The sequence below is a fragment of the Monodelphis domestica genome, chromosome 4 (genome assembly GCF_027887165.1).
Source record: "Monodelphis domestica isolate mMonDom1 chromosome 4, mMonDom1.pri, whole genome shotgun sequence".
Lineage (NCBI taxonomy): Eukaryota > Metazoa > Chordata > Mammalia > Didelphimorphia > Didelphidae > Monodelphis > Monodelphis domestica.
The window spans coordinates 305,743,709-305,887,887 of NC_077230.1; the positions used below are offsets into that span (position 1 = coordinate 305,743,709).

General features: G+C 36.3%; 2 protein-coding genes and 1 long non-coding RNA gene across 12 annotated transcripts in view; 2 read left to right on the forward strand and 1 right to left on the reverse strand.

Annotated features, from left to right (window-relative positions):
* The first annotated feature begins 4,076 nt into the window (after positions 1 to 4,076).
* KL (klotho) lies at positions 4,077 to 61,437 on the forward strand. The gene is made up of 5 exons (XM_007495313.2): positions 4,077 to 5,078; positions 37,858 to 38,368; positions 39,596 to 39,864; positions 52,128 to 53,229; positions 59,678 to 61,437. Exons 1-5 carry the CDS (start codon positions 4,221 to 4,223, stop codon positions 59,998 to 60,000), a joined length of 3,063 nt encoding a protein of 1,020 aa, XP_007495375.2. The 5' UTR covers positions 4,077 to 4,220; the 3' UTR covers positions 60,001 to 61,437.
* Positions 61,438 to 123,769: 62,332 nt separating this feature from the next.
* The window catches only part of STARD13 (StAR related lipid transfer domain containing 13), a 799,642-nt gene continuing 779,232 nt past the window's right edge, over positions 123,770 to 144,179 (reverse strand). For all 10 annotated transcript variants that reach the window (XM_007495305.3, XM_056825164.1, XM_056825162.1 and 7 more), the window contains 4 exons: positions 143,206 to 143,427; positions 138,692 to 138,909; positions 128,883 to 129,059; positions 123,770 to 126,199 (listed from right to left, as the gene is read on the reverse strand). In XM_007495305.3, the coding sequence (XP_007495367.1) occupies positions 126,082 to 126,199; positions 128,883 to 129,059; positions 138,692 to 138,909; positions 143,206 to 143,427 (735 nt within the window). In that variant the 3' untranslated portion in view covers positions 123,770 to 126,081. The remainder of the gene's footprint in view (positions 126,200 to 128,882; positions 129,060 to 138,691; positions 138,910 to 143,205; positions 143,428 to 144,179) is intronic.
* The window catches only part of LOC103099723 (uncharacterized), a 35,872-nt gene continuing 35,406 nt past the window's right edge, over positions 143,714 to 144,179 (forward strand). The window contains exon 1 of the long non-coding RNA XR_468176.3: positions 143,714 to 144,101. This is a non-coding gene — a long non-coding RNA (uncharacterized LOC103099723). The remainder of the gene's footprint in view (positions 144,102 to 144,179) is intronic.

The following is a 144,179-nucleotide window of genomic DNA, read 5'->3' on the forward strand; positions in this document are numbered from 1 at the left end:
AACAACTGCTTAAAAAGACTAATGCTTTCTGAGACTGTATTTATGAATGTAATGACCAGATCAAAGGGAATAAAAACCTCACTACTTTGGTCAGATCCCTGGAGCATCCCCAGAGGAATATGACTAAGATATGGAAACCAAATCACATTTAAACAGTTGAATGACCTGAGTTTTCAATCTGAGGAAAGAGAAGACTTCTGGGGATCAGAATAGTGCCAACATATATTTTAATGGCTATAACACTGAAGGAGGTAATGGTATTCTATATAGCTAGAACCAATAGGTTGAAATTATAGGAAAGGTTTTAGCTAAATGCCATGAAAAGAAGTTATAATACTAGACCTGTCCTTATATTAAATGGACTGTATTATAAAGGAATAGGTTATTCAGCAGCTGGATGGCTGCATTTCAGGGATACTATAAAGTGATTCCCATATTGAATGTGATTGAACTAGATGACCTCCAAACTTCCTTCCAGCTCTAATATCCTATGCTTTTATTATTCCTTCTCAGCAGAAAACCAAAAGCTTTGAAAGGCATGGATTAAAGAAGGCACACTGATCCTTCATAATACTGACATGCAGATTTGCATTTGTTCACACTCCCTCTTCTGACTTTCTGCCAGCCTTCTCTACTTTTTTTTCCACTCTTCTAATTCTTTCTTTTGCATATTGTAATTATAATATAAGAATTTTCTCCAAAGAATGAATGAAGCATTTGTTAAATGCTTACTATGTGCAAAGCACTATACTAAGTGCTAGGATACAAATAAAAAAGTAAGACAGCCCCTGCACTCAAGAAGCTCATGTTATATTTGGAGAGACAACACTTATGGAAGGTTTCAACTGCAAACCAGATAGAAAGGTCCTATGGTGCTAAGGGTATAGCAAAGCAGACTTATTTAATGCCCCCCATTTAAAGTCATTTTTACTCATAAAATAATCAGACTCTGATGTTGAACTATTTGGTAGAATCCTTTGACAAGGATTTTTGTGACAAGGACTTTTGTTTTCTGAATCTTCAGTAAGTATGGCTGTGGCATCTTCAGGAGCAGTTGCCAGACTGGATTTGCAAAAGGATGGCTTCCTAGAATTATGGCTGAGAGCAGACACTTGCCTAGAATCAATGCTACCCCTAAGGTTCTTGGATTCAAGTTCCTGTACTGACAGAAGGGAGATTGTGGTCAAGGTGATGTAGGTGGTTTGATTTGCTCAGCTCATGCTGCTGCCCATTTTTCTCTAAGGGTGTTTTGTTGCTTTAGCTAGACTGGCATACCTGCCATGTGTAGCAGTTGATCTGCAGTTGGAAGATATGGTTGGCTCCTTTTCCATAGGAGATGCTTCCCTGGATGATGGCTGGGAATGCTGGAGTAGAAGTAAGACTGGTGGTCTAGGAGGTGCTACTAATCCCAGGGCTCCTGTTTTCATCTATTAGTGACAGTTGGTTAGTAGCTGTTGCTGGTGGTGATGAAGAAGGTGGGTCTCTTCTCTACAAAGATTTCTCTCCTTAATGATGGCTATAAAGGCTGGTCTGAAAGCAGGCTTATAGCAGGAAGAACATTAAACAAGGAATTAGGATTCTTGGTTTGAGGCCATAATGAATTCTGTTATCTTGGGCACCTCATTTACTGCTCTAGACCTTTGTTTCCTCATCTGGTTTGACTAGATAATCTTTAAGGTGCTTTCCACATACAACTATTCATAAATATCTAGGAGTATCTATTAAAAACTTACTATTTGAAAATTCAGAACATGCTCTTCAGAAGAAAAAATAAACAAGAGAGTTTAAAATGTTATCTGTGTATATTTAGAGGACACTCTTCAATTATCATCTTGGATTAAATTAAGCTCTAGAAGCAGGAAGTAGAAAGAACTTTTAAATAAAAGCCTAAAGTATAGAATTGGCATAAAAATTCAGGCAGTGGACCAAAATCTGTACCTAGGATTAAATAAACATAGAATGAGAAGGTAGCTTAAAGTCAACTAGTTCATTAAAGTCAACCCATCATTTTCCTTATAAAGAAATGGAGGTCCAGAGAGGTTAAGTGTCTTGCTTAAGATCATGCCGAAAGTACATAGAAGAGCGAGGAACCCAAGTCTTCTGATTACAAAACCACCATAATTACCTAGAAAGGAAAATATATTTGAGCAATTGGAAGGAAAGTAATGATGAACAGATTACAACTGTAACAAGAGGGAAAGAAACATATCCATTCGCAATTCCATTGTCTTGAAACAAGTAAAACAAACCAAATTCAGAGGGTAGATTATAAAGGGAAGAATAAAAGGAAAGAAAATGAGAACTAGTGACATTGGTCTGGGTAAGGTGAAGAGAGGAGGGGTAGTAAAGTGGAAGTATATCACTTCAATTACAGTTCATTGTGTTGATCAGATTCTTTGTTCTTGCCACTCTCTTCATAAAGAGAAGTATGGGAGTGAAGAGAAGAATGATGGAGAGATATACATAATTAACCATCATAAGTGAGGATGGGAATGGGATGAACTCACACCTATAAAGGAAGAGGGTAGTTGATTAGAATTGCTTGTTCAAGTGATTGTCAAGAGGCACCATCTCCATGTAACTTTGAACTGTTTTTCTAGAAAGCTAATCAATGCTTCCCTGCCAACACCCCCCCCCCCCAGGCTTTTTATTTTACTAGAGTATTTTTGTTTGTTTTTTGGAGTCATTGAACTCAGTTTAGCCCATTTTCATTTTTAGGGATTTTGCTACTTGGGTATGGTTTCCATCTTCTGTTCTAAACCACTTATTCTACTTTTAACATTATTTTCCAAACAGAGTTATTTCACTTATAATTTTTCTGGTATATCAAGACAGAGTATTATGAACCTCAGAGTTGCCTGGGGCACCGAGAAGGTAAGTGATTGGTCTTTAACCCAACAGCTAACAAATGTTAGAGTCTGGTTACACTTATATTCTCATTTGTATTGTAGCTATTTGGTATACCTGTCTTCTGTCCCCAACTAGATTACAAACTCCTTGAGGGTAAGGAGTGTCTAATTCATCCTGTTATTACCTGGGGGCCTCATATCATGTCTTTAAACCAAGAAGCTTTTAATATTTGTTATTGATTTGAGTTCGGACCAGGCATTTTTCATAATCTCTTGGAACCACTAATAGCAACTAAATGGCTAAAAGACAAAGGGCAAGAGAGAAAGAAAAGCCAAAAAAGCATTGACCCTGAGGAAGGTGAACAATTAAACCCTGAAACAATGAGTAGTGGTAAGGTACATTTCTATTACAATCAGGTTTACAATCAGAGGACTTCATTTAGTGGCTGGCAAAATATGTGACAACGGACAATGAATGCCCTAAGAGTCCTGGAAAATTTATCTTCATTTTGAAAAATCATTTCAATCTTATTCCTTACTTAGTTGATTAAAACAAAACAAAACAAAACAAAACCGGCCAAAAAAAAAAAAACAAAAACAAAACCCAAACACTTTTTCTGTCTCGGTTTCAACGTGAAGTATATTTTGGGGTAACATTGGGGAGAAGGGGACGAGGAAGTAGGTGCTTGTAGGGGGAGGTCACTTGTTTGATGGTAAAATTGAGAAAGGAATCTTGCCAGGGAGGCCGATTCGCTTTCTGGACTGTCTCTATCCTCTTCCGTGGTTTCACCAAAAGATCTAGTTCTATACTCCAGGAAAGTTGGTCTTTCCCTCACTTTCCCAGACGGTTGGACACACATCCCTTGTCTTCTCTGATCTAGGTTTACAGATGAGATGATTTCATTAGCCTTATGTATCATTTGCTGCCTCTTTTCAGAGAAGAGCAGTGAATTGAAGATTAGCAGGTGTTTTTTTCTTCTCTGGCATTTTGTTGCCAGTAGAAGATTCGCGTCTCTGCTCTCGCCCAGGGGTTCCTGGTCAGGGTCTCCAGAGAGCCTGACTCCCTCTGTCCCCTTCCCTGGTATACTCCAGGTATCCTGGCCTCTTTTAGATCCTGGCACTCAACTCATCACCAAGTCCTGGGATATGTATGATTTGGGAGTGTAGAGGAAAAGGGTGGGGGAAGGCGGGGGCTCCCAGGTAATTATTGACAGACTTGCCCACTGAGGGAAGCGGAGGTGGGTGAGACTGCGGGGAAGACGTGAAGAGCGTGGAGGGGCGGGGAGGGAGGAAAGCTGGCGCAGAGATAAAGGGGTCCAGGCTGGGCGCGAGTACCTCACACTCGCGCTCCCCTGTCACCCCGCCCGTAACATGCGCCCTCACGTCTGGGCCGGGGCTGCCCCGCCATGGCTGGCTCTGCCCCTGCCAGTGCTGTGCCTGCTGTGCCTGCTGTGCCGCTGCTGCCTGCACGCTGAGCCTGGGGATGGCGTGAAGACTTGGGCTCGCTTCTCCCGCGCTCCATCACCCGAGGCCGCTGGGTTCCTCTACGACACCTTCCCCGACGGCTTCCTCTGGGCAGTGGGCAGCGCTGCCTACCAGACGGAAGGAGGCTGGAGGCAACACGGTAAGGGCGCCTCCATCTGGGACACCTTCACCCACCGCCCTGCTGCTCCCCCGAGGGACGGACAGCCCCAACTCCCAGTCCCGTCCAACTCCTGGTCAGCACAGCCATCTCTGCCACCGTTTCTGCCCCATCCCGCCACTGGGGACGTGGCCGGCGATAGTTATAACCACATCTTTCGCGACACCGAGGGGCTGCGACAACTCGGGGTCACTCACTACCGCTTCTCCATCTCATGGGCTCGCGTGCTGCCCAATGGTGGCGGCGTGGGCGCAGGGCCCCCCAACCTCGAGGGGCTGCGCTACTACCGACGCCTGCTGGAGCGGCTGCGCGAACTCCGCGTGGAGCCCGTGGTCACCCTCTACCACTGGGACCTGCCCCAGCGCCTGCAGGACATCTACGGAGGCTGGGCTAACCGCACCGTGGTGGACCTCTTCAGGGACTATGCAGAGCTCTGCTTCCGCCAATTTGGTGGCCAGGTCAAGTACTGGATCACCATAGACAACCCCTATGTGGTGGCTTGGCACGGCTATTCCACGGGGAGACTCGCTCCTGGTGTGCGGGGCAACAAGCGGCTCGGCTACCAAGTGGCCCACAACCTGCTCCTGGTGAGTCCCCCCCAGGGGAGATATCAGTCCAAGGAGGCTTTGCAGGACTGGGAGTGAGGGAATGGGGGATGGAGCAGGGGGAGAGATCTAGGGACCACTGACCTAGTGCTGGAAGGCACTTTAGAAGTCTTCTGGAGTAAACTTTTTTTGCTCAAGAGAAAACTGAGACCCAAAGCAGGGAGATTAACTGGCCCAAGTTCACTCAGCTAGTCAGTGAGTTGGAAAGGGGCTTTGATATAGAGAAGTAGGATATAAGAAGACAAGTATACCAGATGTTCCCATTTGAAAGAAAGACTAGAATAAAAAGTTGTGGAGTTGGACACCTGAGGTACAAAATTATTCATAGGATTATGAGTAAGGCCATCTTCATAAATGAGGAAAGTGAAGTAAAAAGGTCACAGAGATTAAACTCTAGCTAGCTGATAGTCTGTCTTTCCACTGTTCTAAACCCACTCTTTAGCAACCCAGACTGCACAAAACTGATACTAAATTGGAACAGAGAAGGGAAGTAGTGAAATGGATAAGAATAATTTCAACTCAGTATTTAAGCTGAAATAGATATAATAATAGTAGTAACAATAATAATAACAGCTGGCTTATATACTTCATTTTACTTTAGAGGTCAACTAATCCTGGTAGTCAAGGCTCATTAAAACGTTTAAAGTGCCTAGTAAAAGTGCCTTTGAGATCACCCTGAATTTGTGCATTGAGCATTGAGATGTGTTTGTCAGGCTTTTTGTTTTGTTTGGAGGTGGTGTTTGTTTTATACTTATTTAGTGATTGGAGAAGAAAGGAAAACCACAAGAGAAGTTTTTCAGAAGTCATGCAGATAACATCAGTAACCAGTCTTTCTTGTAGTTGGTGGTTGTGGGACATCTTAAATGTTGCCAATAAGTGCAGGATTCATTTACTTTTTTTTTAAACCCTTACCTTCCATCTTGGAATCAATTCTATATATTGGTTTCAAGGCAGAAGAGTGGTAAGGGCTAAGCAATGGGAGTTAAGTGACTTGTCCAGGGTCACATAGCTGGGAAGTGTCTGAGGTCAGGTTTGAACCTAGGACCTCCCATCTCTGGGCCTGACTCTCAATTCACTGAGCTATCCAGCTGCCCCTTCATTTACTCTTAGAGGAAAAAAAAATCACTCTAGTAAGTTTACTTGAGCATCCAATAAATAACAGTTTCAAAATGACATCTCTGAGTCAAATTGTACTTGAAAGTATCACCTGTGGCTGAGTAGCAGACCTACTTGAATTACCATTCCAAATACTTTTGGTTCAAAATCTCTTAGAAACTCTCCAAAAAAAAGGGTCAATATACACATTTTGTTTTAATTGTAATACAATTATTGATCATATACTTTTGTTTCTCTGCAGTGTCTTTGGTTTTGAAATCTTCCACAGTGAATGAAATAATTCATATCAATTTAATGCCTCATAAAATTAGTTTTACTAGTAAATGGCATAACATTTTGATATAAAAATGGTTTAAAAAGAGAAAATAGTCCCCATATAGAACAATGGTTGATAATGGGTTAAATATCATATTCTCTTTTTCTTCTTTGGTAACATTTAATCTTTGGTAACATTTAATCTTTGGTAGTAGGTTTGTGCTAAAAGGCTTCACCTCATAATCATATTAATTAGATGTGTAAAGTTTCTACAAATATAGTTATTGTAAAAAACTTGCATTTTATATATTTTTGAAAGTTGTTTAAATAGTTTTCATGTAAAACTTATGCTAAAAACTTCTTGTTTGACTTACTTTAGATATCTACACATTTGGACTAAATTCTAAATAAAGATAACAAATAAAAGCTTTATTATTCCAAATTTTGTTCAGAACCAAAAGTGAATCAATTAAAAAAATATAGCATTAGGATATCACAAAGTTGAAAAGATAATGTTTATAAATTACTTTATAAAGTGATGTTCAGATTTTAAATAATGGTAAAAGCAGCTCCTTAAAATTTGTTCCTCACAAATGGCACCTAACAATAAATAATATTGAATATGTTCATGTGTTTATTGAATTTTTCATATCTTTGTGCTCATTGTTTTTGCAATATCAGTTTATTGAAATGATTTACATAATTTTTTTGGTCTCTCCATGGACTACTTCAGCCAGAGAAAGAATGTGAGGATTACCTACATACCTTTCTGTTTCTGCTTGTCATGTTGGGGAAAAAGAAAAATAGAAACCACATTAAGCTCAATGAAGACTGCTTTTGATGAGATATCATTGAACAATATTATAATTAAATTACCAAATTCAGATCAGAATAAAAAATAGATACTGTCAAGTTTTAAAGATATAAGGACACTTGGAGTACCATACCTTGAGTAACCACACAGCTTTAGATAAGTGTCTTAGTCTGTATTTTTAAAGTGTCTTTGTTTCAGATTTATGGAAATATATTATCTTATTTGAAATTACTTACTGCTGATTCCATATATAAAATAAGGAATTTTTTCTGCATCATATGCATAATTATACCTTCTATATTTACAATCATCAAAAAGTCCTGAGTTCTTATGCACACTGATCAGTTCCCCCCTTTTATTAGCCTACTTACTATTTATGTTTGTGAGTCCTTTACACAGAAAAAAATTACCAAGTAACAACATACTGTATTAAAATAGTGGACTTTGTAACAAAAGGAAATTAGTAACAGATGAGCACCTGTTTTTGCTGATGTTGCAAATAGGATGTCAATGGCTATAAAATATTAACATTTTGAGTAGAGTTTGAAGTGTGGACATCTTGTTTTTTAAAGAACAAACTAACCAGTACATCTCAGAGAGTTGAAATATTCTAGTTATGTAATTTCTTTTCTGGGAGGATCTCCTCTAACAAAATTTAAATGGAAACAAAAATTTACTTTTGTGTCACAGACAATAATTGCAAGTGGCAATATATATTAGCCTTGTAAGATTCCATGATAGAATAATAGGTCTGAAGGAGAGCAAAGTATTATTTTTCCATTTATCTCTAAAGTGTGGGGAGGGATCAAAGAATCTTTCTTTTTCATGAGTAGAGATTGAATGTATGTTTTCCGGTATATATCAAAAGAAGAATTTTAAAAGTTTGCTAAAAAACACAAATTCCAAAGAATACAGGACAATTAAAAGCAACATGGAAAGAACAGATGATTTTTCCCCCGCTAGCTACTTTTTATTATTTAGACTTGGATCGGGGAGGTAGATAGTGGATTATAATGGATAGTGAACTGCCCTTGAACCAAGAGGTTTTGGGGTTCAAACACTGTAGAAGGTCTATACTGCTAATCCTCTAGAATTGTTAAATTACAGAAAAGGTGCTGATCTGGATTGTTAGAAGAAATTTCCTCACTAGGAGTTCATTGAAGCAATGAAATCACATGATCAGTTCCTATCTTTTAATACTGGATGAATGGATTTTATACTTTGGGCATGTAAAGTACAGTAATCTTATTTTGATTCTGCCCTATTTGGATTGCTGACATGTTTTAATTTAAACTTTTAATGTGTTATTGTTTAGTTATTTCAGTTGTCTAACTCTTCATGACCTCATTTGGGGTTTTCTTGGCAAAGACACTGGAGTGGTTGGCTATTTCTTTCAAAAGCTCATTTGAGAGATGAAGAAATTGAGGCAAACAGGGTTAAATGACTTGCCCAGGTTACACAGCTAGTAAGCATCTGAGGCTAGCTTTGAACTCACAAAGATGAGTTTTCCTGACTCTAATCCTAGCACTCTATCCACTTGGCCAGTTAACTGCCCTACAAAGTTTCAATTAACATTTTGATGATGAGTCCTTTAAAAACATAAACTCTTATTAATTATCTTCACATTGTTTACTTTATGATTGATTTAATAAGCCAAAATTTTCTATCTTCTATAAATTAGTTTAAACTTCTAAATATTATTATAGATCTCCTAAAAAACTTTAAACCCTTCTTTTCTGTATTAGAAGCAAATATTGATTCTAAGGCAGAGTAGGCAATTGGGGTTAAGTGACTTGCCTAGGATCATCCAGCTAAGCCAAGTCTGAGGCCATATTTCACCAGGACCAGCTCTTTATCTACTGAACCACCTCGCTGCCTCTCTCCTAAAAATTTTAATATCTTCTTATCCTTCAAGTATGGAATGTAAAGCTAGCCATTACTATATCAACTCTTTTTAAAGTAGCATTGTTTCATTCATTGTATTTGCATTTCTAGTGCCTGGCACAAAGTATATGCTTAATAAATACTCAATTGAAATCTGACTTTTGGTAAGTAGAGGTAGTGTTTCTTCTGACCACTATGAACAAAAATTAATTATTTCCCATTTTAAGGGTTTTGTTAGGTGACGTACAAATAAAAGTCTTGATCTTAGACTTTTGAATATGCTGTTTAGTTAAATATATGACCCATTGCTTTAAGAACAAATGTTCTCAACTTTGTTTGTGTCATGGACCCCTTTGGCAGTCTGCAGATGCCTATAGACCATTTCCCAGGATAATATTTTAAATGAATAAAATAAATAAATGGAATTACAAAGTGTAAAAAATGAATAAATTCTCAAATAAATATTGTTATGAAAACATTAAAGCCAAATATCTGATATAATAATGTACATTACTAATTCATTAATTAATAAAGACATTAAAATGTAGGCAAGTTAAAAGACCTATTATATATAGTATTTTTGGAGTAGTGAAGAGTATATAAATGATATTTCAATATAGTTGCCACATCTATAATGTGATATAAAAAATCTGATTTCTATTGCACAATTTCTATTTTTTTTTTAAACCCTTACCTTCCATCTTGGAGTTAATACCATGTATTGGCTCCAAGGCAGAAGAGTGGTAAGGGTTGGCAATGAGGGTCAAGTGACTTGTCCAGGGTCACATAGCTGGGAAGTGTCTGAGGCCAGATTTGAACCTAGAACCTCCCAACTCTAGGACTGACTCTCAATCCACTGAGCTACCCAGCTGCCCCCCACAATTTCTATTTCTAAGTCATAGATACTACCAATATTTCTGTGGTTTGTTGCCCACTTTTAAAATGGAAAGAAATACTAAATTCCAAATAGAGGTTAGTGAAACAAAGAAGTTATCTTTTTTTTCTATCCTAGATCATAGATTCATTGCAACCTTTCTAAGGACTCCTAGGAGGCTGGGGATTCCAGCTTAAGTCCCTCTGCTGTAGAAGCTTAAATCATGTATCCACGAAGCCATTGCATTAGACTGTGGAACAGCTAATAGGATAATTTTGATTCTGTATGTGATTGTGAAACAATTTGCATTGATTGTTAAGATGACTACAGAGACTAGAGCAGAGCTGTAATCTGTTTATTTTGTGAAGGGACACATTCAATCTTCACTATAATAACCACATTAATTACCATTTGCAATTTGCTTCTTGCTCCAATTATTCTACATTATTGATTGTTTTCAGTTTGTGGATTTGTTTTGTTTTATTTTTTTCTGAATTAGTTTTAGCCAATCTACACTTCGGATTTGGGGTTTTAATTTTTCATTTCTAGGTGCCACTGCCCTACTAGGTCTTATATTGACATTCCTCTAATTTATATTTTATCTTATCTTTTGAGGGGTAGTATGGCATAGTAGACAGATGATAAACTTGGAGGTAGGAATAGCTGCATTCAAACCCTCCCTCTGACATTTAACAAACAAAAATCACCATAGAGTCTCTTCATTTTTTGTGAATGCCTCAGGCTACTTTAAATATTGGAGTATTATAGTAAGAATTTCAGTACCCAAGAGTTCTCAATTTTGATGAACGCACAAGTCTGGAAGAAAACCAAAGCAAAATAAAATATAACAAAAATTTATTTTAACATTGTTTGGCAAAATATTACAATCCTCACCAACTAGAAGATTTGTGGGCTGAGTGTGACTTTCAGTCTCTAATAAAGAGAAAACCAAGTCAAACACATAATCTTGCAGAATTTGGTTTTATCATTTTAATTTCAAAACTAAAATTGCTTGGTTTAATCACATCTAAATTATGTCACCATGTCTGAAAACCTACTACTCCTTCGACATAATGTTCTTGGGTAATTCAGTATGATTGATAGCTCTAAGAGAAGCTTGATTATGAAGACTCATGGTATCCAATTCATAATTCTGAGTGCCACTAACTAGAGTTGGGATAATTCATTTCCATGGCTTGAGTAGTGTTTGAAAATTATCTTTCCTTCTATTAGAAGTTTTCAAAGTAAATGTACATGATTGATTTGCAATAAAGTAAATATCTACATATTGTGAGGAATGGGATTTCCTAGCATTAAAATTATGTGCATTTATAAAAATAACACTTAATAAGGGTCTTTGGTTTTATTATTATTTCCTTTTTCCCTATTTATCACCTAATCCTACTGGTGACTCTGCCACAATCACTGGGCTTACCTCTGAAAACTGAGGAACTACCTAGGAGTAATGGGATTAACTTGGTTTTCTTCTTAAATTCATCAAATATTGACAATGTCCTCCATAACACTTCATGTTAAACCAGGGGTAGGTTTCTATTCTCATGGTCTATAGTACTATTCAGGCTCATTTAATTGGCGTGTTTGGGTTCTAGAGTTTCTTTTTCAATGTGACTAGGGCAGCAAGGTGGTACAGTGGACAGAGATCCAGGCCTGAAGTCAGGTAGACTCATCTTCCTGAATTCAAATCTGGCTTGAGACAATTACTAGCTGTGTGACCTTGGGCAAATCACTTAGCCCTTTGCCTCAGTTTCTTGATATTTAAAAAGGAGTTGGAAAAAGAAATGGCAAAATACTTCAGTGCCTTTGTCAAGAAAATCCCAAATAAACTTATGAAGATTCAGACATGACTGAAATGATTGAACAACAACATTTTGTCTTCATTTTTTAAGAAGTCATGAGTAATTTTAAAAAATGAAATGAACCATGTAAATACTCTAGCAGTGATTTTTATCCCATTTAATGGAAATGATGATTTCTTTTAGTCAGGATTTTTAAAAAAGTCATAACAGAAACTTGGGAGTGGGCAAGAATATATTTTTGGGAAGAACAAAAAGGGGAAATGAAGATGAACCATCTGAATATATATTAACATTGAGACACTCTGAGATTCCTTAATACACTTTGAATTAAACTCTCATTCTGTAAAGGCACAAAATAAGAGCTAGAAGTATAGTATTTATAGCCTTTGAGTCTTTTATCCAAAATATGCTAAACAAAACAATTTCTAGTGTGCAGCCAAAGAACATATATGGCTAGAAATTGGTTCCCATTGATTTCTCCATTCCCCTTCCCCCCCACTTTAAATTTTACATCTGCAAAGATGGGAGGTGGAGTCAAGATGGCAGTTTAGAGATAGCAACAGCTCAGACCTCCATAAACCATTCCTCACTGATCAAAAACACGATGCTGCAAGGAGACTGAAAACCAAATCTAACAACATGACAGAAGTAGGGAGCCCTCCTCCTGGACCCAATTTAAAAGGTAAACTCCCCCAAAAACCTGAACTCTAGAACATGTGGGTTTAAGGTGAAGGAAGAAGAAAGGTCACAGGACCCCTCCCCTACCTACAGCACTGAGTCTCTAGTGGTGGATGGAATCTCTGGGTGGGTAAGGTCACTAGTCCAGAGGGAGTACCTTGCTGGCAAAGCTGTGCCAGGCTCAGGGCATAGAACACAGGTGGCATAGAGGCAAGTGGAGGAAAAGCAGAGAGGAGGCAGACAAGTCACAGCTGAAATGCTCCATCTTGCCCCCTCTCCCCATTCTGGAGGTTTTGGCCTCAGGGCACATCCAGATTTGCAGATCAAGTCCTCTTCCCTGACTCAATCTCATCAATAGGACAGATAAGAAGCCTTCAGAGGGCAGGGAAGCTGAAGCTCCAACTCCCCCACCCACAGACTGATCTGAGAGCTTTGTTGACTAAGGTCCAAGGGGAAAGGCAGCAACAAACTACAGGCAACAACCTTGACAACAGGGTGGGAAGCCCAGCTCCTTTTCAGTTTCTGCTGTCAGCTGGGGAAGATCTTACTAACCTGATCAAACAGCAGAACAGAGAAGAAGCCCCCTCAGGGCAGAACAGCCCAAACCCACAGTTCCAGCACATAATGAGAGGAGCAAGACTACAGGCAGCTACAGCGGGGAAAGAAGGGGGAAATATGAGTAAACAACAAAAAAGAAATTACAATCAACAGCTTCTATCCAGGCAATGACCAAAGAACAAATGAAACAGAGGAGGATCAAGGAACACTAAGCAAAAACAGAAACTCCAATGAATTGGACATAGACTTTGGAAGAACTCAAAATACAATTCAAAAAACAATTAAGAGAGACTGAACACAACTAGGAAAAGAACTTAAAAGGCAAAATAAATAATCTGGAAACAGAAAATAGTGTCTTGAAAGCCAAAATTAATCAGCTTGAAAATGAGGCAAAGGAGATAAAAAATCAGAAGGAGAGGATGACTAAAAAGCCAGATATGAAATTAAGTCTTTAAAAACTGGAGTCCAACAACTAGAAGCAAATGACTTCACAAGGTAGCAGGAAACTATAAAACAAAATCAAAAGAATGAAAAAATTGAGGAAAATATGAAACAACTCATCCACAAAATGGAAGATTTAGAAAACAGGTCGAGAAGAGCAACGTAAGAATCATTGCTCTACTAGAAGATCATGACAAAAGAAAAAGGCTGAACTTTATTCTATAGGAAATTATCCAAGAAAACTGCCCCAACATTCTAGAGCAAGAGGGAAAAGTGGAGATTGAAAGAATCCACATATCACCTCCTATACTTAATCCCTAACTGACAATACCCAGGAATGTTATAGCCAAATTCAAGAATTACCAGACCAAGGGAATAATATTACAAGCTTCTAAGAAGAAGTCATTCAGATACCATGGGACTACAGTTAGGATAGCACAGGATCTTGCTGCATCTACACTGAAGGACCAACAGGCATGGAATATGATATTCTAGAAAGTAAGGGAACTAGGTTTACAACCAAGAATTAACTATCCAGCAAAACTGACTATATTCTTACAGAGGAAAGTATGGTAATTTAATAAAAATAGAAGTATTCCAAGTATTTGTAAAGAAAAGACTGGAATTGAACAGAAAATTTGATGCCCAAACATAGAACTCAAGAGAATCATCAAAAGGTAATGAAGAAAGGGGAAAAAATAAACAAAATCCCTTTTTTAAGGGACCTAATAAGTTAAAGTGATATGTATGCCTACAAGAAAAGAGGATATTGGTAATTCTTTAAAAAAATTGTTATTATCACCGGGGTAGCTAGAAGAATTATACTTAGAGGGAACAGTGACAAACTGTATAGGATGAAATTCCAGGACATAAATATTGTGTGTGTGTGTGTGTGTGTGTGTGTGTATAATTAGAAGGGAAAAGAGGTTAATACTAAGAGAAATGGGAAAAGAAACAAAAGGGGGTAAATTTATATGTCACAAAGAAGCTCATGGTGGGAGTAGGGTAGAACACCAATACACTGGAAGGGTAAAGACGTTGGAGACAGGAAATACTTAATTCTTACATGCATTGAAATTGACTCAAAGAGGGAAGAATATCCATTGGGGCAGAGAATTGATTTGTTCCCTATAGAGAAGTAGAAGGGTAACAAATGGACTGGTGGGGAGGGAAGCAATACAAGGAAAATACAATACAATACAATACAAGCAAAATCTATTAGGAATTAACTGATAAAAAAGAAGGCAGGCATCTCAATGATGATATCATACAAAGCCAAAGTAAAAATAGATCTAGTTAAAAGAGATAGGGAAGGTAATTACATCCTGATAAAAGGCAGTATAGACAATGAGAAAATATCAGTACTCAACATGTATGTACCAAATGACATATTATCCAAATTTCTAAAGGAGAAACTAGAGGAACTCAAGGAAGAAATGGATAGAAAAACTATACTAGTGGGAGTCCTGAACCTTCCTCTATCAGAACTAGAGAAATCAAACCAAAAAATAAATAAGAAAGAGATAAGAGAAGTGAATGGAATCTTAGAAAAATTAGAGTTAGTAGATATGTGGAGAAAAAGAAATAGGGACAAAAAGGAATACACCTTCTTTTCAGCAGCATATGGTACATTCACAAAGATTGACCATGTACTGGGGCATAAAAACATTGCAAACAAGTGCCAAAGAGCAGAAATAATAAATGCAACTTTTTCAGATCACAATGTAATAAAAATAATAATTAGTAAGGGTACATAGAGAGTCAAATCAAAGGTTAATTGGAAATTAAATAATATGAGTCTCCAAAATCAGTTAAAGAACAAATCATAGAAACAATAATTTCCTTGAAGAAAATGACAATGATGAGACATCCTTTCAAAATCCATGGGATGCAGCCAAAGCAGTACATAGGGGGGAAATTTATATCCTTGAGTTCATATATTAATAAATTACTGAGGGCAGAGGTCAATGAATTGGGCTTGCAAATTAAAAAACTAGACAGTGAACAAATTGAAAATTATCAGATGAAAACTAAATTAGAGATTATAATAATTAAAGGAGAAATTAATAAAATTGAAAGTCAAAGAACTATTGATTTAATAAATAAGACTAGAAGCTGGTACCTGGAAAAAAACAAATAAAATTGATGAAGTATCGCTCAATCTACTTTAAAAAAGGAAAAAAGAAAACCAAATCAACAGTATCAAAGATGAAAAGGGAGACCTCACCTCTAATGAAGAGGAAATTAAGGCAATCATTAAAAACAATTATTCCCAATTATATGGCAATAAATATGGCAATCTAGGTGATATGAATATTTAAAAATATATAAATTGCCTATGTTAACAGAAGAATAAATAGAATACCTGAAAAATCCTATATCAGAAAAAGAAATTGAACAAGTCATCAAAGAACTCCCTAAGAAAAAATCCCCAGGACCTGATGGATTCACAAATGAATTCTATCAAATATTCAAAGAACAACTAATCCCAATATTATACAAATTATTTGACAGAATAAGCAAGAAGGAGTTCTACTAAACTCCTTTTATGACACAAATATGGTACTGATCCCAAAGCCAGGCAGGTCAAAAACAGAAAAAGAAAACCATAGAACAATCTCCTTAATGAACAGAGATGAAAAAATCTTAAATAGAATATTAGCAAAAAGATTGCAGCAAGTGATCTTATTCATTATAATAAGGTGGGATTTATACCAGGAATGCAAGGATAGTTCAATATTAGGGAAAATCTTCATATAATTGAACATATCAACCAGCAAACCAACAAAAATCACACGATTATATCAATAGATGCAGAAAAAGCCTTTGACAAAATACAACACTCATTCCTATTGAAAACATGAGAAAGTATAAGAATAGAAAGTCCTTCCTAAAAAAATAATTAAAAAGTATGTCTAAAACATCAGCAAACATCATCTGCAATGGGGATAAACTAGAAGCCTTCCCGACAAAATCAGGAGTGAAACAAGGATGTCCATTTAACATGGTACTAGAAACACTAGCAGAAGCAATTAGAGAAGAAAAAGAAATTTGAAGGTATTAAAATTGGCAGTGAGGAGACCAAGCTCTCACTCTTTGCAGATGATATGATGGTCTCCTTAAAGAATCCTAGAGAATCAACTAAAAAGCTAGTGGAAATAATCAACAACTTTAGCAAAGTTGCAGGATACAAAATAAACCCACATAAGTCATCAGCATTTCTATATATCTCCAACACATCTCAGCAGCAGGAATTAGAAAGAGAAATTCAATTTAAAATCACCCTAGACAATATAAAATACTTAGGAATCTATCTGCCAAGACAAACATAGGAACTATATGAAGACAACTACAAAACACTTTCCACACTATTAAAACTAGATCTAAACAATTGTAAAAACATTAACTGCTCATGAGTAAGACGAGCTAACATAATAAAAATGACCATCCTACCCAAACTTATCTACTTATTTAGTGCCATATCCATCGATCTACCAAAAAACTTTTTTACTGAATTAGAAAAAAACCATAACGAAGTTCATTTGGAAGAACAAAAGATCAAGGATATCCAGGGAAATAATGAAAAAAAAATGCGAAGGAAGGTGGCCTTGCAGTACCAAATCTCAAACTATAGTATAAAGCTGTGGTCATCAAAACAATATGGTACTGACTAAGAGACAGAAAGGAGGGTCAGTGGAATATTAAGTGGTAAGTGGGGTAAGTGACCTTAGTAAGACTGTCTCTCATAAATCCAAAGATCCCAGCTTTAGGGGCCAAAATACAGTATCTGATAAAAACTACTGGGAAAATTGGAAGACAGTATGGGAGAGATTAGGTTTGGATCAACATCTCCCACCCTACACCAATATATACTCAGAATGGGTGAATGACGTGAATATAAAGATGGAAACTATATGTAAATTAGGTTAACACACAATAGTATACTTGTCAGATCTTTGAAAGATTTTAAGATCAAGCAAGAGTTGGAAAAAATTACAAAATATAAAATAAATAATTTGATTACATCAAATTAAAAAGTTTTTTTTACAAACAAAACCAATGCAACCAAGATTAGAAGAGAAGTAACAAATTGGGAAACAATCTTCATAACAAAAACCTCTGACAAAGGTCTAATCACTCAAATTTATGAAGAGCTATTCAATTGTAAAGAAAATCAAGCCATTCTCCAATTGATAAACGGGCAAGGACCATGAATAGGCAATTTTCAGATAAAGAAATCAAAACTATTAACAAGCACATGAAGAAGTGTTCTAAATCTCTTACAATTAGAGAGATGCAAATCAAAACAACTCTGAGGTATCACCTCACACCTAGCAGATTGGTTAACATGACAGCAAAGGAAAGTAATGAATGTTGGAGCAGATGTTTCAAAATTGGGACATTAATGCATTGCTGGTGGAGTTGTGAATTGATCCAACCATTCTGGAGGATAATTTGAACTATGCCCAAAGGGTGCTAAAAGACTTTGATCCAGCCAGAGCACTGCTGGGTTTTTACCCCAATGAAATAATATGGCAAAATACATGTACAAGAATATTCATAGCTGCGCTCTTTGTGGTGGCAAAAAATTGGAAAATGAGGGGATGCCCTTCAATTGGGGAATGGCTGAACAAATTGTGGTATATGTTGGTGATGGAATACTATTGGGCCTAAAGGAATAATGAACTGGAGGAATTCCATGTGAACTGGAATGACCTCCAGGAATTGATGCAGAGTGAAAGGAGCCGAACCAGGAGCACATTATATACAGAGACATACATTGTGGTACAATCGAATGTAATGGATCTCTTCATTAGTGGCAATGCAGTGATCCAGAACAATTTGGAGGGATTTATGAGAAAGGACACTATCCACATTCAGAGGAAAAACTGTGGGAGTAGAAACAGAAGAAAAATAACTGCTCAATTACATGGATCAATGGGGATATGATTGGGGATGTAGACTCTAAATTATCACCCTAGAGCAAACATCAACAACATGGAAATTGGTTTTGATCAAGGATACATGTAAAACTCAGTGAAATGTGTGTCAGCTACGGGAAGGGCTGGTGGGAGGGGAGGGAAAGAATATGATTCTTGTAATCAAGAAAAAATATTCTAAATTGACTAAACAAAATTTTCAAGAAAAATAAATTTTACATCTCATTTTTCTATCTTCATAGATAAGCTAGGAGATTCACAGAGACTATTCACAGAGATAAAGCTTATTATCAGGTGTGGACTTTGAATTTTCAAGGCAGCAGAACTGGTAATTGCAAAAGATCTGTCTCTTCCAGCCCCAAATATATGACCTCTGCAGTAGAATATTCTTAAGGTCGAGTACCCACTCTTGGGGATCAATATCCCATCTCCTCCTGGAACTGACTTTAGGTTCTTAGAGCTCAACTATATCTACCTCAGGGTTGTAGGGGTAACCATGAGGGGTTTTGAGATTGTTCTAATACGAGCAATTCAAACTCCTTTGCAGTATAATTCCATTAATATCATTTGCCAGTGTCATAATTTAGCCAAGTGATATCATTGATAAACAATTAACATAAATTGGTTTTTTACAAAGGGATATTTACTAAGAAGATATAGCAAGAGCAGAAGCATAAACATATCTATACTACCCCCTACCTTGGTCCCTAAGAAGAGTGGGCTCAAATTTAATGTGGTTTCTTCCATTTGTCCCAAGTTCACTTCCTGATTGGCATAGGCACCAAACAATTCACTCTCTTGCGTGGAGGATTCTGAGTCTCAGGAACTAGGTAGATTCACTTATGATATAAATAATGAATGTTGCTCCTTAAGCTTGAGTTAGTTCTTAGATGCAGCAGTCACAGCAATCTTTGTCATGTACTCCCATTCCTGGATCTCTTCTGATGCCCGGGATCTTTCAAATACATCAGGCTCATAGCCTGTTCCACTTTGTCTCTATAATTATTTGCCTAGAGCAAGGAAGACTAGACACAAAGAAGTATAGGAAATAGAGTTGCCATGTGTTCATGGTCATATGATGGTTTGGGAGAGTAGGCTTTTGGTGCTCTGTTTCCCTACCTAGAAGTTTAGAGATGTCCTTTGCTCTATCACCACCAGAAAAGAGAGTGATTAGATTTCTCCACTGGAACCTTTTTTTTGTACACTCAGTTCCACCTCAACAGTCAATTCAGAGGTTTTATCACATAGTAGATTGACCAGAAATGGTCACAGAATACCTTCACATACTCTGAATTAGGGACAGGCTCCTTCCATCATGTGCTATTGTGCATTTCTGGAAGCAGGATACTGAAGCGTCCATAAGGGTTAGCAGCAAGCAGAGTACCCTGTACATGCTCAAAAGAATAGGTCCCTGCTGGCCATTGCACCATCTGTATCCCTAGCTACCTACCATCCTGCTTTGAATAGAGCAAGTGCTTTTTACTAAATGTTTGTTGAATTTAGGCTAATAAAGTGTTTGGGCTAACCAGAAGCATATGGGACTTGTCCAGCACTTAGTACAATGGTTGGCACATAGTAGGTGCTTGATAAATGTTTATTGAGTTGAATTTTTAAGCTCTTATCCCTATTGGATTTGGCAAGAGAAATAATATGAAATATTATTGAATATAATATATATAATATAATAATAATTGAAATAATATGGATGAGTGCAATTTTTAAAAAATCCTTATTTCTGTCATAGTAACAACTGTAAGACGGGGTTAAGTGATTTGCTTAAGGTCACCCAGAGAGGAAATGTCTGAGGCCAGAATTGAACCCAGGTCCTCCCAACTCCAGGCTTTACTCTCTTGACACTGTGCTACCTAAATGCTCTCTGGATGAGTATCAATAAAGATAGCTACAATCATGACATTTTCATGAGAGTATACCATTGACAGTTTGTATAGAAGGAAGAATTAGATGAAAAATTCAGAAATCAGGTCATAAATCTAGCAGATTATATTACATTGTAGTGATGGAAAATTTCAGTTATCCAGACATCTGCTAGAATTCTTCCTGTGCCAAAAGCAGAACAGTTGATTGGACTTTATGATCGTCTTGCAAAAGGTGGAAGAAGCAAACAAGTGATTTTACTATTCTTGGCTCAAGTTTGGTCAACAAGGAAACACTAGTGGTGGAATGAAAACTGCTCCTTCATTCTTAAGTTGGGTTTAATTTGATGCTCTCTAGATTTTAGGAGAGCAAATTTCAATGGGTAAAGAAGCAAGAGAGGTAGGTTTCACTAACCTAATATTATACATAGGAAGTCAGCCTAAGAAGGTTGGGAAACTCAAAAGCATAAGTCTGAATATACAAGATTAAATGATTCCAATGAGAAAAAAAATGGTGAGCTGCCCAGTGACTTAATGCAGCTATAGGTCAGCCAACTCAGATTTTCAGAAAGTCAACACATGAAAGCAAGGGTGAGAAACTCAGGATAAATTTAGAAGAGTAGTATGATTCAGTAATGCTAATCTTTATAATGAGCTCAGACTAACAATGAATGACAAGGATGTTAAAATGATCTTGTTTTCTTATGATGGAGGCAAGAGGAAGATGAATTTCAACCACTAAATTGTCATTTTGCTTCTTTTTTTTAAACCCTTACCTTCTGTCTTAGAATCAACACCGTGTGTTGGTTCTGAGGTAGAAGAGTGGTAAGGATAGGCAATGGTGGTTAAGTGACTTGTCCAAAATCACACAGCAAAAAAGTGTCTGAGGCCAGATTTGAACCTAGAACCTTCTGTCTCTAGGCTTAGTTTTCAATCTACTGAGTCACCCAGCTGCCCCCTCACAGAGACTATTTCTTAACTAAACTTTCTCCCATCTCAAGGCCTGGCTCTCAATCATTGAACCACCTAGTTGGCCCATTGCTTCTCTTTTCTAAGGAGAATGATCTTTTGACTAGAAAGGATAGATAAAAAAATACCTGACATAGTTAAAGCCCAAAGTATTGAAATGCTAAGAGCTTCTCCTGCTCCCAGAGTTTTAAGTCATCAGGCACAGAGGAAGTAGATCTTAGAATACTGAAAGAACTGCCAGGTGTGATACCTTTTGAGATCTCTAAAAGATCTTAGAGAATAGGAGAGGTACCAGATGTCTAGAGAAGGGTAAATGTTCCAGTTTTCACGAAGAAGGAAGCTGATTAAATCATCAAACTGGGCTGGTGAGCTTGACTTCTATTCTTGGAAAAATTGTATAACACATATTTAATGTATATTTTGTGAGAATTTTCAAGTGAAGCAGTGATTACAAAAAGTGATTTACATGCCTTTGCCAGAAATAGGTGATGAGAGACTATCTTCATTTTTTGTTTGGGTAGAACTGATAGATCATGGAAATCCTGTAGATAAGAAGAATATTCTTTGGACTGGAAAGGATAGAATAAATATAGCTAATAGAGAGTTGGTACCAGGATAAGTAGGGAAATAGTAAGACAATATAAGATGGCATCTGGCTACCTTTGGCACTTGACCATCCTGGGTGAACTGTATCCTCCAGTACTAAAAAATGGGCAGATTTGGTTTCCAGGCTATTCTGTTAGCTTTGAAACATTGTGGGCAAGAGAGGCACTGCAGGCTTAAGGAAGAAGAAAATCTCCATTTTTTTTTTTAATAGGAAGAGATTAGAGTTTTCAAACTCTAGACCAGCAGGCTTGGCTTGAATTCTGAGCAAAATTCTAGAACTCATCTACAAGTGGAACATATAGAGTAAGAAACAGAAGCTAGAATGACTTCTAAACTGAAAGATCTAGTAAATAGATATATTAAATGAATGCTATAGATATAGTTAATCTAGATGCAATTTTTAGGAACAAAATGGAGATATGGGCTAGAAGGCAGTTTAATTAAGTGGTTTGAAAGTTGTCTATATAGAGGCAGCTAAGTGGCTCAGCAGATAGATAGTCAGGCCTGGAGGAAATAGGCCCTGGGTTCAAATGTGGCCTCAGACAACTTTCTAACTCTATGACTCTGGGCAGGTCACTTAGCTCCAATTATCTAGCCTTCATGGCTCTTTTGACTTAGAACCAATACTTAGTATTAATTCTAAAAGAGAAGGTAAGGATTAAAAAAGAGAAAGTAGCCTATATGAGCAAATGAGATTGCCAAGGGTGATCATATAAGGAAAGAGGCCATTTGGTGGGGTGATGGGAAAATTGGCACACTAATACACTGTTGGTGGATCTATGAATTAGTCTAGCCAAACATTTTCCACTTCCATTTCTGGAAAGAAATTTGGACTTGTTAAAAAATCTGTTTTGACCCCCAAAATACAACTATTAAACCTATATCCCAAAGAGATCAAACAAAGAGGAAAAATTATTTAAGGAAACAATTCTTGTAGAGAAGAGGCCAGCCATCTTCACCAACTGCTATACACAGGGCAAGAGAGCCAGCCTTGTTGAAATAGCAAGTCCTCCTGAGGGAAAGGCAAAAAGGTAATGGGTGCCAGAAGCCAAACTATCATCATCACTTTAACTACTCTCTCTCCTCGGACCATGATGGAGATAGACCAGGACCTTCAACCTAAGAGTCTTAGGAATAACAAATGTCGAGCCCAGTGCCCTCAGTCATTGTCTTAGGAAGCAATGGAAGTGCAGCCTGGCAACTTCTCCTGCACATACTGAAGCCACAGCCATCAAAGACAGAGAAAAGAAAGATCTTGCCACCAAGTCTTTGCATTGTCAAGCAATTCAACCTCAGAAATTGATATTATTTTATCAGGGAAATGGTATTAAGAGGCACTAACATCTACTTTGCCATTGCACCCTGAGGACTATGGGATTTTTATACCTTATTTGCATTTAACACTTTCCACGTGTATTGTCTCCCCCATTAGAATCTAATCTCTTTGAGCACAGGGATTGTCATGAAATTCTATTTGTATCCTTTCTGCTTAGCACAGTGCTTTGCACATTATTATTGTTGTTGTTAAGTTGTTTCAGTCATATTCAACTCTACATGACCCCATTTGGGATTTATTTGGCAAAGATGCTAGGATGGTTTGCCATTTTGTTCTCCTTTTTACAGAAATTACATTTTATATATGAAGCTGTTTGGACAGATGAAAAAAACTGAGGGTTAAGTGACTTTTCCAGAGTTACATAATCAGTAAATGTCTGAGACAAGACTTGAACTCAGGTCTTCATGAATCCTGGCTCAATGTCCTATCCACTATGCCACCTAGTTGCCCTCCTCATTGTACATAAGAAACAATAAATGCTTCATTCATTCATTCATTCATTCATTCATCCCTATGTGTAAAGTATTTATAGCATCTCTTTTTATTGGCAAAGGACTTGAAACTAAGAGTTTCGGGGGCAGTTGGGTAGCTCAGTGGATTGAGAGCCAGGCTTAGAGAAGGGAGGTCCTAGGTTCAAATCTGGCCTCAGACACTTCCCAGCTGTGTGACCTTGGGCAAGTCACTTGACCCCCATTGCCTAGCCCTTATCACTATACACAGTATTGACTCCAAGATGGAAGCTAAGAGTTTAAAAAAAAAAAAGAAACTAAGGGTTTCTCATTAATTGGGAATGACCAGGCAAATTATAGGATATGAATTTAATGAAATATTAATACTGTAAGAAATCAAGAAATGGACACTTTCAAAGAAATTTGGGAAGAGTTGTATCAACTGATGCACAGTGAAGTGAGCAGAATGTGGAGAAACAATATATGCTATTTGTAAAGAAAAATAACTTTGAGAGACTTAAGAATAAATCAGTGCAGTAGCTAACCCCCCAAAATCAGTGATGAAACATGCTACCCACCTCCTGACACAAAGGTGATGAAATCAATATACATAATGAGGTCCACATGTCTAGCTATAAGCAATACATAATAATGCACTGTTGGTGTAACTGTGAATTAATCTAGGGAGTTTGGTTTGATTGTGCCTACTCATTGCAGGAGGTTGTAATATTTGTTGAGGAGAGAACTACCAATAAATTATTCCTTTAAAAAGAAAAGAGGATGATTGAAGCATTTTTTTAAAAAATTCACAGGAGAGAATAGAGATTAGAAAGACCAGCAAGAAAAAAAGAGAAACAAAACATTTTCTAAAGTTTTATGATGAATTTAATATATACTTAAAAGGGAAATCAAGCTGAATGTAATATGTATTCATAGTTTAATGTGCAATCTTATTTTTAGTTATAATTTGCATGTAGAAATGTTCATTTTGTGCATATTTTTTAGGTTCAGAATAATAATAAAAATTAAAAAAAAAAGATTAGTAAGGGTGACAGTGGAACTAAAGGTTTTTAACCTGGGATTCGAATCTATGAATTTGTATGTTTAAAAAATTACATTTTTATTCTTACTGATCTCTACCTGAAAATTATCATTCTGAGGCTTCATGTTCAAAGAACCTCTAGTACAGAATGATGAGAAAAAAATCATACCCAGGTAAGATCCTTAGTGGCTAAATGGTAATAGAGGAATGAGAAAGCCTAAGAAATGAAAGAACTCATGGGATTTGATGGTTAGAAGGAAAGCAGAAAGTTGGGGGGGGGGGGGCAGAAATATTATAGAAAGTTTCTTAGGTAGAGATCATATACCTTAAATGTATAGGGAATTTTATCAAATTTATAAGGATATTAGCCTTTTTCCAATTGATAAATGACCAATGGTTTGAACAGACAGTTTTTGGATGAAAGAATCAAAGCTATATAGCCATATAAAATGCTCTACATTATTGATTAGAGAAATACAAGTCAAAACAACATGAAGTTATCTCACACTATTACATTGGCTAAAATGATAAACAAGGAAAAATGGCAAATGTTTGAGAGGATTGGAAAAATGGGAACATTAGTATACTGTTGGTGGAACTGTGAACTGATCTAACCATTTGGGAGAGTAATCTGGTATTATGCAAGAAAAAGTTGTAAACTGTGTATACCTTTTGACCTAGCAATGTCATTACTAGGTCTGTTTCCTAAGGTGATCAAAGTCAAAGGGAAAGAACCTATATATTTTAAAATATTTATAGCAGTTGGCTTTGTGGTGGCAAAGAACTAGAAATTGAGGGGATGCCCATCAAGTGGGAAATGGCTAAAGAAGTTGTGGCATGTGATTGTGATGGAATACCATTGGGCAATAAGAAATGATGAGGAGGCTAATTTTTAAAACTCATGGCAAGACCTGCATGAAATTATGATGAGCAAAATGCACAGACAAAAAGAACTTTATAAACAGCAACAGAAATATCATTTGAAGTATGACTTGTATATGCCTACCTCCAGAGAAAGAACTGATAAATAGAAACAAGCAAGACATAGTTTTATACAGATACATGCTTTTTGTCAAATGATGCCTCTCTAGTGCAGGAAGAGGGGAAGGGAAGGAGATTAACTTTAATGTATCAAACATAAACAACAACAACAAAAAAGCAAAATACAAGAAAAAGGTCACTGGAAATCTTAGAGAAAACATTGGGTTATCATAAAAGCCTTATTACATGTATATCTCTTCTACTATATGAGGGCAAATATCAAATCTCATTTATCTTATAAACACATATAGGTGGTTTAGGACGACTGTTGAATAAAAGAACTCAATTCTCTCTAGATTTAAACCTGACTGAAAAATGAATAATCATTTCCTAGATGTCAGATGCTTAAGGGAATGACTACCTAGAAGCTTCGATATGTCTAAGTCACAGAAACATATGCATATAAAACTCAAAGCTTATACGCCATCTGATGATGGTGAATCAGAAATATCCTCTTAACATATATAAACAATAGCATTTTTCTTTTTTCTTGTGTAACTAGAGCTACGGACTAATAAAATTTTAGTTAGAAAGACTGTTGAAGAGAGATTGGTATATATTGGATAAAACATTCAACTTGTTAGAGATCTGGGTTTGGGTTTGAGTACTGCCACTTTTTCTGTTTGATTTTGAACAAGGTTCTTATAAGATACAACTCTTTCTCACTATTGTCTCCAAAGTATGAGAGAAAAAAAGATAGTCTGTCAACTAGCAGTTAATTATTTACTATGTGTTAAGCACCATGTTAAGTATCAACTGACACATCAAATATATATGAATCATCTGAGCCTGGGGTCAGGCTAATTCCTAGGGTGACTCTAATCAGTTTAGGTCTCTTAACCAATCTACAGAAATATTTGTGAGGGAATCCCCAAACCTCTATTCTCCCCATATTCATAATTTTCTCACTGTGGTTCCACTACCACAGACAGAACAGAATAGTGGCATCACACTAAAGTATAATAATGGAAGAGATCCCAGTATTCTTATGGGACCTAAATCATAGATCGAATCATAGAACTAGGTGCCATTTTTAGACAGCAATGTAGTGCTTCTATTTGTTCTACCTCATTACAAACACTTTAGGCGTTCTAATAATCAGCAGTACTATGAGACCTTAGTGCTGCCTTTTATATCTTGTCCATGATTATTCCTGATCCTTCAGTGTGAAATTACTTAAAAATTTTTTTAAAACCCTTACCTTCTGTCTTGGAATCAATACTGTGTATTGGTCAAGTGTCTTGCCCAGGGTCACACAGCTGGGAAGTATCTGAGATCAGATTTGAACCTAGGACCTCCCATCTCTAGGCCTGGCTCTCAGTCCACTGAGCTACCCAGCTGCCCCCCAGTGTGAAATTACTTGCAGCTGCCCCTAAAACGGTTTCCTAGTGCCTAGAAATTTTCCTTGTTATCTTAAAATTTTCTTTGTATATTTAAGATAAGATGCAGTCTTACTGGGGGTACCACAAAACCATTTACCACCAGGTTATACTGAATCTTTTCCATTCTGTTTTCTTATTTGTCAGATGATGATAACATTTGTATTATTTGCTAGAATTCCTGCAAGGATAAAATGAGATAATGTATGTAAATATTTTTTAAAAATTATGAAGCTATTATTGCCTCTTTGGCTCCTATGCCAAAGTCCCGTTCCAATGTCTTGTTTGCCATGGAGGTCACATTGGGCTCTCAAAGCTACTTCCAGTGGGTACAAGCTATAGCATGTTCTACCAAGATGGAGGGACTTCAAAAGCAAGCTCATTGATTGCACTCATGAATTAATCAAACTCACTTTGGAGATACCAGTCACTAGGAAGGATGTGATGTAGTTAAATTTTTTGGCCATTGTAATTTGGAAGACTAAATCTTAGAGAAATTATAATCTGTGCCAGTAAAGGGAATACTAGACAATTAAAATCACGGATTCTAGAATTATTGAAGTACCCTCAACTATTCCACATACCCCTTAGGGATAGGAACTACTTTTTCTCAGCAATGCCTAGCAGATTGCCTTGTAGACACAATACAACTTGTCATTTGATTGGGTCAAGTATATATATACATAGCTTCTTTTTTTTTTTTTTGCTAAGGTACTCTATCCAGGGAATACTATGATAAACTGGTTGAGAAACAAGAGTCCTAATGATATAAAGACATTAATGAAAATTCTAAGAGCCCCTAGTATTCTCTGGGAGTGACTCATATACTGGGATAAGTAAACTCTTTGTTCAACTTCAGAGCAGGGCACCCATTCTGGTTAAATTCATTCTTTTGAAGAATGAAAGAAAATAAATAAATAAGAAAGAAAATAAATAAGTTTGGGAACTGTCTTTTGAATGTTATATTCTTGAAATATAGGAAAAAGTCTATCCAGTGAAAATGTATTTGTATAATAGCTATTATAATTGGTCATCTAAAGGAATGAGTACAAACATAAAAATAGTTTTTGATGGATTGTAATCCATTTCACCTGATAAAAGTCCACATTGATAATTGTTTCCTATGTGCTATGTACGAAATTCCTTTATTCCCTTGGAATAAGCAACCATTTAGATGGATGAACTCTTAGAAATGAAAGTACTGTTATTATTCTTTTGCAGCTAGTTAAATTTTTAGTGTGGTTCTTAGTCTCTATGGTGGTTTTGAAAATGATTTATTGGGTGTATCTTATAAAAGAGGAAGTGGGGAAAGAAAAGCAATTTAGGATTCAATACTAATCACTGATTTATTATTCTGCTTACAATGCCCTAACAATGCCCAGCTACCAAAATAATACCATTAAAATGTATTGCTGGTAATATTAATCACACAGTGTTGTTGTGTTGTTTTTTTATTCCAAGAAAGAAGACTTAAATTGTATTCTAGCTGTGCTGTATTTTGTTCATTTTTAGATTGTTCCTGTTTGCACACTTATCTTGACTCCTCTTACCCATCCTATATATCACCCATAAATTTTAAGAGGCATTACCTATAAATAGGTAGGCAAAATACCCACAGACATAGGGATTAAAAGGTTTGGAAAATGATGACTGGTTATAGAAGTTGGAACTTGTGTCTTGTTATTAACATGTAAATATCTTTAGAAGGATTCTTGGAGAGACATATGAAGAGAGAAAAACAAAATAAACAGAAAAAGTAACAAAGTTAAAGGGGATATGATGGCTGAATTTGAGAGAAAATAACAGAATTACATTCTTCTTAGATATATGCTGGTAGTGTTTACTACATACTTCCTTCCCAACATTATTATTAATGCTACTTTTCATTTTCATGAAACATTGAGATTGTTATGCAAGGAGAGAAGGGTGTAAGGCATATTGGTACTATCCTTAAAGTCCATATGTAGGGGCAGCTAGATGACTCAGCCAGGCCTGGAGATGGAAGATCCTGGGTTCAAATTTGGCCTTAGACATTGCCTAGATATGTGACCTTAGATAAGACAAACGCCAATTGCCTAGTCCTTACCAGTCTTCTACCTTGGAACTGATGCTTAATATTGATTCTAAGATGGAAGGTAAGGATTAAAAAAAAAAAGTCCATTTGTGTTGATTTGGGTACACTGATACTCACTAAAGTAAGTATAGACATTCCAGTTGCTCTCTCCTTCCCAGTAAGCATTTCAGCAGAAATGGAGCAGGGATAGGAAAGGGAAGTGGGATTCTTAGAATCTACTAGATAAAGTTTTAAGATCTTCTGATTGATGAAATAAATTATAGCTGAGAAGAATGTACCATTTTGTATGCTTTACTCATTTGGTCTTTATAATAATCCTGTGGAATAGACACTACAGTTATTATTATTGTCACCGGCTGGGGCTAATGAAAGGGGTAACACTATCATTTAATCACATTTCTCTCCTTTTCCTTTATATCTAAGTAGACTTGCCCATTGACACTTTGTTAAGAGAACAATTGATACCTCTTAACAAAGTACCAAATCTGTACTCTATACTCTTTATAGGTGAAAGATAATTCCCAATTGGCTCTCCTGACATTAGCTTTATTTCACTATGGTTTACAGAAATCAAATGGATTTGTCCAAGGCTACGCAGCTAGTAAGTATCAAAGGCAGAAATTAGGTTTCTCCTGACTCTTAAGTCCAGGGCACTTTCCATAACAGAGTGCCACTCTTCATGATGACATATAGCTCTCTGGCTCTAAGATTATATAGAAGAGAAGGCTGTTGCTAAGAAAAGATAAATAGAGGTAGGATGAAGGAAAACATCCCTAAGAAAAAGGAAAGGAGTTGAATATGGCTTTTAAAGTGTTAATGAGGTAATAATGAGGTGAGAAAGTGATTGGCATTTCCTGGATTGATCCCCATTTTCATTTGTTCCCAGGAGTTCTCTGGGGGTGCTGATATTATAAAAGGCAAAGGCTGAGGATCTCTAAGATCTCTAAGATCTATGGTTAGAATGAAGGTACAATTTTTCAGTGACCCGTATAGAGTATATTTTGTTTATATTTCTGTCATAACCAAATGTTATCATTTGTACTTCAAGCATAGGCTGGTTTCTCTCCTAGAAGAGTAGGAAAGGGGGCTTAAAGAATATCTCTCCAGGTTGTTCATGAAAAGAACATATTCCTTAAGACAATGGAAGAAAGGCTTCTGTGTGAAAAGGAAGAAGAAAAGTTGGGGGAAAATCTCTATGTGTGTGTCACAAGGTTGAAGGGTAGAAGAATATTAAATAGAGAAGAAAGGCAAAAATTCTTGGAACTAAGAAGCATGAAGTTCTTCCTGAAGAGGAGGGATTTATATAGACTAAAGAAAAAGTAGCTGCACCTCCGGTAGGGGAATGATGTTAGAGATTCCCTGATTCTTTTAGGTGGGAGAATCACCCAAGAGATGCCAGAGGAAGAAGAGAGCAGTCATGGTGTTGGCAGCTTCCTACTGGAAGGTCCCAAGAGACCTCTTTGTTGACATGAAGACAATAGTGAATTCTCTTGTCTTTCTGGGGCATGTTTAAAAAAGCTTCTAAGGGAACCTCTGAAAACTTGTCAAACAGATGACTACTACCCATTTCAGGTGATTGATATGAGCAGGAGTGATACTGCTAGACAGAATAAAAAAATCCACAAAGAATCGCTAAAGATGATAAAAATCTTGAGCAAGAAAGTATAGATCAAGGAATTCAAGAAAGAGGCAAATCTGAGAAGTGAATAGTGGGCTAAGGAGAGCACCTACCTCCCAGAGTTGTAAGGATGAAATGAATTACAATTTGCAAAATGCTTTTCCAATCTTAAAGTGCTATATAAATCATCATCATCTGAGACTAGTATTCATATTTCTGTATCACGGTTTGAGTATTGTAGCCAAGATGGACCATAATGATGATAATGAATTTGCTAGAAGATGGATGGGGGAAGACTTTGAGGAAGTCCCTTCCCTTGCATTTCTTCATTGTAATATTGTTTTCATACACCCAATTATGTGGAGGTTGATGTTTTGGGCATCTTCTAAACATTAAACATTAAGTGCTGGGAAAGCTGACCTGTACACAGTAAATGCATAATTTTGTTCTAGTGTATAGGAAAAATTATTTAATTAGTATCACATAAATCTAAAATAACATGGAATGTGGAATATTAGAAGAATTAACTCAATAAAAAACATACAAGTGATCAAAAATGACTCATAATAAAGTTCTTAATGATTCCAAAAAGTATAGTTCTCAATTATTTTTCTCAGAAAGATTACACTAAATTATAATTGAGACCAATTCTGGGACTAGTCAGGCCTATGTAAAACTGAGGGATTTCCAAATCCTAATAGAGAAAGAAAAAGAGAAGAAAAGGAAGCAAAGGCAGGACTCCATTTTTGGGCTCAAGTCCAAGTTGACGCAGTCTCATGACTCTCCAGTAGAAAAGGAAGCCCTTCTTTCTCTAAGCCATCAGGAAGGAAGTCAGAGCAACTTCAGTAATCTCCTGTGACCAGTCTGAAGGAAAACTGTTGGAGGGAGAGAAAAAGACCACTGATGACCTGGCCAACTCCATTCTGACTCCATGATTACTGCTTCCAATCAAATTATATCACATTTAGTCAAGTATCCCCTCATTAGGATCTAAAACTACATGTCAGCTCTTCTTCCTTCAACAGATGGTGACTTAACAGTCCCTCCCAAAAGAAAAAAAATCAATCCCTTTCAATATAGGAAAAAGTCATTTTAGTGGGGTTTTGACCACTAGAAATAGAAAATAGAAATAGAAAATAGAAATACTCACTAGGAAATACAGTAATTCAACCAAGAAGGACCTTTACTTTACAATAGAAAGACACCTCCTTAATCCATTCACTTGCAATGGCAGGAGCTGGGTGGGTGGAGAGGCCAGTTATTCTATCTCCATCATTCAGACATTCTTTTAAGAAGGGGTCACTTGTCAGATGTGATGTTCCCAAAGGTAATAGGAAGCTAGAGAACTTCTGAAACACCTAAAGGACCAGTTTGGTGAGAATGTATGTTCTGAGAGTTGTAGAAATTTAATCCAAAGGGCTCAAAGAGGAAGGAAGGGGGAGAAAATTTCCTCTAACCTAGATACCATAAAGAGAGTCACAAAGTAAAAGAAGAGCAGGGACAATACTCAGAAGTTCACAGGAGACAAAAATCCACAAAGAGTCAGTCATAGAACTCATGACTTGAGATGTCTGAAGAAAACAAGAACTACATTTTTTTTTCCTTCCATGTGGCATTTGGTGGGATCAGGACTCTGGCTATAATATGGTTCTGTAAGAGTAAAACATATTCAAAAGAAAGAAGATAAAAAGGGAAAGGGTAGAATTTTACATTTCCTCAGGAAGAAATCATGCAAGAAAGCAAGGAAAGGATGATGGATATTGTGTGGGAAGATATCAATATAGGTTAAAATACAAGTAATAGTGATATCAGAGACCATGTGCAAAGGAATATTAGTAATAATAACTTGTATTTATATGTAGCACTTTGAGGTTTGCAAAGTGCATTTTATATGTTAATTATTTGATCCTCACACAGCACTCCTGTCAGGTAGGTGCTACTCTCTCTGTTTTACAGGTGAAAATTTGATGCAAAGAGAGATTAAATGACTTTCCCAGGATCATACATTTAAATTTTTTTTTATTTAATTGATTAAGAAAAATTTTCCATGGTTACATGATTCATGTTCTTCCCCTCCCCTCTTACCACCTCCACTCCCATAGCCAACACTCAATTCCACTGGGTTTTACATGTGTCATTGATCAAGACCTATTTCCATATTATTATTTTTACTTGGGTGAGTAGAGTCTATATCTCCAATCATATCCCCATTGACTTATGTGATCAAACAGTTGTTTTTCTTCTCTGTTTCTACTTCCACAGTTCTTTCTCTGGATCCAGGCTCACACATTTATAAGTAACTGAGGCCATAGTTGAACTCAAGTCTTCTGATTCTAAGACCTGTGCATGTAGCTGCCAATTTTTAAGAAGACATAGAAGGGAAAAGATCATCAGCCTTGCATGTAGGCAAGTAATAGTAGAGGAGTGATATGTTCTGTATGACATATATTAGAGCTCAATGTTTCCCAAAGAACAGCTAGTATTTATTGACTTAATTCAACCTTCATCCTTAAAAACATAAAGAATCCAGTAATGGAGAATTGATATTTTGGAACTAATTCAGACAAACAAGACAATATTGGATCCTGGTAGGTGAAAATAGTGGGATCCTTAGGGAGAAATGATGACTCCATCTTAGAATTTATGATAAAGGGAAGGAAGGCATAATCTAACTTGCCCTTTAGATGATGAAAGAAGATTTCATGTTCAAAAATTCTATGGGAGAAGTAAGCCCAAGAAGAAATGGGACTTGTTTGAATGTTTGGAGTCTTGATAATTACTGCAATATAGCATCTCTAACTTAAATGAATATTCAGGTTTTAATGAGCTGCTTCATTTATAGTATCTTATTTGACCTTCAGGCCAACCCTCAAATATCATTATTATATTTTACAGATTAAAAAATTCATTTTCTGAGGGGTATCTTGGCCATGATGAGTCTAATAGCTAGTAAGAGGGCAGGATTAGAACCCATCTCTTGTCCCATTTCAAGGCCAGGACCCTTTCCAGCATACCACACTGGCAGTTAACAAACTATTTCATTCTGGCAATTCTCTTAAAAGCCACACTAAGTGGAGTCCTAAGTAAGAAGCATATCCAGGAAAGGAGGGCTCATCATGTATCTGGAGTGAGGGCTAAACAATGATAGTAATTCACTGGGAGTCACAGACTCTCAAAGTATTTAGAGTTAAGGATTCTTAATCTTTTTCTGTATATGAATCATGGACTCCTATGGCCATTTGTTAAAGCCTTCTCAGAATGATATTTTTACATATGTGATCACATAAGAAACCCACCTAATTTAAATGTAGTCATAAAAATATTTTTTAACAAAACAAGATAGGGAAGCTAGTTGGGCTCAATGGGAAGAGGGACAGGTCTAGAGGTCCTGGGTTCAAATCTGGCCTCAGACACTTCCTAGTTTAGTGATCCTGGGCAAGTCATTTAACTCCAATTGCCCAACCCTTACCATTGCTCTTCTGTCTTGGCACTGATCATTAGTATCTATTCTAACAAGAAAGAAAGAAAGAAAGAAAGAAAGAAAGAAAGAAAGAAAGAAAGAAAGAAAGAAAGAAAGAAAGAAAGAAAGAAAGAAAGAAAGAAAGAAAGAAAGAAAGAAAGAAAGAAAGAAAGAAAGAAAGAAAGAAAGAAAGAAAGAAAGAAGGAAAGAAAGAAAGAAAGAAAGAGAAAGAAAGAAAGAAAGAAAGAAAGAAAGAAAGAAAGAAAGAAAGAAAGAAAGCAGAAAGGGAGGAAGGGAGGGAGGGAGGAAGGGAGGAAGGAAGGAAGGAAGGAAGGAAGGAAGGAAGGAAGGAAGGAAGGAAGGAAGGAAGGAAGGAAGGAAATAAGTTCATGATCCTCAAGTTGAGTCCCAGATCTAGAGGAAGCCTCTAAGCTTGTGGAGTAGAGGGACCCCCTTTAATTGATTTACAAAAGGACATGGACAGCAATTATATAGGATGAGAGGTATAGATGTATTGTATTGCTGATAGCACTAATCTTGTGATCACAGATTCATTGAAGTATTGAAATAATAAGACGTACAGAAGCTCACAGAATGGTTGCGAAAACAATTAAATTCAATTTGCATTAAGGGGCATCTCTGTATAAGAAAGGACTTTCTGATAGATAGCCTTCCATGGCATCACTCTTTACTGTAGTTTCCTTGACAAATCTCAAGGAGATAATCTTCTCTCTTCCCATTCTACTTTTCTGTACCCCTTTAAGTAATCTTCCCCCAGTAGACTGTAAGCTTTTTGAGGGCAGGGGCTATCCTGTTTACTTTTTTGATGAAAGGAGTATCTCCAGTGCTTAGCATTTTGCTAAATTATGTTTATCTATCTATCTATCTATCTATCTATCTATCTATCTATCTATCTATCTATCTATCTATCTGTCTATCTGTCCAAATGGGTTAGTATATACTGAATGGAATCTAGATATTGTTAAAATAACTTTTTAGTCAGATAAAGTGCTAGAAGGATATGTTAGACTGTTAGAGGACCACCCTATTTAAGATGATGGCTGTGTGATATATAGTTCACAAAATATTGATGCAGGTACCCCACAAACTTTTGCCAAGGTTGGCATTACTATGACGGATTACCTGGTTTTTAGGCAATCTTGTAAGTTCTCTTACTACAGACTTTTCCCTGGCTATACTTGAAGCTACCTGACTTAAAATCAGATAAGGATGACTGATCTTTGCTTTGCATATAGTAACCCTTAAAGAAAAAAAGAAAAAGAATGCTTTTTCATTCATTCATTCATTCACTTGTTAATTCTTAACTATGGGTTGGGACCATCTTGAGATTCTCTCTTTGAATATTTGCAAAACTGAAGAGGGATGGAATAATAATTTCACCATGGGCTTCAGAAAGTCTAGGGGACACTTGGAGCACATTCAGAAACAGGTCTCTGTTTTAGGGATGCCTGTAATCCATTTTGAAGTGACAATTGTTCCCTTAGAATCATTAGCCTTGCTAAAGGGTATTTATCAGATTTGGGATACAGATGTCCACACCCTTCTCCCCAGGCATTTCTTTAAGGATTCCTGGACTAGAATCCAGGTGAGTTCTGGGAAGAAAGGGAGAAGTTTCTTCAATAAACTCTCATCTCTCATCTGGGAACCTTACTTTCGTCTTATTGGGGATGACTTCTGCCATTGGCAGGGGTGGGTCAACTACGGTAACCTGCCAGCTGAATTTTGAAATGTGAGCAAATGAGGCTATTATTTTAATAAAAATGTTTTCTTGTCTAGCACATATTGAGAGATGGGAGTGTGGAGATAAAATATGTTTTGGAAGAAGTAGTTGGTTCTCAAAAAAGTTGGGTGGATTACTGAAACATATAAGGTATTTTATAGAATAGCACAAAAGGCAAAGCATCTGCCTCAAAAAGCTTATAGTACAAGTTAGTCATAGACTACTTCGTAACTTATAAACGTGTGGGTGATTTCATAATGTGGATGAGGACTGCACATAAATGAGCTACAAGAAGAAGAATATTTGGGGAAGAGAAAGAGTGGATTTGGCTTGCAAAATTGAAAAAGCTTTCACTAGGAGTGGTGTGAAAATTGGCAGGATTTGATGAGTGTGAGAAATCAAAGGGAAAAAGAAGAACAGAGGCTTCAAGGAGAATAAGTTATGCAAAATATAGTGTAGCATTTACACTTGAAAACTGGAAAAGTAAATCAGAGGAATTAAAAGTTGGAGAGCAACTTAATTCAGACAGAAGGAGACAATGACATCTTCAACATGGGCTGGAAAGGAAATATGCAAGAATGAGATATCAGAAAGTCAATGAGTTTGTGGTAACAAAAGGAAATCTGGTGCTAACAATTTCAACTACTAGGATAACTATAAAGTTGTTTTCCCCTATCAGCTTCATTTAGGTGCTGTGGTACCCTGACTTCATGGGAGAACCCTGAAAATGTCAGGCTTGTCTCCAGGAAGTCAAGTTACACTTTGAGTTCTGGGTGTAGGTCAGGGGTCAAAAAATGGATCCTATTGCCTCCAGGATCAAATACAAAATGCTCTATTTGACATCCAAAGACCTTTATAACCTAGTCCCTTTCTACCTTTCCAGACTTCTTACATCCTATTTCCCTTCATGCATTCTTTGATATAATGACACTGGTCACCTAATTGTTTTACATGAGCAAGACACTCCATATTCTAGATATATTTTTGGCTGCCACCAATGCCTTGAAACACTATCCCATTTCAGCTCTGAATACTGACCTCTCTAACTTCCTTTAACTCTCAACTAAAATCCCACTTTATTCAGGAAGCCTTTCCCAATTCCTCTTAGTTATAGTGCCCTCCTTTTGTTTTTTGTCTTTCAAGTCATTTTTCAGTCCCATCTGACTCTCTGTGACCCCATTTGGGTTTTTTCTTGGCAGAGATACTAGAGTGGGTTTGCCATTTTCTTCTCTAGCTCATTTGAAAGATGAAGAAACTGAAGTAAACTGGGAGAAGTGACTTTTCCAGGGTCACTCAGCTAGTAAATGTAGGAGGCTAGTTTTAAACTCAGGAAGACAAATCTTCCTGACTATAGACCAACCACTCTATCTACTGATTTATCCTTTATATAGCTTGTTTTGTATATATTTGTTTGCATGTTGTCTTCCCCACTAAACAGTAAGCTCCTTGAGGACAGGGACTGTCTTTTTCCTCTTTTTGTATTCCCAGTGTTTGGCACACACCTAGTAGGCACTTAATATATGTTTATTGATTGGCTGATCAAAGATTTGTTTAGTTTTACCTTGCTTATTGAATTCCCTCTATACATATGAGAAAACTACATTGTTCTACTGGCTGATAGCCCTTGAGGATATTAGAAACTTTGGGCACTGGAAATAACTGTTTTATTTTAATGGTAGGATTGATGATTAAGTGGGGGTACTGAAACCAACAGTACTGGAAGCCATTGCTGAAACGGGTTTCAAGACAGAACAAAAGGCAAACTGGCCCTGTTTTTTTGCTCCTTCTTTTTCAGGCCCATGCTCAAGTCTGGCATCTCTACAATACATCTTTTCGTTCAACTCAAGGAGGGCAAGTGTCTATTGCACTTAGTTCCCACTGGATCAGCCCTCGAAAGATGACTGAACACGACTTGAAAGAATGTCAAAAATCTCTTGATTTTGTATTGGGTTGGTTTGCTAAACCTATCTTCATTGATGGTGACTACCCTCAGAGCATGAAGGAAAATCTTTCATCTCTTTTGCCAAATTTTACTGAATCTGAGAAAAATTTCATCAAGGGAACAGCTGACTTTTTTGCACTTTCCTTTGGACCAACCCTGAGTTTTCAGCTCTTGGATCCTCATATGAAGTTTCGACAATTAGAATCACCAAGCCTGAGGCAGCTCCTTTCCTGGATAGACCTTGAATATAACCATCCTCAGATTTTTATTGTGGAGAATGGCTGGTTTGTTTCAGGTACCACCAAGAGGGATGATGCCAAGTACATGTATTACCTGAAAAAGTTCATTATGGAAACTTTAAAAGGTAGGAGTATTGCTAACATATTAATTTCCATTAAAATTCATTAAGAAAAGAGTGGTATTCATTAAATTCTAATATTTTATTTTTATTATTTAACAACAATAGTAAAATAATAACTCGAACTGTATAATGTTTTTTGGTTTACAAAGCTCTTTACAAATATTATCTCATTGTTTCTTCACAAAAACCCTGGCAAGTGGGTGCTGTTATTATCTCCATTTTTATAGATGAGGAAACTGAGGCAGGCAGCATTTAAGTGACTAGCCCAATGTCATATAGGCAGTAAGATATGTTATGGCAATAGTAATGTTTAGCATTTATACAGTACCTTTCCAGTTGAGAAGTAAAATTATTTACAGATAACCTAATATTAGCTTCATTGTGTGGAAGGGAAAACTGGGATATGATGAGCAAAATTCTGAGTTGGGTTCTGAGCTCCTTCTACTAAATCATCTTAAGCACAAAAAATACTCAAAATATATAGCCACTAGTATAAGTGCTTACCTACTACTAGGTGATGCTGAAGAACATTCATATGTATATTTAAAAAAGAGTACATTAGAATGTCATGTGAAAATAATTATTCAATAGTTTTCTAAACATTTAAAAGCCCTACCTTTGAATGAAATGAAATCCAAACTTCAGTGCTAGGAAATCAGAATACTAGTTTTCAGGCGACAAGGTAACATGAGAGGAGATTTATGTTGTGGGGTCAATGTTAAGCTCTAGGCTTGATTGCAACTTTGTGTAAATGTTTAAAAATTAATTTACTTAGCCATGCACATTATACTTAATCTTAGTATTTACATAACAGAATTAGAAATTTATATATTTTTTTAATTTAACAAACATTGCTGGAGTGTTGCCACTGAAAGAGAGACTTTGAAACTAAAAGTGTATCTTTCAGGGTTAGTGTTAGAGAACCATGTAGACTCAATTATTAATTTACACTTTTTAAATGATCTAGAAACCATTAAGAGAAGAAATAAACATTTTTCCCTAATAACTTTGAGATGGCTATAAAAATCAAAAGACTCAGTATTATCACCATGATGTAGATTGCGAGGTTGGTTGTTATAAATAAATATCTTAATTATGAGGAATTGCATTTGTTTTATTTTTTAGTGATCTGGGGACTTCATATAATAGATTACTCATAAGACAAATGAGTAATTCAAGATTATTTTGTCTTTTCTTCCCTCCTCCCCTCCTTTCCTTTCCTCCTACTAGCCATCAAATATGATGGAGTCGAAGTCATTGGTTATACTGTTTGGTCCCTCATGGATGGCTTTGAATGGCACAGAGGATACAGCATTAGACGTGGATTATTTTACATAGATTTCCTAAGTCATGATAAGAAGCTGCTGCCAAAGTCTTCAGCCTTGTTTTACCAAAAGCTGATAGAAAGAAATGGCTTCCCTTCTTTACCAGAAAATCTACCCATAGAAGGGACATTTCCATGTGGCTTTGCTTGGGGAGTTGTTGACAACTACATTCAAGTAAGTCAGCTGTCACAAATCAACAATCCCATCAAGTCTTGTTTCTAGTAAGTAGTGTTTCATTTTTAGGCTAAAACTCTATGCGTTCAATTCGTTGGGCCAAATAGTTCTACAATCATACATGGAAAACACCAAATTTGATAAATTACACCTTCAATTAAAGTATTCCTACTTCCATAATGAACTTGAAGCAGTTGGAAAAAGAGGAAATTAAATATATCAAGGTTTAATGAGAAAGAAATAGTATAAAATTCATTATTCTTCAATAATTCACTAATCTTAACTTATAAAACTAAATATATTCTTAAAGTTAATATTCATCATTGGGTATAATTACTAAATAACCATCTATCCAGAGGCATTTGTTGGTGCTCCCACACTCTGTGGAATTCTTTTATCTCTGGTAATTTAAAGAGAGTCATTTTTAGTGTTTTATTATATACTTTTAAAAGTAACTGACTTGATTGGAAAGAGTGAATAGATAAGACTTTTGAACCATAATGAAGGCTATTTGAAGGATCATAGAGAGAAACAGTCTTGGCAAAACTGAAGAAGGATGACCCTGACTACTTTTAAGTCCCATCCAAAATCCCATTTCTTATTTCCCTAATCCCCCTCTGTTAATTATTTCCCATTTATCTTGTACATAACTTGCTTTGTATATTTGTTTGCATAGTTTCCCATCAGATTGGAAGCTGCTTTAGATCAGGGACTGTCTTTTCCCTCTTTTTGTATCCCCAGAGCTTAGCACAGTGCCTGGCACATAGCAAATGTCTAATAACTGATTGTGTTAAAGACAGGTTTAAACATAGATCTTCCTGGCTTCAAGAGTGGCTCTCTGTTATGCACACTGCTTCATTTTTATATGATTGTAGCAAAACTGGTTGATTTGGAAAGACTCAGAACAATTCATTACAGTTTATTTGTTTGCATGACCTAGAGAACAATAGAACTATAGGAATTCAAGTTTTGTCATTTGTGGGACTACTTTCAGCAGTCACAGTAACTTATAAAGACTGATTAAATGAACAAGTTAAGTGCTTACTATATGCTAAGTACTGGAGCTACATATGTAAATGGTTAGCAATGGTCATTCAATTTGTTCACCTCCAATTCTATTTCAGTTCTATAGATCTGGGTTTATGCAAGGTGTCCCAAAAGTCATGCCCTTCAGACAGACTTTTAGGACACTTTGCATGCTGAACAACAATGAACTCTACTGATACATATTTAAAAGAGAATAAGTAGAACTGAAGTTTGATTATTCAGGAAATGGAATTTCTTCTCATTATAAAGAGATTATAAGAAATGTGAACTACTTTAGGTTGTGGACCTAAATGAGATTTATTCAGTCTCTTATTTGTATATTATGCATATTATGTTCAAAACACTATTCTAGGCATCTTGGAGAATTCAAAGAACTTATTTGTTTCAGTAAACAGCTATTATAGGTCTAGTATATATAAGACTTCTATTTAACTCTGTGCCCAATTCATTGTTCCTATTCACCATCTGTACAAACATTATATTCTGATAATTAAATCATATCTGACATCATATGCTCTCATGGATTATTCACTTGTCTGAATGCCATAAACTGGATATTAGCTATTCTTCATCCTCTTGGTTTTTCCTTTATGGATTGTTAGGCCAAACATTGGAATGGCTGTAAATCTCATCCAGAAGCTCTGCATTGTTTTGAAACTTGATTGAGCCAGCAAAATAGCACATTATTCTCAAATAAAAAGAGTATTTGGCACACTTCACCATCTATACAGAATTCTTCTAACACAGACTTTGTGCTAAATGTCTGCATGATAATGGTAAATACCTTAGATGATCATGCATCTCCTTGTTTTTGGGGTGAGCCCTTTGTATTGAGAGGGACCCCGATATGGGAGAGTCGTTGTATGATGCTGGAAGGATGGCCAAATAGAGCTCTTCTTATCTCCTTTCCTCTCATCTTTCTCTAAGGGAGACCTTAATTCCTTCCAAGAGGGGAAACAGGAGATTGGGTCAGGATACTATTCTATTCTCCTTAGAGAGAGGGGGTACCAGACTAGAATTAGATCTGTCTGCTCTCTTTCATATTGTCTGTCAAGGGAATATGATCAGTTTCAATCTAAGTAATGAACACTGTCCTTTTGAGGAGAAAAGGGAACCCAAAGCTCTATAGCCAAGGTGTGACTCTTTTCCCACTAAATTGGGGATTCCACAATGAACACACATAGAAAATAACAAATAAACTCAATTATCCAAATCATAGCAAAATAGACATAAGAGAAGGTATACATAGGAGAATGTATAGCAGGTAAAACAAAGTGAAGGAGTTCTTTCATTGAGAGTCAGATAATTAAGCTCAACCAAAAGTATCCTGCATCTTACCCAAAGGGAAATTCCACTAAGTCTCTAAAATAGCAAGTTCAAAATAAGGACAGGATAGAGGTTTACCTCTCCTCTCATGTCTTCCCAGTATCTTTTGCTTTAACATACTTGGAGTGGGGTTGGGCTCTTCTGTCTTTTCTCTCAAAGCTGGAAGCTAAGAGCACCTGAATGATGAATTCCCAAGGGAGTCTGGGAAAGGCTGGAGCTCTAATCCTAACCCTTCACCTACTTTGCCCTACCTCTTATGCCAGGGTACATTTATCTCCACCAAAAAGGAGAATGTCCCATACCAATGGGCTTTTGGACAAGGGATCACATAGTCAACAAACTAAATTAAAGAAACAACAAAAGCAGATCTTGCTATAGATTCTCTATATATTTTATTTATTTTCATATTTATTTTCATGAATAAAATGATCTGCTGTAGAGAATCAATTTTGAAGGCCTGCCTTTTTCTTTGGAGTATATTCACATTATTTTAATAAATATTTATGAAGATGGAAATAGTTTGTTTTAAAAACCCTGTAGGTCCTTTCTATCTTCTGTTTGGTGTCTTCCTTTCAGTTTCATGTTTAAATGTCCTTAGATTGACTTTGCTTATTTGGGATTTTTTGCCAAGTTTTCTTTTAAACTTGTTTTATCTTCCACTGATTTTTTATAGTTTTGAGGTGATATTTCTCAAAATCTTCATTATTTTTGTCTGTCAGATTTTATAAATGAGTTTATATATGACAAACTTATATTGGCCTTGGCCTCCATATCTTTCTGAATGACAATTAAATCAAGTATTTGCCAAACAATTTTTAAGTTTATTTGGGATTCTTCATTCCAGTCAAATCAGTTAAATTATATCAGTTAAACTTCTGCACTAAATTATTGCAATCAGTATGTATAAACTTTCTTCCATTCATTTTTTATCTTATTTTTTGTTATCAATTTCTTGTTTGGTAGTCTAGATTGGACTTATTTTAATTTGATGTCCTACCTTTTCCCAGGTTATCAATATTTTATTTTTTGTTATCAATAACTTGTTTGGTAGGTTAGATTGGATTTGTTTTAATTGAATGCCTTATCTTTTACTATTTTTTTCTTTCTTCTAGCTTTATGCTAATTTTGATCTCCATTCAATAAATTGAATGTTGATTCAAGAAAGATCTCCCACATTAGTAATGAGTCATCTCTTGAGGAAGAGAACAGGCTTAACTCCCTTTGGGAAATTGTAGAGATCCTTTAATGACCTCAATCTTTTCCCTGAAATAAAACCCATCTTTTGGTACCAACATCGTTGTTGTATGGCCACAAATCTCAAAATACTATAGTCTTCAAAACAAAAAAATGAATAGCATTTAGAAGACAATAGAGAGCAGCCTGCAACACATAAGAAATAAGGAACTCCTGAGAAGAATTATAGTAAAGGATAGTATCAGAGACGTATTTGATAAAAACAAACAAAAAACAAGATGGGATGGACAAATGACAAGAATGAGGACAAACCAGTTGACAGCTAATATGATAGCCTTGCAGTGATAAGAGAAAGTGAGGAAGGCCCCCAGCATGTTGAGTACTCTCAACATGGCAAACTTGTGGGAAAATATAAATAGCAATCACAAAAGATGGGGAAGTAAGGATGGGTTCCAATCTGAATCATAAGAAAACACATTCAAATCTGCAAGATCACAGATCTATTCACATATTTAAGTGTGTGTAAGACACTGTGCAAAGCAAAAGGAGAAAGACAATAAATAATGAGATATAAGGAGCTTAAAGTCTAGCAAGAACTATAAAATATGTTTATAAATCTTATAAGGCAGGTTGAATATAGTGTCCATCTACTTCAATCCATATCTGAAGAAGAATTCCCAGTATTACATACTGGATTTCCTCTCTGTCACAATACTCTACATATTGTTATCTAATTTCCCTTTGAAGATCTCCAATAAAGGGGAACCTCCCAAGGTAACTTTTTCTATATTGGGATTGCTTTTACTGTTAAAAGATTTTTTCTTCACATCAAGACTAAATTTGCCTTTTGGTATTTTCCAGAATCAGATTTCCCTGTGTTGGTTCCCCTGCCTTTTAAAGAACAAAATTATCATTAAGGCTAGTCAAGAAGTTATTAACTCTCCTTTTGGAAGAGAGAAGGCTCTAGCAAATATCTGAAAAATTGAAGCCTCTTCTTCCCTAATAACTATTATACCTCTGTAGTAGATTGTGATTCAGGTTCAAATATCTGAAAAATTGAAGCCTCTTCTTCCCTAATAACTATTATACCTCTGTAGTAGATTGTGATTCAGGTCCCAAATTGCTCATGTTTTTCTTCTTTCTGTCCAAGTGGTCAGTAGTATATTCCCATGATAAAATCATTTCTATTTTTTCCTTTTACTGATTTTCATACAAAATGTTTTCTCTTTGGTTCCTGAAAAAAACTTTTTTATGTTAGTATATCTTTTTATCATGCAACATTCCCCCCTGGCCCTTTCTTTCTTTTGTTTCTTTGGAATAAAGTAGTTATAGTCTAATCATGCATTTCATCTCACCAAACATCAGTGATTGATAGGAGGTCAAAACTACTTCCTTTCCATAGGATATCTAATTCTTCTTTCTGTTGCCTAAACTTTGGGCATTTGTACATATTTGAGACCACAGGTTCTACTACTGACTCCTTTCCTGGCTTTTGTCTCTGAGAATTCCTGCACCTTTCAGTTGATAATCTTTACCTTCACTGTACTTTCAATGGCCTTGTGTTTGGGAGATATACATAGGCATTTTTCTTCAACTCCCTTCTTTTTTAAAAATTATAATAAAGTATAAATTTACTTAAATAAAGTCTTTACCAGCCTTAGATAGATACCATCCCAAGCCAGCAATTTGATCTCCATGTATTTTAAAGTTGTGGTCCAGAAATCTAAATCTCATTCTTAGACAACATATTCTTAGCCAGCTCTTTACATCTCAGATCAGTTTTAAGGATCTGAACTGAGTGATGGTAGGAATGGAGAAGGAGATGAATATGAGAAATATCACGAAAGCAGAAATACTAGAAGACAGTGAATGGATTTGGTAGAAGCAGGAGGAAAGGAAGAATAAAGGATCATTCTGTTGTTTTCAACTTTGAGTGCTGGGAGTATGTTGATGTTTAGTTTTTCAGTTATACCCATCTCTTTATGACCCTATTTGGGTTTTTTTTTTTTTGGCAAAGATATTGGAGTGCTTGCCATTTCCTTCTCTACTCGTTTTACAGATGAGGAAATGGAGGCAAACAGGGTTAAGTGACTTGTTATCACCAAGCTATAAGTGTCTGGGACCAGATTTGAATTCAGGAAAATAAATCTTCCTGACTCCAGGCCCAGCACTTTATTCATTGAACCACTTAGCTGCCCACTGGGAGCACAGTAGTTCCATTAATAGAAATAAAGACCTACAGTGCAGGCTATGGCATACTCTGTAGTGACAATTCAGAGGAGCCCATTATCACCAGCTAGCTCTCAAATGCTTACTTAGGCTCTTTTACATGTTAAACAACACTTATCTCTCCTGGTTCTGGGTTTGATCTCTTTTTGTCTTCTAGTAAAGTATTAAGCTGGACAAGTTTGCACATCAGTCTTGCTCTGAGTGCTCTTCAATCAAGTTATTTTTCAAAATTTGTGCCAGCACCATTCCCCTCTCAGCCCCAAATCAGTGTTAGCCACTAGAATTCTTTTACAAATTGAACCAAGTATCTCCTTTCTTTCCAAATATCTAGGATTACAGTTGCTGCAATAACCCCTCCCCCTTTTCTATTCAGGCAACCTATTATCACCTAGAATTCTCCTCTGGCATCCTAATAGTCCCATGACTATGGGCTTCCCTCTTTATCCAGGGCACTATCTAGTTATATTCATCCCTTGTGGAGACAGTATGATGCAGCAGGAAGGACTCTGGATTTAGAATCAGAGCACTGGGTTTCAGATCCTGACTCTGCCACTTGGTTGCCATGAGATCATGGATCTCACTGGGTCAATGCCTTCTCATCCATAAAATGAGGTCATTTTATAGTATGACCTTTACGGTCCCTCCCAGCTCAAATTCTTTATTTTCTTTTCACAATTGCTGCTACTGAAACTTGATTATTTGAAATGCATGGAACTGTGTCTAAAAGATGAGATGATACTGCCTCCTAAAGACTAAGTTTCCACCCACTGTCCTTGGAAAATAGGTGGGGATCCTGGAAAGCTATCAATATTGGGGGGTGGGGGAGTATTTAGATCATCTTCACTGAACATATTTGCCATGGTTCTAGGAGGTCTCAGTCCTTGAAATCAGTGCATGTTTTCCAGATGCTCTTGTTTCCTCCCATTCAATGACAGGGAAAGATGAAGCTGCCTTCAGTGTGAAGGTATAATTACTGAGTTGCCCAGGCAGTGACATCCTTCCTCAGAAACCTTGACTTTATGAATGAGCACAGCTGATGTGATTCAGATAAAGAATATTGGAATGGACTTACTATTGCAGCAAAGTTTATTTACTTCCTTCAAGATGTTAGGAGTAGGGGTGGAAGAGTTCCATAGGCAGGTGGAGAGGAGATACAGGATCAAAACATGTAACATCAGCCTGTGTCTCAGCTTCTTCTGCTCCTTTACTGCTCTGTTAATGTTTTTCTTTTTCTACTTCACACCTGATGATTCAGCTCCACCTGCTGCATCACCATTATTGTTTCTTTTTATATCTGGGCTCATTCAGTGCTAATCTTCCCACCTCACTTGTTTTCCTGGCACCACTAACTAGCCCTTGGAACTCTAACCAATCCTTCCCCTTCTCAAGTAGTGTTACAGTGCTAAGAGCCATTCTTCTCTTTGTATCTCCCAGCCCTATAGTATTCTCACCTCCTGAGATTAGGAGGATCTGGTGGGGAAGGAGACAACATCTAAGGAATAGCCAGAGAGGGGGGAGGAAAATGACAGAAGAAACTGAACAAGAGGAAAAAAAATTAGAAATAGTGATAATTTGTATGATTAATTTTGTATAAAATATCAGGGGAAATGTGAATTCAGTATTTATAGACAGGAAGTTAGCATCATTGGTACGTCTAGCCAACTTCAGAGCTTGAAAAAGTGACATTTTCAAAAGAAACTTTAAAAAGAAAAATAAAATATCAGTACCTTCACATTAGTTTGCATCGGTGTCTTTCTTTGGTGTACCATATTTCCATTTAAATTTGTTATGGAAAATTACAATAAACAAATTCTATTATAAAATCACATTATAATAAATCATCATCTTTTTGGGCTTCAGTTTCCTTATTTGTAAAATATAGAGGTTGGCCCAAATAACCTCTAAGGGTCTTTCGACCTATAGATTATTGATGGTTGCCTAAATATGCCTATTAGAGCTTGTCAAAGATAATTTTATATGTTTGGAAATTGGAAGGGACAATTTTTAGAGTTTTATGAAATGAGAAATTATTTTTTTAAATTGTATAACCTATAGAAAAAAATTGTCTTACCTAAAAAAGATTGCTACAAATAAAAATTAATACTTCTACATAAAATATTTCTTTAAGCCTTTTTTTTAGGACAATAGAAACTTGTTTTTTTCTTCTTAATTGTAGATATTTTGGAAAATCTAACTTTGTTAACAGCCTTACCCCTATCACTTCACTTATTTCTGCTTATTATATCAACTCATTCCACCTTCCTTGTCATTTCTGACATTAGCCCCACTTAACAGTTTTGACTCTAGAACACAAATCAGAGTGGCCATGCAAATCAGTGTGAGTCAATAGTATTTCACCTTTATTCTAATACAGGAATTCTTAATCTGGAGCCTGTGAATTTAAAAAAAATTATTTTTATGGCTATATTTCAATACTGTTGTTTTCCTTGGTATTTATATGTATTTTGCCTTATGCATTTTAAAAAAGGGGGTCATCCAGAATTCTGAGAACAGCTTCACCACACTGCCAATCTATGGTGCAAGAAAGGCAAAAGAGCCTCTACTGTGCTACTCTGTTTACCTGTCATTGTGACCTGTAGGATTTCAAAGATTGTGCCAGGGGAAAACAAGCTCTGGCATGCCCCCCTCCCCAACTGGAGAAGTACCATCTACAAGCCAAACAACTACTCTGTCAATCATCCAAGCTAAGCTTGCAGAGGCTCATCACCAGTCTTTTGGCCATTGGTCAATGAATGCCTTTGATGGCAGCAACATATGAAGCCAGATTACTAGAGGTAGAAGGGTTGTGGTGAAAACCCAGGTCTCGTGATGTACTAAAATATATACAAATATATATATATATATATATATATATATATATATATATATATAAATACATTTAAAATGTTTTACCTAGAAAACTGCTAGCTTTGTACTCATGCTACCTTTGTCCTTCATGAGACAAAATGGCCAATTCTTACCTAGTATAGACTTTGATAATTATCACTTAATAGGTAAGATTTTTCTACTGGACAAATGAATGAAAATGAAACTAAGCTGAAACTACTTTGAAACTTAAGGAATAGCTTAATCTTCTGTAGCTGTCCAGTCATTGAGGAAGATTGTAGGTCTCTGTCTCTTCTGAACTCCATAGTGGCTTTATATTATGTTTTATTTAAGGAGGAGATGAAAGAAGAGGAGGAAGCAGGGGGGAAGAGGAGGAAAAGGAGGAGAATAAAAAGGAAGAGGAGGAGGAGGAAGCAGAGAAAGTTAATTACTTAGGAAGGGAGGATGTAGTTGTTTTTTTTAAAATAGGGAATGGGCATTTTTATAGCACTTACTATGTACCAGGGACTATGCTAAGCACTTTCCACAAATATTACCTCATTTGATTCTCACGACAACCCTATGTCCTATTATTCTTTCCATTTTAGAGTTAAAGAAACTCAGGCAAAGCTGGTTAAGTGACTTGCCCAGGGTCCCACAGCCAGTAAGTCTCTGAGGCTAGATTTGAATTTCTTTTAAGATTTGCCAAATGATAATGGGAGACATTTTTGTTAATGTTGGGAAATGGCTCTGCCTCCAATACATGAGTAGGGTATATTCTGTACAAGAAGTGCTATATAACTTGGGAACCAAACCATCTGAGTCCCTAAATATGATCAAATGAACTGATAACCTACATAAGCAAACTGCGTTACTCTTATTGTAGATGATATTACAGGTTTTTCCTGTTTGAACACAGTCCTCATTATCATTAAGACTGAGGCTTTTTGCAAGAGGGCAACATTTTCAAAACTAAGAAAAAGGTATTCTTCAGTGGCTACCAAATTCTGAATTTTGAATATACAGAAAGCCAGATGGAATAGCAGCTAATACAATTCTTTAAAATTACCTTAGAAACATAACACAAAGAATTTATTCCTTTCTAGGCAGTTAGGTGGCATGATGTATAGAGTGCTGGGCCTTGAGGCAAGAAGTTTATTATCCACAATAAGAACTACATAGTTTACTTAGGTAGGCTTATCAGTCCATTTAATCCTAATTATGTATCCAGATGGGTTGGTTCTCAAGCTATAACATTTCTTGTATGGAATATAGGCATGGCACCACTCATATAGTAGTGGCATAGACATTTCTTTATATGAACAAAGATTTCTCCCATTTCAATTTGGCAGATCTTAAAGCAGTGTTGAGTTTTTTTTCCCCTTCCCATCTACTATATTCTGTATTAGAGCTCTAAGAAAAATGTGTGTGAAAATTGAGATTCAATGGCCTGATTTACTTTTCCCTAAATAATCCATTACAAATTCCACGATATATGGGAGAGCCTTCTCAAACTGTAATGTCATTTCTAATTTAAAAATATTTTGTAAAAATACAATATTGCAGAAATCATAGCTGATGAACTTACTTTTAAAAAATAAAAAAGAAAAGCCCAAACACTTTTCCATATTGGTTATCATCAAGACTAAAATTAGAAATATTCTAGGCTGCTGCCTTTGGGAATTATCACAGGTATAAAATTTTTACTCAATTTCAGGTTCTTTTAAAAGTTAACCCAGAAGTTATTCACAAGATGTATATTTTCTCTTCAAAAAGGGCAGGGAAACATTTTCTGCTGCAAGTCCAAGAAAGCATGATTTGTGGATGCATCACAATGGAAAAATACTTCTGACAGCATTCCTGCAGTATTAAGGGAAATGCATGCACTTGGTAATCTACAAGGGACAATTCTCCAGAAAAGCAATTTCCCTCTGACATGCAGCTTTTTATTACTTTCCTTTATAAGAGCAGTACTGACCTCCCCAGAGAGAACCACAGCTGATTTTCAACAGCCCTGTAAAATTCAACAGAATCTTTACTGCACATTTGAAACTGTGATTAGGCTGACCCCTGCTTTTGGAATGGGGATGGAGTAGATGGTCAAACCAAGACACTTGAACTCGAAAATAATTTTTTTTTTAAGTTTTAAAGAAAATATTGAGGCAGAGTAAAATGCAAGGCATTAAGTGTTGTGCAGTTCTCATTTCCTAGGGAGAGTAAGCTCACAGGACAACAGTGTTCCTGGTTTTCCTATTTTAATAATGTTCACTTGTTCTAATTATTCATGATCACTCCAGATAACTATATTTAAAATGATTAGAAATTATTGTTGCCACAAATATGTTTTATTTTTATTTCTATTTTAATTAAATTTAATTGTATTCTTATATTATATAATGTTATATATTATAAATCTATAATATATTAAAGAAAAATTTATTAATAGAATTAAACTTATTTATTTTAATTAATAAAATTAATTTATCTAAATTAATTGTATTACTTAACTTAAATTGTTTAGCACTAGAAAGAGTTTTCCCTTTGGCAGGTATTTTAACTACCTTTCTCTCACTGGTAGGGGAGAAGGGGGTCCAGGTGTAGATGTGCAGCTAGAGTGGGGCTTTCTCCTTGTATTGATCTAGAGGGGACAGGGAATATTTGCACTCCTTCTAGGTGCTGAAACAACAGAGTTTAGCATCTAACTAATAAAATAATGAACTAAAATTGGAATGTATCAGATGATAGTTTGGAGTGAGCTCTTTCCTGGTGATGCTGTATAATTTCTATCTCTTTTATCTCTCCCTTCCTCACAGTGGTCTCTAATTCCCTTCAGCCAATGTCTTCTGACCTCTGTTTCCCAGCTCCAATGCCCTGCCACCATTCCCCTCTTCCACTGTCCCCCTTCTGGGAAGACAATTTGTGCAGCTTGCTACATGCATACTTTGAAGTACTTGCCCCAAGCACAAAGATACCTAGATATAGCACTGTCAGTGTATGAATTGTTGGTACAAATCTCCAACAAAATTATAGCTACATGAAGATTTTCAAGATACTGTCTACTACTATGCACACAATAATTATTCAATAAATGCAACATATTTTCAGTTGATATTTGAATAAGCTTATATTTATGACAAAGTGCAATTTTATGTACATACACATATACACACATATATGTATATATATATTTCTTTTTCTAAAGTTCATTGATTTTGACTCTTAACATATGATCATTCCACTTAAAAACCTAAATCACTGATGCTTTATTATTCTAAATGATACATTTTCTATCAATATTTTGCTTCTATCATTGAGCAGTTTTGTTTTGGTGTTTATTGTAATCATGTAGTTGGGAGGCACAAAATAAGGTTGGTGGTTTTTCTCATGTTAAGATGACCTCAGAGACTAAAAGTATATGTTTGTTTGTGGCAACTGTGTGTGTGTAATAGGCAGGTGATCACAAGAAAGAATCCTGCCTCTCCCATTTTGAGACATTCATAAAGGGTTTTTTTTTTTAAAAAAAAGCATATTTGATTCATTTTTTCCTTTGTGATTCATTGTTTTGTTTAATGACTTTGCTAAGCTTATTGAATTTCCCAGGACTATTAAGTTAAAACTAATGTTTTCTTTACTCTTCTTAGGTAGATACAACTCCGTCCCAGTTTAATGATCCAAATGTTTATGTCTGGGATATCCATCAGAGTAAAAAGCTTATTAGAGTTGATGGGGTTGTGACTTCGAAAAGGAAGCCTCATTGTGTGGATTTTGCTGCCATCAGGCTCCAGATTTCTCTGCTTCGGGAAATACATATAACTCATTTTTACTTCTCACTCAAGTGGTCACAGATTCTTCCTTTGGGGAACCAATCTCAAGTCAATGAGACAATCCTACATTATTATCGTTGTTTTGTTAGTGAATTAGTTCGGGTCAACATAACACCTATTGTTGCTTTATGGCAACCAACCACTGAGCATCAAGGTCTTCCCTTTCTTTTAGCTAAACATGGAGGCTGGGAGAACCCTCTGATTATTAATTCTTTTGAAGAATATGCCAGACTGTGCTTTAAAGAACTTGGCCAGTATGTCAAGTTTTGGATTACAATGAATGAGCCTCATATACAGAATTTGACATATAATGCAGGGCATAATCTTTTGAAGGCTCATGCACAAGTGTGGCATTTGTATGATCAAAATTTTAGAAGATCTCAGAAAGGTAAAATATCAATAGCCTTACAGGCTGATTGGATAGAACCAGCCTGTCCATTCTCACAAAAAGATAAAGAAGTAGCTGAAAGAGTTTTGGAATTTGACATTGGCTGGCTTGCTGAGCCCATTTTTGGCACTGGGGACTATCCACATGTTATGAGAGAGTGGCTGAATCAAAGAAACAATTTCCTTTTGCCTTATTTCACTAAAAGTGAAAAGAAGTTAATCCAGGGATCATTTGATTTTCTTGCTTTAAGTCATTACACCACTATCCTCGTGGACTGGGAAAAAGAGGATCCAGTGAAATATAATGACTATCTAGAAGTTCAAGAAATGACAGACAGCACATGGCTAAACTCACCAAGTAGGGTGGCTGTGGTCCCCTGGGGACTGCGCAAGATGCTTAACTGGTTTAAGTCGAAGTATGGAGACATCCCTGTGTACATAATAGCTAATGGAATCGATGATGATCCTCTCAGGACACAAGACAAATTGAGAACATATTATATACAGAATTATGTTAATGAAGCTTTAAAAGGTAAGAGTTCCAAAATATTAAGTGATATCAGATTTTATGAGTATGCAATATTCTGTTGATGTATGCATATTAAAATTCTCAAACCCTAAAATATGAATGATAATGCTGATGATGTTCGATGTTCTTATTATGCCTAAAGTAGTCAGTAAGCTCTTTAATTCTAAACAAAAATGACCAATTCTCTGTGACTCTATATAGACACAGAGAATATGTAAATATATTAAGTCTTTTCAAAGTGTGTTTCTCAAAAGAAAAAGAACATTGGGATTAAGGTAGATAGATGTGGAAGGACACACATCACTCCTGAGAATATTTAAATATCCTCTTTTTAAAAAATCCTTATCTTCCAACTTAGAATCAATACTAAATAATGGTTGCAAGGCAGAAGAGTGGTAAGGGCTAGGCTAGGGTTCAGTGACTTGCCCAGGGTCACATGGCTAGGAAGTATCTGAGGCCAGATTTGAGGCCAGGACTTCCAGTCTTCAGACTTGGTACTCTATCTACTGAGCTGCTTAATTGCCACCCCCCCCTCTCCCCCCCACTCATCTTTAAACCATGAAGTTAACCACAAGTTCTTCAAGGCTATGCCATGATAGGTTCTGGCAGATTTTGACCATAACAAAAGTTTTAGAACAGATTATGTCTGCTTCCTGAGGATCAGCTTAGCTAAGCATGGAGAAGCACATTGCTAATAAACTGATTACTAGGTCATTCATTCCTTGGCTAAAGGGACCCATGAAACTGAAGAATACAATGCACTTCCACTTCTATAATCATAGAGGCAAAGAGGTAAAAAAGGATCCAGGGGGTGCTAAGAATCATGCTCCTAGTCAAGATGAGGGCATTTTTATGCCCTCATTAAGGAGAATCTCTTAATAGGTAGAGAAATAAATGCTGACATGACTCCATACCTGCACGAGTGAAGAACTTGTTATGAAAGTTTTGGAGAAGAGAGACATTCTTCTCTTTCTTCTTTGAGAGAGGTTTAAAACTCTTTCTAGCTCCATGAGGAGAGAAAGGCTTTGGAAGATACCTACCCTCTAGGGGAAGCTGACTCTTCAACAAATCTCAGCTTTTCTTTTCCTTTTTTCCTCTCTTTCCTCAGTTTTGCTCTGTTATTCACTCCCCCTTAATCATCTTCTTCCTTATCCATTAAATTTAACTCTCACACTTCCCTCATGAGTTTGCTATTTTTCCACACCAAACTGTGGGTACATATGTTTAACTCTTCTATCCATTTCAAATAAGAATAATGTCCACTTTCTCCACCCTCTCCTTCATGTTGGCATATTCATAAACTCTAGTTTTGAGAAGTAGTAAGTTCTACTCAGTTGTTCCTCCTTTTTTATATTAGTATATTATTTTTATCCTCCCTTTTCCGTCTTCTCTTAAAACCAGTAGAAAACCAATTCACTCATAGGTCCTCTATGTTTCTTATTTAACTCTCTCAATTCATTTCAAAGACATTAAGATTCTAAATGGATACTTGTTTCTTCTTACCTGAGAAGACTATTAGTAATATGTTATGATATCGTTACTTCTAATTGCTAAGATGAATTTACCCTTCAGGGTTTCTCTTGACTCTCACATTTGCTTTTCAGAGTTCCTACCAAGCTCTGACCTTTTCATCAGAAATGAGTATACATTTTTTTAAAATTAAAGATCCACCCCCCCCCAGATTATATTCAGCTTTTCTGGGTAAGTTATTCTTGCTTGTAAGCCCATATGGAATAATTTATTGTAAGATCTCATCTCATTTATACTAGGAGGTGTTAGGTATTGTTTGATGGTGTTTCTCTGGTACTTGAACACTGTCTGCTTACAGCATTTTTGGTTTAAAATAAAAAAAACTTTGGATTTTGGCTATGATACACCCCAGGTTTTCCTTTTAGGAGGCAATTAGTGGATCCTTTCTATATTTATGTTGGCTTCTAGATAAATCTGGGCAGTTTTCTTTTGTGATTTTTTTTAAGGACAGTGTTCTTTAAAATTTTTTGATCATGACTGTCAGGGTATCCATTGATTTTAATTTTCTTTTTAAATCCTTACTTTCCATCTTAAAATCAATACTGTATATTGGTTCTAAGGCAGAAGAGTGGAAAGGGCTAGGCAATGATGGTTAAGTGACTTGCCCAGAGTCACACAGCTAGGAAGTGTTTGAGACTAGATTTGAACCCAAGACTTCCTGTCTTTGGGCCTGGCCATTGAGCCACCTAGCTGTCCCCATATCCACTGATTTTCAAATTATCTTTCCTTGTTCTATTTTCCAGGCCATTAAGAAAATCGCATATCTTGCTTTTCCTGTTTTGTTTTCTCCCATCTTTTGATTTTATTCTAATATTTCTTGCTCTAATTAAATAATTGATTTCTATTTGGTCTATTTTAGCTTTCAGGGAATCTTATTGCTTTATTTTCTAAGCTTTTAATTCCCTTTTCAAGTTTTTCTTCCAGAGTTCTTATTTTGTTTTACAAATTATCTTTATTCTAAACATTCATGCAGTATTTTTGGGCAATCCATTTTTTTCCCCTTGAGTCTCTGCTTTGAGTGATTTCCAAAATACACTTTGTATTTCTAGGCTAGATTGGGGGCATTTAAAAATCTACAATACTTTTTTATTATACAAGTGATGTCTTCTTTGGTTTAACCATCTCTCCAGCTTTAGTTTCTAAGTTGGAGCTCTTTGTCTTGCTGTGCTTTTGGGTGTGATGATTAGCCCTTTTTGGTCTCACCCTGGGTAATATGGGTTTTTGTTGATTTCCCCATCCCAGGGTTAAGCTTTTTACATTTTTGAAGTTCAGAGTTCTGGGGTTTTAGAGCTTTCTATGACATCTAAGGACCACATTCTGGGGACTTTGGAGTTCATGAATTATTATTCTGAGTTATACTGGTATAAGGGCTGCTACACCATGCTGACTGATTGATGCTCCTCCCTAGGTCTTTCAAGAACACCCTGGGCATTTCTCACTCTGCTGGGGATCTTTCCAGAGGAGCTTTCACTTCTGCTTCTTCTAAACATAGATCTTTACTGACTCTATGTCACTGATTGGTCTAAGATCCCACTGGAATTCTCCAGGCTTGTTTGACACTGACTTTGCTGGTAGTCCTCTGTGCTATTGCCTATGGGCTTCAGGCTGACTTTTTGTGTACTTCTGGAATGGAAGTAGTCACTTATTGTAGTTTCTCATATTTTTTCATCATTTTATGGTCTGGTATGAATTTCAAGTTTTTGCTGGAGTAGATGTGTGGAAGCTCGAGGAAGAGTGGGATTTGATTCTCTTCAGTTATCTATCTTGCCCAGGATTCAATTTTTTTAATATACATAGTTTTTTTTTCTTTATAGACATGAATTTTTTTCTTCAGTGAGATGATTGCGAGATATTAAACATGTTGAGAACTAAATAATATACCACAAAAGGAAACTGACTATGTAAACTATATAGGAAATATAGTTATTGATGCAGGAGTAATTTTTAATCATCTATCTGTACAGTAAGACTATTGACTTACTGGTCAATACCAAAATCAATATCAAATTAGAAAAAATAAAAATGAGAAAACCATTTGACATACAATTATACTAACTCTAAATGACCCATTTAGGCAAGCTATTGATATTTTTTAAAAAATGGGAAATGGATAAGAGGACAAACATTGACAAAGACTATCAATATTTTCTATGGAAGTGGACCAATGTAAATTGAAAAGAACTTGGGATCTTTGCCAAGAAGAAGGATGTCTCAGTCTAAGGCAATATAATTTTAGCATATAAACTTGTTGCTATGAAAGCTGGCAACAGATAATTAAAGCAGATCATCCCAAGGATGAAACTGCAAGGACAACAAACAAATTTAAAAAAGATCTATCAAGATCACTATAACAAAAGGCACTGACCTTCAAAGTCCAGTTTAATCTAAGGGAAACATCATGAGGACTTTAAGAAAGAAGAAGGGGACTACCAATAACCAAGAGCTGTGAGTTACTCATTTGCCACATGTGTTCCTCATTATGTCTACCTCATCATCACTGCACTTGCAATCTGATAGGATTTTCTCCAAAAACCTTGTGCAAGGGGACAGTGTAGCCTTAGTATAGGAGGAATATTTTGTACCAGCTGCTCTTATAATACCATCTTGGTAAATACCTTTGCTAAAAGGTAACTGATAACAATGTCAATAGTTAATGGGAGACATATGATTGGGTGTTTATGAGCTACAGTTCTAAAAAAAACTCAGCCTTCCAAAGTTACCAATAGAACCCTCAGGGAAGATGTACTCATTTGCCTTATGGGGACCCTAATCTGTGAATGCTCATTTGAGGGGAGTGGTTCCAGAGAGACTACTGTATATATACATCTTAGACAAAGTCTACATATTGAGCAGGAGATAGGCCCAGAATCAAATAGAAAGGGAAGAGTGGAATAGGTCATTTTGGGGTAATTGTGTAGTGTTTTCATCAACCCCAAGATTTTCCTTGGAACAACCCCTATATCAGTATTTTTTTCTGGTAATGTTATATAGTACTTTCTAAAGAATTGAAGGTGTATATTACCTAGAGGGCAATGGATATGCGAGTTGGGCATGAGTTAGGCAAAAGCATATTATTACAAATAGAGAATTGGAGAGCAGAAGCAGTATAAAAGATATAAGAAAAATATAGCCTGATAAAGAGATGAGTCTCTGATTTTGGGACAGCCAAGGATAATTGACTCAGAGCTTGCATATTCTGTTGTTATCAGTTATTCAGGAAAGCCCCAGCATATTGGGAAAACCTGAGGGAGGACACAAAGACTCATACAAGATGAAAAGGCATGAAAAATTTTGGGTTCACATCATTGAAGGGAGAGCCCTTATTGATGAGATCATAGATCCAAGGAAGATTAGAGGAACTATCCTAGATCCACAGTAACATGGGTCTTCTCACTAATTTCAGATGACTCTGAAATCTTGTCTTTTATTGCCTCCTTAATGACCTTCTCCTTTGGCATTAGGAAATGTGAAACTTGGTTAATTATTCTCAGTATTATAAATGTCTTGATTTGATTTTTTATGGAGGTAGTATAACTTTTATCTTTTCTCCTTTAATATTCATTAAATTTTTTTTGAGTTCCAAATTCTCCTTTCAGCCCCCCCCCTGCCCCACCCATAGAGAAGGCAAACAATATAATACCCATTAGGCATGTGAAGTCATGCAAAATAGATTTCCTTATAAGCTATGTTGCCAAAAAAAAAAGAGAAAAAACAAAATGAAAAATATGCTTTGGTTTGCTCTCAGAGTTCATCAGTTCTCTCTCTAAAGTGAATAGTATTTTTTATGATAAGTCCTTTGGAATTGATTGATTAGATTCTGTTTTTAAAAATTAAAGTTAAAAAAATCTTTTGATTTTGGATCCTCTCAGTTTCAAGAAATTCAGAGGGTTTTTTTTAAAGTTTTTTTTTAGTTAACTGTAGTTTTAATTCAAGTTGGGGTTCAGAGTAAAGGGTTTTAAACAAATTTTATTTTATGTATCATCATGAGATTAAGAATTGAGCAAAAGTATAATTAAAATTTTTATTTATGTCTAAATTGGATACCTATATGTTAGATTAATTTTTATTGGTTATTACTTTGACTTATCAATGACTGAACTTGGAGAAGTTATCTTATTTTAGAGTAAAACAAAGTCCCTCAGGAATAACACAATTTTCAAATTTTATATATTGTTACCCAAGAATTTAGTTATAATATGCTCAGCTTTAAGGGAAAAGATCTTGCCTTGGTCACTTAATGCCTTTGTGGTGTTAGGCAAGCCACTTTACCTCCCAAGGTCTCAGTTTGCTCATCTGGAAGTAGCAGAGATGTTTTTTAAATTTCATATCTTCTGACTCCAGTGCCCATTGTTCTAGTCCCTGACCTCCAGAAGCTCGGCATTTACATCATATTGAACTAATTAGATGATTGGAAAATGAGTCCTCCCTAAATTCATTACTCCATGTTTATGTGATTTGACAAAAGCATAACACATTTTGATATTTATAGAACTGGCCACAAGATTTAACAAATTCTTGATCTGCTTATTCTTGATCTTTTTCATATTTAATTTTTTCTAATTCTACTTTAGGTTTAATTAATTAATTTTATTTTTTTTAAAACTTTTACCTTCTGTTTTAGAATTAAGGCTCTAAGGCAGAAGAATAGTAAGAGCTAGACAACTGGGGTTAAGTGACTTGCCCAGGATCACACATCTAGGAAGTGTCTGACATTAGATTTGAACCCAGTACTTTGTGTCTCCTGGCGTGGTTCTCTATACACTGAGCCACTTAGCTGCTCCCATTTTGGGTTTTATTAAAACACTGGATATTTATCAGTTTCCAGGGTGACATTAAATGTATTTCCTTAAAATAATGTTTTTGCCATAGTACTTTAATAATCAATTTTCTTCCCTTTCATCCTCTCTCTTTTATTTTTCAGCCCATACATTGGATGGTGTCAGACTTTGTGGATACTTTGTTTATTCATTTAATGACCGCACAGCTCCCAAGTTTGGCCTCTATCATTATGCTGCAAATCAATTTGAGCCAAAGCCTTCCATGAATCATTACAGGAAAATTATTGACAACAATGGTTTTCCTGGTCCTGAAACTCAGAGAAGATTTTGTCCAGAGGAATTCATCTTATGCAATGAATGTAGTTTTTTCCAGACTCGAAAGTCTTTATTAGCCTTTATAGCTTTTCTACTTTTGGCATTTATTGCCACTCTTTCCCTAATTTTTTACTACTCTAGGAGAAGCTAAAGTAATTAGAAAGAGTTCTGGATTTTTTTTTTCAATCATCCTGTTGGGAATTCTGAAGAAATTAGGCACAGTATTTGCTGTTATTTTTGTAGTCATTTGCATACTCAGATATTGTGAAAGTGATTACACATGACTTCTACAGTAAAGCATTCTTTTTGTGCTGTGTAACAAAAATTTTGTAAGAGATGATTGTTTTCAAAATTTTGAATTTGAATATCCCTTTTCAAATTTAGTAATTGGACTACCTTTTTTCTTTGGATAAAATCTGAAATGTAAATTTAAAAATAGAGACAATCAAATCTATTAAAATTAATATAATTTTTAAAGGCATGAATTAAGAGGAAGCCTGCATATAACATGCACAAGGCTATAGAATGGTAGCTTTTCATTGGAAACATTCTATCCATTCATCCCTATTCCTAAATGGAACTGTTTCAAACAGAAGAAAAATCAGAAACCTTTTGATTAAAAGACTGGAACCAAATTACTTGACCCCAGTTCAACACCACAGTACATCATGGCATAGACTTCTTAGCTGATCTGAAAATTTTCCATGAAAAAATTGATTAAAAAATATAGAACAATGAGGGGAAAAAGTGCCTGCAAATTTGAAAAACATGTAATTTATCCTGAAGTAATACTGATAGTTACAAAGTTGGTATATATTTTTTATTGAATAGAACCAAATCTTATCTTACTTGTAATAGGGAAGTAACATGAAACATAGTGCATGAAGTGTAAAATTTAGAATGACTTGGAAACAAAGAATCAGGAGAAGAGGCTTATCTATAAATAATTAGCTTTAAGTCTAATGGTCACAAGAGATGATTTATTGTAAATTTTTCATATTCACCTCATGAATGCAAGCCTGGAAATGTGAGTTTATCTTGCCTGCAAGGAGTAAGAGAATTCCAAGTTTCAAAGAGCATATCATGCTGAGTTTATGTAAGTTCCATAATTTGTATTTTTAGTGTAGATATTTAAACATCACATGACTAAGTAGGCTGAATCCTAAGACACTGGAAAACTGAACACTAAGGGGTTTGGATATCCATATCTATATATATGTATATAAATATATATTTGTGTATAAAAGATATATTATATATTATGTTATATATATTTTGTTTTTGCTGTTAATCATTTGGAACTAATCTTTAATTAGCTCTTGACAATGTAAATTTTCAGTGAATCCTAGAAATGAATTTGAATTTTTCTCTGTACTTTAACATCTTTTAAATAGGACATTTAAATTTTATTGCTATTTTACAGGTACAATCTTACTTAAAGTGGTACTGGACAATGTCAGGCCTTATATTTAGGTCATCTGAGTTATGTCATGTTTATATTCTATTAATCAAAGCTTTAAGGAACATTATTTGACTTTCAGTATAACTGAATCTATGTAGTAACAGAATTATATTGTATTATAAAATATGATTTTGTTGTCGTTTGATCATTTTAGTTGTGCCTGACTATTATGATTCCATTTTGAGTTTTTCTTGGGAAAGATATGGTTCGCCATTTCTTTCTCCAGCTCTTTTTACAGATGAGGAAACCGAGACAAATAGGGTTAAATGACTTGCCCAGGGTCAGATAACTAGTATCAGATGAGTCTTCCTGATTCCAAGCCCAGTTTTTTATCTACTGAACCACCTCGCTGCCCATAAAACATAGTATCATCTACTATTCCACTGAAGCTATTTTCCCAATAGAGATTCCGCTATGGAAATGAACTTGGATTTCATTGGTATAGAGAACACCTTGGTGATACATCTTCCTCTTTCCATGCAAACTGGCATGTTCTCTACAATGGGGAGAGTTGCCTGAAGCCCTGCGAGGGACTTGTCACATCAAAGGGCTTGAACTTAGTTCTTCCTAGTTCCAAGATAGCATTTGTTTTTCTATAGGGTGCTGCCTCTTAGGATACGTAGATTTGGGCATTATCTGCATAGAGAACATAGTTAAAGTCATTGGAGTGAATGATACACTAAGATTAGAAATATAGAAGTAAAAAAGGAAAGAACCTTGGAAAATATCTACCTGAAGATGTTGGGAAGAAGAAATGGAGAAGCCATTATAGGACTTGGGTTTTGGCACTGAAAGAATATGGTAATATTTTAAAATATTTTCCTTAGGCTTAATGTTAGGAGATTTAGAAATTCAAGAATAATTAAAGGGCCTCTAAAAGTCCCTGAAATTTATCATATGTAGATTGGTAAATACAAGGATAAAAGTTTATGTCCCTAGTTCTTAAAGCATCATTCAGAAGCAAAGAAAGAATTAAACTTTCAGTTCATTATGATTTTCCCTTTTCTACTCCAAGTAAAATTATTTTTTCTCTCATTAAATTATAAATAGAAGTTACCAAAGATATATTTAATATGAATTGCATTGTTATTAAGGGTATGCACTCATAAGTAAGATTAAAGGTCTCTCCTCTTCCCCATTCCTTATAGTTTTTGGCCTTTCACTTCCATTCAATACTGAAAATTATTCTGACTAAATATTTCATGGAATTTTATTTATTTATTTCCTTTTTATTTAATTAATTAACTTAGAATATCTTTCCATGGTTACATGATTCATGTTCTTTTCCTCCCTTCCTTCTTCCCCCCTACCAGAGCCGATGAGCAATTCCACTGGGTTCTACATGTATCATTGTTCAAAACCTATTTCCATATTATTAATATTTGCAATAGAGTGATCATTTAAAGTAAAAATCCCAATCACATCCCCATTGAACCATGTGATCATTCATTTGTTTTTCATCTAATGCATGGAATTTTAAAAGACTGACACTATAGCAATGGTTTTAAAATATGACTATCTCAACATCTCCTCCTCCTCATGATCTCAGTGTCCTCATTCCTCCCTATTCTCCCAGTGCTTCTCCCTCATGAAAGTTTCTTTATGTTCATAGTCAAAGCCACATGGTCTGTCACATTGATTCACTAGCTAGCCCCTCCCTGGCTCTCCACCATTGCCAATCTACCAGTTTTTGATATCAGATAATCCTTACTATCAGTTTTCCCTGTTTATGCTAGTGAAAATGGATTTCTGCTTATTTCATTCACTATAAATTTGTTCCATTACCTAAATGGGACCCTCACTACTGCTCAGCAAATCTATTTCACACTTGGGTTTTCCTTCTTTAATTTCCCACAATATTGAATTAAACTTTTCCTCTCTCAAGCACCCAACTGTACTACTAGCCCCACACTTACCACACATGTGACAGCGTCCTTTCCCACATTTCTTCTTGCCCATGCCCAGTACCGGGTGCTTAGGCCAAACTGGAATATCCCCCATCCCCCATACATGGTCCCCATTCTTTTGCTTCCATGTCTTTAGTCATTCATTCCCTGGGCCAAGAATGCCTTTACTTACTTCTTAACATGTTGCTGTTGTTTCATCATTTCAGTTGTCTTCCACTCTTCCTTTGGGTTTTCTTGGCAAAGCTATTGCATTGAATTGGAATTGCCTTCTCCATATTAAAATGCAGCTCTTTTTTTAAAGCCTACCTCAAAGACTACCTTATCCACGAAGCTTTCCTTTCCAAATTTCCCCCTGTTGATCATGCCGTGTCTACCTTTAAACTGCCCACAGCACTTTGGAAAACTCCTAGGCACCTATGTGCTGTAGATTTTTTAGTGAAAGTGTCGTATTCTTCTGCTAGGCTGAAAATTCACACACGAGCAGGGATTTGCCTATCAGACCATTGTATCCCCTTAGTAACAGCACAATGCACTGGATGTTGCAAATGATTAATATATATTTATTGAAGTGAGATTAGAAGTGGTATTTGTATATGGGAAATGAATATTCAGATCAATATGGAAATGTGATTATTTTTTTATTCAAGAGAAAAGAACAAAACTCTTGTTATACTGTCTCATCTTTTAGCCCATTATGTTGAGAAATACATTTGCTTTCTTTTGTGCAAATGAAATACGTTGTATGTTGATAATGAAAAATCAAATTATGTGTAGAACAGATTAGTATTGACTTTATTTTTTTTAAGTTATATTAATTTATTGCTCCTCCAACTCTTTATGGTACTATATGTTCTCTCTAAATCCATTAACCAAGATTCACCTTGGATATTCAGGGAAGTAATTTTGAGATTTGATAAGTGTATTATAATAAGCAACCAAGTTATTGCTACCTCTTTGTTTTTATTTTAGGACTATTAACACTTGAAAAATTTTGCTTAGTAACCAAATTTCTAACAGGTCACTTTAGCCCTGTGGGTTAAATAGAATGTTATTGAGAAGAGTATGGGAGGGATATGAAACTTAAGAGTATTTAGCAGCTTGGTGGCTTCATGGATAGAGCACCAGGAGGTCCCGAGTTCAAATGTGGTCACAGAAACTTCCTAGATATATGACCTTGGACAAGTCACTTATAGTCCATTGCTTAGCCTTCTGCCTTGGTACTAATACATAGTATTGATTCTAAGATGCAAGGTAAGGGTTTAAAAAAAGAAACTTAAGAGTGCTCTGGTTGGAAGGTTAAAACTTCAGGGAAAGAAAGGCATTCATTTCTAAAGTCAAAGAGAAAGGTTAAAGCATTGGAAAAAAACCAAACAATTCAAATATATTGGCTGACAGGGCATAGAAAGGATGCTAACTTCATTGCTTGAGGACATACCCACAACTGATGAAATTAGAGCTCTATTACATTATTGCAATTTCAGATATAAACAAAACATCATGTGAATTTTGTGGTTCTTCAGGAAAAAAAAAAAAACATTCTAAGGTCATTTATTGCCTACAGGAGCTAAATGGGGCTCTGTCCTTATGAAATCAGTTCAAGGGGAAGGAGAGAGAGTTCACATCAGGGACCAAAGTAATTCTCCACTTCTGCTTGTTGATTACTGGGGCTAAGTTGGTGAATGGAACTCTACAGACTCAATTTCTCAAACTCTTTATATCAGTTCATCTAAGTAAATGCTCTAGGGATTTCTGCTGCATAATACTATTTTGTTATTCTATTTCTAGTTACTATTTGTCCCAAGAAATAATTTAACCATTTTTCTTTAAAAATAAAACCTAATTCAAAATTTGATGAGTGAGTGACATTTGACACTGGGAAAGAGTGATTGACTGGAAAGTTGATGATGGTTATCACTGACCATGTCAGATGGAAGAGTATTAATATCTGCCCTGAGACAAAGTGACTAACTTATTGGTGACACTGACCAGTTAAATTTAGAAAGTGAGGACAATATGGATGTTATTTTAAAAAACAAACTCACTCTTATCTTCCATCTTAGATGGAAACCCATGCTGGGGTTTGCTTCCAAGTCAGAAGAGTGGTAAGGGTTGGGTAATGGAGGTTAAGTGACTTGCCCAGGGCCACACAGCTGGAAAAGTGTGTAAGATAAGACTTGAACCCAGAACCATCTGACTCTCAATCCACTGAGCCACCTAGCTGTCCCCAGCAACTAATTTTTGAACCTTTGGTTTCCATTCAGACTGCTCTCTCATACAAAGAAGTGCTACTGTTTGAGTAAACATTCTTCTAGGGGTGAAAACCATTTCCAAAGGTATTCCTATATAAACATGGAAGATTGATATTTGCCAAAAATTACTTCATTATATACATAATAAAGTCCAGTGTTAAAAAATATTAAAGATTATCTCTACAAATGCTTCCCATGGTTTCCTTTGATGCTATAATGGATCAGTATTATGAATTTTTTGTCACTTACCTACTAAATGACGAGGATGCAAGTTTCAAAGGTGAATTGAAAAAAATGTAAATAGACAAACACTTGCATATACTCTAATCTTGATACAATTATCACTCTTTCCCAGCTCATTGCATCTCTTAGTAATTAAGAATATAAAGTACATGGTTTTATTACTGAAGGATTCTTACCATGGCAGAGACAAATTTGATTAGTCCTGAAATTCATGTTGTTGTTTTCTCCCCCACCCCGCCTTTGCTGCCCTCTCTCTCTTTCCTTTCTCTCTCTCTTTTTCTCTCTCTGTCTCTGTCTGTCTGTCTGTCTGTCTGTCTGTCTGTCTGTCTGTCTGTCTGTCTGTCTCTGTCTCTCTCCCTACCTCCCCCCACACCTCTCTCATTGTAGGATTCTGGAATTTTGTAGGTTCCTCTAAGTTGACTTAAACTAGTAGAAATAAGTGTTTAGATTTGCTTTATGAATAAAATAGAATATCATCTAGACTAGACATTCTGTAAACACTGACTCAATGGACTCTCTAGGAAAGTTTGCCAGGAGAGATTTCCAGCTCAGCATAATGCACCATCTGTTCTTTTCAAAGAATCACATAAAAGTATCACCTTTGAAACTTGCAAGCTCATCATTTAATAGGTAAATAACTGAAAATTCCTAACGCTGACCCATGATAGCATTAAAGGAAACCATGAGTAGTCTTTGTGGAGATAGTCTTTAATATGTCCTTCAATACTGTACTTTACACATAAAGTATAATTTTGGCAAATATCGATCTTCCACGTTTATATAGGAATCTCTTTGGAAGTGGTTTTCACCCCCAGAAGCATATATAATCAAACAGTTGCATTTCTTTGTATGAGGTAGTGGTGTAGCCCGAATGCAACCAAAAAGTATTTTTAGATGTACTTGGGTACACTCCACGTGTAAATTACAGCCTTGACTCACATCCAAGGTAGTTATTAGATGCTGAGCCTGAAGCATCTGAAGATCACATTATCATGCCCAAGACACAAAAGATGTGCAGTCAGCTTTTAAAAATTTAAATTGGATAGAATTATTGACTTCTTGTTAAGTGGCCCAGAGACCTCAAGTGTCACACTCATTTGAAAGCTGACAACAGTGATTAAAACAAAGCAGGTCACCAATATGGAATTAGTGAGCCAAGGAGGGGGAGCCGGGGAAGGAAGTAGAAAAGTTCAAAACAAAGTGATGAAAATGAATTATATTTTGTTTCCCTTCTCTTCCACTGACACAAACCCTATCTTCTAAGAAACACAGAAATGCCCCTGTTCCAAAGTCCTTCCAAACTTAAGGTTTTCTAGGAGACCGTTGTAATCTTTCCCAGTCCTTTCACTCAGCTCTTCTCTTTGCTCCCTTCCTACCTATCCCAAATTGAGAATTCCAACAGGTAATGAATGGGAATATCCCACAAATTCCTTTGTGTTCATGTGACCATGAAGTGTGTTACTAATTCAATCTGTGTTATGGGCTGCATTCTCTTGTTTTTTTTTGTTGCAGATGTTAGTGATTCAGCACTGTACCCAGATAAAATGTACTCAGATAAAATTCTCAAAGTGAATAAACATCAGAATTTTTTTCTTTTTGTTCATTGTTTTATAAGTGCCTGATTTACTATTCCATTTCAAGAGTAAAAGCAAGAAGCCAGCATCTTGATTAAGAAAATAAGGTATAAAAATTGCACCACTGTTGTTTTTAGTATTTCTGAAAAAAATATACATGTTGGTCAATTTTATGAAAGCAACCCCCTAAGACTTTTGTTGTGATTTAGAATTGTATATATTTTAATTCAAATTACTTTATGATATGAGTGAAATGTGACTTTCATTTCTGGATGCTGGTTATATGAGTTTATAACAATGAAATTATTTGCAAACTATATATTGTTCATAGCATTGATGATACTAGATGCTTCCATTTGGAGACATCAATGTTCCAGCACCTCCACATAACCCAAACTTAAGTCTTCTCCCTTTCCTAGCAAATGAGCTTCTCTTGGTAACTGCTCTATTTGTGATTATTGGCTCTGCCCATCATCCAGGCTCAGAACTGTTAAGTCATTTTGGACTCCTCCCTCTTTCTCAATTCAGTATTCAAGGAATTGCCAGGTCTTACCCATTTGACCTCCATAATGCATCTTAAATGCATTCTACCTTTGTCCCTTTGCATTCCCATCCTTTTAGCACTCTAGTCCAAGACCTGAACCTAACTAGTCTCTCTACTTCTGGTCTCTCCCATATTATACTATCCTATCATTTGCTGTCAGATTGATATTCTTCAAAAACTTTAAACATGTCCATACTTTGTTTAAAAGCCTTCAGTGATTTTCCCGAGTATTCAGAAAAGACCAAAAGCTCTAACTCAAGACCTCAGCAATCTAGCTTACAGTATACATTCTATAGCCCTCAGCCAAACGAGATTATTTGCCATTCCCAAACACGTCTTTCCCCTTCCCATCTCCATTCCTCTGTTTATGCCATTTCTTTTCATGGAAAAAGCTTAGCCCCCTCTTTCTACTTTTTGTATTTCTGCTCATCCTTCAGTGCTATCTCAAATACCAAATGATCCATGAAAACCTGAATTGTCCCAGGTCAAATGAACATTCAGGAACCTAGGTGACACAGTGGATAGATACAGTACTAGGCTAGGAATCAGAAGGACTCATATTTATGAGTTCAAATCCTGATTCAGATGATCACCAGATGTATGTCCCTGGAAAACTCCTTAAACCTATTTGCTTCAGTTTTCTCATCTGTAAAAATTGGCTGGAGAAGGAAATAGCAAACTACTCTAGGATCTTTGACAAGAAAACCCCAAAATGAGGTCCCAGAGAGTCAGATATGACTGAAACAACAACAAAGCTAATATCTCTCCTACAACCTCTTTTAGAATTCATACCTTTCTTGTGGTATTCGATTGGTATTGTATAATTGAAAATCTATTACCCTAAAAAAAGAACTACATTTCCTGGGAGCCCACTAACTTCCTGTCATTACATACTTCCTGTAGACAGGGAATAAATATCTAGTGGGCAGTCCTACCTGCTCTTCTGTTTGGCATGCAGCCAGAGGTATTGGTTGTGAGTGGGGATTTTGAAAATGGCTAACCAGCCATGGGCATATGGTCTTTATTTTGTATCCTCTTTATTCCTTGATTTCTAATTATATTTAATAAATCCCTTAAAATATATTGTTTTAATTATTACATATTAATTTTACTTTTTATAGTATCTTATGTCATGTGTTAGAGTTCTTTAGTATGTCTTATCTCTGCTGCTAGACACAAAGCCTTTTAAGTGGAAGGACTATCACATTCATTTTTATATTTCTCAAAATTCTTAGGTCAGTACCTTGAAAACAGTAGGCCTGCAATAAGTATTTGTTGAAGGAATCACTAATGAAAAAATGTGTGACCGGAAATCTATTGAACACGATCATTTAAAAAGGACTGGCTGACATATTTTGGTGTTCTCTAAAGCTACAGTTTGCTCTTTGTGATTTATCATTCCATTAACCAGAAATCTCTTTAATTAGCACTTCTGGATACATTGATAATTGGTATTCATAATGAGAACCATGGGACAGTCACTGCATGTACTGAACAGCCTTTTGAATGATCAAAAGATAAAATTCTCTTGGTATAATTTTCATCTTCTATGTATTTAATGTATTTGAGATACTCATAGGGTCTGAGGCTCATAGGAAAAGCAAAAATCATCTAGTCCAAACATCAGTCAAGGAAACTGAAGCTCAGAGGGACCAAATCTCCCATGGTCATACAGCTTATAAATGGCAAAACTGGAATTAAAACTTGGGTTTTCTAGTCTGAAATCAGGGACTCTTTCCACTACTCATACTTGGTTGATGTTTTAACACTGGCAAATTGCATAGAACATTTAATAATTGTTACTAATACGACTGCATGAATAACTCTAATTAATAGAGTTATATTCCAGTCTTTCAAGGATCTGTAATACTGTTGGGTTGGTTGTACCCTCCAGAACAATTATCACTTGCTTTTTGCGCCCAAGATTTTAGTCAAAAGTGAACTGTGGTAGTAACAATTAAAAAAAAAAAAACATTACTCAGTGTTCAATCCTGTGGTGATAAGCCTCTGTGAAAGCAAATAAATTGGTCTGCAGAAAATAGATATACTGCTATTGGGGCTATATGTGTCCCTGTCCAGCTTGGAAGTACTTGTGGTCCACTGATATAGCCTTTTACAATTACTCAAGCATAGCTTTGACCAACACCAACCGTTATTCTTCCACTTAGTAGATTTCGATGGATTTCTATGACTGGATGTAAATTCTGGCCCTACCCATACTAATCTTATTTTAGAGTATTCCCCTTCAGGCAGTACAGCCAAACTAGCCTTCTGCTGTTCTTTACATGTGACATTCCTTCTCCTGTCTTTGTACCTTAGAGCAGCTTGTCTGTCCCATACCTTTGAGAATCTGTAGCTTCCTCCAAAACTCAACTGAAACACCACCTCTTTCTTGATTTCCCAAATTGCTAGTGCCTTCCTCTCTCAACTTAACTAATGTTTATTTTTATCTGTATAATTTTCACTTACAAAACTGGGTGTCTTATTGAAGGATATTTGTCATAACAGTAGTCTCTTGCTAATTGAAATGTTCTTGTGCTTTGGGATTATGAGTTAATCCTTTGTTGATTCCTGTGACTAGGGGCAATATCAAAGAGAATCAATCAGTGATTGATCCCCGATGAGACTCCAAAATGTTAGCCATAGTTTAGACAGGAACTCTGACTCTGGACTTAAGTGGACTGTGTTTAGACCTGAGTCTAGTCTAGGGCTGAGTCCAAAACAAGGGGAGGGTTCAAGCTTTTCTTGCATTCCCCAGCTCACTAGGATTACACTCTGGAGTTCTGGAGGAAAATTTCTAGTGTCTCTTAAAAAGAATTAACAGGATTCTTCCTAAAAAAAGTATTCAATATACAAAGTAAATGTCATATATAGGATGACTGTTTACTTCCTCTTATAAAAAAAGAAATGTTTAAAAGACAAAAGACTTCATAAATACTGTATACGAATACGTTCTTGAAATGTAAACCCAATACCCACTGGCACTAATTCTATTGCCTTGGGAGATAAGGACAGTTTTGCAGGACTATGTTCCTGGTTTTTACTTTTACTTCTGACCTCAGTAGTGGGCAAATGACAAGTCTAGATCTCCTGGCAAGCAAGAGGAAAGCTTGACTTTCTTAGTTTTGCATTTAGAATCCTCTTCGGAGTTTCTCCTGTTAGTGTTGTACCTTTTCTCTCTCAAAGGGAATATAATTTCAGGTAGCACTCCTGTCAGGTGAGGAGCATTGACTCAGCAACTCCCAATCTCTTGAATTCACGATACTAGAAATATTTATCTCTTGTGATACTATTTAGTCAACTGTGCTCAGAGAAAGAATGTAAAGTCTAACCCTAGACTTGTCTAGACAGCCAAAGCTTTTTCTTATATGTGCTTATAGCCACCATGGTTTGTGGAGAGGAAGAGGAAAGAAATCCCACCTCCTCCTTTGCTCAAAATCTAAGTGAGGATCAACCTTATATCTATCTAATTGCAAATGACAATTGTTGGAATTGTTGTGGAAGGCCAGTGATGTACTGATGATTGAGCTATGAATCGATTCAACCATTATGGACAGAAATTTGGAACTACAACTCAAAAGTCACTGTGTGGCTGTGACCCAGAAATATCAATATTAGGTATATATCCTAAGGAAGTCAAAGATGGAAGGAAAGAAGACACACACACATTCAATAATATTGTGCTGTAAGAAATGATGATTATAAGGGTTTCAGGGAAATCTGGGAAGACTTGTATGGGCTCATTTTAAACAAAGTAAGCAAAATCAGCAGAAGAGTTTGAACAATGATCACAACAATGTAAAAAAGAAAACAACTTGGAAAGACTTCAGAACATTGATTAATTTTTAGTGACTAATAACTCCAGAAGATTGATGATGATGTATATTCCCTTCCTCTTGAAAGAGAGGTCATAGATAAGAGATGAAGAATGAAACAAATATTATTTAAAGCCTTAACCAAAGTTTTGATTTATTTTGCTTTACTATATTTACTATACTTAGTTTTAATAAGGGAGGGCTCCTGTTTGGAGTAGGGGAGTTAGTGGGCAATGAGGGTGATGCAAAAATAAAACAACCCTACAGTGAAACATCTATAAAACACAAAATAGAATTAAATTCAGAAGGGGAAATAGATAAACAGGGCAGTTCTCTTACTATGGCATAAATTTTAATATGTGTGTTTAATTAGTTCACTATTCCCTATAAGAATCCTCTTTTCTTTGTATATAAAAATGTTTTTGCTTATTAGGTTTGAAATAGAAAATTTTTTTTTAAAAAAGAAGAAACTTAGTGATGTAAAAATAAAAGGTAGACTGTAAAAATAATATAGCAATAAATTGATTATGGGTTATAAACTGATTTAGATAATCTGCTTACTGTACTTACAAAGTATCTTCAGCTTATATCAGTGAAGTGAAGCTCATAAGTGAACTCTTCAGGGCCAGGTGCAAGGATGCTAAAGAGACTCTTGTTATAAAAAATAAAATATTTTTTGAAAATGTAAGGACTCTTCCAGGTAAACATGGTGGCAGTCTAGATGCAGGACTATTCCTCTCCTCAAAACCTACCGATATAGACTATCTCAAAAGACCAAAAAAACCAAATTCATATGAATGAAGGTTCTCTACAGTAGGGCACAGCATTGAAGGTATGTGGGATTTGGGCATTTCCACACTATAAGGCGGTGAAAAAGCTCCCACCAAAACACGAGCTGATCTATTCCCCACACACAAACCCCACCGATGGAGTCAGAGTCAGAGCCAGCATGGGCTAGAATCAGTGAGTGAGCAAGGGCAATCTTTAGAATGAGTGAGGGGGCACCTCTAGGTCTTTGTCAGCTGACTAAGACCACCAAAGACCTACCCCTGAGAGCAGTTAGACCTGAAACCCCAGCAGGCTAAAGAGTGCAGACTGTGGGTTCTAACAGGGAGAAAGCACAGAGAAGGGCAGCAAATAGCAGAAGCTGTAGAGATTCAAGAGTTGGCCTCAGGCAAAATCCTTGCTCCTTAGCTCCATACACAGAGAGCCTGCCCATCTCACTCAGATTTCTGACTGGAAAGGGAAGGGAAAACCACCACAGTGATGGCAAATAGTCCCCAGGAACAACAACTTCCCAACACCAAGAAAAACAAGAAGAAGGGGTTGACCCTGGATAATTTTTATGGAGGAAAAGCCCAGGCTACAGAGGAAATAGAAGAGGAAATACAAATAAATGCACCAAAACCTTCCAAAAAATGGAAATTGTCCACAAGCTCTTGAAGAATTTAAATTCGAGCTTATAAAAAAAATGGAAGCCTTCTGGCAAGAAAAGTGGTAAATAGTTCAAAAAGAAAATATCAGTTTAAAGGGCAAGAACTCCCAATTGTAGAAAAAGCTGGAAGCCACAAAAAGCAGGATAGACCAAACTGAAAAGGAAAATCAAAAGATTACAGTGGAAAACCAGTCTTTAAAGACCAGAATTAGGCAATTAGAAGCCAATGATCTTTCAAAACAGCAAGAATTAATAAAGCAAAGTCAAGAAACTGACAAAATAGAAGAAAGCATAAAATATCTCACGGACAGGATGACAGATCAGGAAAACAAATCATGAAGAGACAATTTGAGAATCATTGGGCTACCTGAAAACCCAGAAGTAAACAGAAATCTTGACATCATGCTACAAGAAATTATCCAAGAAAACTGCCCTGATGTTCTTGAATAAAGGGGGAAAATGGACATTGAAAAAGTTCACAGAACACCCTCTACACTAAATACTCAAAAGAAATCCCACAGGAATATAATAGCCAAATTCAAGAACTTCCAAGGCAAGGAGAAAATTTCACAAGAAGCCAAAAAGAGACAATTCAAATATCAATGAGCAGCAATCAGGATTACACAAGATCTGGCAGCTTCCACACTAAAGGACCACAAGGCTTGAAATATGATATTCAGAAAGGCAAAAGAATTGGGTTTTTAAATCCATCAAAACTATCCATCAAAACTGATTATACTTCCAGGGGAAAGAATGGTCATTAAACAAAATAGAAGATTTCCAAGTATTTCTAAAGAAAAGACCAGAACTAAGTGGAAAGTTTGATATCCAAACCCAAAGATCAAGAGAAACATGAAAAGGTACATAAGAAAGAGAGGGAAAAGGGGAAAATGTTTTTTATTCAAACTTTCTTCTTTAAGGGCTTCAATAAGATCAAATTATCTATGTTAATATGTTGGGAAAATGTTATATATAATGCTCAGAAATTATATTCACTATTATAATAATTAGAAGAATCATGCATAGGAGGATATTGGGGTAATAAGTGCTCTAAGATGATATGCAAAAAAAAAGAAAAAGGGGGGAATCGAAGATGACACTAAGAGATACTTGAAGAAATAAAATAAATAGGATGATTTTTAACACGCAAAGATACACATGGGAAGAGGAGGGGAAGAATACTCTTATAAGAAGCAGAGGAAGAGAGTGCTAATTGGTAATACTTAAAACTTACTCTCAGTGAAATCAATTCTGAGAGGGAAGAGCATCTAGATTCTTTGGGGTTTTTAATTCTATCTTACCCTACAGGGAAAGTAAGAAGGGAAAAACTAAGGGATGACAGGGAATACAAAAAGGGAGGGAAAGAGAGGGGGAAAGGAAATTAACAGACCCTAAAAAAATAAGAAGGGAACAAAAAGGGAGGGGGCAGAAAGGGAAGCATATTAAGGGTGGGGATTAGGGGGACTGATTAAAAGCAAACCACTGGTTTAAAAGGATATAGCAAAAGAAGAAAGGACAGAACTAGGAAAGGATATCAAAATGCTAGGGAATTCACAAGTGGCAATCATAACATTGAATGTGAATGGGATGAACTCACCCATAAAATGAAAACAAACAGGAGAGTGGATTAGAAACCAAAATCCTACCATATGTTGTCTACAAGAAACACACTTGAGGCGGGTAGACATTCACAAGGTTAGAATTAAAGATTGGAACAAAACCTATTGGGCCTCAACTGATAGAAAAAAGGCAGTAGTTGCAATCATGATATATGACAAAGCCAAAGTAAAAATAGATCTGATTAAAAGGGATAGAGAAGGTAACTACATCCTGATAAAAGGGAGTATAGACAATGAAAAAATATCAGTAATCAACATGTATGCATCAAATGATATAACATCCAAATTTCTAAAGGAAAAACTAGTGGAGTTGAAGGAGGGACTAGATAGTAAAACTATACTAGTGGGAGATCTGAACTTACCACTATCAAATTTAGATAAATCAAATAAAAAATAAATAAGAAAGATGTAAGAGATGTGAATGAAATCTTAGAAAAATTAGAGTTAATAGAAATATGGAGAAAATTAAACAGGGACAAAAAGGAATACACATTCTTTCCAGTAGCACATGGTACACTCACAAAGATTGACCATGTACTTGGGCATAAAAACATGGCAAACAAATTCAGAAAAGCAGAAACAATAAATGCAATCTTTTCAGATCATAATGCAATAAAATAATAATCAGTAAGGGTAAATGGAGAGCCAAATAAAAATTAATTGGAAGTTAAATAATATGATCCTCCAAAATCGATTAGTTAGAGAACAAATCATAGAAACAATTAATGATTTCAGTGAAGAAAATGACAATGATGAGACATTCTTTCAAAATCTATGGGATGCAGCCAAAACAGTACTCAGGGGAAAATTTATACCCTTGAGTTCATATATTAACGAATTTGGGAAGGCAGAGATCAATGAATTGGACATGCAAATCAAAAAACTTGAAATTGAACAAATTAAAAATCCCCAGATGAAAATTAAATTAGAGATTCTAAAAATTAAGGGAACAATTAATAAAATAAAAAGTGAAAGAACTATTGAACTAATAAATAAGACTAGAAGCTGGTATTTTGAAAAAACAAATACAATAGACAAAGTACTGGTCAATCTAATAAAAAAAAGGAAAGAAGAAAATCAAATTAACAGTATCATAGATGAAAAGGGAGACCCACCTACAATGAAGAGGAAATTAAGGCAATCATTAAAAGCTAGTTTGCCCAATTATATGTCAACAAATATGGCAGTCTAGGTAATATGGATGAATATTTACAAAAATATAAATTGCCTAGATTAAATAATCCCAGAAATTGAACAATCTATCAAAGAACTCCCTAAGAAAAAATCCCCAGGGCCTGATGGATTCACAAGTGAATTCTATCAAACAATCAAAGAAAACTAATCCCAACACTATACAAACTATTTTCCATATTAAGCAAAGAAGTTCCTCCAAATTTCTTTTATGACACAAATATGGTACTGATTCCAAAGCCAGGCAGGTCAGAAACAGAAAAAGAAAACTATAGACCAATCTCCTTAATGAATAGAGATGTAAAAATCTTAAATGGAATACTTGCAAAAAGACTCCAACAAGTGATCAGAAGGGTTATTCATTATGACCAGGTGGGATTTATACCAGGAATGCAAAGATAGTTCAATATTAGGAAAAACATTCACATAATTGAACATATCAATAAGCAAACCAACAAAAATCACATGATTTTATCAATAGATGCAGAAAAAGCCTTTGATAAAATACAACACTCATTCCTATTGAAAATACTAGAAAGTATAGGAATAGAAGGTCCTTTCTAAAAAATAATAAATAGTATTTTTGTAAAACCATCAGTAAACATCATCTGCAATGGGGATAAACTAGAAGCCTTCCCGATAAAATCAGGAGTGAAACAAGGATGTCCATTTAACATGGTACAAGAAACACTAGCCGGAGCAATTAGAGAAGAAAAAGAAATTTGAAAGTATTTTGGTAGTGAGAAGACCAAGTTCTCAGTCTTTGCAGATGATATGATGGTCTACTTAAAGAATCCTAGAGAATCAACTAAAAAGCTAGTGGAAATAATCAACAACTTTAGCAAAGTTGCAGGATACAAAATAAACCAACATAAATCATAAGCATTTCTATATATTTCCAACACAACTTAGCAGCAGGAATTAGAAAGAGAAATTACATTTAAAATCACCTTAGCCAATATAAAATACTTAGGAATCTATCTGCCGAGACAAACACAGGAACTATACAAACACAACTACAAAACACTTTCCACACTATTAAAACTATCTCTAAACAATTGGAAAAACATTAACTGCTCATGAGTAAGACGAGCTAACATAATAAAAATGACCATCCTACCCAAACTTATTTACTTATTTAGTGCCATATCCATCAATCTACCAAAAACTTTTTTACTGAATTAGAAAAAAACATAACAAAGTTCATTTGGAAGAACAAAAGATCAAGGATATCCAGGGAAATAATGAAAAAAAATGAGATGGAAGGTGGCTTTGCAGTACCAGATCTCAAACTATACTGTAAAGCAGTGGTCATCAAAACAATATGGTACTGGCTGAGAGACAGAAAGGAGGATCAGTGGAATAGACTTGGGATAAGTGACCTTAGTAAGACTGTCTATCATAAATCCAAAGATCCCAGCTTTAGGGACCAAAATCCAGTATTTGATAAAAACTGCTGGGAAAAGTGGAAGACAGTATGGGAGAGATTAGGTTTGGATCAACATCTCCCACCCTACACCAAAATAAACTCAGAATGGGTGAATGACTTGAATATAAAGAAGGAAACAATAGGTAAATTAGATGAACACAGAATAGTATACATGTCAGACCTTTATGAAAGGAAAGATTTTAATATCAAGCAAGAGTTGGAAAAAATCACAAAATGTAAAATAAATAATTTTTATTCCATCAAATTAAAAAGGATTTTTACAAACAAAACCAATGCAACCAACATTAGAAGGTAAGTAACAAATTGGGAAACAATCTTCATAACAAAAACCTCTGACAAAGGTCTAATTACTCAAATTTGTAAAGAGCTAAATTAATTGCACAAAAAATCAAGTTCTCCAATTCATAAATGGGCAAAGGACATGAGTTGGCAATTTTCAGTTAAAGAAATCAGAACTATTAATAAGCACATGAAAAAGTGTTCTAAATCTTTTATAATCAGAGAGATGCAAATCAAAACAACTCTGAGGTATCACCTCAAACCTAGCAGATTGGCTAACATGACAGCAATGGAAAGTAATGAATGCTGGAGGGGATGTAGCAAAGTTGGGACATTAATGCATTGCTGGTGGAGTTGTGAATTGATCCAACCATACTGGAGGGCAATTTGGAACTATGCCAAAAGGGCACTAAAAGACTGTCTGCCCTTTGATCCAGCCTTAGCACTGCTGGGTTTATACCCCAAAGAGATACCAAGGAAAAATACATGTACAAAAATATTTATAGCTGCACTCTTTGTGGTGGCAAAAAATTGGAAAATGAGGGGATGCCCTTCTATTGGGGAATGGCTGAACAAATTGTTGTATATGTTAGTTATGGAATACTATTGTGCTTAAAGAAATAATAAACTGGAGGAATTCCATGTGAACTAGAATGACCTCTAGGAATTGATGCAGAGTGAAAGGAGCAGAACCAGGAGAAAATTGTACACAGAGATTGATACATTGTGGTACAATCGAATGTAATGGACTTCTCCATTAGTGGCAATGTAGTGATCCTGAACAACCCAGAGCGATCTATGAGAAAGAACACTATCCACAATCAGAGGGAAAACTGTGGGAGTAAAAACACCGAAGAAAAACAACTGCTTGATTACATGGGTTGAGGGGGATATGATTGGGGATGTAGACTCTAAATGAACATCCTAGTGCAAACATCAATAACATGGAAATAGGTTCTGATCAAGGACACATGCAATACCCAGTGGAATTGTGCGTTGGCTACTGGTGGGGTGGGAGTAGCGCAGGGAGGGATAGAATATGATTCTTGTAACCAGGGAATAGTGTTCTAAACTGACTAAATAATTTTTTTTAATTAAAAAAAACTACTCACAAAAAAGATGTACTCAAAAGTAGCTGTGATTTATTAATAAACTCAAGACAAATAACCTTCAAAAAATGTAAGGATAAAAAAGGATTTCTAACTCTAAGGAATTCTAACTCCATGCAAATAAAACTCCCTGGTTCCACAAGGAACTTCTCCTGTTTCCACAGACTATACTGATCCTTCCTGACCTAACATACATTTTGATTATTCTAAATAAACTAATACTATTATCCTCATAATTCTTAACTTCCTCTCCAAGTTATAAAAATAACCAAGGGGGGAGCAGCAGCTGGGTAGCTCAGTGGATTGAGAGCCAGGCCTAGAGACTGGCGGTCCTGGGTTCAAATATGGCCTCAGACACTTCCCAGCTGTGTGACCCTGGACAAGTCACTTGACTCCCATTGCCTAGCCCTTGCCACTCTTCTGCCTCAGACCCTACACAGTATTGATTTCAAGATGGAAGGTAAGGGTTTTAGAAAAATAAATTAATTAAATTAAATTAAAATAACAAAGGATAGCTGGTTGAGCCTCAGCAAGTACCAAGTTGGGACTCTGAGCCTTAGCAGACTCAGAGTCCAAACCAAAGACCAGGGTTTTCTCTGGTCTACTCAGAGTTAAAGCAATGTATAAAAACAGCAATAGATAGTCAATAGTGTCTTCCAAGTTGGAAAAAGAAAACAATTAGCTCCTTCAGATCTTTCCCTCCTTTCTTTCTACCTCAGTTAGGAGAGATAGAGCTAGAGAGAGAGAGAGAGAGAGAGAGAGAGATGTTACCTCCTCCAAGCCCTCAGAGAGAAAGTGTCTCTGCCAATTGCCAGAGACCAACTCCCACCCCCAAAGAGTAACTGTTACAGAAGAATTGTTAGACTTGAAACTGAATTCTGTCTCAGCTCTGTTTGAAACTCCAATTCTTTCTCAAGCCAGCTTCTCTACTTCTTATCTCTAAACTAATGTAACAAAATTTAATTTCTAATATCATCCTTATGAACTTTACTAAATATCTTCTGTTCCAATAGCAAAGGATGGAAAGTATCATTATTTTTAATAGTCCATTGAGTATGGCATAAATGGATATGGTATATTCAGCCCTCAAGAGTTAAAAACTCAAAACCCCCAAACTATGTAACAAAAGTTCACAATGTCATTTGAAATCCTATATTATCTTTTTTATATTAAAATGTTCATGTTTGTTAAGTCAAAAATAAAAGTATTTTTGTTGTATATGAATGTGCTTGCTGTAATGGTGACATAGTCTTTATGGGCTATTCCAAGTAGTGACATCTTCTACCTTTGCTAATAGGAGCAATAGAAGACTAGTTGGTAGGGTTCTTAAAGCCAACAACTTTCTCTCTTTAAAAAAAAAAACTTTTACATTTTGAGTCTAAAAACAGGAAATTTTAATTTGAACATTAATGAGCTTCTCTATCCCTGGGCTTTCAAGAGAAATAAATTATATTATTAGAAACCAAAGAATGGATTAGTTTCTTTTTATCAGGGAGCTTACTTGGCAAAAAATTATAAAAACTTAGAGGAAATGGATAATTTATATTTTGGCTAAGAATAAATTGTGAATGAGAGAGGGAGAGATAGAAGGTGGGGAGGCAGAGAGAGACAGAGAGAGACACATAGAGAGAGATGAAGGAAGGAAGGAAGGGAGACATGGAGAGACAAAGACAGAGAAATAGAGACAGAAAGAATGACCAGACATCACACACTGGAGCTTGGCCAGACTTAAGGAGTGGTGTGGAAGTTACCCAAGTCCCTGTTGTCCCCACCTGCCTGGTTGCCAAAGTAGCAAATATGTTTTCAGTCAATATCAAAGACAAGGAAAATTAACCTGAGGAAAAAGAAAGGTCAGCCCTTGATTTACAAGATTTAAATTTCCCTGTGTTTACATAGTCAGTTCTTTTCCCAAAGCAAGCAAGGTGAAATTTATTTAGAAGATTCCACAATGAAAATGTGCCTCCTTAAATGAAAGACCTGAAAAGTTGATTCTAAATGAATCCTTGAAAAGTGACTTATGCTTTACCATTAACTTATATTTTCACAGATGCTTTCCCAGGGAAAATGATCTTGGTCCCAAGCAAAATATCTTATCTGCTATGAACATGTCTCCTGATATTTGATGGGTAGGGCGAAATTTCTTTGTCTATTTAATATCAGGAAAATGTAAGATGTTCCCCACTCCTGCATGAAAATATTTTCTAATGACTGACTGAATATGTGAATAGGAACAAAAGATAACATAGCCTATCATCACGAGGTTTGAAAATCTCTGATCTTGGGCTTGAGTAAATTCCAAATTTCTAAGAAATCAGAAATTCCTTAGAATTCTTTCTTTATTCCCAACTCCTATACTTAGATTATTTGGAGCCAGAAAAGACCTTAGAGATCATCAAGTCCAAATATCTCATTTTAATATTGTAGATTCAGATGCAAAGAGGGTTCAAGGCACACTCAGTTCTATATCAGCTTGCTCAGCTAAGGGAATTTTCCCATATGGGGAGACTAGGACCTTATTTCTGGAAGAATTCTAATGATATGGAATAGAAATGCCTGTGGAGAAACTGTAAAGTAGGTGTAGACATTCTATAACTGGTTTTGGGCTCCTAATTATGTGGTTAGGAGGAATCTTTTTTTAAAATTGGCTATGTTATTGGGTGACTGAAAAAAGGGGATCCATTTCAGCCTATCCCATTGCTCTCATTTTCTTTAGTTCTGCTTTGATGAATCTCAGGGAAGAAATCAGTTAGAGAAAATAGAGTAGGGGGAGAAGGCATGGGTTTTCTCACTTCTAAGACTGTGACACTGTGAGGAGACCTCAGTTCTTGTCCTTTGAATCTTTTCTTTTCTGTTTTATGTGAGGGGGTGGTAGCTGCCAATTCCATGTGATTTGAAAGGACAGGAAGGTGTTCCAGCAACCTGGAATTCCAGAATCCTAATATTGCCACTAATGTACCAAATGCATCTTAAGAAGCAAGGAGTAGGGGGCAGCTGGGTTACTCAGTGAATTGAGAGACAAGCCTAGAGATGGGAGGTCCTAGGTTCAAAACTGGCTTCAGACACTTCCCACCTGTGTGACCCTGGGCAAGTCACTTGACCCCCATTGCCTAGCCCTTACCACTCTACTGCCTTGGAACCAATACACAGTATTGGTTTCAAGATGGAACGTATGGGTTTAAAAAAAAGAAGCAAGGAGTGACCTATGAGTGATCTTTAGGATCCAACTTATTCTGGTAGTCATGCAATATCTATACTTGAATTTGGTGGGACTGATATTATATAAGAATTGTGCTAAAAGTGTCCCTGAGGGGATGTTTGTACATTTACATTATATATAAATTCTTATCTTTTATCCTTGGAATCAATATGGAGTATTGGTTCCCAGGCAGAAGAGTGGTAAGGTCTAGGCAATTAGGGTTAGGTAACTTGTCCAGGCTCACACAGCTAGGAAGTATCTGAGGCCAGATTTGAATCTAGGACCTTACATTTCTAGACCTGCCCTCACTCCACTGAGTTACCTAGCTATCCCTCTTACTATATTAATTAGTTAATTGGTGTTAAATGAATAAATGGAATTGGAGTCATTGGTACCTAACAACGTGGGGAACATGATGAGTTAGGGCTTGAGGCAATGACAAGAGAAGAGATTAAATAAGCCTCTCACTATACCCCAGAACTCCAAGGAGGCTCTCTGGTTCTGAATGAGTGAAGCCAGAGCATACTCTACAATGAGAACCCCCCAAAGAAGGAAAGAGTAGCTCACAACAATTGCAAGCAGGAAATTAAAAAAATGGATTTTCCACAAGGACTACATGAATACCTGAATGAAAGGAAGCATGGGATAAAAAAAAATGAAATAAAAGCTCTGGAGAAAAGAATTGGATGGAGAATAAAGAGTTAAGAAGAGAAAGTAATACAAACAACAGACTAAATCCAGTCTAAATCTAACCCTAACCCTAATATAGCAAACTTTTAAAATTTTCTACCTTAATTTTTGTTCATTTGATTTTCCAAAGGATTCATATGGGAAAATGTTTTACATGATTACACATGTAAAATCTATATAAGATTGCTTACCATCTTTCTACCATCTATCTCAATGTGGGTGGGAAGTGGGGGGAAGGGAGGGAGGGAGAGAATTTGAGACTCAGTATACTTTGAAAAATGTTGGAAACTGTTTTTACATGTAATCGGAGGAAAATTCAATAAATTAAAAAATAACTGAGCTGGAATAGATCAAGGAGAGATAAGAATCATTGGACTTGATAACACCATTTTTTTTTATAGCTTGGATAGTGTATTTCAAGAAATCATAATGAAGATTGCTTAGTCACATTAGAACCACAGAGCAAAGTAATAATACATAGTATCCATCAATTACCACCTGAAAGGAACCTCCAGAGGGAAAGTCCCAGGCATAGTCAAAATTCAGTGCTCCAACCTTGAAGAAAAAATATTAAACACATCTAGAAAGAAAGAATTCAAGTTCCAAGAAATGAGACCTGTCAGCTTCTATTATAAATGAGATGGCATATTATAATACATTATTACAAAAAGAAAAAATACAGGTTTATAAAAAAGAATAACTTACCTAGTAAAGTTGAGTATAATACTAAAGGGAGAAAATAGATCTTTATTAGAAAGAAGTCCTTTAATGAATTTTCATCAAGGGAATTAATGAAAAAAATGAAGGCAGGTGGCTTAGCTATATCAGAACTCAAGCTATATCATAAAGGGGCAACCAATAAAATAATATGGTACTGACTAAGAAATAGAATGGTGGATCAGTGGAATAGATTAGGCACTCAACATGCAGTAGTAAATAATCATAGTAAGCTAGTGTTTGAAAAACCAAAAGATCCAAGCTTTTGGAAAAAGAACTTACTATTTGACAAAAACTGCTGTGAAAACTAGAAAGAGTATGACAGAAACTAGGCACAGATCAACAACTCACTCCATAAACCAAGATAAAGACAAAATGAATACATGATTAAGAAAGAAAGGGTGATATAAACAAATTAGGGGAGCATGGAATAATTGACCTGTCAGATCTATGGATAAGGGATGAATTTATGTCTAATAAAACATAAAGAATATTATGAGATATAAATTAGATATCTGACTACATTGAACTAAAAGGTTTTGAACAAACAAAATTAATACATTAGAAGGTAAACAATAAACCTTTAAGAAAATTTTATAGAAAGTGTCAATGCTGTGGTGTCTGGGACCCACCCTGTCCACAGCTTCAGGGGTCCTTGACTAGGTGTGGTGGCAAAGGCATAAATGAGTGATGGGAAGACAGTTGAGAGTATCATCCTGAGTCAGGCTTTGCATGCAACTGCTCATTCTTGCCCAGAGTTGTGTTTATTTTTATACCACTCAATGGTTACATATTTTCTTGGCATACAGCTACATTACTCAACACACATATCCAATGCAGATAATTGTATAATTGGATAAGCCATACATTAACATTTAACAAATCATTTGATTAACATTCTGTGATCATTCTATATACTTATATTGTTACTATTGATTCTGACAACATACACAAAGCTTTTGCAAAAGATAAATGATTTCATCACAGGTGGTGTAGCTAGAGGTCAATTCTTTCATTAACCTGTGAGGTGCTTGGGCTTATGAACAATCAAAGAAAATCATTTGTTACTTTTAATAAAATAGATAATCAATCAGGAGTTCTTTAGAAAACAATCAACAAATTGTAGTCAAGTTGAGGGATCAAAGGATAACAGAAACAATCCAGTTTTAAATATCATTTTTCCGATATTACATTGGGGGTTTCCAAGACAGATTTTAGTTGGTAAAAGAAGTCATTGAAGCATGGTGTACTGAAGGATAATTAATAAACTTGCTCAGGAGAGCTTTTTCCAGGCCTGTACATTGGGTGGGGAATTTTGAGTGCAGCTTTGTTAGAAGTTATATGCATAAGCAGAATTTAACCCATGATAGTCTTTAGGTTTGATTTTGTAAGTATGATCTTTTGGTGATATTCTGGGGGGATAATGTGGAACATTAGAATTAATCCTGCAAGTATTTTGCTCTCATGTTATTTTTCCTGAAGCTAGGGAGAGAACAATAATCATAGCAATTCCAATAGAAATGGATATTGGTGAGAGAAGTCACACAGAAGGGGGCTGAGTGTATGTCTCCATCTTTCTTGGGGGCCACTTTGTGACCTTCTAGTTTCCACATGTGACCATGTCAAACAGTATGGCTTTGATGGCCCCTGGCATGGCAAAATAAGGCAAAAGCCTTATTTTTTGAATAAATAAAGAGCTGAGTTAAATTTATAAGAATACAAAGCATTCCACAATTGACAAATGGCCAAAGGACAAATTAACAGGCAATTCTCAGTTGAAGAAATTAAAATTATCTTTAATCATATGACAAAATCTTGAAATCACTATTAACTAGAGAAATGCCAATTAAAGTAACTCTGAGGTACCTCCTCATACCTAGCAGACTGACTAATACACAGAAAGGAAAATGATGAATGTTGGAGAGGAAGTGGAAAAATTGGGACACTAATACATTTTTAATGGAGCTGTGAACTAAAATAACCCTTCTGAGAGCAATTTGCAATCATGCCCAAAGAGCCATAATAATGTGCATACCCTTTGACCCAGCAATGTCATTACTAGGTCTGTATCCCAAAGAGAGCAAAGATAGGGGTGTAATGATGGGGAGTAGGAAAAAGGACGTATTTGTACAAAAATATTTTTAAAAGCTCTTTTTGTAGTGTCAAAGAACTGGAAAATGAAGAATGGTTAAACAAGTTGTAGTATATGATTTTTGATGTCTCATAAAGTCATTAGCTTCTATACACCCAATTCTAATTTTTAAGAAATAATTTTCTTACATGAGCATTTGATCCTCCTTTTCCATTTGGCCAATTATGCTGTTAAAACTGTTATTTTCTTCTTGCATTACTTTAATTTTTTTCCCCATTTTCCTCTGCCTCATTTGATTTTTTAATTCCCTTTAGAGCTCTTCCAGAGCCCAAGACCACTTCCCATTTTCTTTTGAAGTGCTTTGTGTGGCTGCTTTGATCTCATTGCCCCCTTATGAGTCCATGCCTTGCTCTTCTTTGTCTCCCTGATCATTTTCAATGGTTAGATGCTTTCTTTTCTGTTTACTTTTTTTTAGCTTTAAAAAAAACTTTTACTTTTATCTTAAAGCTCTGTTCTCAGAGTAGATAGTGCTCTCTTTTAAATTTCAGTTTTTCCTTGTTCCTACCCTCAGCTCTGGTTCCAAGTTTCTGCAAGTTTCAGTTCTTCCAAGGTGGTATGAGGGTCTGTAGGCTGGGAGCTCTGAAAGTTCCCTACCATTGCTGATTCAATCTTTTCTAGGGACTGCTGATGGCTTGCAGAGTTGAAAGCACTGGAAGCTAACTTCTTCTTGGACCTCAAGCCTCAGCAGGGGCTCTGGGTCTCACTCTGGACTTATACCAGCCAGCCACCCTGTAGACTGCCTTGTGATGGATCTTAGAGCCTCACTGAAGGCTTGAGCTAGGGATTAGAACTTGAAGGGGTGGGGGTGGGGTGCTCTGCTGTTGGCTTAGGCAGAGTCTCAAGGTCTTGAATTTGGCATGAGCCCAAGTTCAGAACCTGGACCAGTGGTAGGGGGCAGGCAACTTGCTATTGACTTGTGCCAGTACTCCCTTAGTGTGGCTTCACTGCCAGCTGCACTTCTCTCTCACTCCACTTAAATAAACACTTTTTGCTTACCTTTAAAGTTGTTTTCTGCAAGAGAGAGATTTCACTGTGTTCCTTTGTTGGCTCTGTCACTCCAGCATTTGTTTTTGGCATTATTTTTTTTAAATTTTATAATATTTTATTTGATCATTTCCAAGCATTATTCATTAAAGACAAAGATCATTTTCTTTTTCTCCCCCCCCAGCCCCCATAGCCGACGTGTGATTCCACTGGGTATCACATGTGTTCTTGATTCAAACCCATTGTCATGTTGTTAACATTTGCATTAGAGTGTTCTTTTAGAGTCTCTTCTCTGTCATGTCCCCTCAACTGCTGTAGTCAGGCAGTTGCTTTTCCTCGATGTTTCTACTCCCACAGTTTGTCCTCTGCTTATGAATAGTGTTTTTTCTCCTAGATCCCTGCAGATTGTTCAGGGACATTGCATTGACACTAATGGAGAAGTCCATCACCTTCTATTGTACCACAATGTATCAGTCTCTGTGTACAATGTTTTCCTGGTTCTGCTTCTTTCGCTCTGCATCACTTCCTAGAGGTCATTCCAGTCTCCATGGAATTCCTCCCCTTTATTATTCCTTTTTGCACAATAGTATTCCATCACCAACATATACCACAATTTGTTCAGCCATTCCCCAATTGAAGGGCATCCCCTCATTTTCCAATTTTTGGCTACCACAAAGAGCACAGCTATGAATATTCTTGTACATGTATTTTTCCTTATTATTTCATTGGGGTACAAACCCAGCAGTGCTCTGGCTGGATCAAAGTCTTTTAGCACCCTTTGGGCATAGTTCAAATTATCCTCCAGAATGGTTGGATCAATTCACAACTCCACCAGCAATGCATTAATGCCCCAATTTTGTAACATCCCCTCCAGCATTCATTACTTTCCTTTGCTATCATGTTAGCCAATCTGCTAGGTGTGAGGTGATACCTCAGAGTTGTTTTGATTTGCATCTCTCTGATTATAAGAGATTTAGAACACTTCTTCATGTGCTTATTAATAGTTTTGATTTCTTTATCTGAAAACTGCCTATCCATGTCCCTTGCCCATTTACCAATTGGAGAATGGCTTAGTTTTTTGTACAATTGATTTAGCTCTTTATAAATTTGAGTAATTAAACCTTTGTCAGAGGTTTCTATGAAGATTTTCCCCCAATTTGTTGTTTCCCTTCTGATTTTAGTTACATTGGTTTTGTTTGTACAAAAGCTTTTTAATTTGATGTAGTCAAAATTATTTATTTTACATTTTGTGATTCTTTCTATGTCTTGCTTGGTTTTAAAGTCTTTCCCCTCCCAAAGGTCTGACATGTATACTATTCTGTGTTTACCCAATTTACTTATGGTTTCCTTCTTTATGTTTAAATCATTCACCCATTTTGAATTTATCTTGATGTAGGGTGTGAGGTGTTGATCAATTCCTAATCTCTCCCATACTGTCTTCCAATTTTCCCAGCAGTTTTTATCCAATAGTGGATTTTTGTCCCAAAAGCTGGGATCTTTGGGTTTATTGTATACTGTCTTGCTGAGGTCGCTTGCCCCCAGTCTATTCCACTGATCCTCCTTTCTGTCTCTTAGCCAGTACCAAATTGTTTTGATGACTGCTGCTTTGTAATATAGTATAAGGTCTGGGACTGCAAGGCCCCCATCATTTGTGTTTTTTTTCATTATTTCCCTGGATATCCTTGATCTTTTGTTATTCCAAATGAACTTTGTTATGTTTTTTTCTAAATCAGTAAAGAAATTTTTTGGTAGTTCAATGGGTATGGCACTAAATAGATAAATAAGTTTGGGTAGGATGGTCATTTTTATTATATTGGCTCGTCCTATCCATGAGCAGTTAATGTTTTTCCAATTGCTCAAGTCTAGTTTTAGTTGTGTGGAGAGTGTTTTGTAGTTGTGTTCATATAGTTCCTGTGTTTGTCTCGGGAGATAGATTCCTAGGTATTTTATTTTGTCTAAGGTGATTTTGAATGGGATTTCTCTTTCTAGTTTTTGCTGCTGAGCTGTGTTGGAATTATATAGAAATGCTGATGACTTATGTGGGTTTATTTTGTATCCTGCAACTTTGCTAAAGTTGTTGATTATTTCAATTAGCTTTTTGGTTGAATCTCTAGGATTCTTTAAATAGACCATCATATCATCTGCAAAGAGTGATAAGTTGGTCTCCTCCTTTCCTATTTTGACGCCTTCAATTTCTTTTTCTTCTCTAATTGCTACTGCTAGTGTACAATGTCAAATAGTAGAGGTGATAATGGGCATCCTTGTTTCACTCCTGATCTTATTGGGAATGCATCTAGTTTATCCCCATTGCAGATGATATTAGCTGATGGTTTTAGATATATGCTGTTTATTATTTTTAGGAATGCCCCTTCTATTCCTATGCTTTCTAGTGTTTTTAATAGGAATGGGTGTTGTATTTTATGAAAGGCTTTTTCTGCATCTATTGAGATAATCATGTGGTTCTTGTTGGTTTGCTTGTTGATGTGGTCAATTATGTGGATGGTTTTCCTAATATTGAACCAGCCCTGCATCCCTGGTATAAATCCTACTTGATCATGGTGGAAGACCCTTCTGATCACTTGCTGGAGTCTTTTTGCTAGTATCCTGTTTAAGATTTTTGCATCTATATTCATTATGGAGATTGGTCTATAGTTTTCTTTCTCTGTTTTTGATCTGCCTGGTTTTGGAATCAGTACCATGTTTGTGTCATAAAAGGAATTTGGTAGAACTCCCTCTTTGCTTGCTATGTCAAATAGTTTGTATAGTATTGGGATTAACTGTTCTCTGAATGTTTGATAGAATTCACTGGTGAATCCATCAGGCCCTGGGGATTTTTTCTTAGGAAGTTCTTTGATGGCTTGTTGGATTTCATTTTCTGATATGGGATTATTTAAGAATTCTATTTCTTCTTCTGTTAGTCTAAGCAGTTTGTATTTTTGTATATATTTACCCATATCACCTAAATTGGTGTATTTATTGCCATATAATTGGGCAAAGTAATTTTTAATGATTGCCTTAATTTCCTCTTCATCAGGGGTGATGTCCCCCTTTTCATCTTTGATGCTGTTAATTTGCTTTTCTTCCTTCTTTTTTTTTAATTAGATTGACCAGTACTTTGTCTATTTTGTTTGTTTTTTCAAAGTACCAGCTTCTTGTCTTATTTATTAAATCAATAGTTCTATCACTTTCAATTTTATTAATTTCTCCCTTAATTTTTAGGATTTCTAGTTTGGTTTTCTGCTGGGGTTTTTTAATTTGATAGCTTTTGAGTTTTTTAATTTGCATTTCCAATTGATTGATCTCTGCTCTCCCTAGTTTGTTAATATATGCACTCAGGGATATGAATTTACCTCTGATTACCGCTTTGGCTGCATCCCAAATGGTTTGAAAGGATGTCTCGCCATTGTCATTTTACTCGATGAAATTATTAATTATTTCTATGATTTCTTCTCTAACTAAACAATTTTGGAGTATCATATTGTTTAATTTCCAATTAGTTTTTTATTTGGTTTTCCATGTACCATTACTGATCATTATTTTTATTGCCTTGTGATCTGAAAAGACTGCATTTATTAATTCTGTTTTTCTGCATTTGTGTGCCATGTTTCTGTGACCTAATGTATGGTCAATCTTTGTGAATGTGCCATGTGGTGCTGAGAAGAAGGTGTATTCCTTTTTATCCCTATTTATTTTTCTCCATATGTCTATTAATTCTAATTTTTCTAAGATTTCATTCACTTCTTTTACCTCTTATTTATTTTTTGATTTGGTTTATCTAAATTTGATAATGGTTGGTTTAAGTCTCCCACTAATATGGTTTTACTATCTATTTCTTCCTTCAATTCTCCTAGTTTCTCCATTAGAAATTTGGGTGCTATATTATTTGGTGCATTTTATCTAAAGCCCCTTTTAACAGAATATAATTACCTTCCCTATCTCTTTTGATCAGGTCTATTTTTGCTTTGGCTTTATCAGATATCATGATTGCCACTCTTGCCTTCTTTCTGTCAGTTGAGGCCCAGAAGGTCTTACTCCATCCTTTAATTCTGACCTTGTGGGTGTCTACCCGCCTCATGTGTATTTCTTGAAGACAACATATGGTAGGGTTTTGGATTCTAATCCATTCTGCTATTCATCTAGGTTTTAAGGGTGAGCTCATCCTATTCACGTTCAAAGTTATGACTGTCACTTGTGGACTCCCTGGCATTTTGATATTCTTCCCTAATTCTAACCTTTCTTCTTCAGCTCTACCTTTTAGTCCAGTGATTTACTTTAAATCAGTCCCCCTTGTCCCCTCCCTTGATATGTTTCTCTTTCTAGTCCCTCCCTTTTTGTTCCCTCCCCTCCCCCCTCTCTTTCCCTCCCTTTTTTGTTCCCCCCTCTCTTCCCCCTTGGCTTTCCCTTCTCCCTACCCTTGTTGGGTAAGAGAATTCAAGATCCCAATGGATCTGGATGTTCTTCCCTCTCAGAGTTGATTTCCCTGAGAGTAAGGTTTAAGTAAAAACTCTCTTCCTCTCCTTCTTATAGGAGTTTTCTTCCCCTCCCCTTCCCGTGTGAATCTTTGTGTGAGAAAAAATATTCTATTTGGTCTTTCTTTTCCCCCTATTTACACATTACATTTTCCCCACATGTTAGTATACATAGATTGATATAAATGTAGTCCTTATAGAAGAGAGTTTGAGTAAAAGAAAAAGATAACATTTTTCTCCTTTTCCCTTTCCTTCATATTTACCTTTTCAGGTATTCCATGCTCTTTTTTTTTCGATATCGAACTTTCCACAGAGCTCTGGTCTTTTCTTTGCAAAAACTTGTAAATCTTCTATTTTATTGAATGCCCATACTTTCCCTTGGAAGTATATAGTCAGTTTTGATGGATAGCTGATTCTTGGTTGAAGACCCAGCTCTCTTGCCTTTCTGAAAATCATGTTCCATGACTTACGGTCATTCAGAGTGGAACTTGCAAGGTCTTGTGTGACCCTGATTGGCATTCCTTTATATCTAAATTGTCTTTTTCTGGCTTCTTGTAAGATTTTTTCTTTTGCTTGAAAGCTTTGGCATTATTTTAAGGATGGTTGGAGAGGATTTTCAGAGTGGTTCCAGCTTCTACTCCTCCACCATCTTGGTTCTGTGGTATATAATTTTCATGCAATACTATCGTGCGACAAGAAATGACAAACAAGATGATCACAAAAAAACCTCGAAAGACATAGGAAGCGATGCAAAGTGAAGTGAGCAAAACTAGTGGAATGTTATAATAGTAATAGCAATAATGGACAACAACTCTGAATGGCTTGACTATTATCAGCAGTGCAAGGTTCTAGGACAACTCCAAGTAACTCATGACAGAAAAAGCTATCTGCTATCATAGAAGAAGAATTCTCCATTTGATTGGTATCTGCTTAGTTCTTAGCTGCTGTGAGTATATTTGAACATATATTCTTTTCCCCTCTTTCTTTTATTTCTTGGGGGAGTGGGATGGGAAAATATATTCCTAACAGTATTACTCTATCTTATGGTACATACAATTTAGTGAATTTGAGGATGTAGTTCTACATGGTTTGCCAATTCAATGGTACACCAACAATGCATTGGTGTTCCTTTATTCCCATGCTCCTGCAACAACTACCTTCTTATTTTTTATATTTACTATTATGATAGTTTTGAGTCACATGTATTGCTCTTATATCATTAGTGATCTGGATTTTTTCATATGACTATTGATCTCTTTATTATTTTTCTTTTGAGAATTACCTTTCATATCTTTTAATAATTTTCTACTGGAGAATCCTTTTATCCTTATGTATTTGAATCAGAGGGACATCAGTTCTTAGAGAATAGAAAGGTAGTATGGTTTTGTGGCTTTGGAACCAGGCAGACCCAGGTTAAAGGTCACCCATAATGTGACCCTGGGCAAGTCACTTAACCTCTCAGTGTTGTAGGTGATTACCTAAGACTATAAATTGCAATGAAGATGGTTGTCTCTATTGGAAAAGGAGTTTCTTTCCTTAGTTTCTTACACCACATTTAGTCCCTATCCCCATTAGACCTTTAGCTAAGAAGTGCTGCAGAGATTTTTCCTCAGTTGCTCATTTCCTTTCTAATTTCAAATTAATTTATTTTTGAAACAGCTTTTCAGTTTTAAGTAGTCAAAATTATCTTTTTTATTTCCTTGTTTGGTCAAGGACTCTTCCCATATACTTAGTTAAGAAGGTGCCTCTAGCCTGATTATTTTATTTGTTCTATAACCTTTCATATCAAAGACAGGAATTCATTTGAGGCTTATTGCGGCACGTAGTATGAGAACTTAGCCTAAATCTAATTTCTGCCAGACTGCTTTCCAGTTTTCTAAGCAGTTTTTGGTATACTGAATCTTGCTCTAATAGATGGATTTTGGGTTTATCAAATACTGTAATTACTTCTAGGTCTTGTGCTCTGGAGTTATCCTACTGACTCAATTTTCTATATTTTAATCTGCACTAAAGAGTTTTTCATGATTATTACTTTGCACTATACTTGGAAATCTAATACTTCTAGTTTCCATCATTCCCATTGTAAAAAGAATTTTTCTTGGTATTTTCTATATTTTGCTCTGAAAGATTTTTAAAAGATATTTTCTTATTTTTTCCTAGTTCTATGAAGTAATCATTTGGCTGTTTGATAGGTATGGTACTTTATTAGTAAGTTAGTTTTGGTAGTATTGTTACTTTTCTTAAAGTGATACAACCCAACCAAGAACAATTAGTATCTCTCCAGTTATTTTGGTTTGTCAATATTTCTGTAAAGAATGCTTTGTATTAATATAATTTTATTGTATTCATATAATTTCTGTGTTTCAAATGTTCTATGATTCTAAAGTTTTTAAATGCAATTTCTTTCTCTATTCTTTTAAAAAATTGATACTATACAAAAGGCTGATGACTCCTGTATGTTTATTTTATATTCTTCTGCTTCATTTATCTTCTTTACTGAATTTTGTAATATTATCTTGAAGTTGTAAATTTTTTCAATTAATTTTTCAGTTGAATTTCTAGACTTCCTTAAATGGACAATTGTGTAATATACAAAAATGATAACTTAGTTTTTTTCCTTTTTTATGATTATTTCCTCATTTTTCCTGTCATATTATATAGTTTTTGGAACTATGTAAAATTATAAATAAAGTGCTTTATCTTTAGTCTGATTGGAAAGTCCTCAATTATTTTTCCATTACCAATAATACTGGCTTTTGGTTTTAGATACATACTACTTATCATACTAAGAAAAGATCAATTTAATTTATTGCATTTAATATTTTAAAGCAAAATGGGTATTTTGTGAAATACATATACAAATATTTGCATCTGTTCATGTAATCACTATTTTTAATTGAAAATCTATTGATTATGATTTTCCTAATATTGAACCAATTCACAACATTCCTGTTATAAATCCAACCTGTTCACAATGTGTAATGTTTTTCATACATTGTCATAATTTCTTTGTAGAAGATATTTTTCAGCATTTATCTATTGATATTGATTAGAAATTTTGGTCTATAGTTTACTACTCTGCTTTGTTTTTCTTTAGATTAGCTATCCAGACCATATTTACTTCACAAAAGGCAATATACCATCTTTTTATTTTTTGCAAATAGTTAATGTAATTTATTTCATTCAAAAATCTGATTTTAATTATCTTCCCCTTGAGAATTTATTTATGGTTTGTTCAATTTTCTTCCCCTTGAGATAAAGTTTTAAAATGCTTTATTTCTTATACAAAATATTCTCTAAAAATCCCTTTCATTTTGTTATTGATTTTGGGCATGTGATTAGGCAAAATAGTTTCTAATAATTTCATCTTTTCATTGTAAAACAATCTATTTTTCACTTTTAATATGGGCAATATCATTTTCTTTTTGCTTTTATAAATTAGATTAATTTACTTTTCGTCCATGTTATCAGTTCATCCAAAAAATCAACTTCTGGTTTATTTGTCAATTCGATTGTTTTCTTTTTCTTTTAATTTTGTTAATCTTTTCTTTGATTGTCAGAATTCCTGTGTTTCTATTGTGTTGGTATATTTTTGATATGTTGCTTTTATACTTTTAAAATTGCCTGCCTCATTCATTGATCTATTCTTTCTTTTTTCTAGATTAAGGTGTTTAGCCCAATAAATTTTCCTCTAAGAATTGTTTTGGTTAATTACAAAAGTTTTGGTTATGTTGTCTCATTGCTATCATTTTATTTGATCAAATGATATATTGTTTCTATAATTTTGTTCTTTGGACAATTCTTCAAAATTAAGTCATAAGCCTCAATTTGTGTTGAATTATTTGCTTAAAAGAGCCTTTACCAATCATAATTTTTATTGTATTATAGTCAGTAATGGATTTTTCTCCATTGATTTGTGAGATTTTTATGCCCTAGATAAAATAGATTTAGATTTTTTGGCAAATATCCTATTCACGAGTGAGAGATACATTTTTTTCTTTTGTTTATCATTCAGTAATCACTTGAGACATATTATATTTAAGTTTTGTAAAGTTCTATTGTGTTCCCTAACTTCTTTCTTGCTTGTGTTTTTCTTAAATGTGTTCAGGTCTGAACCTAATACATAAGTTTTTACTATTATAATTTTGCTTATTATTTCTTCCTATAATTCAGTGAACTTTTGTTTTAAATGCTTAGATGTTATACCATTCAGCATATATGTTCATTAGAAGTATGATATTATGTTAACATTTATTATACATTTTAAGATCTATCATTTAAGTAAAATGTGACTCTTGTTAATATATTCAAACAATGTCATTTTTTACTATTTTTTGTCTTAATTTGTGATTTTTATCTCTACTTTTTGCATTCACCTGATGCAAAATTCTGCTCAATGCCCTCATTTTAACACGGTGCATTTCTTTATGTTTTTGGGATGTCATATAAACAACATATTGTTGAATTTTTCTGTTTAATGGATTCTACTATAGTATTCCATTTTCAGATGAACCTACCCCATTCATATTTAGTTATTATTGTTAATTCTGTATTTCCCTCCATCATATCCTCTCATATTTTTTCCTTCTATCAGTCTTCTTTATTTAATTTCTAGAAATAATATTTTATTTTGTTCCTAAATTAAATGAAAAAAATTGGTGATCCTTGATATCTGAATTCTCTCTTTTTGGCTTCTTGTAAAATTTTCTTTGAAGCTCTTGAATTTGGCAATTACTTTCTGGGGCATTATCTTTTGAGGATTTAGTGTATAGGGTGTTCTTTGAACTTTTCCAATGTCTGTTTTGCCCCCTTGGTCAAGAACATCAGGTCAGTTTTCTTGGATAATTTCTTGTAGTATGATGCAAATATTTCTGGGTTTTTAGGTAGACCAATGATTCTCAAATTGTCTCTTTGAGATTGGTTTTCCTGATCTATCATCTTGTCAGTGAGATATTTGATGTTTTCTTCTATTTTGTCAGTCTTTTGACTTTGTTTTATTAATTCTTACTGTCTTTGCAAGATCATTGACTTCCAATTGCCTAATTCTGGTCTTTAAGGACAGATTTTCTGCTATAATCTTTTGATTTTGTGTAAATGGATATTTTGAACCCTAGACTTCATTCCCCAGAAGTCCCTGGTATTTTCCAGAATTTCCTATAATCTCTCCTGCCTCTCCATGTTGGCAAGATCACAATTGGTATTTAACTGGCAGTAATGCCTTCCACTCTCTCTTCCTTTGCAATGATGCAGCAAGTATAATGGTAAACTCAGTGTGGTGATTTTTAATGGGCAAGTCAGCCATGGGCATGTGGTTTTTATTTTGTATCCTCTTTATTCTTTGATTTCTAATGAACCTTAATAAACCTCATAAAATATAATATTTTTATTATTAGAGATATAATTTTTTACAATTTTCCTTTTTGGTTTGGTTTATCCTACTTTTCATGGTTTCCAGCTGTTTCTCCAATTGGGAGTGCCTGTCCCTTAAACTGTTGTTTTCTTTTTGAGCTATTTCCCATTTTTCTTGCCAAAATCCTTCCATCTTTTTGATAAGCTTTGATTTAAATTCTTCAAGAGCTTGTGGCCAATTTCCTTCTTTTTTGGAAGGTTTGGGTGCATTAATTTGTATATTCTCTTCTGCTACTTCCTCTGTAGTTTGGATTTTTCCTCCATAAAAATTATCCAGGGTCAATGCCTTTTTCTTATTTTTCTTGGTGTTGGGAAGTTGTTCCTGGGCGTTGTTTGCCATCACTGTGGTGTTTTTTCCTTCCCTTTCCAATCAGAAGTCTGAGTAGTAGAGGGTAGGCTCTCTGTGGAGCTAAGGAGCATGGCTTTTGCCTGAGGCTACCTCTCAAATCTCTGCAGCTTCTACTATTTACTGCCCTTCTCTGAGCTATCTCCACACGTGGGCACCCCAGGTCTGTGCTCTTCAGCCTGCTGGGGTCTGAGGTCTAGCTGCTCTCTGGGATAGGTCTTTGGTGGTCTTAGTCAGTTGCCAATGACCTAGAGGTGCCCCTCACTCACTCTAGAGGCACCCCTCACTCACTCACTGATTCTAGTGCACTGGCTCTGACTCTGGCTCCATAGATGGGGTGGGGTAGGGTTGATCAGCTTGCATTTTAGTGGAAGCTAATTTACCCCCTTATAGTGTGGAAATCCCATGTACCTTCAATTCTGTGCCCTACTGTAGAGTCCTTTTGTACATATGAATTTGGTTGCTTTTTTTTGTTTTTGTTTCTGTTTTTTTTGTTTTTTGGCCTTTTGAGGTAGTCTATATTGGTAGGTGGTAAGGAGAGGAAGAGTCCTAGGTCTACGCTTCCACCATGTTTACCCAGAAGTCCTCACTTATCTTCATGAAGAAGATGATAATAGAGAAAGAATGTGGTCAACGGTAGTCATTTGAAATTGAGGTGATCTGCTGTAACCTCACTCTTTTTCATTCCTTTATGAAAATCATGATAATTGATTCTTACTTTTTATTTCTTTCCTAGCTTTTCCTTTTCTTCCTATTATCTGTTAAGATTGAAGTTTGTTTTGCTTGTGACCATTTGACCTCCCACAAGAACTCCAGTTCTTCCTCTTAAAACTCTTCTCTTCTCATTCCTAGTCCCTATCTGTTTTCCTGTTGAATCGCTTATATTATTCTACCAAAAGTTTTGTGTATATGTCTCTGTTTCTTTTCAACCCTCTTTTCTGGTTTAGATAAGAATGAGATTCATATAATACCTAGTCCTCTCACTCTTTTCTCCATATTTGCACACTATCATTTTGATCACCCCACTCCCTTTTTTCTAATTTCTTCTTTAATGCATTATTTTTCCTTTCCATTTCTTTTCTTAAGACCATTAAAATGCAACAAAACCATTCTTAGTTCCATGTTTGTCTTATTTAATTACCTCTATGATCTTTGAAAGCTTAAAGACTTTGAAGAGACACTTGATTCTTCTTAGTTTATTAGAATATAAGTACTTGACCATCATTAGCCCCTTGAAATTGCTCAAATGTATTTTTCTAGATATCTCTTCAATTCTTTATTTTCATTTTAGCAGTCCCTCTGAGTTCTGGGATTTTTTATCAGGAATGTTTGAATGTCCTCTATTCTATTAAAGATCTATTCCCTGCCCTGGTCCCAGCCAGAATTACACAGAATCTTGAAGGGTAAATTAATATTAGTTGGAAGCTTTTATATTTTGCCATTTAGAAAATAGTTATTCCAAGACTTTATTCTTTATAGTTGTTGCTTTCAGGTCTTATATAATCTTGTGGGTTTTGTAGCCCTTAAACCCTTTCTTTCCAGCTGCATGCAATATTTTTCTTTTATCTGAAAGCTCTAGGCTTCAGCTCTGATTTTCATGGGAGTTTCATTTTAAGGTTTCTTTCAGAAAGTGATTGGTGGGTTCTATTTTTCACTTTTCACTTTGATTCTAACAAATCGGTACAATTTGGATTATCTTTATTATTATTAATATTTTGTAATACTAATGTTTATCTTAGTACAATGCCTCTCTCTCTCTGTCTCTGTCTGTCTCTCTCTCTCTTTCTCTCTTTTCTCCCCCTATCTGTCTATATCTATCTATCAGTATTTATTAAGAGTCATCTCATATATCTCAGATGCCTTCTGCTACTAATTCCTCTACTCCTATTTCAGATGAAGAAGTGAACCTTTTTTTTTTGCCAAGGTGAACTTCTCTATATGCACAAATGATCCTATTCTGTCCCAATTTTTCCATCAATGTGCCCCCCATCATCCCCACTTTCTACCTTATCTTTAGTTTTTCTCTATATATCAGTTGCTTCCTTCTTGCCTATAAGGATGCCTATGTCTCCCCCATTTCCAAAAATCCTCATTATCCATCTCTTTAAGCTATTGTCTTATCTCTCTTCCCTTTCTCGACTAGACTATCTATAATAGATGTCTCTACTTTGCATTCTTTTTGAACTTTAAAAAATTTCCTGCATTCTAGCATCTGACTTCATCATTCAACCAAAATTGCTCATTCCAGTGATCCCTTAATTGCCAAAACTATTGACCCTTTCTCAATCTTTATCTTCCTTGTAGCCTTTAACATTGACAATCATCTTCTCCTTCTTATCCTCATCTATCTAGGCTTTTGTGTAATGGCTTTCTTGGTTCACCTCCTACTTGTCTGATCACTGTCTTCTTTTCTAGATATTCACCCAGATCAGGCTTGTTAATTGTAGGTATCCCTCAAAGATTCTGTCCTGATCTCTATTTTCCTTTCTATACTATTTCATTGAATGATCCCTTTAGCAACCATACAGATTATCATATTTATGAAGATAAATCTCTTATCTATTTGCCCGGCCTTAATCTCTCTCATGATCTCCAGACTCACATTTCCAACTGCCAATTGGACAACTCCAACTGGATGTCTTATAGACACATCATGTCCCAAACTGAACTCATTATCTTCCCCTACCCCCACCTCAAATGGTCTCCTGTCACTCAGACTCACAACCTAGGTGTTATCCTGTACTCCCTACTTTCTTTCACATCCTCCTCCATATCCAATCAATAGGCAAGTTCTGTTGGTTTTACCTTTGCAACATCTCTAACATGTATTTCCTTCTCTTGTCTGATACTACAGCTACTCTGGTTAAGCCACTCATCATCTGTCTCATCCCTAAAATCTTTCCATAGACTACCCGTTGGTTTTCCTGACTCAAGTCTCCATATTCCAGTCTATTCTCCACTCAGTTCTTGAATAGATCTTCCTAAAGAACAGATTGGACCATGCTGCCCACCTATTCAGTAAACTCCAGTGTTTCGCTACCATCCAGAGGATCAAACATAACATCCTTTGTTTGTCTTTTAATGTCCTCTTCCTATCTTTTCAGTCTTCCAGCACTTTTATACCACTCTTCCTGCCAAGGGCTCTGTGACCCAATGCTCCTGGCCTTCTTGCTGTTCCTCAGTCCTTGCCTATTCCATACATGGAACTTTCTCCATCCTCATTTCCGTCTTGGTTTTTCTGGAAAATCTCAGTTAGACTCCCACCTTCTAAAAGAAAACTTTTCTAGTCTGTTCTAATTTTAGGGACTTCCTCTGAGACCTCCTCCAATGCATCTTATATGCATTTTGTGTACATATTTGTTAGCATTTATCTCTCTCATTAGACCCGGAGTTTCTTGAGAACAAGGAATTTTCTGTTTTGCCTCTCTTTGTATGCCTAGTGCTTAGCAGAATGACTAAGGCTCAGTAGGCATTTAATAAAAGGAATCATGAAGGAGACTCAGGAAGGCATTACAAGGTGTTAAAAATATTGTTGTACAAGAATAGTGTTAAATATTAGATGACATATTGAATCGTAAATACCAAAATACTATCAAATGCTGTGAAAATCTGAATTTGGAATAACCAGTCTTGGTTCTGAAGAACATTTAGTGGAACATATACCCCTTCCCTCTTCTTGGTAAAGAGATAAGGGATAAAATGAGAAGAATACCATATATTGTTAACTGAGGGATCTGGGCCCCCATTTACTTTGACTTTCATTCCTCCTGTTGATTAGAAATGTAATTTCTTGCTTGCCCCCAGTTCTTTGTGGCACTGTAGAGTTTTGCTGCCAGTATCAGACTTTTCACCTTGCCTACTTGTCATCAGCAATGTATTTATTTCTGAGGCAAAATTCTACATCAGAAACAGAAAAGGAGTCATGTTATTACTGTGCAATTATGCTAATTTTAAAGGGTGGGGATTCTAGATTAGAGGCTAGAAAACAGACTTTTTTTTTTTTTAATAGACAGGCTTTGACAAAAAATTCCAACTTCTCTGTAACAAAGAGCTGGTAGGAATAGTCCTGCTACTTACTCTGATGGAGAGTAAATATGGGTTTTGTTCAATGTGGAAATTCCCCATCTGTTACATGGGGAATTTCCACAATCAACAAAAACAACAAAAGCCTTTCAGGCATCCAATTTCTTCTCAGATCCTTCCTTAATGGACATTTCAGAGAAAGCTCAAAAACACCAATAAGAAGCACTGCTTTGTTGCTTCTAATTTGCATATTGGTGATCTCATCCAAGCTTTTTTTTTTTAAAGCTTCAATTTTAATAGTAGAAAATACTTGCAACTTGGACTTTCCTTTGTTTGGCTTGTTAAAAGGCATTGTATGGCCTCCATGATGCTGTGCAGCCTGCAATACTTGGGTTAACATGTTATCATGTTGCAAACAACTCAACTCAGCAAGTTAAAACAACACAATGCCCTGGACCCCTCATATGGATGTATGCATGTGTTCAGTCTGGGCTAATAGAAAAAATGTTGAATTTGGGGATGGGAAGTTTTGGGTTCAAATCCTGATTAACAGATTTACTAGTTATAGGGCTGCGGGGCCCATCTTTTTCTAAACTTTGTTACCTCATCTATTAAAAAAAAAGTTGTGAGGCTCAAAAAAGTTCATGTAAGATCAGCCTTTTTAAGCTCTGAAAGACCTTTTCCCAACTTTTACTTACATGGATGACATCTGGTGCCCAGAATTGTTACAACCCCATCTCCTCCTTGGGGTATTTGGGGTTTCCCTGGAGGGTAGTGAGCTGTTTTCACCATTGCTATTGCCTCTTGCCCCACTTTCAATATGTTACCGCTCCCCACACTGTTAACTGCCAGTCTTTAGTGCCTGTGTTCAATTATGCCAGTTAGCATCTCTTAGCTTTTATAAAAGGTTATAATTACAAAAATACAAGTGCAGAAATACACATATTTTCTTCCAACAGCTGGGGCCATTCGCACCCTACCCTACCTCTCCTGACCTTTCAGAGCTTCTAAGGTCATGCTCTCTTGAATTTCCACCCAAAACCAGGAAAGAATAGACATGACAGAGAAAGGAGCAACACTAGAGCCATTTGATCTCTGCTTCATGGGATCATGGACTCATGATTGCTTCTTTACTCCATACTCCAGAGTAGTTCATTCTCCTTGCCCAAATACTAGCCAAGTCAGAAAGAGGAAAAGGTCTTATTTTGGCTGGTTAGTACCTTTGGAAGGCTCAACTTGCTTTGGTTGAGCATCCCATAAAAAAGGCTCCTCTGGCAAGAAAATCAGAAACAATACCTGTTTATGTAGAAAGAAAGGCAGGAAGGAAAGAATAGGAGTGAGAGTAAATGTTGGTACCTTTTACACTCTATAATCTAAACTTACCAGTTCCTACTCCTCACTGTTGGGGAAAAAGGAGATGAAACTTTTGTTTTGGTCTAGATGGACTTCAGACCATTGAGCCATTGATAATTAAATCTACAATCTTCTGAATGTTCCTTGGGAAGGGGAGCAGGCATCTTATGATCTCTTCAATCTCCTCAATTCTAGAAATGCTAAATAATGGTCATTTTATCAGTTTTGGAGGCATTAAAGAGAGAATAACTTTCTGGGTATCTATAAAGAACAATGGTATATTTTTCTTTACCATTTATATCCTACCTAAGGGAGGAAGTACATAGCTTTAGTGGCCCTGGGAATGTTGGATTTGACACCTAATATTTTTGAACACAGAAAAGTGGGTGTTTGAACCTCCAAACAAATGCTGCTGAAAATGTAGGGGGAAAATTTTAAAAAACAATATAGATAACAAAGAGAAAAATATTTTGGTGTAAAACTCACAAAAATTATCACTCCCTCCCTTTAGTTGAAAATATTATATGTATTAACTGGCAATAGCACATTTGAATATTTCTAGTCATTTTTGCAGCATACTTTTCTTTTTTTCTTTAAACATTTTTCTTCTATCTAAATATCAGTACTAAGGCAGAAGATCAGTAATTGGAGTTAAGTGACTTGCCCAGGGTTACACAGTTAAGAAACATCTGAGGCTAGATTTGAATACAGGTTCTACGGACTCCACACCAGGCACTCTATCCACTATCCTTCCTTGCTACCCCCTCGAGCATAATTTTCAAGACACATCACCATCAACTTAAATGCTTGTGTAATTAATAAATTAGAAAAAAATTTAGCATTGATTTGCAAATTTCAAATGTTCTTCTTTGAGCCCCTTTTCTACCCATTGAAATGGAAAGCTGTTTGATATAGATTATACATGTGGTCATGGAAAATATATTTCCATATTAGCAATGTTGCAAAAAAACCCCACATAAATGCAAGAAAAATAAGGTGAAAAGAGGAGGATTCAATTTGTAATCTGAGACTATCAGTTTTTTCTCTGGAGGATGGGATAGAATTTTTCATTATAAATCCTTTGGAATTGTCTTAGGTCCTTGTATTGAGTAAATTTACTGTCTTTCGCAGTTGATTATCATTACAATATTGCTGTTACTGTATACAATATTGTTTTGGTTCTTTTCACTTCATTTTGTTTCAGTTCATATAAGTGTTTTTAAAAAATATTTAATTAAAAATTCTAATTATTTTAATTTTTTTTTACCAATTATATGTAACACATTGCTCCTCAAGCTTTCCTAAATTATATGATCCAACTTGTCTCTCTTCCTCCCTTCACTTTCCTCTCCTGGTGCTGGCAGGTGATTCCATCTGGTTCATACATGCAAAAACATTTCCATATTGTTCATTTTTGCAAGTGATTAATCTTAGAATGCTCAAGCCCTAAAACATAAACCCAAATGAACAATTGGAAAATCATATGCTTTCATTTGCATTCTGATTCCAACAGTTTCATTATAAATCTTTGGATTTAGTGGCCCTGGGATACCATTCTTTGTCCTAAATCCCTCAGAATGGCCCTGGTTTTGTATTGCTGAGAGTAGTTGTCTATCACAGTTGATCATTCCACAATATTGCTGTTATTGTGTATGTTTTTCTAGTTCTGCTTATTCCACTCTGTATCAGTCCATGAAGTTCTTTCCAGCTCTTTCTAAAATCATCTTGTTCATCATTCCTTATAGCACAATAGTATTTCACTACCATCTTATACCATAATTTGTTCAGCTGTTTCCTAATTGATGGACATTCCTTCAGTTTCCAATTCTTTGCCACCACAAAAAGAAGGTATAAATATTTTTGTACAAGTAAGTCCTTTCCCCTTTTCAAAAAATCTCTTTGGGATACAGACCTAATAATTGTACTACAGGTATGCACAGTTTATAGCCCTTTGGACATCATTCCAAATTGCCCTCTAGAATGGTTGGGTCAGTTCACAGTTCCACCAGCAATTCATTAATGTCCCAATTTTGCCACATCCCCTCCAACATTTATCCTTTTCCTTTACGGTCATATTGGCCAATCTGATAGGTGTGAGGTGGTACCCATATAAGTCTTGATGGGAAGGATTTCAACTGGTATTTACAATGAAAGCCTTCCAAGGATAATGCATAGAGATAGAAAAGGGTGAAGTTAGTTTGGAGAAAGGTGAATAGAGCCATAACTAAAGATGTTTATGCCTGGAAGAAGTATCAGAAACCAATCTCTTGGCAAAAGCACAAAAAGGAACCTATTGGGAACAAGGAGACCATAGGACAATGTTTTCTGTGGGCAGAGAACCCTAGATGCTACAGGCCACTGGAGCGGAGGTTATCTCAGGGCAAATCACTCCTTTTTATCTACTAATTAAGATATATTTTTTCTATAGATTTTATATTCAATAAGTGATTATAGGGGTGAGAAAGGGGAAGGAGGTGAAGTTAGAGTTGTTACTGCTACTGGAAACAGATAGATGTTTTAGGGAGGGGATTGGAATTCTGGAACAGTGTTCATTACTATCCCTAGCCTAGAGGAGCAGCTAGGATGACTAAGGCCCTATACCCTTGGCTCTTGGCCAAAAACAATGTCCTTTTCATACCTCGAGCATTTTAATTCATCTACCTTCCACTATAACAATTATGGGTAACAAAATTCTCCCATTCGTTACACTCTCTATCCCTGTATTACTCTCACCAGCTACTTAGGAGCAAATTACCCCAAGCCCTGTTCTTTCATCCTTATCCTTCTCAATTCCATTCTCCCCATGGCTTCTACCTTCTCAGTCCACTTTGTACTACATTTCTAGAATTCCCGTTCCATAATGTTTTCATTCTAGTCTTTGCTCTCACTGGGACCTGGTTTCTACCTGATAATACCACATCATTGGCCATCCTTGCTATCATTGGCTTCACTTAACCCCTCTCCTACTGAGGACAATGGTCTGGAAGGGGAATTTGGAATACTCTTTACTTTCCCATGCCATCATTCAGAAACCTCTTCTCCTTTGAAGCCCATATTTAAACATTTTTTCACCCTGTTCAAATCATGGTGGCTGTCATGGTCCTCCCCCAAGTCATCTTCCTTTCTTACAAAGTTTGGGCTCTTCCTCTGTCTTCCTCTATTCATTAATTCTAACTTTTATTCTAAGGAACTCCCAGTTCATCAGTATCCTTAAGCCCCATGTCTTCATTCTACTTCTTTATGACAGGGTTTATCTTACTTTGGATCTCCCCATTACATGCCAGTATTCCCTTTCCTTAATAGAAATGCTGACTTTTTTTTTTCTGATTGTGAACGCTATTATTCCATCTCTCCCAATGCTTTAGCTTTCCTAAATCTATTCTGAGAAGTTTGACCTCAGCTCATTCAGATTCCAACTCTTTTCAGAGGGAGCATGGACTTGTATTTGCCTCATCCTAAGGTAAGGTTGAATGGAGTGGAATGGCAGGCAATCAGCATGCCCAAAGTCCCCATGTTCCTTTTCCTTTCCTGTCATTTTTATGTTGTTGTGTAGTGGTGAAGAAAGAGAAAGAGTCCTTTGGGATCCTTGGTTTTTTCTACTTACCAGATATTGCCCAGTAGAATGCCGATTCCAACCCTATGCTTTTCCTGCAACTTTCCAGTTTATAAGGGGTTGCCTGATGTTCCAAGACTGAAGGGGGTGGGAGGAGCTTCTGAGCTAACTTGAAAGCTGAGAGATGATGTTATAACTTTTTCTGAGTTGACAAGAGTTTGCAAAGTTAAGAGGGAAGGATACCCAAGCAACCTTGAAGGTCCAGACAGATGATGTTAAGCAGAACATGAGAGGGAACATCACACATGTGTACTGGGGATCTTTGCAACCAAGCCTGGAATGTCCAGGGAGGGAACAATCTGAGGAAAGGTGGAGGATTCCCAAGGATGGGAGGAGGGCAATCCCCAGAACCTCAATAAATGTAGCATTGCTACAAGGGCCATTCTACCACCCTGGGCTATTTCCACTGCCCTTGGCCAGACTAACTGTAACATCCTTGAATAAATACTTTCATGCCTTCAGATGAACCAGTCTTTGAGTAAGAACCAATATTTGCTCTCCCACCATAAACTCACTCTCCCACAACAATTCTAGACTGAAAGTACTGGCTCACTGGAGCTGAGACCAGAGCTGATTGGAATAGGATTTTAACCATTGCTCTTTCTTCTCCCTTGCCTGAAGAAATATGCTCAGATTTTCACCGTTTTTCAGAATACATTTCATCACTGCAACTCTTCCCAATTCCTCTGCCTTGCCCGTGGCTTCTTCCTAAAAGAACTGCAAGTATTTCAGCACCTTCTAAATTTCTCAACTTATGGTAGATTTCCTGTCCCAGTGTTCCCTGATCTCAGCTCTGGCTCTGATGGTAAATAGACCAGATTGGAAGGAATATAAAATGTATGAAAAGGGAATAGGGTAGAGAAAGCCTAGAAAAGTGGTTGAAACCATATTCTGAATGGAATACCAGGCTAAGGAGTTTGGGCTTTATGCTATTGGCGATGAGGAGCCACTTAGGTTTTTTGAGTAGGGGAATAATATAATGAGGCATATTGCCCATATCATCCTAGTGCAGGTTTAAAGTCTTTATTAAAACAGTTGCATCTTCAAACCACTACATGGTGAATCTTCAAAATTTAACATTATGGGAATTTTGGCTTATGTAAGAAAATCCTCTTTCTAAAGAATAGTTTTGTCTTTGGTCAGACCAAGTGAAAGTCGAAGAAAAAAGTCTGGAGAGATATTTCCCTTCCCCAGACAGTGAAGGGTAGACTAAATCATGACTGATACAACTATGTCCCCACATACCAAGTCAACAAGTGTCTTATTCCTAAATTGTATTCCTTCTTTAAGAAGACCTCTGTGCTATGTAGACTGATCTTATTGTGGATAAAGTAGGCTTTGTCTTTGAATATTTTAAGCCCTCCAGCTATTGCAGAATACTGATGTTGGGTTCAATTTGTAGCCATTTTAATCCACACATAAAGGGAGAGGATATGTTCTGAGGTCCTGGGGTGTCAGAGTGAATTTAATATAAGGAAACATAAGACTTCTTTCCAATGCCCCAATTAGTTTAATGTATTTTTCCTAATTATGGCCATTGTATTTGAATAGAGAGAGTAGTAGGCTTGGAGAAAGGAAGACCTAGATTTAAATAAATGCTTTTTTTAATTAAATTTTTATTTTTAATTTAAAACATTGTTCCTTGGTTACAAAAATCATTTTATTTTCCTCCCTCCCCTCCTCCACCCCTCCAAGAGCCGATGTGCAGTTTGACTGGGTATCGCCTGTGTTCTTGATCAGAACCTCTTTCCATGTTGTTGGTATTTGCAATAGGGTGTTCATTTGGAATCTATTTCCCCATTCATATCTCCTTCGACCCATGTCATTAAGCTGTAGTTTTTCTTTAGTATTTTTACTCCCACAGTTTTTCCTCTGGATGTGGATAGTGCTTTTTCTCCTGTATCCCTCTAGGTTATTCAGAGTCGTTGCAATACCACCATTACCTTCGATTGTACCACAATGTGTCAGTCTCTGTGTACAATGTTCTCCTGGTTCTGCTTCTCTCACTCTGCATCACTTCCTGAAGGTTGTTCCAGTTCCCTTGGAATTCCTCCACTTTATTATTCGTTTGAACACAATAGTATTCCATCACCAACATATACTCCAATTTGTTCAGCCATTCCCCAATTGGAGGGCATCCCCTCATTTTCCAATTTTTTTGCCACTACAAAGAGTGCAGCTATGAATATTCTTGTACATGTATTTTCCCCTATTATCTCTTTGGGGTACAAACCCAGCAGTGCTATGGCTGGATCAAAGGGCAGACAGTCTTTTATCACCCTTTGGGCATAATCCCAGATTGCCCTCCAGAATGGTTGGATCAATTCACAACTCCACCAGCAATGAATTAGTGTCCCCACTTTGCCACATCCTCTCCAGCATTCATTACTTTCCTTTGCTGTCATGTTAGCCAATCTGCTAGGTGTGAGGTGATACCTCAGAGTTGTTTTGATTTGCATCTCTCTGATTATAAGAGATTTAGAGCATTTTTATATGCTTATTAATAGTTTTTATTTCTTTAACTGAAAATTACCTATTCATGTCTCTTGCCCATTTATCAATTTGAGAATGGCTTGATTTTTTGTAAAATTGGTTTAACTCTTTATAAATTTGAGTAATTAGATGTTTGTTGGAGTTTTTTGTTATGAAGATTGTTTCCTAGTTTGTTATTTCCCTTCTGATTTTGGTTACATTGGTTTTGCTTGTACAGAAACTTTTTAATTTGATGTAGTCAAAATTATTTATTTTACATTTTGTGACTCTTTCTAAGTCTTGCTTGGTGTTAAAATTATTCCCTTCCCAAAGGTCTGACAAATATACTAATCTGTGTTGACCTAATTTACTTGTAGTTTCCTTCTTTATGTTCAGGTCATTCACTCATTCTGCGTTTATCTTGGTGTAGGGTGTGAGGTGTTGGTCCAAGATTAATCTCTCCCACACTATCTTCCAATTTTCTGAGAAATTTTTATCAAATAGTGGATTTTTGTCCCTAAAGCTGGGGTCTTTAGATTTCTCATAGACTGTTTTGCTGTGGTCCCTTACCCCAAGTATATTCCACTGATCCTCCTTTCTGTCTCTTAGCCAGTACCAAATTGTTTTGATGACCACTACTTTATAGTATAGTTTGAGATCTGGGATTGCAAGGCCACCTTCCTTTGTATTTTTTTTCATTATTTTCCTGGATATCCTTGATTGTTTGTCCTTCTAAATGAACTTTGTTATATTTTTTTTTCTAATTCCATAAAGAAGTTTTTTGGAAGTTTGATGGGTATGACACTAAATAAATAGATAAGTTTGGGTAGGATGGTCATTTTTATTATGTTAGCTCATCCCACCAATGAGCAGGTAATGTTTTTTCAAATTGCTCAGATCAGTTTTCGTTGTGTGGAGAGTGTTTTGTAGTTGTGTTTATATAGTTTCTGCGTTTGTCTCGGCAGATAGATTCCCAAGTATTTTATGTTGTCTAAGGTGATTTTGAATGGGATTTCTATTTCTATTTTTTGCTGTTGTGATGCGTTGGAGATATATAGAAATGCTGATGACTTATGTGGGTTTATTTTGTATCCTGTGACTTTGCTGAAGTTGTTGATTATTTCCACTAGCTTTTTTGTTGATTCTCTAGGATTCTTTAAGTAGACCATCATATCAACCGGAAAGAGTGATAGCTTGGTCTCCTCATTGCCAATTTTATACCTTCAATTTCTTTTTCTTCTCTAGTTGCTACTGCTAGTGTTTCTAGTATAATGTTAAATAATTGCGGTGATAATGGGCATCCTTGTTTCACTCCTGATCTTATTGGGAATGCATCTAGTTTATCCCCATTGCAGATGATTTTAGCTGATGGTTTTAGATACATACTGTTTATTATTTTTAGGAAAGACCCTTCTATTCATATGCTTTCTAATGTTTTTAATAGGAATGGGTGTTATATTTTATCAAAGGCTTTTTCTGTGTCCATTGAGATAATCATGTGATTTTTGTTGGTTTTCTTGTTGATATGGTCAATTATGTGAATGGTTTTCCTAATATTGAACCATCCTTGCATTCCTGGTATAAATCCTACTTGATCATAGTGAATGACCCTCCTCATAACTTGCTGGAGTCTTTTTGCTAGTATCCTATTTAAGATTTTTGCATTTATATTCATTAGGGAGATTGGTCTGTAGTTTTCTTTCTCTGTTTTTGACCTGCCTGGCTTTGGAATCAATACCATATTTGTATCATAAAAGGAATTTGGTAGAACTCCCTCTTTGCTTGCTATGTCAAATAGTTTGTAAAGTATTGGGGTCAGCTGTTCTTTGAATATTTGATAGAATTCACTTGTGAATCCATCAGGCCCTGGGGATTTTTTCTTAGGAAGTTCTTTGATGGCCTGTTCAATTTCTTTTTCTGATATGGAATTATTTAAGAGTTCTATTTCTTCTTCTGTTAGTCTAGGCAAATTATATTTTTGTAAAGATTCATCCATATCACCTAGGTTGCCATATTTATTTCCATATAATTAGGCAAAGTAGTTTTTAATGATTGCCTTAATTTCCTCTTCATTGGAGGTGATGTCCCCCTTTTCATATATGATACTGTTAATTTGCTTTTCTTCTTTCCTTTTTTAAATTAGATTGACCAGTACGTTGTCTATTTTGCTTGTTTTTTCAAAGTACCAGCTTCTAGTCTTATTTATTAGTTCGATACTTCTATCACTTTCAATTTTATTAATTTCTCCCTTAATTTTTTAGGATCTCTAATTTGGTTTTCTTCTGGGGGGTTTTAATTTGTTCACTTTCAAGTTTTTTTTATTTGCATGTCCAATTCATTGATCTCTGCCCTCCCTAATTTGTTAATATATGCACTCAAGGATATGAATTTTCCTCTGAGTACTGCTTTGGCTTCATCCCATAAGGTTTGAAAGGATATCTCACTGTTGTCATTTTCTTCAATGAAATTATTATTTGTTTCTATGATTTGTTCTTTAACTAACCAATTTTGTAGTATCATATTATTTAATTTCCAATTAATTTTTGATTTGGCTCTTCATGTACTGATCATTATTTTATTGCCTTATGATATGAAAAGGTTGCGTTTATTATTTCTGCTTTTCTGCATTTGTATGCCATGTTTCTATGATCTAGTATATGGTCAATCTTTGTGAATGTGCCATGTGGTGCTCAGAAGAAAGTGTATTCCTTTTTGCCCCTATTTATTTTTCTCCATATATCTATTAACTCTAATTTTTCTAAGATTTCATTTACATCTTTTACCTCTTTCTTATTTATTTTTTATTTGATTTATCTAAATTTGATAGTGGTTGGTTCAGGTCTCCCACTAATATAGTTTTACTGTCTATTTCCTCCTTCAATTCTCCTAGTTTCTCCATTAGAAATTTGGGTGCTATACCATTTGGTGCATAAATGTTGATTAGTGATATTTCCTCATTGTCTATACTCCATTTTAACAGGATGTATTTACCTTCCCAATCTCTTTTAATCAGGTCTATTTTTGCTTTGGCTTTGTCAGATATCATGATTGCAGCTCCTGCCTTCTTTCTATCAGTTGAGGCCCAAAATGTCTTACTCCAACCTTTAATTCTGACCTTTTGAGTATCTACCTACCTCATGTGTGTTTCATGAAGACAAAATATGGTAGGGTTTTGGATTCTAATCCACTCTGCTATTCACCTCCATTTAATGGGTGAGTTCATCCCATTCACATTCAAAGTTATGATTGTCACTTGTGAATTCCCTGGCATTTTGTTATCCTCCCCTAATTCTGACCTTTCTTCTTTTGCTATAACCTTTTAAACCAGTGATTTACTTTAAATCAGCCCCCCCTAGTCCCCTCCCTTGATATGCTTCCCTTTCTAGCCCCTCCCTTTTTGTTCCCTTCTTTTTTAGGGTCTGTTAACTTCCCTCCCCCCTCCTTCCCTCTCTTTTTATACTCCCTTTCCCCTATCCCCCTTAATTTCCTCTTCTCCCTTACCCTGTTGGATAAGATAGAATTCAAGATCCCAATGGATCTAGATGCTCTTCCCTCTCAGAGTAGATTTCATTGAGAGTAAGGTTTAAGTAATACCAATTAGCACTCTCTTCCTCTCCTTCTTATAGGAGAATTCTTCCCCTCCACTTCCCATGTGTATTTTTGTGTAAGAAAGATTATTTGATTTAATTTTTTTCTATTTCTTCAAGTATATCTTAATACCATCAACAATTCCCTCTCCCTCTTTCTTTCTTTTTTCCCTCTGTTCTCCATATCGTCTTAATGCTCCAATCTTTCCCCATGAGTGATTCTTCTAATTACTCTAATAATGCATACAATTTTTGAGTTACACATTACATTTTACCCACATATTAATATATATAATTTGATATAAATGTAGTCCTTATAGAAGAGAGTTTGAATAAAATAAAAAGAACATTTTTCTCCTTTTCCCTTTCCTTCATATTTATCTTTTCATGTTTCCCTTATTCTTTGTATTTGGATGTCAAACTTTCCACAGAGTTCTGGTCTTTCCTTTACAAATACTTGGAAATCTTCTATTTTGTTGAATGCCCATACTTTCCCCTGGAAGTATATAGTCAGTTTTGATGGAGAGGTGATTCTTGTTTGAAGACCCAGTTCTCTTGCCTTTCTGAATATCATGTTCCGTGCCTTGCGGTAATTCAGTGTGGAAGTTGCCAGGTCTTGTGTGATCCTGATTGGCACTCCTTTGTATCTAAATTGTCTCTTTTTGGCTTCTTGTAGGATTTTTTTCTTTTGCTTGAAAGCTTTTAAATTTGGCAATTACATTCCTGGGAGTTGTCTTTTGAGGACTTAGTGTAGACGGTGTTCTATGAACTCTTTCAATGCCTATTTTGCCCCCTTGTTCTAGAACCTCAGAGCAGTTTTCTTGGATGATATCTTGTATTATGATATCAAGATTTCTGTTTATTTCTGGCTTTTCAGGTAGACCAATGATTCTCAGATTGTCTCTCCTTCCTCTGCTTTCCAGGTCTGTCACTTTGTCAGTGAGATATTTTATGTTGTCTTCTAATTTCTTAGACTTTTGACTTTGCTTTATTAATGCTTGATCTTTTGCAAGATCATTGTCTTCCAGTTGCCCAATTCTGACCTTTAAAGCCTGGTTTTCCTTTTCAGTTTTGTCTGTCCTGCTTTTTGAGGCTTCCAGCTGTTTCTCCAATTGGGTGTTTCTGTCCCTCAGATTGTTGAATTCCCTTTGCATTCCATTTTTCCTGCCAGAAGGCTTCCAGCTTTTTGATAACCTCCAATTTATGTTCTTCGAGAGGTTTTGGAAAATTTCCATTTCTTTTGGAAGGCTTTGGAGCATTTATTTGGGTTTCCTCTTCTGCTATTTCCTTTGTATTCTTTATTTTTTCCTCTGTAAAAAGTATCCAAAGTCATCCCCTTCTTCTTGCTTTTCTTGCTGTTGGGATGTTATTCCTGGGAACTGTTTGCCATCTCTATGGTTTTTTTTCTTCCCTTTCCAGTCATTAATCTGAGTGAGAATGGCTGGCTCTCCTGACTAAGAGCTGACTAAGACCACCAAGGATTTTGCCTTGGGCAAATTCTCAATTCTCCGCAGCTGCGCTATCTTCCAGGGAAGTCCAAGTTCTGCTCTCCCCTGCCTGCCAGTGTTTCAGGTGTTACTGCTCTCAGGGGTAAGTCCTTGGTGGTCTTAGTTAACTCTCAAGACCTGTAGGTGCCCCTTGCTCACTTTAGGGGTGCCCTTCACACACTAGTTGATTATGGCACACTAGTTCTGAGCGCCCAAGATCTGAGGTCCCCTTGCCCACCTGCCAGGGTTTGGGGTGTTTCTGCTCACAGGAGTAAGTCCTTGGTGGTCTTAGTCAGCTCCCCAGACCTGGAGCTGCCTGTTGCTGAGTCCTGGGGTGCCCCTCCCTCACTTGTTGATTCTGGCACGCCCTGACTTTAACTCTGGCTCCATAGGTGTGGTGGGGGAGGGTAGGTCAGCTCAGGTTTGGGTGGGAGCTTTTTCTTTCCCTTATAGTGTGGAAATGCCTCAATCCCATGTACCATCAGTGCTGCACCCTACTGTGGAGTTCCTCCATTCTTATGAGGATGGTTTTTGGGGGTCTTTTGAGGTCATCTGTATCGTTGGGTCTGAGGAGGGGAAGCGAGCTGCGTCTAATCTGCTGCCATGCTTACCCAGAAGTCCCAACACTCACCAAATGCTAAATAAATGCTTTTGATGTTCTCTAGCTGAAGGACTCTGCACAGGTCATTTAAACTCTATGTGTTTCAAAGGACTTGCTTGAAGACTGCCAAGAACTTATCTATTTGGTTGTAGATGGGTCACAATCTGAACTGGTTGGAGGGACTTACTACACTGATGAAAATCAAAATTCATCATGTATTTGTGAATGGATTTGCATGTGGCAGGGGCCATCTGGTTCCTAGCTAGAGTGTCAAATGTCCTTTCTCCTTGGGCTCTAAGGCATAATTCATTTGAATTGGCAAGTCACTCTGCAACATCCCTTAATTAGCTTCTAAGCTATTCTTTTGAATAAAGACAGTATGACACAATATAAAGAAAAACTCACCAATTGGACTCAAAGGATCTTAGCTGGAAATCCTTTCTGACACTACTTGAGTGTCCTTGGAAAAGTCATCTCACCACCCCTGGCCTCACTTTCCTTATCTGTAAGATTAAGTGGTGAGAGTATTTGGCATCCAAAATCCCTTCTGGCTCAAAATCTATACTTCTGTAAAATGTACAAATTATTCTCAGAATATACAAATAAGACAAACCTACATCCTATTTAATTCCAGGAATCGAAAGTTTTACCTGTGTAGTTGAGCTGTTGGAAAATCAAATTTGATTGTTTACTTGAAAATGCTACCTTTGCCAAACACCCACAGTGTCATGAAGTGATAACTTGTCTGTAACTTTTAGACTCTCCTAACTCAAGGAATATTCAAAGTGATGGATGCCAAATTGTTGCAATTACGCTATTATTTGGTGCCAAAGCCAAGGCATATATTTTTAGGGAGAACAGCATCCCTTTGCTCTTGTGAAAATTTCAAAAAAGAAGATATATGGAAAGAAAACTCCCTCTAACTAGATCTTTTTGGTTAATTATGGTTTAATGAATTTGATGCCAGAGAAGTGGGGTTCAAATCCCAGCTCTCTCATTTACTGGCTGTGTGATTTTGGACAAGTCCTCCAACACAGAGGTGTAAGCACTGCGACAAAGCTCAAAGTGTACGACGCAGTGGTCCTCAGCTCGCTCCTGTATGGTTGTGAGACATGGACACTGTACCGGAAGCACATGAAACAGCTGGAGCAATTCCACCAATGCTCCCTCCGGTCAATCATGAGGATCCGACGGCAGGACTGAATCACCAACCAGGAAGTCCTCGACAGAGCCAACTCCACCAGCATCGAAGTCCTGGTCCTCCAAACCCAGCTACGATGGTCTGGACACGTCATCTGCATGGACCCACCGCGAATACCAAGACAGGTATTCTATGGTGAACTGTCAGCTGGACTCAGGAAAAAAGGCCGACCAAAGAAAAGATACAAGGATCAGCTAAAGTCCAACTTGAAGTGGGCTGGCATGACACCAAAGCAACTAGAACTCGCTGCCTCTGTCAGAAGCAGCTGGCGAACCCACATTCACCATGCCGCCACCACCTTTGAAGATGAATGAGGTCGACGTCTTGCCGCTGCCTGAACGCCAACACCAGGCCACACCCGCACCTCCCGTAACAACTGGCGTCCCATGCCCCATGTGCCACAAACTGTGCACCTCAGCCTTTGGACTCCAAAGCCACATGAGGGTACATCAATAGATGATAATGCACAAAGACAATAGTCATACTCGATCACCAAGAGACTACTACTAAGACTAAGATGATTTTGGACAAGTTGCTTAGTTTTTCTGAGTCTTAGTTTTCTGATCTGTAAAACTCTCTCTCTCTCTCTCTCTCTCTCTCTCTCTCTCTCTCTCTCTCTCTCTCTCTCTCTCTCTCTCTCTCCCCTTCTTCTTCTTCTTCTCTCTCTCTTTCTTTGTCTCTCTCTGTCTCTCTGTGTCTCTCTATGTCTCTCTGGCTCTGTCTGTTTCTCTAAGGGATGGGAGATGGACTAGATTACCTTGAAAGTCCCTTCTAGTTGTAAGATCCTATGCTAATATTGAAAACTGAGTAGGATGTGAACAGAGAGAGTCCAATGAATTAGTATTTCAAGGTAACTTCCCATTTAGAAAGATCTGATCTCCTGACTCACCTGCCCTCCCACACAAGGGGAAAGAGTCCAAACCATGATATTGGTTCCAACTATCAAGTATCTAATTTAGAGTAACATTAATTTGGGTGGAGGTGAGAGGACCTAGAAGTCACTTTGCACAGCTAATGAGGTTTATTAGGACTAATAGAAAAACTGTTCTCTCTTGTGTCAGCATAGAAAAGTAGAATTAGGGCACTGTAGGTTCTGGGAAGCAGAAGGGAGCTATGGGATGCTTAGAAGACAACTTGGGCATGGTTTTCTTTCAGCACTGCTGGGAATAGCCAAAATGAGGGGCAAGCTGATTGAGTAAAACTTCTGTAGAGGTAATTAAAGATTGCCAGAGAGTCAGAAGGATATTGATGCACAGCTGGTGTATTACCAGCTTGTGTTTGCATGCAAGAGGGTATAGTAATGAGGAGAAAAGATGAAAACTGAACCTGAGGTGAGAATCAGTAGAGTGAGAGATGAAAGAAAGAAGAATGTGGCCTGTCTGTGCCAAAATACTTTGTTATGGCAAAGAACTGGATTCTAAAAAGGTGCCCATCCACTGTGGAATGGCATATGGTGTATAAATGGAATGGAATATTATGTACTATGATAAATGATGAAAGGGGTGGTTTGAGAGAAACTTGGGAAGCCTTGGAAGAAATAATGTAGGATGAAGTGAGGAAAAGCAAGAGAACTATGTCTATAATAGCAATAACTTTGTAGAGAAAAAACAACTTTGCAAGATTTATTAACTTTTACCATTGCAGCAAGCAACCATAATTCCAAAGGATCATGGATGAAACATTTTCCCCACCTCCTGACAGAGAGGTGATGGACTCAATGTGGCAGAATGTGGCATGCATTTTTTTAAAACCCTTACCTGTGTATTGGCTCCAAGGCAGAAGAGTGGTAAGGACTAGGCAATGGGGGTCAAGTGACTTGCCCAGGGTCACAGAGCTGGGAAGTGTCTAAGGCCAGATTTGAACCTAGGACCTCCCGTCTCTAGGCCTGGCTCTCAATCCACTGAGCTATCCAGCTGCCCCCCTGTGGCATATGTTTTGAGACAGAGCCAAGGCAGGAATTTATTGGGGTGGAGGTTGCTTTGAATTCAGATGTTTGTTGAATAATTATGAGAAAGTCACATCACCTCTCTGAGATTCAGGTTTCCTCATGGTTAAAATATAATAATATTTATTACTGCTTTTGTCTTTGGACACAAGGTCCTAGCTTATCAAGAACATTATTCTATGTATGTTGAGGCTGAGCAGTGAAGACCCTTTTTGCCTTTTTGTATGGTACAGTGGGAAAACTCCTCCAAAATATTAGTCCTTGAGTCAGAGGATCTGGTTTCAAATCCTACTTTTGATAATCTATATGATTTTGTGTGAGATAGCCTCCCCCAGCTTCAGTTTTGTTATTTCTAAAATAAAAGGGTTAAACTAAATGATGTCTGGGGCTCTGTGACTCCTATGAGACCTTAACCACTCTTGTTCCAATTAATTTCCCAAAGTCTCTGAATCCCTCTAGTAGGGGAAAATGAAAATGAAAATGAAAAAAATGAAATGAAATTAGTAGGTTGTGTGGCACAGGGTAGTCACATGAGTGGCTAATTTCATTTCATTTTTTATTCACTCAAAAAGTTGAATCATCTTGCCAACTAGATCCCAAACTCTGAAGGAGAGAACCAAGGCATACACAGAAACATAAAACAAAGGGCATTGCATCTCAATGACACATCTAAATGAACTATTTTATTAGCATAGGCAGGAATCATGTAGGAAGCAAAGGAAGGCATTACAAGATGTTAGAAAACTTTGTTGTACAAGAATAGTGTTAAATATTAGATAACATGTTAAATATTAAATACCAAACTACTATCAAACATCGTGAAAAATCTGAACTAACATCTAAAATCTTAGGGCAGAAGGAGGTTAGAGGAGAGAAGCAGGTCTGTGCTAAGTGGCAGAAAAGAAAGAGAAAGAGAAGTTAGAGAAGGAAAAGGAAGAGAAAGAGTTTGTTCAAGGGTTGAAGTGGGATAAGGCTAGTGATGTGGGAGAAACATACCCAAGTTTGTAGCAGGGTCTTGGCCCAAGAATGTGAGACTCAAACTCTGTTCAATCCAGAAGTAAGAAAAGAATTTTACTTGAGGAAGTGATTTTTGGTGGCATAATAGTCTAATCACTGGTGTAATAGTCTGGGGGCTAATCAGGTAGTCTTAACACTGATGGACAAGCCTAGGAGCTAGTAGAGTAGCCTCTTTGGAGCTGATAGTATGAAATAATAGCTCTGCTGTAGAGTGGCAACTTCCACATCCCATGGATCAAGGTTGGCATATTTACTGCGGTCTCATAGCTTAGCATCTCCTTTTCAAAACTCAGGTGGAAGTGTGTTTTGGGGCTCATTGTCATAGGGAATAAGGAGCATGTGGAAAAGTGGGAGATTCTTCTGCAATGCCAGAGTTCCCAGTGCTCAGGTTCCATGTCCTCCATTGTCCACCATGTCTTCATTGATCGATGCTAGGGAGGTTTGGCTGCCCTTCTAGAGTGAGAACATGGGGAGTGAGGACATGGTACATTGGAGGACCAACATAATAAATTAATTATCTCTAAGAATAATATAAGCAATTAATAAAACAGAGTAGATACAAAGCTGAAGGCCAGTATAGAATGTTACAGACTCGGTACACAGAGTGGGTAATTGAGCAATCTACAATCCATGCTTGACTAATAGGGAAACTACGGGCTTTACAGTTGATGTTTATCCAGTGCTAACTAGTGAGAAATGTAAGATTTCAGAGTGCGAGGGTCCCATTCCTATTAATGCCCCTTATTGCCCACTGTCAGCCACATCACTAGGATCAGCCAAAATTTAGATTGCATTCTTACCACCAAGGGTTGGTGGAGAGATTTCAGAGGTTCATGAATTGGATGGGGGGAAATGACACCTTTATTTCCATTGATCATGAACTGAAATTTAGCATTTACTTCAATTAGTTAAAACATGATTAGGATTCCATGTTATAATCTCTTGATTTACCCAGATCCTGGCTAGATAGATGAATTTGAGGACAATCCCTTCTGATCTCTGTAATAGTTAAAATTGTTTTGACTAAATTTATCAGTTAAAAAGAATTGTTGTGGTCGCCATTTATAAAATTAACTCTTAAGCCATGAGGATGTTACTAGCTTTAGTAACTTTATTACAGCAAGTAGAGATAGTAAAGAGGGAAATGTAGGAAGGAGGTAGAAAATATTGCCTAGCTAAATTAACTAAGTTCAGATCTGAGTGCCTCACCAAAGGAAGCATCCCACCGAAGACAGGAGAAGAGCTGAAAGGTCAGTGTCTCCTCAACCCAAGCGAGTTACTGAAGCTGAACTCCTTGAGCTACCAACACAGAATCTCCAATGAGAAGTCCTAGGCAGAAGAATCCATCCAGTGCAGAAAACCCTCCAACACAGAGACACCAACACAGAAGTTGTCCCTTAGCAAGAGCCACCAAGGCAGCAGAAGTGACTCAGAATGCCCTTGGCTCACTTTTATGAGCAGTTTTCTCCACATCACTTCCCGTCTCTCTGGTTTCTCCTTCCTTTCACTGTGGGTTGGTCTATCACATCTCAGGAACCAATCAAAGTCTCTCAATTTGCCTAGTGCTGGGGGGGGCAGTTCTTGTGGTCTTTTAGGACTAAATGTTAATGACTAAGTAAGTGTGAACTCTTTGTTAAGTAGGGGTACTTCACTAGGGGAATAAAAAATTCCCTTTGAAATCTTCCTATCTTTTCCAGTCATTTCACAAGGACTAACTCACCAAACAATGAGGCAGCATGTTCTGGTGGAAAGAATGATGAATTTGGAGCTGGAAGGCTTGGTCTTGGGCTGTAGCTGTGTCACTATTTTCTTTGCTTTGGATAAATCACTTGACTTCTCTTTATTCTGGCAAAGTGAAGGGTTTGGGTCTAGTTCTAAATCCTAGAATTTTTAGGGTGTAGCTTGAAGGCTGTGGTGGTCCCAAGACCCAATTTACTTGCAGATAGGATATCTAAGATTCTTTTAATAGTAGAGAAAGCCTTTTTATAACATAATTATGATATATAAAATATCTGATCACATACATGACAACACACCTCACACAGAAGTTAATAAGTTGATCAGTTAACAGCGAGAAAGGGAACGTGAAGAGCCCAGACACATTTCTCAATGTTGACTAGGATTGATTTCTTTTACTTTAGATATCTAAATAGAAGTTTTTCCCACCACTTACTGGCAATGGTGCTGTTGATTTGACTATATTGATTCATGTGATTTATGTACTGTCATCATAAAATGGCTTCATTCTGTGACAAGGAAATCACTTTAAAAGACTGATATATATTAATTCAAGGTCGCCAAGGAATTCAGCTATGTAATTCCTTAATGAAAACTCAAGTCAGCAGTCAACCTTTTATGGAGTTTAATTACAAACAGGAGGAAGAAAGGTATTAGAGATAGAGAGAGGGAGAGAGAAAGGGGAGAGAAGGGAATAGGGCTTAAATACCCCTTCTGTTTAGGCTGGGCCAAAAGGCCCAAGCCCTTAGATAGCTGAGGCAAAGAAAAGAGATCAGTCCCTATCACTCATGTGACCAAAATGGAGAAACAGTCTCAGGGGCCTCCACCTCCAGCTTCCTTCAGAGCAAGCTTCTCAGAGTACAACCTCTCAGAGCAAAACCTCTCCAACCTCTTCAGTCCTCAGACCCCGCTATCTTTAAGGAAACCATCCAAGTTCCCTCCCCTCAGTTCTCACATCTACCTATCACTGTCCATGTCTTCCCTGTGCCAATGGTGGCTCTAGCTTAACCCAGGACCGCCCAGAGGTCTGTGGCTTTGCACATGTCTGTTGAAGGTCATATTCTCAAATAATTAAATCTTGATCCTTTGCTGCAGCCCTTCCTAAATCCTGCTACCCTGAGCAGGGTGGAGATTGGAAGTTCCAAGACCTGGTTCTGTCATTCCAAGTATCTCTATTGTATCAATTCTAAAATCAATCATGACTCAAAGAACTTCCTGTTCTATGCTTAAGCATAGGTCAAAGCCCTTTCCATTGTTCAGCAAAAGGTTTCTGTCCTAAAGTAATCTTAAGTAGGGAGGAGAAGGAACCTCCCATGCCAATGGGGTTCACATTCCAATAGAGTTCCCACTATCAGTAGGAAATTCTTCAAGTATGAAATTTCCCAATGGTGAAATTTCCAACATTTATAAGTCCAAGAAATTTTTAGATTTACAATTCTCAGAGGATTTGTTAATCAAGGATTTGCTATACTTTTGTAGCTCCTCACTTATTAGGTACCACTAAGCATATTGATCTTTTCCTTGCATCTGGGAAATGTAGACACTGGAAGAATAAACATACTATGGCCAAAAGAGAAGACTAGAGAAACAACTCCACAATATTGAGATGTATATGAAATGTAGAACTTTTAAAAGTTCTCCAAATCATTCATTCCTTTTTTGATACAAAAGGAGGTAGCTTACATTTCCCAGAATATTCTAATTAAGGGTATACCGATCTTTCTTAATCATCTCTCTACCTAGAGAGCAGTAATAAATATTGGTGCAAAATAATGGATAATTTTAAAATGATCTTTTTTTTATTTTGGAATTAATTTTAGTTTTTTCAGCATGTTTACCATTCTAGTTATATTTTCCATAGAATGATATTAGTATTACTCGGTATAATATGGAGAGCATAAAATCAAGACAAGGTAGTCCAAAACCCATGGAGAATAAGGCTTCAATTAAATATGGCTTTCAAAATAATCTGCAGGACCAGATAGCCTTCATGAGCACTGGCCAATAGTTCGAGAGCAGGATTCAGAACCTTTTTTGTTTGTTCCATAGATTCCTGTAGCATTCTGGTGAAATCTATGAGTTGTTCGAAATGTTAGAGTTTCATTGGTCTTCTTTTGTTTTACATTGTAGTAAAGTTAAATACTTATCTTCTTGTTCTTCTTACAATGGGCAAACCATCAATGTGAAGTATTTGATTGGCTGTGACACAAATAGAGATTCAAATTGTGTCATTTAGTACCAGACAGTAGGAGTAATGAATGGGAATTGTAAAGAGGCAGTTATAGGCAGAGTGTAAGGAAAAATTCCTTCACAATTAAAGCAATCCAAAGTGGAAACCACTGGACAGGCAAAGGTTGTATGAATACTCACTGTGTATTATGGTTGAGGCAGATCTCTTTCAGGACTAGGTAGGTCCAGATTCTTCTTCCCAATCAGAATAGGTGATTCTTTCAGTTCTGTGTATCAGAATACCTGCCTTTCTTTTATATCTTTTGTTCACAAACTTTTTCAGTGTTATCAACTCCACTCTAAAACTAAGCCTTTGTCATTAAGAACAAAATATGAGTAATTGATGGATGGGATATAAAAAGATTGCTTGGTGTGTGATAGCATAATCCTTTTATGTGTTTTCTGGAAAAAAAATGAGTGATAAAATACCATTAGACTTAAATGGAAAGGTTCTGATATGCTATTTAATTACAGCTATTGAAATCTAGTTTAAGTGACATTGACAGCATTTCCAGGATGGTGGTCAGGTCAGTGGAGAGTTGGGTACCATAGTAGCTATTAGATTACCATAGATTCAGAGTGAGAAAGGACTATAAAGACCATTTAACCCAACTTCTCTAATTTTACAGGTCAAAATGCGTTAAGAGCTTAAAATGACTTGCACAACATCATATTGGTCTACTGACTGCACATCTGGTGACTTTCTATTTCCTTCCATGTCAGTCTTTCATTATTCTGAAATGGAACACAGCAGAAACATGTAGGCCTTGTGATAGACTGTTGCTTGTTGTTTCAGAACCAACTAGGTATATTCAGGGATAATCATTAGAAACACTCTGAAGGCAGGGACTATATTTTGACTTTATCTACAAGAGGGAGTACAATGCTTTGTACATAGTAGGTGCTTAATAAACATTATTAGCAAAATTCTAATACAAGGCACTACGGTATAGTGGGTAGAATTGTCTTTGAAGTTGGAAAGATCTGTGTTCAAGTCCTATCTCTAACATGCTAGACACCCCTGTCTCTGGATGACAATTTCTCAATCCACTAAGCATCTTTGTATGTTGCAGAAAACATGCTAAAATAGAGTGTTAGAGTTTCCATATCTGGGAAGAATTATGTATATCAGTGAAACAACAAATTTAGTTGCATAACTAGACTAATAATTGTATGTTGAACTGAGTCACTAGAATGTTTGGCCATCGGGCAAATGATATAATTTTCATTTTTTTTTTGTCCAGAGCAACTTCAAGAAGATTGTTTTCTAAGGCAGAGAAAAGGATTATATGCAATGAAATCAATAATCCCCAAAGTTCCACTATAACAAAAGCATGGAGGGCACAAATTATATGAAAAATAGAGTAGAAACCTACAGATCTCATGTGTAGTTTTTTCCACTATTAAACCCAGTATTATCTTGAATAAATCTCTTTTGAGTTATACTTTTCTTTTCATATATAGGGGATTAAATTTAGGTGAGTATTCACTATCCCTTAAAATATTTTTCTTCAATTGGAGTTGTTTTTAAAGAGATGATTTTTACCATAAACACAAGAATCAAAGAATGGTGAAAAAAATCCCCATCCAAGACTTTAGTGCATCATATAAAGCCATTTTCAGGGCTTTTAAATGACTATTTGATAGCAGTGAGAATGATGGTGGTCCATTTTTGAAAAACAGGTAGGAATTATACCATATCATTTGATTTTGTTCTATCAATTGAAATATATGTGAAACAATCAAAGAAAATTCTGTGATCACCATTCAGTCATACACCATAAAACCTAACATGGATCACAAAGGAAAGGGAAATTCTTTAGCATATATAAATTTATTTGTCTTGGCAATTATTTATTTACAATTGATGATTGATACCAACTGAGGTAAAAAATATACATGAGGTATAAATATGAATATAACATTAAAAATGCAATGATCGTATTGTATTCCCAATGGCAAGATAACAATGAAACAAAATACTGTATAGTGTTTGACACAAGCTTAATGCACGTTTTTTAAAGAGGTGCACCATGTTGTTAGGCAGTTTAGAGATGTAGGGAGAATGAGAACAAAGTTAGGTAATTTCAAAAGAAGGAACATCAGGCATAAGCTTCTGTGCCCCACTTCTGATGGCCACTTTGTTAATTATCCTCCAGATACTGCTTGACTAGCTTTTTCCTGTTTGTATCTAACATTAATTACATGTTTTCCTTTTTTTGTCCCTTTGGATGAAGCTTGTCCAGTAACTGGATAGTTTGATGTCATATAACACTTATTTTGATGTAGACCATCAAGGGTCTACGTGGGAAGTTAAACTTCACGTGTTCTGGCAGAAGCTAGTCTGCTTGGCTCCTGGAGGGTGGCCCAAATGACAATAGCATATGATAGCCTTTCTTTGGATGCACTGGGGAAAAGATACCCAGGTGCCACTGGGGCAAGGAAAAAAAAAAGGTCATTTTTTAATGACAACTGCCTTCACACCCGGTAAAAAAGAAAAATGCAGCAAAGGTTCCCTTATAGGTGACTGAAGCAATTCAGTCCTCATACCTTTAATACTTTTAATCTCCTCAATACAATGCCTGCATGTTGCAGACAGCAGAAAAACAACATTAATGAAAGCAGATTTGAAATACTTGAAGTGAGTAAATGAAGCTTTTTTCTCTTTTGCCAATTGCTGGATGACTTGCTATAAGAAAAATGTCTCTAACTGAATCCAAATAATAATAAATTCCTTTTGATACCATTGGCTGAATGCATTTAAAACAAACAAACAAAAAATAAAGAAAAACCATTGGCATTGGTTTTCAGTCGTCTTCTGATTAGACTATACAGCAATAAATAAGGTTGGGGCAAACATTTAGGTAGCTTGAGTTGACTAATGAAGAAACATGATATTAATAAACTTGTATATTTTTCTAAAACTAATTTAGGAGTATATTTTTTGGTTTTATGTTAATTAAAAACCCACTCTTTCAATTGTAAAACTTCGATGAACTATATATTTTAAAAGCATTATATGTAATAAAATATGAATTCCCTGAAAGTGTAATGGTCCAGTTCTCTTGAATGGCCATTATTTCTCTTAAATTGGTGTCCTTGTTAAGAAATCAGTGCAATATATTGGTAAGAAAATGTTAATTAAATGTGACCAAAAAGTCTATTAGTCAAATTGAATTAAATTTATGAAAATTATGAAATGTCTCTATGAAAGCTTTAGAAAAAGTGTAGTTTCTTTTCTACTTTATGTATAAAAAAGCTATAATATTTCTCTCTAAATCTGGGTGGGAACACTGCCTCTGTTTCTATTTTATGAGGAAATATTTTACACCATGAGCTAGAATACTCATCAGTATCTCATAGTTCCCTGAACGTGGGCCGATGAACATTGGATCATTGGCTCTTTTTTACATTCTAGTCCCATAATGGCTAATTACTTGTCAAGAGTGGCTTTGTTTTAATGGAAACTATTATCTTTTACTTATCTCAGCCAATACTTCATTATTTTTTAATTAATATGAGCTGAAGGTTTGTATAGAAGAGAATGACTGAAATGATTTTCCTTTGGTTAGGGATCTTTTGGTTAGATATTACAACGGGCTACATAGGTCATGTCTTAGGGCTGCTAATGGTGGCTATTGCTTAGACTCTGTTGCATTGAAGAGATCCCAGCAAGATCAGATAAGTAAGGGTCAAAATGATGCAGGTGCTTTCGTGTTCCAAACACTCAATTATAGATATATGTAATATATATATATATAATAATTACTGTACAATATATATACAGTATATAGAGATATACACAAATATGTACATATTCTACACAGAAGTTTATTTACAATTTAAAATATGCTTCGTAGAAGCGCTTAAATAGCAAAATTAGGCAATGCACAGATAATAGTCTATTTAATTTTAAGTAACAGAGATACAAAGCTCTGATAAAAGAATATCTATTATATTAGTGACGAGCACATCTTCCAAAGATGACTTGCAGACGTCTCTGCCCTCTGGTGCTTTCCGGCCACTCTTCAGTCTTTCCATGTCAAACACTTTCCAAATCTTTCTCTCTCTTTTTCTCTCATTTTGAGAAGGAGTTTCTGCTTTCTCTTCTTCCTTGCCCAACCAGTTCAGATCTTAGTTTCAGGACCCTCAGCAATAATAGGCTGAAAAGAGTTTCTTATTCTGGCTACTTCGGCTGCACAAAGATGTCCAAAGCCTTTGTTGTACCACTCTGGGGAGTGACCTCTGGTGGAGGGGAAAACAGAAAAAGACTTGAAATCAACAACCCAATGAGAATTGCCCATCGTGCTTTACGATGGCTGATCTTGGATTGCTTTCCAACACATTTGCTTGAAATCTCAGAAGACTACCCAAGTTTATGAATATTTGCTGTTTATTAACATGGGATGGGACAGAGCAGAAGGAGCATCCCACTTGAAGTCAGACACTTCTGGGTACCTGGGGAGCCTCCATTCTAGCTGTGGGGTCTTGGGCAGTTATAGGAGAAGCAGCCTCATCCCACACTGGACAGAACACTGTTCTTAGAGTCAAGAATACCTGAGTTCTAAATATGCCTCACAGATCTACAGTTCTGTAACTCAGGGCAAGTCATTTAATGTTTGCCAGACTCAGTTTCCTCCTCTATAAAATGGGGATACCATACCTCACAGGGTTGTTTGGGGGAATGAGACAGTATCTGTCAAAGCACCTTTCAAACCTGAAAGTGCTAGAGCTGTTATCATTATTGTCAGAGGATCACGGATTTAGAGTCAGATGAACTTCAGAGGTCATCGAGTCTAACCCTCTCATTTTACAAATGAAGAAACTGAGGTTCAGAGATATTAAAATGATTTTCCCAGAGTCACACTGCTAGTAAGAGTTTGACATAGGATTTAAAGTAGGGTCTTCCTGATTCCTTGTCCAGCTCTCTATCAATTATAGCATGCTGACTCTCTAACCAAATAGCTTTTAAATTGGCTCCCTGCCTCTAGTTTCTGAGTGTCATTTTCTTCAACTATAAAATGAGGATCCTACGATTTATGATAATAACTTCACATGGCCATGGTGAGGAAGGTGCTTCATTAACCTTAAAGTGAGCTATTTAGTCTGTCCTCATATATGGAGAAAATGTTGTTTTGTTTTTTTTTTTATCAAGAAGCCAGCGTATGTATTTTCTAGTCAATTAATCAATATTTACTAAGCCTATGTGCCAGGCACTGTTCTTAAAAAAAAAAAAAAGAGGCAAGAGCCAGTCAATGCCTTCAAGCTTAAAATCTATTGGATGAAACAATATTCAAACAAGTATATAGAGAGGAAGCTATATGTACGAAAAAATAGGAAATAGGAAATAATTAATAGAGGGTAAACACCAGAATTAAGAGAAGTTAGGGAAGACTTCCTGTAGGAGGTGGGATTTTGGTTGGGATTTAAAGGAAGTCATGGAGGTCAATAGTTAAGAGCAAAGGAGGGAGAACATTCTAGGTGTGGAGAGAACCAAAGAGCAGGGGGTGTAAGATTTCGAGTGTCTTTAAAATGATACTAATTCCTTAGGCAATTTTCAGATAAAGAAGTCAAAACTATTAATAAGCACATGAAAAATCTCTTATAATCAGGGAAATGCAAATCAAAGCAACGCTGAGGTACTACCTGATACCCAGCAGATTGGCTAACATGACAGCAAAGGAAAGTCATAAATGCTGGAGGGGATGTGGTAAAGTTGGAACATTAATGCATTGCTGGTTGAGTTGTGAATTAATCCAACCATTCTGGAGGGCAATTTGGAACTATGCCCAAAGGGGGATAAAAGACTGTCTGCCCTTTGATCCAGCCATAGCACTGCTGGGTTTGTACCCCCAAAGAGATAATAAGGAAAAAGACATGTACAAAAATATTCATAGCTGAGCTCTTTGTGGTGGCAAAAAATTGGAAAATGAGGGGATGCCCTTCGATTGGAGAATAACTGAATAAACTGTGGTATCTGATGATGATGGAATACTATTGTGCTCACAGGAATAATAAACTGGAGGAATTCCATGTAAACTGGAATGACCTCCAGGAAGTGATGCAGAGTGAGAGGACCAGAACCAGGAAAACATTGTACACAGAGACTGATACACTGTGGTACAATCAAATGTAATGGACTTCTCCATTAGTGGCAATGCAGTGACCCAGGACAATTCTGAAGGATTTATGAGAAAGAACTGTGGGAGCAGAAACACAAAAGGAAAACAACTGCTTGATCACATGGATTAATGGGGATATGATTGGGGATGTAGACTCTAATGATCACCTGAGTGCAAATATCAATAACATGGAAATAGGTCTTGATCAATGACACATGTAAAACCCAGAGGACTTGCACACCAGCTATGGGAGGGTGTTGGGGGGAGGGGAGGGAAAGAAACATGAATCTTGTAATCACGGGAAAATATTCTAAATTTATTAAATAAAATTTTCCAAATTGAAAAAATATATACTAATTCCTTCAGGCAAAAAGAGTTACTACACTCAGTGTTTATCATTTACTAAGCAAAACACCATGCTGTGGAGTACCATGAAGGTCTTTCAGACACAATTCCCTGGATTTAAATGAATTGGCTTATTAGAAGAGGAGGAGGAGGACTGGAGATGCAGTGGGCTGGGCAGATATTTCTCCAAAATGCCCAGCAACGATGGAAGTCCAGGAATGGAAGCAAAGGTGAAACTGAAGAGAAAAGCACTGAAAAGCCAACATTTGGTGAGAGGTGGGAGAAGAGACCCAGGAAAATCAAGAAGAATCTACTCTAACAGCAGAGAAGGGGAATTAGGAAAGTAATATGATGGCATGGGGTGAGGGACAAAGGACCAAACTCCAGTAGTTTCACTATGTGAATCAGTTCTGATGGCATTTGAGGCTCTGTTCAGTTTGCTTCAGGGACAATATACTTACTTGAGATCAATCCTGCAGATGTGTGTCAGCCTGGACTTGCCAGAGCCACAAGGTTCTATAAGATACTGAGAATCCATCACGACAGCTCGCACGCCACCCATCAGATGGGCTTCTTCATGTTCCACAGAGATAGACACGAGCGTACACATTCCCTTTGGCAAATCAGTCTTCCAAGTCCTTAAGAGAAACAACACAGGACACTGTAGCTGAAACTGTGATAGGGAAAGCAAGCACCAAGCCCAAGCTTTTTGCTCTATTCTAACATCTAAGACAAAACAAAGAAGAAACTCAGACATCCATATTGAATGCTAGAATTTATATGAAGCCCAAACTTTTTTTTTTCTATAAGTTTATTAGGTATGTGTGTATGTGTATATATGGGATAGAGACAGAAAGGGATTTCATTGGTACAAAAAACTCCTGGGTGAGGAAATTCATTCCTCCACTGCAGGCTGACACTTCCCTTGTAATTTATAATCTTAGAAAACAGCTTAAAGCATTGAAAGGGGAGGTAGGAGGCGCAGTAAACAAAGCACTGGTCTAGAGTCAGGAAGACATCTTCCTGAGTTCAAATCTTGCCTCAGAGACATACTAGCAGTATGACCCTGGATAAATCACTTAATCCTGCTTGCCTCAGTTTCCTCACTCATAAAAGGAGCTGGAGAAGGAAATGGCAAAACTACTTCAGTATCTTTGCCAAGAAAACCCCAAATGGGGGTCACAAAGAGTCAGACACAAATGGACAACAATTAAAGCATTGAGGAGTTAAATCACTTGCCTAGGATAACACATCCAATGTGTGTGTATCTGAAGCAGGATTTGAACTCAGATCTTCCTGGCTTCAAGACCAGCTCTCTATTTACTCTACCAGACTGCCTTGCTTATGTGTGTGGGCAAACCCCACTTTTCTCACATACATAGCTTAATCAAGACAAAAAATAAAATAAAAGCTGTTGAGTGCTAAAGCTAACAATGAACTATAGTTATCAATCTTTTCCGCCACAGATCTGGGTCTATTACTGCCCTTTTCCTAAATGTCCCAGGCTTAAAAATAACTTGCCAGCTGTTAAGAATGTTTTCAACTTCAGAGCTTGGAAATGGGGATGAAATTATACGTGATAGGAAACATTTGTCAGAGCAGAACGGATTCCAGCTAGACTTGTATTAGCTGTGCCCAGGGACATTGCTTCATCAGTTGCCAGACAGCAGGCAACAATGAGGCTTGGGGAAGGCAAAGAACTGAGAAAGAACATAGTGGATCACAGATGTAGGATAGAAGGGACATCTGAGATAATCTGGTCCAATTCTCTCATTTTATGGTTGAGGAAATTAACCCAAACCAGTTAAATGACTTGCAAATGTTTGAGGTAGGACTTGAATTTGCATCCTCTGATTCCAGAGTCAGAGAGCACTTTCAACTAAATCATGTTTCCTCTATGCACAAGAAGACCATTGAAACAGAATTATGAGAAGGGAGCTCATTGAGAAGAAAAAAACAAGGATAACCTAGGAAGGAGATGATTACAGGAAACAGAAAAAGGAGCCCAGGTTTATTTCAGTTCCATTCAATTTGGCATTTAAGTGCCTTTTCTGTGCCCATCACGGTGCCAGGCACTAAGCTTGCAAAGGGAAAAATAAAGTAGTCTCTTACATTAAGAAGTTTCTATTCTATTTGGGAAAAATAATATGTATGCAGATAATTAAATACAAAACATGAAAAATTAGATACAAAATAATTTCAGAAGGAAAGAACCTTTTGTGGGGGGGTGTGGTAATGTCATTATTGGAAGAATATTTGTCTTTTCATCTGAATCTAGTTCTTAAAATATTTTTTCACTTAAAACCATTACTCTTGATTTTGGTTAATGAACTACAATTAATATTTCCATAGCAAATAAGATTTTCACTAAAATTTTTAAAAATTATTTAACATTCATTAAAATGAAAATTGAGTTCTTAATTCTCTCCCATCATTAAGTCCTTCTCCTCCCCATTAAGGCAAGCAAGATGATATCCATTATACATGTGAAGTCATGCAAATCCAATTTCCATGTTAGTCATGTAGCAAAAAACAAGGCAAAAAAAATAAAGTGACAAAAATATACTTTACTCTGTACTCTGAGTTCATTACTTCTCTCTCTGGAGATGGATAGCAATTTTCATCATGGGTACTTTGGAATTATTTTGGATCTCTGTATTGCTTAGAGCAGCTGAATCTTTCACAGCTGGTCATCATACAATGTTCTCTTGGTTCTGTGCACTTCACTCTGTTGTTGTTCAGTCATATCTTACTCTTTTGTGACCCCAATAGGGGTTTTCTTGGCAGAAATACTGGTGTGGTTTGCCAGTTTCTCCTCTAGTTCATTTTACAGATGAGAAACTGAGGCAAGGATGCTTAATACAGCTAGTGTCTAAGGCCAGATTTGAACTCTTCTATCTGCTGTGTCACTTAGCTTCCTATCACTTCACTTGTCATCTGTTCATATAAGTCTTTCCAGATTTTTCTGAAACCATTCCCCTTATCATTTCTTATAGCACAAAAGTATTCCATCACTATTATATATCACAACTTGTTCAGCAGTTCATCAAATGACAGCATTTCTTCAATTTCCAATTTTTTGCCAACACTGAAAAAGCTGTTAAAATGTTTTTGCATATATAGGTTCTTATTTTTTTTTAAATCTCTTTGGGATATAGATGCAGTAGTAGTATCACTGGGTAAAAGTGTATGTATGCACTATTGCATAGCCCTTTGGGTATAACATCAAATTGTTCTCCAGAAAGTATATATATCAGTGTACCTATTTTTCTTCCAGCATTTGTCACTTTTCTGTTATGTTAGCAAATCTGAAACATGTGAGATGGTATCTTAGAGATGATTTAACTTGCATTACTCTAATAATTAATAGTGGTTTTGAGTATTTTTTCATAAAATTATTGATAGTTTTGATTTCTTGTTTTTCTGAAAACTTCCATTAATATCCTTTCACCATTTAACATTTAGGAAATAGCTCTTTCTAAAAAGTAAATTTGTCTCAGATAATAATATATTTGATAAATGAAATCTTTATTAGAGATGCTATAATTATAATATATATTTAATATATATATTATATATATTGAAAAATATATATATATAATATATTAGAAATGCTATAAAATCCCCTCCACCCTGTTTCCCTGCTTTCTGTCAAATTCTGGCTGCATTGGTTTTGTTTGTGCAATTAAAAAACAACTTATAATTAAATTATCCATTTTACCTTTCATGATCCTCTCAATTTCTGGTTTGGTCATGGACTCTTTCCTTTATCCATACATCTTTCATATAGTTTTTTCTCCATTCTCCCTGAATTTGCTTATATCACCCTTCTTAAATCATATACCCATTTTTACTTTATTTTGGAACATGTTGTAAGGTGTTGATCTATGTCTAGTTTCTGCTAGACACTTTCCAGTTTTCCCAGTAGTTTTTGCCTCTGAAGCATGAATCTTTGTGTTTATGAAACACTAGTTTATTGTCATTTATTTTTGAATATAGCATACCTACACTATTCCATTGATCAATCACACTATTTCTTAACCAGGATCAGATTGTTTTGATGATTATAGCTTCCTAATACAGTTTGAGATCTGGTATGGCTAGGCTACCTTCTTTCACATTTTTTCCATTAATTTCCTTGTTATTTTTTACTTTTTATTCTTCCAGATGAAAACATTTTTTCTAGCTCTATGAAATAATTTTTGGTAGTTTGAAATAAATTAATATAAATAGACTTGTCATTTTTACCATGTTGATTTGGCCTACTCACGAGCAATTAATCTGACTTTGTGTGAAAAGAAAGCATTTTGTAATTGTGTTCATATAGTTCCTGTGTGTTGACAGTTAGCCTTCCAAGTATTTTATTACTGTCTGCAGTTATTTTAAATGGAATTATTCTATCTCTTCTAGTTGCATTTTGTTGAGAATACATAGAAATATTGATGATCTGTTGAGTTTACTTTATATCCTGCAGCTTTTCTTAAGTTTGTCATTATTTCAATTAGTTTTTTAGTTAATTATCTATGGTTCTTTAAGTATAATTATGTGCAAATATATCTGCATAGCATAATAGTTTTGTTTCCTTGTTGCCTCTTCTTATTTCTTCAAATTCTTTTTCTTGTCTTATTGCTATAGCTAGCATTTCTAGTACAGTATTGAATAATAGTGGTGATATTGGATATCTGTGTTTCTTGGGAATGCTTCTTATTTGTCCCTCTGTAGATAATGCTTGCTCTTGTTTTTTTCTAGATCCTACTTAAGACATTAAGAAAAGTTCCATTTATTTCTGTGCTAGTGTTTTTAATAGGAATGGGGATTTTATTTTATGAAAAGATTTTTTATATTTAATGATATAATCATATGGTTTTTTGTTTTTCTTATTGATATGGTCAAATATATTTATAGTTTTCCTAATAATGAAATCAGTTCTGAATTCCTGGTATAAATTGTACTTAGTCATAGTGTACAATTTTTGTAATATAGTATAGTTCCTTGCTAACATTTTATTTAAAAATTTTTGTATCAACATTCACCAAGGAATAGTTGTCTTTCTTGCTTCTGCTATTCCTGATTTGCACTAGAAATGAATAAAAAGTATAGTGATTATGACTGGCCAGTTTGAGGCCATATTTTAGTTCCCCTTCCCTTTGATCAGTCAGCCAATTAGTACTTATTTTTTAGCACCCACTAGCCAAGCGTTATGTAGAACATGGCAGTTGAGTTTTGAAGGAAAGTATGAGTTTTAAGAAGTGGAGATGAGGAAGAAATGCATTTAACCTTGAAGTTCTGCAAACGAAAGGCAGGGAGATGACAGATCAAGTGACATGGGTACCATACAGAAAGAAATCCAATTTGGCCAGATCATGGAGTGGATGGAAGGGGAATAATATGCAATAATGTTGGGAAGGCAGATTGGAATCTAGCTGTGCAGGATTTTAAATAGTAAAGAGAGATGTTTGTATGTGGTCTGAAAGATTCTTGATTGGAGCTTATTGAGTAGAAGGGTCAGATGAATATTTTAGGAAAATCACTTAAGTAGTTTTTTGAGGGATAGAGTAGATAATGTAGATGCTAGAGACTGGAAGACCAATTAGGAAGCTTTGCAATAGTTTAGGGCACTATTACTACATAGACATCCTCCCTTGTATGTTATTCAGCCAAGAACGAAATCAGTCAGTTAACATTTATGGACTTGCTGAGTGCAAATCTTCGTAGTAAATGACAACTCTTTCACTCAGGTGTGATGGGTTTAGGGGTATGAGAACATTAATTCTTTTAAAATACTCATTCTATAAAAAATCAATACAATTCATTTATTAGGGTGAGCTATTTATATTTTTTATTTGCTTTGGTTTACTTTAGACATTTACAAGATACATTGTTAAGTGTTCAATATTTTTTAGATTTAGGAATTTTAAATATAGGAATTGAATGAAAAGATTAGCAATTTTTTAGGTTGTGGTTGGAATTTTGCACATATGATCTGTTTTCATAGTTTCCCGGATGTTTACATCTATAGATCCCACCAAGACTACAAATTCAACATATTTAGAATGGAATTTTTTGTACTTCTGTCTTTTAGATTTCATGATCTTTCTGTTAATGGTACAGGGATCATTTTTCTTCCAGTCTCAAAAGTCAGTGATCTTCAACTTCATCTCCACTCTTACCTCTGACATTCAAGATGTCCCCACGTACAATAAAGTTTCTTCTTGTGGCATTTGTCTCTCAAAGTTATATAATCTTTTCTGTTTTTTTTTTAAATCCTTATCTTCCATCTTGGAATCAATAGTATGTATTGGTTCCAAAAAGTCAGAAGTGCAGTAAGAGTTAGGCAATGGGGGTCAAGTGACTTGCCCAGGGTCACACAGCTAAGAAGTGTCTGAGACCATGTGTAATCTTTTCCATTCCATTCCATTTTTCCATTTTCCATTCTATTCCACACATGGGTTCAGGCTCTTCTTACATCATCCTTGGACCATCACAAAAACTTGCCTTTCTATCTCTTATCATCTCCCTCCTCCAATCTATAGTATCATTTCTCTGATCAAAATCCTCCATTGACTCCCGATTGACTACCAAAGAAAACGCAAACTTCTCATCTGGCATTACTGCTTCATAGTCATCTCCTACTGGTATAAGGAAAACCACTCAGGGTTACACATGCTCCACAGGGTCCATGACTATTCCTTTCTTTGTGCAGAATGGCCCTTTCCATTCTCTGCATGGAATGAAAGGATCCGAATGGGTAGGCACTCATTGGGTCCTCTAGCCCAACCTCTACACCCTTCCTCCACTATATAACTGACAAGAAGACATTCAGCTTTTGACGAAAAACTCCCATTGAGAGGAGCCCCACTACTTCCCAAAGCAGACTCACATTCTGGATAGCTCTAACTCCCTTAGGAAGCTAATCCTTACAACCAAAGACTGCATTTGCTTCTTTGAAGTTTCCCTGCTATTTTTTTTTATTTCTGCCCTCTGGGGACAGATAGTCTTTTTTTCCACAAGCCAGTTCTCCAAATAAATTCTTGAAGACAGCTATCATGTCTACCTTCAGCTTTTCTTTTCCAGATTCTTCAACTGATCCTCCTAAAGTATGATCCCAAGGCTCTTCATTGACCTGGTTGCCCTCCTCTTGATACTCTACAGATTAATGCTATTTTCCCTAAAATGTAGTACTCAGATTTAAATAAAATATTCCACAGGTGATTTGGCCAGGCCAAGTTCAAATCATGATAATCTTGAAATTGGTCTCTGTGACCCCTTAAAAAAGAAACAAGTCAACTTGTGGGAGATGATCATGACTGAATACTTCTGTGCTATAAGAAATGATGAAGGGGGATGGTTTCAGAAAAAAAAAAACCTGGAAAGACTTATATGAACTGATGCAAAATGAAGTGGGCAGTGGGCAACTGGGTAACTCAGTGGATTGAGAACCAGGACTAAAGACAAGAGGGTCCTGGGTTCAAATCTGACCACAGACACTTCGCAGCTATGTGACCCTGGGCAAGTCACTTAACCTCCATTGCCTATCCTTTACTACTCTTCTGTCTTGGAATCAATACTTAGATTCTAAGACAGAAGGTATGGATTAAAAAAAAAGTGAAGTGAGCAGAATCAGGAGAACATTGTACCCCCAAATAGCAATATTGTAATGAAGATAAACTGTGAGTGACTTAGGTATTCTCAGCAATACAACGATAAAAGATCATTCCAAAGGACTTATGATTGAAAATGTTATCCACCTCCAGAGAAAGAACTGATGAGAGTCTGAATGAAGACCAAAGCATATTTGTTTGAAAAACTTTTTCTGAGGGTTTGTTTTTGGTCTGTTTTCTTTCCCAACATAGCGGATTCAGAAGTGTTACCCATGACTGCACATATAGAATCTATATAAAACTGCTTGTCTTCTCAAGGAGGGGGGATAAGAGGAACAGAGCGAGAATTTTGAACTCCAAATTTAAAAAAATATCAAAAATTGTTTAAACACGTAATTGGATTTTTTTAATTTTAAAAAGGAAAGATGCTAGATTATATAAAATAGATGCTGCTTTTACCACAACTTGTATGTGTATATGCCCACACACATGTGTATATATAATCTTTCTGTGTATATCTATTTGTATGCATATATGAAGATATGTATTAATCTGCATGTGTCCACATACATATGCACATGCATTTTTAAGACAGAATGAAAGTTCCTTCAAGAAAGGAACTATTTCATTTTTCTCATTGTAGCTCAATCCTGGCATGCAGCAGGCACTTCATAATGCTTGTTGACTGATATGGACGGAGAAGAGAATTAGTGTGCTGTGTGGGTTTTAAAGTTAATATACAATAACTAAAGTATTATGTTTTATGAAGTTTATTAATAACAACTAGAGTAAAAGCTACCTAAGCCACCCAGCCCCTTGGGAAAGAAAAGACTAGAGGGAGGAGCTACAGAAATTATAAAGTAGTAACTTGATCACACCAATATGGTGGTGCAGGCAAGGCATTCTGGGTAATGTAGTTTTAGGGGTTCAAAAATTTCCAACTATACAGCTGGCTAAAGGTAATCATTCCTACCACTTGGAGGCCCTCGGTAAGCTTCAAGGGAACATTACAGGAGTAAAGAACCATAAACTTGAAGGAAGATTGAGCAAAAAAGAGAGTTGAGGTGAGGAGCTCTGACTGGGGAGTCAGTTCCTAGGTCCTTCCTGGGGCTTTAGTCCTCAGTGACATTCCTGCAATATAGTGAGAGAGCGAGAAAGCTTTGCAGAGTCATCTCTTCTCTGCTCTGCCCTGATGAAAGTAAGGAAACAGACTCCAGATTTCATAAGATGATAGCAAATAACGAATGCTGAGAAGTCATATTTATGACTGCCTACATTCTCCATCTGCGTCCCAGAGATTTTGGCTAAGGTCGCTGAGACAAACACGTAAGTTTATAATGAGTGAGTCCTTAAAAAGTCATTGCAGCAGAGAAACAGAACCCCCCCCCCCCCAGGCCAAGGTTCCCGCAAGAAAGGCAATCACGTACAATTTTTGTTTGCTTTCAAAAAATAATTTCATGTATGAAGTATTTAAAAATCCATTTGGGAGTGGCACAACTAATTCCTTTACACTGACAAGTTCTGAAAATCCATACTCCGTGGGAAGCAGAGCCCAAAGCGACTTGTTTTCCACCAGTGAACAATAAAAGGGGGCTATGCTGATATAATTATATTTTATTAGGTTCTTCTAGTATCTTCAATCATTCTCCCTGATGTAATCTGACTCATCAGACCATTTACACTATGAAAGCTGCAGATCACTGGATAGGCATCTAATTCTATTCCCAGAAAGCAAAGGTCTGGAACGAACTCCCATAAATCAATCGAAAGCAAACTTTCAACAGTTAGACAGCAGACCGAGGGCCAGCTCCATGATCTCCTAAAATCTTGAATCACAAAGACTGCAGAATAGTTATGAGTACTTAAGGCTGTGTCAGTATTTCCAAGCAAAGTAATTAGCCGTGAACATTTGGAGCTACAAACTCAATTCCTGTCATAGACTTGAAATTTTCCTGGGTGGGTAGGTGAGTGGGGGTGGGGGAGGCAACAAAATAATGATAAAAGCCAGGCAGGCAACATTTGAATAGTTAGGCAGTATATACTGATGGACAGATAGCAGTTGTTAGGAGGACTCTGTTCTAAGGAAGTAAACAATATTTCCAGCCTAATAAAGTTGGTGGTGTCTATGTAAGGATCAGGGTTATGAGGGAAACTAGGGCAAGACTACAACTATTGGAAAGAAAGAAGTGGTTTAGTTGTTTTCAGCTGTGTTGGACTCTTTGTGACACCATTTGGGTCACAAAGAGATAATAGTGTGATTTGTCATTTCCTTCTCCAGCTCATTTAACAATTGAGGAAACTGAGGCAAGCAGAGGTAAGTGACTTGCCATAGTCACAAAACTAGTAAGTATCTGAGGCCAGATTTGAGCTCAGGTCTTACAGATTCCAGGCCATGTACTCTATCTGCTATGTTAGTGTTAAAAATAAGAAAAATTACTGAATAAAATACTAGCAAATTCAGAGATCAGAACGTTTAGTTTTTGGAACAATAACAACAAAAACCATGCTCTCACACACCCAAGTTGAGCACAAGTTCTGATGGAATGAAACGTTGGCAATGATGGACAAGTGATAAATAAAGGCTGGTAAAATAAATACAGGTACGGTTAGTACATCTAGTAAGGAAAGAAAAGAAGGGGAAGGTTCTAAGGGAGGAAAAGCAGCCTTACCTCAGAACCACAAAGTCTCTAGAAGGATGGGGAGCCATGCTATTCAAAACATACTGATAGATTTCTGTCTGTTTGTCCAACGTCTCCACAATCTTCCATTGCACAAAATCCTCATCCCAAAGATGACGCTCTCTCAGCACTCGGTTCAACACTACTGAGGGGGGAGCTTCTACTTCCACAGAAGCCTTCCAGAGCCTCAGTGGGTTTCCATCTCCAACCTTTGAGAAATAAACCAAAAGACATCATTGAATGGTTGTAGAGGTTATCATTTAGGGAATGGATGGACTTAATCTCTTAGAATAATCAAAAGTGATCTTAGAAAGTGTTTCAGACTAAAAAGGAAGTTTCAGAGATTTTGACATCTTTCCATTCACTAAAAATAACTACAATTGCTCCTAATTGGTCTCCAGCCTCTGATCTCTCTCTTCTGCAATCTATTTTCCACCCAGCTGCAAAACTGACACCCATAGAATACAAATCTAAGTTACTTTTGTTGTTTACTTGTGTTTTTTTTTAATGTTTCCAATTCTTTGTGATTCCTTTTGGGGTGTTCTTGGCAAATATACTAGAGTCATTTGTCACTCCCTTCTCCAGATCATTTTCCAAATGAGGAAACTGAGGCAAACAGTGTTAAGTAACTAGACCAAGGACACACAGCTAGTAAGTACCTGAACTCACAAAGAGAAGTCTTCCTAACCCCAAGCCTGGCATCCTGCCCACTGTGCCACCTACCTGCACAACTATGTCACTGTGCCATTTCCTTGCTTATAAAGTTCTAGCACTTCTCTATTGCCCTTAAATAAAAATATGAACTCTTTAGCATGGAAAGTCATCCTTTATATGGTGACTCCAGGCTACTTTTTTGGGTTATCACACATTACTTCCCTTCAGGCATTCTATGTCTAGCCAAATTGGCTTATTTGTTCTTTTTCATTCTATTTCTTATCTCCATGACTTTGTCTGGGGTCTCCATCATGTCTTGAAATATTCTCTTTCCTTACCTCCCTCTCATAAAATTCTTTGCTTCCTTCAAACTTAGTTCAAGTACTAATTTCAATAGCAGGTATTTCCTGATTCCTCTTCCTCCTAACCCCTGCTGCTTGGCATGACTCTGTACCCTTCCCTAGAATTATTTGTATTTGTATTTGTATATTATTTTTGAAAAATTCTCTGACCCCTTATTTTACTGGTGTGAGGAATTCTTGGTAAGGAAATGCTGTCGATCAAAGCAAATCGCCAACTATTTGGCCACCTGTAATTGCAGAACTGCCTGGAGTACTGAGAATGTGACTCGCCCATGATCTAACAGAATGGGTCAGCAGTGTGTAGGATTTTAATAATAATTAAAAGAGAAGGAAAAGAAAAATGGTCCTTTTAGTCAAGTGAGCAGAGCAAAGAGAGCCAGAGACTTACACCTGCAGTACTTTACCAAAAGCACAGGTTCTGAAAAAAGAGCCCTGCCATGGGGGTCTCAGCTAAATTTATCTCCCAAGTCTCTTTACCTAAAATGAGGGTGTAACTTAAAAGGATGCTGGGAATGTAGCTCAGGTGTGGAAAATCTTCCACCTGCACAGGTGCCACTTGAACCAGATCTTCTGCCTCCAAGGCTTGCCATTTATCCAATAAGCTTCAATGCTACTTATTTACTTGCATATGTTTCATGATTATGTGTGTGCAAGTTGTTTCATTAAGCACTTGTATCTGCTAACAAGAATGAAATAGTCTTTGCTCTCACAATGCTTATATTCTAGGATTTGGCAGTAGAGGGGGTTGATTCCAAGATTTTGAACCTGGGATAAAGTGAAAATGATGATGCTCTTGACATAAATAGGGATATTTGGAGGGAGGGAGGGAGGAAGGGAGGGAATATTTTTGGAGAGGAAAGAAATTCTATTTTATAAATGATGACTGAAAAAATATTCAAGATATTCAATAGGCAGTGGGAGTTCAAGGGAGAGAGATTAGGTTGGCTATATAGATTTTAAAAACAAAATCTTCGCCTTCTGTCCCAGAACCAATTGGTTTGAAGGCAGAAGAGCTGTAAGGGCTGGACAATGGGGGTTAAGGGACTTGCCCAAGGTCACAAAGCTAAGAAGTATCTGAAGTCAAATTTGAACCCAAGATGACTCATCTCCAAGCCTGGCTCTATCCATTGAGCCTTAGCTCACTCATAGGTAACTCCTGATTTACAGATTTGAATGCCAGCTGTATAGGGAAGAAGAGTAGAACCCAGGAAGCAGATAAGAAGAAGAAGAGAGGAGAGGAGTCAGGAGTGATTTTTGGGGTAAACTTTTTTTTAGTGGGAAGTAGATCCATATGGATGATGATACAACAAGGAAATCTGAGAACATAAAATAGGAAGTGAACCAGGAGAGAATATCATCATGATAGTCAAGCCAGAAACTCAAAAGAATCTAAGAGAAAAGGGGTGATGAACAGTGTCAAAATCTAGAGGGATCAAGGAGTATGAAGTCTAAACAAAAGACATTACACTTAGCAGTAAAGAGATCACTGGTGACATTTGGAAGAGTTAGATTAAACAGAGTAGTAGAATTGAAATCTAGATTACATGGATCTGAGTAAGGGAGATGAAGCAATGATAGGGAGAGAACTTAGCAATGAAAATGAGGAGATACACAATTTGGTAGCTTGAGGGAGTGGCAGTCAAAGGCCTTTAAAGGATGAGGGAGAATTGAACAAGTTATTAGAAAACAGGGGTCAATAGAAGGGGACAGAAAATAAAGATGAAAGAGAAGACAGACTCCTTGAGGAAATAGGAAAGGTAGGAGGATCAAGGGAAGACATTAGCAGAATTAGCCTTGACAAGAAGAGCTACTTTATCCTCAAAAAATGAAATAAAAGAAGAGAAGTCAAATGAAGATAAAAAAGGGTTTTGAGATATGAAATAGAAGAGATTAAGGAGCTTAGGAAAGATTGCCTCAATTTTCTCAGTAAAGTAGAAAGAAGCTATCTCCTAAGAAAGTAGAATATGTGTTGGGGGTGGAGGAGAAGGTTTGTAAGAGCTTTTGTGAGAGCATGATAGAGAATCAATCAAGGAAGAATAAAAGGGATTCCAGGGTAGAAGAGAAAGCCCAACCAGAATTAGGATAGTGAAGCTGGTGAACATAGGCACTTCCTCCAGAAGCACTTAGCATTTCATGATTAGGAATGGAGAAAGTGGAAAATGAGAGAGACTCAAGTCTGAGAATTGACAGACCATGAAGGGTAGAGGGACAAGGAAGTATGATATTCAACATTAGAAGTGAGTGCAGTGTTAAACTGATTAAGTACTGGACCAAGACCATGAGGAGAGAAAAGTAAAAAATGAGAGGTGTGGCCAGACAAAAATCTGTCTGAAAAAGAACTGAGGTTTTACCAGACTGAACATTTAACGTGAATCAGGTGCTATGGGGGCCAAAAAAGCTTTTGCAGCCACAAGTTGCAATTAAATGGGGAAAGGGTCCAGTCCTGAGACTTGAATGTCCTCTTGTACTACCCTGATCATATCACATCTGGACCACTCACTGGGTTTAGTTATGGGAGCCATTTGGGGGGGAGGATATTGCTATGTTGAGACACTAGGCAGGAGTGCAACCAAGTAGTGAAGAATCTTAAAATCGTGTAATAGGAAGGTTGGTTGAAGAAATGGGATATTTATCTCAAAGTAAAGAAGACATAGGGCAAGGGGTTCTTAATCTTTGTTTTGTGTGTGTCATAGACCCCTTTGGTAGTCCAGGGAAGCCTATGGATTCCTCCAAAAATGCTTTTAAATGCAAAAATAAAATATGTAGGAATTCGGTGGAGTTCAATTATACCAATCTAATAATAATATTTAAAATAACAAGTTCGCAGAAGTCACATATAGAGCCCATGATTCAGGGTGACATGGCAGTTACTTGTAAGTATTTGAAGGATTATCAAATGGAAGAAGGGCAAATAACTTTGTCTTCTTCCTTTTCCTCCTCCATTATAAAAAGACACACACAACTTATAAGCTGTCCTACTCAGTTCATCTTAGTTCTTAAAAAACATGTTGAGAAATTCAAATAATCTGGGTTCCAAGTCTCAAATGGCTTTGAATTTTTTTTTTTATATTAAAAATAGTATCCCCTGCTCAGAAGGGATAAACAACAAGTAGGAAACTACAGAGGCAAGCTTGGGCTTGATGTGAAAAGAAACTTCCTAATAGATAGAGCTGTCCAGAAGTAAAATGGGCTTCCTTAGGGTACTTGAGAAAAAAGCTGGATGATCAATAGTTTGTTAAATTGTAGAGGAGACTTTTGCCCTGTTATTGGTTGGATCAGATGATCTCCAAAGTCTCCTAACTCATAGTCCAGGATCCTTAGCTCCTAACACTTTTGGGCAGTTTTAATGGTTAGGTATTTTCTTATCATACAAAGGTAGAACCTAACTCTAAGCAATTTCCACCCATTGTTGTTATTTTCACTCTTGGGAACAAGTCAAAATCGTAAGTCTTTGTTTGGTGGAAGTGTCTAATGAACCCAGAAAATTACCTTTTTGAAAGCGAGGTCTGTACTGTCTGCACTTGAACAAGTGACCCATCCTTTGAACTTTTCTTTTGCTTCTTTCTGAAGCCCCTGGATGAGATGTTCCAGGTACATGTGAAAATTTCCTCCATTCTCTTCCAGCTGTTTTCCCAGGTCTTCCAGTGTTGGAGAATGGATTTCAGCTTCCATGTAAGAATTACGAGATTGAGCTACCATATCATGTGGAACCTATTTCAAAAGGTAGTCAACAGATTTAAGAAATATTTAGTTTCTCAAAAATCTTTTCATTTATAACCTACTTATTAAACATATGGTTGTTATGTTCCTACTATATATAAAGCATTATATATATTTTATACTTTATATTTATACACTTAATGTATTATTATATATTAATTACATATAATATAATATGTAATATAATCATATATATAAAGCATTATATTAGGCACTAAGGATATGAATCAGTTAAACCACAATCATTTACAAAATGGCCACTAAGATCCTTGCCATTGTGAAGATTAAATTAACTCTCCCTGCCCATTTTTAGATTTAATCAACAAAAGTGCGAACACCCCACTCACACTTGAGTGGGGAGGTCTGTAACCTGTGTGTGCAATAGTGGGTGACGAATCAGAATCACTGACTGTCCCTGGGCAAGCCTAAACAAAGCTTTAGCTATAATTGGTAGATGTGAAAGTGGAGGAAATCACAGGAAGTGATGCAAAAGAAGTGTCTTTTTAAAAAAGGAGTTACAACTTCCTGTGAGGACTTTTTCTGGAGTTCTTCAAGCTTGGCACTTCTGAGTGCTCTCATTCTTCACAGTTCTGAGTTTGATTTGGAGGCTGCTGTTGGATCTGAGACCTTAGACTTGGTGAGACTGTTCTTTGGACTGACACGCGGTGAGTGAAAGAGCTGACTCCTTTCCTGGATTTTCTGAAGGGACTAGACTCAGGAGAGACCTATCCTCTTGAGAGAGG

Coding starts and splice junctions, on each gene's coding strand:
- KL (XM_007495313.2), top strand. CDS start 4,221: ATGCGCCCTCACGTCTGGGCCGGGGCTGCCCCGCCATGGCTGGCTCTG. Junction 38,369..39,595: donor CATTATGGAAACTTTAAAAG/GTAGGAGTATTG, acceptor TCCTCCTACTAG/CCATCAAATATGATGGAGTC. Junction 39,865..52,127: donor TTGTTGACAACTACATTCAA/GTAAGTCAGCTG, acceptor TACTCTTCTTAG/GTAGATACAACTCCGTCCCA.